Raw genomic sequence first — 144,179 nt, 5'->3', positions numbered from 1 at the left:
AGATTGTCCTAGGTATGGGTAGGCCAGCCCAGAGTTGCCCCTGGTGGCCACCGGTAGCTGACAGGTGGACCAACACTCAGAGGAGCACTGGCCCGGGGGGGGGGGTTAAAATAAGATGACCTTTGAGTCTGCAGAACCCAAGGGAAAGAAAAGGCTAGGTGGCAAATGGTAAAACCAAGGTTGGGCATTGCTGGAAAAGCTTTAATCAAGGCGAAATATCAAGGGGTTCCCATTATAACCCAACCGCGTAAGGAACGCAAAATCCGGGAACATAACACCGATATGACGGAAACTAGGGCGGCAAGAGTGGAACAAAACACTAGGCGAGAGGCCGAGCCTTCCACCCTTTACCAAGTATATAGATGCATTAAGATAACATAGCAATATAATGATATCCCAACAAGTAAATAAAAGATGTTCCAACAAGGAACGGCTCCAATCTTCACCTGCAACTAGCAACGCTATAAGAGGGGCTGAGCAAAGCGGTAACATAGCCAATCAACGGTTTGCTAGGACAAGGTGGGTTAAAGGTTCAACCATGGCAATTGGGAGGCTGACAAGCAAAAGGTAGGCATCGTAGCAGTGGCATAGCAAGAGCGAGCAAACTAGCATAGCAAAGATAGTAGTGATTTCGAGGGTATGATCATCTTGCCTGCACAGTTGTCAGAGTTTACTGGATCCTCACAAGCAAACTCAACGGGCTCCTCGGTAGCGAACTCGTCTCCCGGCTCTACCCAACAAGACAAACAAGCAACAAGGATACAATCAACCACGTGCAAGACCAAGCAATATGATGAAATGATGACATGCTATGCGGGATGCGATGCGGGATGCAAAATGCAAGATATGACAGGAAATGCATGAACCTGGCCTCAACTTGGAATTCCAAGGGTGCCACTGGATAGAGGGGATGAAATCGCTTGAAAACGATATAAAGATCGTTGGAATCGGAGTTACGGTTTGGAAATGGCAAGCGTTTTAAGATATGACACCGGTCTGCGATTACAGCAAGTAGGCATCTAAATGCAACGAAATAAACATGCTACAGCTACCAAACATGAAAACAAAATACATGGCAGTTATGTACACAAGATGGTTAACAAAACACTAGCACTGAGGCATAGGCAAATTCATCCATTAAGAGGTTCAAACAAGCATGGAAAAAATGAATATGCAAAACAGATTCCAGACTTAGTGAAATTAACACTAGCCTGAAATTTCAGATCACGATACTCTCTTTGGAGCAGCAAAACAACATGATAAATGACCTGAACATGACAAGTAAGAACATGGCATGGAGCTACTCAACAAGCTTAACAAAACACCCAAAGTGACCTGGGGTCAAAAGGGTTCACAAAATACTCTACCGAGCTCACGAACATAGCTCGAACACAATCAGTTTTCAGACTTTGTGAAAACTGAGACATGCAGAAATTATAACTCACGAAGGCATGTAAACGAGCTCGATGCACTCACTACGGTGCAAGTCATGGCAAGGAAAGCATATATCCAGAAAGAAGACACAATATGCTAGCGACACATGGCAAGAACAAAGGCATAGCATGCATGGAACACTAACGGTACCATCGGCAAAATCGCAAACAAGTTGACGATCTGCCCAGATTAACAACGAAGCAAAAGTTGAACTCGATTGAGTCAACCTAGAGCACTCCATATATGCAAACAAAGACATGGATGGATAGAGCATAACATAAATATCAAAACTCCCTTACTGATCATCCTCAAAAGAGGCACGGATCACTAGGAAACAAGCTGGACATATAGCATCATGAACTAAAATATCCCAGACTTAGTGAAAATCACTAAGTCCCTGAAAACGGATTTCCCGGGTGCCTCACTTTGCAAGCTTGCACAAGTCACCACACACATCCTAAAAATGCATGGGTTGCACCTCTGGAAAGAAGACAAAATGCTTAACAAAACATATGAAGGACTCACAGGCATAGCATGCACACAATAATCATGGCAAAAATGACAAAAGTGCATGATGAACTAACGGATCTGCAATTTAACTCACGAAGCCTCCTTCTAACAGCATTTAGGGCACCAAGATGAACTCAAATGCAAATGATGCAATGGAATGAAATGATGTACATGTCGAGACAAAGATTTTGATATATTATATGCCCAAAACGGAGCTACGGTTCCGGAGATACAAGCAGTCAAAGAATGCATAAAAATATGAAGATTAGGGTTTCGGGGAGAGGTCAACCCGATCCAGATCCAGATCCAGATCGGCACGCGGATCGAGGAACGCCGGGGATCACTGTAGCTGGCCGGAACTTGGCCGCCGGAGACGCGGGAGGAGGCCGGCCGGGGCGGATCTGGTGGTCGCCGGGGCGGTGGCGCCCGGCGCGGTGGCGCGGAGGCCCGCGGGCGGAGGCGGCGGTGGTCCGGCGGCGCTACGAGCGCCGGCCGGCAAGGACGCGCACGGCGGTGCGGCGGCGGCGATGGCGTCCCGCGGCGGCGCCGGTCGCCGGAGGCGCGAAAGGCGGCGGCGCTCGGGGAAAGGAGGTGGCGCGGGGGCGCGGGCTCGCGGGGGCCGTCCCCGGGCCTGGCGGGCCGCGGCGGCGGTGGAGGCGCGACTGCCACGTGGCGAGCCCTCAGTGGCTGCGGGCGGCGGTGGCGGTTGTCCGGGCCGGGACGGACATGTCCGGCTCGGCGCGGGGATTTTTAGGGTTTCGGAGGTGGAAGACGATCCGAAAACGGAGGGGACTTTAAATAGGCATAGAGGGAGTTAGCAGAGTCCAAATGAGGTGCGGTTTTCGCCCACGCGATCATGATCGAACGCTCTAGGACATGGAGTAGAGTTTGGTGGGTTTTTGGGCCAAATTGGAGGGGTGTTGGGCTGCAACACATACGAGGCCTTTTCGGTCCCTCGGTTAACCGTTGAAGTATCAAACGAAGTCCAAATGGTACGAAACTTGACAGGCGGTCTACCGGTAATAAACCAAGGCCGCATGACAAGTCTCAGCCCAATCCGGAAATGTTTGAACCCCACACACGAAAGAAGGCTAGAAATGACCACCGGAGGAGAACGAAGCGCCGGGATGCAAAACGGACAACGGGGAAAATGCTCGAATGCATGAGATGAACATGTATGCAAAAGCAATGCACGTGATGACATGATAAGAGATGCACGAAAAAGAAAAACAACACATGGAGACAAAGACCCGAACCCGAGAAATAAATATAACTTAATGCCGGAAACGGCAAGAGTTGGAGTACAAATAGGGAAAGTCGTATCTGGGGCGTTACAACACTCCACCACTACGAAAAGATCTCGTCCCGAGATCTAGGACTGGAAGAACTCTGGGTACTCAGAACGGAGGTGATCCTCGCGTTCCCAGGTAGCTTCACGGTCGGAATGGTGAGACCACTTGACTTTGAGAAATTTGATTGACTTGTTGCGAGTCTTGCGTTCAGTCTCTTCAAGAATAGCAACTGGGTGCTCACGATAAGAGAGATCTTCTTGGAGCTCAATGTCCTCGAAGTTGACGGTGCGGTCAGGCGTCTTGAAGCACTTTCGAAGCTGAGAGACATGGAACACGTCATGAACATTTGCAAAGTTTGAAGGAAGCTCGAGTTGATAGGCGAGGTCGCCTCTCTTGCTGACAATCTTGAAAGGTCCCAGGTATCTAGGGGCAAGCTTCCCTTTGATACCGAAGCGACGAGTACCTTTCATAGGAGAGACGCGGAGGTAAACATGATCTCCGATCTCGAAAGCCAAATCACGGTGCTTACTATCATAGTAGCTCTTCTGGCGGGATTGGGCTGCTTTGAGGTTATCACGAATGACTTTGCACATTTCTTCTGCTTCTGTGATTAAGTCATTACCCAGCAGCTGACGTTCACCGGTTTCAGACCAGTTGAGAGGGGTACGACACTTCCTGCCATACAGAATTTCAAAAGGGGCCTTGCCCGAACTTGCTTGAAAACTGTTGTTATAGGAGAATTCAGCATAATGAAGACAATCCTCCCACTTCATGCCGAAGGAGATCACACAAGCCCTGAGCATATCTTCAAGAATCTGGTTGACACGCTCGACTTGACCGCTTGTTTGAGGATGGAAAGCAGTGCTGAAATGGATGTTGGTGCCCATGGCCTTCTGAAAAGAATCCCAAAACTTGGAGGTAAAGATGCTGCCACGGTCTGAAGATATCACTTGAGGAATACCGTGCAGAGAGACAATGCGAGAGGTATAGAGTTCCGCCAATTGAGCTGCAGTGATCGACTCTTTGATAGGCAGAAAGTGAGCCACTTTGGTGAGCTTGTCGATGACAACAAATATAGCATTATTGCCACGCTTGGACTTTGGAAACCCAGTCACGAAGTCCATTTCAATGTGGTCAAACTTCCACTCTGGAATGGCAAGAGGTTGGAGGAGACCTGCTGGCCTTTGGTGTTCTGCCTTCACTCTTCTGCAGACATCACATTCATTCACGAATTGAGCGATCTCGCGCTTCATTCGAGTCCACCAATAAGCTTGCTTGAGATCCTGATACATCTTCGTACTACCAGGGTGGATGGAGAGGAGAGAGTTGTGAGCCTCATTCATGATCACTTTATGAAGTTCACCTTTGGGCACAACAATACGATCCTCGAAGAAGAGAGTGTCCTTGTCATCAAGGCGGTAGCACTTGTACTTGGACTGACTCTTGGCAATCCCAATCTTCACCTTTTTCACCATAGCATCAAGAAGCTGGGCTTGGCGAATCTGGTCTTCTAAGGTAGGAGAGACTTGAAGGTTGGTGAGGAAACCTTGAGGAACAACTTGCAGATTAAGTTTGCGGAAAGCTTCACAAAGCTCGGGTTGATAAGGCTTGAGAATCAGACTGTTGCAGTAGGCCTTTCTGCTCAAAGCATCAACAATCACATTGGCCTTGCCTGGAGTATACTCAATACTCGGATTGTACTCTTGAATCATTTCGACCCATCGAGTCTGCCTTAGGTTGAGATTAGGCTGGGTGAAGATGTACTTGAGACTCTTGTGATCAGTGAAAATGTCCACTTTTCTTCCCAATAGAAGATGTCTCCAAGTCAAAAGGGCATGCACAACTGCCGCCAACTCGAGATCATGAGTGGGGTAGTTCTTCTCATTAGGCTTCAACTGGCGAGAGGTATAAGCAACAACTTTCTTCTCTTGCATCAATACAGCACCGAGACCTTGGAGAGAGGCATCACAAAAGACCTCGTACGGCTTGGTTTCATCAGGCGGAGTCAGAACTGGAGCAGTGATCAATTTCTCTTTCAAAGTGTTGAAAGCAAAATCACATTCTGGAGACCAAACATACTTGACATGCTTCTGAAGAAGATTTGAGAGAGGCTTCGCGATCTTGGAAAAGTTTTCAACGAATCTTAGGCAATAGCTTGCGAGACCGAGAAAACTGCGGAGTTGCTTCACATTCTGAGGAGGTTCCCAATTCACAATTGCAGACACCTTCTCAGGATTCACGGAAATGCCCTTGGCAGAGATGATATGACCAAGATAAAGAACCTCATCGAGCCAAAATTCACACTTAGAGAACTTGGCGTAGAACTGATGTTCCCTGAGCTTGTCAAGAACCAAACGCAAGTGCTTGGCATGATCTTCCTTGTTCTTCGAGAAAACCAGAATGTCATCGAGATAGACCAAAACGAAGTCATTGGTGTAGGCGTTGAAGATGAAATTCATCATGCGAGAGAACGTCGGAGGAGCGTTGGCGAGGCCAAAAGACATGACGGTGTATTCATATGAACCAAAGCTTGTTCTGAACGCCGTCTTGGGAATATCTTCTTCACGAATGCGAATCTGATGATAACCCATACGGAGATCAAGCTTGGAGAATACTTGAGCACCCTTGAGTTGTTCGAACAGCTCATTGATGTTGGGAAGTGGGTATTTGTTCTTGATGGTCTTCTTATTCACTGGACGGTAATCAACACAAAGTCGACTCGATCCATCCTTCTTCTTCACAAAAAGAACACCACAACCCCACGGAGAAGTACTAGGCCGGATGAGACCCAATCTTTCTTGCTCATCGAGTTGTTTCTTCAACTCCTTCAACTCTTCGGGGCCGAGCTTGTAGGGACGTTTGCACATAGGTTCCGTACCGGGCTCAAGTTCAATAACAAATTCAACCGGCCGGTTTGGAGGCATCCCTGGGAGTTCTTCTGGAAAAATGTCTTGATACTCACAAACAACCGGAATCTGCGAAATAGCATCCAATTCACCCTTCTCATTGAGAGAAAACAACCGGATGGTATTATCCCGAGCGGCAAAGACAATGACATCCTCAGACGAATGAGTCAGTTGAATCTGCCTGGCTGCACAATCAAGCTGAGTTTTATGCTTAGAGAGCCAGTCCATCCCGAGAATAAGATCAATATCCGAGTCACCGAGAACCGTAGGAGAAGCAAGAAACTTGAACTCGCCCATCGTGATAGAAACATCCGGAACGATGGAGTTAGCCTGCATGCGCTTGCCGGGAGAGACAACTGCTAAAGGACTAGGCAAAACTTGTGAAACCAATTCATGCCTATTAGTAAACAGTCTCGAGATGAAGCAATGCGATGCACCAGTGTCAAAAAGAACATTTGCAGGAATATCATTAACAGGAAGGTTACCCATGATCACATCTGACGAGTCCTCTGCCTGAGCTGCATTCATCAAATTGACCTTGGCGTGCTTGGGATTATGCTTGACCACAGCTGTACTTGCCGATCTGACAGGAGGAGGAGGAGGAATACGCCTCTGGTTGAAACACTTGTTGGCATAGTGACCCTTCTGTTGGCACTTGTTGCACGTGACCTCTGAAAGCGGACGGTGATACGGAGCACTCGATCTTGGAGCTTGAGACGAAATCTTGTTCTGAAAGCCTGGGTTGGGTGGGTGGGAAGAACCACTGCCACCTTTGCTCTTCTGCTGATACGGCTGACGGAACGGAGGAGGAGGAAGCCAAAACTTCTGCTGCTTGGCCACTTGAGTAGAGGAAGAAGGAGTAACATCTCTGACTCGCTTCCTGGAAGCATCACACCTCAACTGAGCAGCCTCTTGCTTCAGTGCCATGTTGTAGAACTCATCGTATCTCAAGGGCTCGAAAAGGACAAGAGCGAGCTGAATTTCTTCATGAAGACCACCCCTGAACTGATAGATCATGCTCTTCTCATCAGGAACATCCTGCTTGGCAAAATGGGCGAGCTTCTGGAACAACTTGTTGTAGTCATAGACAGACAAAGAGCCTTGCTTCAGATTGCGGAATTCCTCACGCTTGCTTTCAACCACGCTCTGCGGAATGTGATGAGCTCGGAAATCTCGACGGAAATCATCCCAAGTGATAACATGTTCACCTCTGGAATCCTTGTACTGCTGGAACCATTCTGCAGCTTGATCTTTGAGTTGGAAGGAAGCGAACTTCACAAAGTCCTCAGGCCTGACGTTACTGCACTCGAAATGCTTGCCCAGATCCACTAGCCAATCGTCAGCATCGGTAGCCTCAACACAATTGCTGAACGTCTTTGGACCATTTGCGAGGAACTGGTTGAGTGTAGCAAAATGGTTCTGATTGCTGCCTTGATTCCCTTGACTGCCTTGATTGCGCTCTTGGAGGATTTGCATGATCAACTGTGTGTATGCATTAGTAGCGGCCATCACAGCTTGCCATGTTTCCTGAGGAGGCGGAGGTGGAGGCGGGTCAGGATTCGGAGTCGTGCGCGTTGGAGGAGCCATCCTGAACAGGTTGACCACCATTAGCACATTGATAGACAAATATTGAAGCTGAATCCAACGGAATGAAAATTGCAACATATACTCTTCACATCCGAACAAAATGAACGAATGCATTTCTCTTGAAGTGGTCACATATTCCTAAATTGCGAAGCCACGAAGAATCAGGTAGAAGGGGTACAACAACGAGGGATGGAATCAACATATGACGTCGAAGCAAAACGAATGCCACAACTCGAAATAAAACCAAGGGTTGGCTTGCGGAATAAGCCGGAACACACATATGATAGAAATTTCGTCCGAAGTTTTCATGGTGGGACCTACACGGGCTCGATCGTACAGCACCATCATGTACAAGGCAGTGCACATGACATACGAAGCGTCCCCGAGTCAGCATAGCCAAGGACTCTTTAAGACACAACGAGACCACTGTAAAATCGACCGTGAATAGGCGAACCACTAGACGTCGAACCCCAATTTCATATCATACATCTGTCGGCAAGATATCCTAAGGCTACTTGAATTCCCACCTATGAAATTCCCGAAATTTTCCCGGTTATGCAATCAGGTGTTGGGGATACAGGGGAAGCATAATATCTCACCCAAGCTAGCAAATCCTACATCCAGCTGTATCCATCCTTCAACACATAACCAAGAAACCTTCGGAAACCATCTATCTCAACCTTCGAAAAGCATCCGTTATACAAGTTATGGCGATACTCCCAAACGCCCGCCCCAGTACTGGGTGGCAACGAGGTTATCTCACCAACGAACTGCATAAAGGAGATTTTCGATGTCGCGCACAAATCTCAAGTATACCAGAATTGCAACGATAAAATTGTGACGACAACACCTCGGAGCTCAACTCCCCGGGACACTGCCACAACCCCTAAAGACAGGAGGCACCAAGAACAATGTTCTCGTCACAAAACCATCGGAACAAAACCAAGATACTCGCGTGATCCTAAATTTTTTTTAGTGAAATTTGAGAAGAGAAGAGTCAAAACTCTACGTCAGGATGCCTTACCAGAGTGATGAGGAGACTGGGAAGTAAAAAGAATTCCTAAGCTCTCCGATATATAATTCCTAAGGACTCAAAACATTTTTCTAGACACAACTCGGCTTCTAAAAACGATCAAGCAATGGGGCTCCTAAGGTCGGGGAAGGCTCTGATTACCAACTTGTAACACCCTCGATGCGGCTATAGCTCCCACGTGTCGAGGCACGACTTAGAGACATAACCGCATTGAAAGCAATGTCGCAAGTCAGGCAATCATTACAACATCCCATGTAATACATAATCAAAGGGGGAGATAATATAGTTGGCTTACACTCGCCACGTCACATCAGAGTACATAAATAACATTCATCAAACAAACACTCATGGCCCGACTACGGTGCCAAAATGGAAAAGAACCCAACATGCGACAAGGCCCTGAATTGAACCCCAACTAGGCACCACTACTGATCATCGGGAAAAGAAACATAATAACGCTGAGAGTCCTCGTCGAACTCCCACTTGAGCTCGTACTCGTCACCTGGAGAGGAATCACCTGGACCTGCATCTGGAATTATAGTATTTGTGAGCCACAAGGACTCAGCAATCTCGCACCCACGCGATCAAGACTATTTAAGCTTATAGGACAGGATAAGGCAAGTATATGTGGAGCTGCAGCAAGCGACTAGCATATATGGTGGCTAACTTATTCGCAAAGGAGAGCGAGAAGAGGAGGCAAAGCGCGAGCGAGAAACTGGAAGGAACAACCCGCGCAAGCATTACTCCAACACCGTGTCCACTTCCCGGACTCCGCCGAGAAGAGGCCATCACGGCAACACATGCAGTTGATTCGTTTTAATTAATTAAGGTTTAAGTTATCTACAACCGGACATTAACAAATTCCTATCTGCCCATAACCGCGGGCACGGCTTTTGAAAGTTCAATCCCTGCAGGGGAGTCCCAACTTAGCCCATGACAAGCTCTCACGGTCAACGAAGGAAAAGACCTCCTCCCAAGACGTTCCGATCAGACTCGGTATCTCGGTAACTCAAGACACTTCGACAGGTTAAAAAAAGACCAGCAACACCGCCCGAATGTGCCGACAAATCCCGATAGGAGCTGCACATATCTCTTTCTCAGGGCACACTCAGATTGTCCTAGGTACGGGTAGGCCAGCCCAGAGTTGCCCCTGGTGGCCACCGGTAGCTGACAGGTGGACCAACACTCAGAGGAGCACTGGCCCGGGGGGGGGGGGTTAAAATAAGATGACCTTTGAGTCTGCAGAACCCAAGGGAAAGAAAAGGCTAGGTGGCAAATGGTAAAACCAAGGTTGGGCATTGCTGGAAAAGCTTTAATCAAGGCGAAATATCAAGGGGTTCCCATTATAACCCAACCGCGTAAGGAACGCAAAATCCGGGAACATAACACCGATATGACGGAAACTAGGGCGGCAAGAGTGGAACAAAACACTAGGCGAGAGGCCGAGCCTTCCACCCTTTACCAAGTATATAGATGCATTAAGATAACATAGCAATATAATGATATCCCAACAAGTAAATAAAAGATGTTCCAACAAGGAACGGCTCCAATCTTCACCTGCAACTAGCAACGCTATAAGTGGGGCTGAGCAAAGCGGTAACATAGCCAATCAACGGTTTGCTAGGACAAGGTGGGTTAAAGGTTCAACCATGGAAATTGGGAGGCTGACAAGCAAAAGGTAGGCATCGTAGCAGTGGCATAGCAAGAGCGAGCAAACTAGCATAGCAAAGATAGTAGTGATTTCGAGGGTATGATCATCTTGCCTGCACAGTTGTCAGAGTTTACTGGATCCTCACAAGCAAACTCAACGGGCTCCTCGGTAGAGAACTCGTCTCCCGGCTCTACCCAACAAGACAAACAAGCAACAAGGATACAATCAATCACGTGCAAGACCAAGCAATATGATGAAATGATGACATGCTATGCGGGATGCGATGCGGGATGCAAAATGCAAGATATGACAGGAAATGCATGAACCTGGCCTCAACTTGGAATTCCAAGGGTGCCACTGGATAGAGGGGATGAAATCGCTTGAAAACGATATAAAGATCGTTGGAATCGGAGTTACGGTTTGGAAATGGCAAGCGTTTTAAGATATGACACCGGTCTGCGATTTACAGCAAGTAGGCATCTAAATGCAACGAAATAAACATGCTACAGCCACCAAACATGAAAACAAAATACATGAAAGTTATGTACACAAGATGGTTAACAAAACACTAGCACTGAGCCATAGGCAAATTCATCCATTAAGAGGTTCAAACAAGCATGGAAAAAATGAATATGCAAAACAGATTCCAGACTTAGTGAAATTAACACTAGCCTGAAATTTCAGATCACGATGCTCTCTTTGGAGCAGCAAAAAAACATGATAAATGACCTGAACATGACAAGTAAGAACATGGCATGTAGCTACTCAACAAGCTTAACAAAACACCCAAAGTGACCTGGGGTCAAAAGGGTTCACAAAATACTCTACCGAGCTCACGAACATAGCTCGAACACAATCAGTTTTCAGACTTTGTGAAAACTGAGACATGCAGAAATTATAACTCACGAAGGCATGTAAACGAGCTCGATGCACTCACTATGGTGCAAGTCATGGAAAGGCAAGCATATATCCAGAAATAAGACAAAATATGCTAGCTACACATGGCAAGAACAAAGGCATAGCATGCATGGAACACTAACGGTACCATCGGCAAAATTGCAAACAAGTTGACGATCTGCCCAGATTAACAACGAAGCAAAAGTTGAGCTCGATTGAGTCAACCTAGAGCACTCCATATATGCAAACAAAGACATGGATGGATAGAGCATAACACAAATATCAAAACTCCCTTACTGATCATCCTCAAAAGAGGCACGGATCACTAGGAAACAAGCTGGACATATAGCATCATGAACTAAAATATCCCAGACTTAGTGAAAATCACTAAGTCTCTGAAAATAGATTTCCCGGGTGCCTCACTTTGCAAGCTTGCACAAGTCACCACACACATCCTAAAAATGCATGGGTTGCACCTCTGGAAAGAAGACAAAATGCTTAACAAAACATATGAAGGACTCACAGGCATAGCATGCACACAATAATCATGGCAAAAATGACAAAAGTGCATGATGAACTAACGGATCTGCAATTTAACTCACGAAGCCTCCTTCTAACAGCATTTCGGGCACCAAGATGAACTCAAATGCAAATGATGCAATGGAATGAAATGATGTACATGTCGATACGAAGATTTTGATATATTATATGCCCAAAACGGAGCTACGGTTGCGGAGATACAAGCAGTCAAAGAATGCATAAAAATATGAAGATTAGAGTTTCGGGGAGAGGTCAACCCGATCCAGATCCAGATCGGCACGCGGATCGAGGAACGCCGGGGATCACTGTAGCTGGCCGGAACATGGCCGCTGGAGACGCGGGAGGAGGCCGGCCGGGGCGGATCCGGTGGTTGCCGGGGCGGTGGCGCCCGGCGCGGTGGCGCGGAGGCCCGCGGGCGGAGGCGGCGGTGGTCCGGCGGCGCTACGGGCGCCGGCCGGCAAGGGCGCGCATGGCGGTGCGGCGGCGGCGATGGCGTCCCGCGGCGGCGCCGGTCGCCGGAGGCGCGGAAGGCGGCGGCGCTCGGGGAAAGGAGGAGGCGCGGGGGCGCGGGCTCGCGGGGGCCGTCCCCGGGCCTGGCGGGCCGCGGCGGCGGTGGAGGCGCGGCTGCCACGTGGCGAGCCCTCAGTGGCTGCGGGCGGCGGCGGCGGTTGTCCGGGCCGGGACGGACATGTCCGGCTCGGCGCGGGGATTTTTAGGGTTTCGGAGGTGGAAGACGATCCGAAAACGGAGGGGACTTTAAATAGGCATAGAGGGAGCTAGGAGAGTCCAAATGAGGTGCGGTTTTCGCCCACGCGATCGTGATCGAACGCTCTAGGACATGGAGTAGAGTTTGGTGGGTTTTTGGGCCAAATTGGAGGGGTGTTGAGCTGCAACACACACGAGGCCTTTTCGGTCCCTCGGTTAACCGTTGAAGTATCAAACGAAGTCCAAATGGTACGAAACTTGACAGGCGGTCTACCGGTAATAAACCAAGGCCGCATGACAAGTCTCAGCCCAATCCGGAAATGTTTGAACCCCACACACGAAAGAAGGCTAGAAATGACCACCGGAGGAGAACGAAGCGCCGGGATGCAAAACGGACAACGGGGAAAATGCTCGAATGCATGAGATGAACATGTATGCAAAAGCAATGCACGTGATGACATGATAAGAGATGCACGAAAAAGAAAAACAACACACGGAGACAAAGACCCGAACCCGAGAAATAAATATAACTTAATGCCGGAAACGGCAAGAGTTGGAGTACAAATAGGGAAAGTCGTATCTGGGGCGTTACACGGAGCCGAGCCGGCAACTGCCTTCGTACCCGTGCCCGACCGGGACTCCTCCCGGAATCGAGCGCCGACATGGCCTCGGCCGCCCCCTCCCGCAAGCCGACGCCCCCTGCCTTTATAAACCACCGCCCCCTCGCCCCACCACCGCCGCCAGCCACCGCCTCCTCTCGCAGCCGCCGCCGCCGCACCGAACCATGCCGCCGCTCGCCTCGCTGCCGCGCCACCGACACCGCCGCGACCCCGCCAGTAGCCCCGCACCGCCCGTCGCCGGATCCCACTGCCCGATCCGCCGAACCGACCCACTGGTTTTTTTGGTTTGGTAATAAACTGTCCCCGGTTCGCCGGTTTTCTTTTAGGGTTCTATTTTTGTTTCGGTTTTTTTGGTTCGATCTATCTAGCGAACGTTCATTCGTTTAGATCTGTTAACGATCCGTTTCATTCGTTAATCTCTCGTAGCGGACGTTCGTCCGATAGATTTTTCCTTTTCTGTTTATTTTCGGCCAGGGACCTATCCATAAATATTTTCTTCACAGATTAGCCCCTGATCTTTAAACCCTCGTAACTTTTTGCTCGTTTATCCAAATCCATTGAAACCAACGCCAAATTCTTCGTTATGATCCCCTCTATCCAAATAATCAACTTCGTGCTCGACCTAAACTTTCAAACAGATTTGAATTTGAACTTCTTTTAATTGTAACTTGAGTTTCATATTTCCGATTTGATTGATTCTTTTTGCATATCGAAGTTCTCGACCTAAACTTTCTGTTAAGATCTTTTTCTTTGATTTTCTTTGCATCTTCGTGCTCGAGTGCTTATGTATGCTATTGTTTGTCTACGATGGATTTTCCGGAGTGCGAAGCTTGCTACTACGAATTTCTAGGGTTTTCTAATCGTCAGCAAGGCAAGTTACACTTTGATCATACCCTTTATTACCCAGTCTTTATGCATTAGTTACACCCTCAAACATTACATGAGTAGGATTGGGAACATGTGGTTATTGTTATGTAGTTGATGAGGTAGGAACCTAATATCTTTGATCACCCCGGGAATATACGTTGTGCTCATATTGCTTAGCCATGCTCGTAGACGGGGATTGGTATGTGAGAATCATGCAAGTTGTGACAGATACTAACCAAGGGAAACTTAAGGTGGCTACTTTAATACACACCTGGGTGGATTGGTTGTGGGCACTTGGGGAGTCCAGTGTTGTCCTAGGAGATCTCGGGGTATCCGTGTGATCATCCTATGGAATGCCACCTAGGCTCAAAGGGATCATAAGATTATTCATGCTCAGAAACTTCCGTGTGCAGCCACAAGCCATTATGGGCTCTGACATAGTTAAGTAAGTTGTGGGAAACCTTTCCATGATGGGCTAGCAGATGTAGGGGAATTGTAGTTGTACCGGCCTATCTATCGGTTAAGGGGACCTCTTCAGAAAGGCTATGTCTCAAACATCCAATCATGGATGCGGTCGAGTCTTGCGGGGAAAAGTGTGCAAACCTCTGCAGAGTGTATAAACTAATCATGATTAGTCATGTCCCCAGTTATGGACATCTTGAGTATCTGGTATTTGGGTTATTGGTTGATCTCATCACTTTACTTAATAAATTTTGTTGGGATATTATTATTACTATTGTTACTTGATAATTTTGGGATTGAGTTGGGGATACTTTCTCTATAATGGCATAAACTTGGTAGTAAATAAAATATATTCCTTTGTTGTAGGAAAAAATTAGCTTTATGCAAATGTTAGACTTAGAGCCTCCACCGGCCAAATATGCATCTAGTGATAGTCATTATTCATCATTGCTCTATAGTGTGATCTTTCCAGCATATTCCATGTGCTGACCTACACGGCTGCAACGTCTCATGTTGCAGAATTTTCAGACGAGGATTAAGGTGCGATTGGTCGTTGTCTTGCACTTAGTTTTGCTGTGGAGTTGTATGGACTGATTTTCCTTCGAAGCTTCCGCAGTTATTTTATTAGATGGCCTTCAACCATATTATTGTAATATTCACTCTTTATGAGGACCTCAATGTAATAAGTGTGTGATTGAACTCTGTTATAATTTCCTCGAGTACTGTGTGTGTCAGCATACCAATCCAGTGATGACACTTAAGCACAGAGACTACGGTCCATTGGGATCGGGTCGCTACATTAGGGTAATGACTAGAGGAGGTAAGATGACTCAGGATCCTCTATATCTTGAAGGTCATCCTAAGAGAGTTGAGCAAGGTCCCCGAAGAATTAATATTGATGCACCTAGTTCATCTAAGAAGAAAAATAAAAAGAAAAATGATAGAACTTCGCATGCTTTTAGTGAACCCGTGGTAGAAAATCCTTCTAAGAATCATAATGATGTTTCTATTTCTGATGTTGAGACACAATCTGGTAATGAACATCCACCTGGTGATAATGATAATGATGATGTTCATGTTGATGCTCAACCAGATAATGATAAAGAACTGGATACTGATGTAGAAATAAAACTTGTTGTTGATCTTGATAACCCACCACTTCAAAAAAAGACACATCTGTGACATTTTGGGCCGAACGAAAAAAAAATTGTCATGCTTATGACACTTCTATGATGATAATTGTGACAAAACCCGGTATCATCATAGATGTGGTGGGGTCCTACTTCTATGACAAAAAATCATGACAGAAAATGGGCTTTTCATCTTGGGCGGGCCGGAGACACAGCTGCATGACATTCTTTGGTTCGTCCATGACGGAAAAAACCGTGGTAGAAGCGAGGGTGAGGAAAATATCGGGGGAGTTCCCGGTTACGGTGGGTGGTCGGGGGTCGAGCGATGCGTGTTTTTCTCATACGTACACGTGTGTGTGCGAGGCGTTGCGCTCTAACTGAAACCGAGCGAGGCGTTGGGCTCTAACTGAACCGAAGCGATTGCACTGCAGGCTACGCGTTACTGAACCCGAGCGATCGATCAATCCCTTGCTGTTAACTGAACCCAAGTGATTCCTTCGCTACTGCTGCTAACTGAAGCTGATCGATGCTGCCTCTGGATGCACAGTGAGTGTTGTTGGGGGGGGGGGGTTGGCTGAACAGTTCCCGATGGGGGGTTGGATGAACAGGACCCCATGGTAGTAGAGGCCGTTGCCGCTGGATTAACAGGACCCCGATCGAGCCGGTTGGGGGTGGATGAACAGGACCCCGTGGAGGGATGGATGAACAGGACCCCGTGGAGGGCTAGTTGAACAGTAGCCGGTGGAGGGCTGGATGAACAGTAGCCCTTGGAGGGGTGATTGAACAGGAACCCGTCGAGAGGGCTGGTTAAACAGTAGCCGGTGGAGGAGCATGCGGTGGAGGCTGAATGAACAGGAGCCCATGGATGAACGGTCGTAGGTGGAGGCTGGAGGAGGTCAACGGTGCATGAACAGTAGCCCGTGGAGGCAGTCGACGGTGGAGATGAACAGTATCCCGTGGAGTCCCATTTTGCGGTACGCCACACCCCTCCCGATGAAGAGGACCCTCGTTTCGACCGTAGTGCTCCAACACAAGTCTGTTTCCTCCGTTTTGCGATACGCCACACCCCTGATCAACAGGGCCCCGTTTTGACCGTAGGAGGTCTGTTTCCTCCGTTTTGCGGTACGCCAGACCCCTCCTGATGAACATGATCCCGTTTCGACCGTGGCCGGTCGAACACAAGGCCGTTTCCTCCGTTCTACGGTACGCCAGGCCTCGTTTCCATCGGCTGTTCCGTCCAAGCCAGTTGGCTCCCAATGAACACGACGTATTTCGACGCAGTCGATTGCCTCCCGATGAATAGGACACTGTTTCTCCGTTTCGACCCAGCCGGTCCACTGCCTGATGAACATGACGTCATTGCTGTCGTCCGTTACCTCTCCATGTACACAAGCGCTGGCTGTCCGTATATATATATGCGCGAGTAGGCGTTCGAGACCCCGCCCGTATGTACGTACGTGGCCATATTTAATTTCTTGCACCCTGGCCGCTCTACGTATGTGTATATGCTACGTGTGCGCCTCTACTACAACACGTGCGCGCCTCTACTACGACACGTGCCCTTCCTTACACGGCCACGGTTCATCGCTACAGCCTGTAGACACGTTCGCGACCAGAATGACAACGCTACGTACGCTTCGACTAGGTGGGTCCCGACTTTCACGCACTTCCTTGTGTGCGAAGATGTAGCTGGTGGGTCCCAGCAGTCAGCGGGGCGAATCATTTTTTACCCGTAATATGGATGCACTTCGTTGCGTGCAAAGATGTAGCTAGTGGGTCCCAGTAGTCAGGGGTGAAACTTTTTTTCCGCAAAATTGGTGGGTCCCTGCTATCAGGTGGAGGAATAATTATTTTGCGCGTAATAAGGAGGCACTTCCTTGCTACGGCCGTGGACCCAGCTGTCAGCCTCTCCACATACAGTACTCCTTCGATGGAAGTCGTTTGTTGACCACATTGACCACGCCGCGCCGAGAGCACCAAGGCGGTGGATGACGGCGAGGCCTAGGATGGGGACGACGCGGAGCCGGGGAAGACGCGGCAGTGGATGCCCACGCGGAGAGGATTACGAGGGTTCACTGGTTCGGCTGCGGTGTGAGGCTGCCATCGCCACAGGGCCTGGCCAGCGGTGGGAGTAGTAGGGGGCGGTGAGGCCTCTGCGGTAGCACTGTGTAGGGGAACATAGTAATTTCAAAAAATTTCCTACGCACACGCAAGATCATGGTGATGCATAGCAACGAGAGGGGAGAGTGTTGTCTACGTACCCTCATAGACCGGAAGTGGAAGCGTTAGCACAACGCGGTTGATGTAGTTGTACGTCTTCATGGCCCGATCGATCAAGCACCGAAACTACGGCACCTCCGAGTTTTAGCACACGTTCAGCTTGATGACGATCCCCGGACCCCAATCCAGCAAAGTGTCGGGGATGAGTTCCGTTAGCACGACGGCGTGGTGACGATCTTGATGTTTTACCATCGCAGGGCTTCGCCTAAGCACCGCTACAATATTATCGAGGACTATGGTGGAGGGGGGCACCGCACACGGCTAAGAGATCAATGATCAACTGTTGTCCATGGGGTGCCCCCCTGCCCCCGTATATAAAGGAGTGGAGGAGGGGGCCGACCAAGGAGGGTAGCGCGCCCTAAGGGGGAGTCCAACTCCCACAGGGAGTAGGACTCCCCTTTTTCCTATTAGGAGTAGGAGAGGGAAGGAAGAGGAAGGAGGGAGGAAGGAAAGGGGGGCCTGCCCCCTCCCAATTCGGATTGGGCTTGGGGGGGTGCCCCCTCCCTTGCTCCTTTCCCCTCCTTTCCACTAAGGCCCAATAAGGCCCATATACCTCCCGGGGGGTTCCGATAACCTCCCGGTGATCCGGTATTGTCCCAATCTCACCCGGAACCTTTCCGGTGTCCAAATATAGTCATCCAATATATCGATCTTTATGTCTTGACCATTTCGAGACTCCTCGTCAAGTCCGTGATCACATCTGGGACTCCGAACAACCTTCGGTACATCAAAATATATAAACTCATAATGAAATTGTCATCGTAATGTTTAGCGTGCGGACCCTACGGGTTCGAGAACAATGTAGACATGACCGAGACACGTCTCCGGTCAATAACCAATAGTGGAACCTGGATGCTCATATTGGCTCCTACATATTCTATGAAGTTCTTTATCGGTCAGACCACATAACAACATACGTTTGTTCCCTTTGTCATCGGTATGTTACTTGCCCGAGATTCGATCGTCGGTATCTCAATACCTAGTTCAATCTCGTTACCGACAAGTCTCTTTACTCGTTCTGTAATACATCATCTTGCAACTAACTTATTAGTTTCATTGCTTGCAAGGCTTAAGTAATGTGCATTACCGAGAGGGCCCAGAGATACCTCTCCGACAATCGGAGTGACAAATACTAATCTTGAAATACACCAACCCAACATGTACCTTTGGAGACACCTGTAGAGCACCTTTATAATCACCTAGTTACGTTGTGACGTTTGGTAGCACACAAAGTGTTCCTTCGGTAAACGGGAGTTGCATAATCTCATAGTCATAGGAACATGTATAAGTCATGAAGAAAGCAATAGCAACATACTAAACGATCGAGTGCTATGCTAACGGAATGGGTCAAGTCAATCACATCATTCTCCTAATGATGTGATCCCATTAATCAAATGACAACTCATGTCTATGGTTAGGAAACATAACCATCTTTGATCAACGAGCTAGTCAAGTAGAGGCATACTAGTGACACTCTGTTTGTCTATGTATTCACACATGTATTATGTTTCCGGTTAATGCAATTCTAGCATGAATAATAAACATTTATCATGATATAAGGAAATAAATAATAAATTTATTATTGCCTCTAGGGCATATTTCCTTCAGTCTCCCACTTGCACTAGAGTCAATAATCTAGTTCACATCGCCATGTGATTTAACATCAATAGTTCACATCACCATGTGATTAACACCCATAGTTCACATCGACATGTGACCAACACCCGAAGGGTTTACTAGAGTCAATAATCTAGTTCACATCTCTATGTGCTTAAGTGTAGTCAACGGGTCTGCCACATTCAGATCCGTAAGTATTTTGCAAATTTCTATGTCAAGAATGCTCTGCACAGAGCTACTCTAGCTAATTGCTCCCACTTTCAATATGTACCCAGATTGAGATTTAGAGTCATCTGGATCAGTGTCAAAATTTGCATTGATGTAACCCTTTACGACGAACCTTTTGTCACTTCCATAATCGAGAAACATATCCTTATTCCATTAAGGATAATTTTGACCAATGTCCAGTGATCTACTCCTAGATCACTATTGTACTCCTTTGCCAAACTCAGGGCAGGGTATACAATAGGTCTGGTACACAGCATGGCATACTTTATAGAACCTATGGCTAAGGCATAGGGAATGACTTTCATTCTCTCTCTATCTTCTGCCGTGGTCGGGTTTTGAGTCTTACTCAACTTCACACCTTGTAACATAGGCAAGAACTCCTTCTTTGACTATTCCATTTTGAACTACTTCAAAATCTTGTCAAGGTATGTACTCATTGAAAAAACTTATCAAGCATCTTGATCTATCTCTATAGATCTTGATGCTCAATATGTAAGCAGCTTCACCGAGGTCTTTCTTTGAAAAACTCCTTTCGAATATTCCTTTATGCTTTGCAGAATAATTCTACATTATCTCCGATCAACAATATGTCTTTCACATATACTTATCAGAAATGTTGTAGTGCTCCCACTCACTTTCTTGTAAATACAGGCTTCACCGTAAGTCTGTATAAAATTATATGCTTTGATAAACTTATCAAAGCGTATATTCCAACTCCGAGATGCTTGCACCAGTCCATAGATGGATCGCTGGAGCTTGCATATTTTGTTAGTACCTTTAGGATTGACAAAACCTTCTGGTTGCATCATATATAACTCTTCTTTAATAAATCCATTAAGGAATGCAGTTTTGTTTATCCATCTGCCAGATTTCATAAAATGCGGCAATTGCTAACATGATTCGGACAGACTTAAGCATAGATACGAGTGAGAAACTCTCATCGTAGTCAACACCTTGAACTTGTCGAAAACCTTTTTGTGACAATTCTAGCTTTTGTAGATAGTTACACTACTATCAGCATCCGTCTTCCTCTTGAAGATCCATTTAATCTCAATGGCTCACCGATCATTGGGCAAGTCAATCAAAGTCCATACTTTGTTCTCATACATGGATCTCATCTCAGATTTTATGGCCTCAAGCCATTTCGCGGAATCTGGGCTCATCATCGCTTCCTCATAGTTCGTAGGCTCGTCATGGTCAAGTAACATGACCTCCAGAACAGGATTACCGTACCACTATGGTGCGGATCTCACTCTGGTTTACCTACGAGGTTTGGTAGTAACTTGATCTGAAGTTACATGATCATCATCATTAGCTTCCTCACTAATCGGTGTAGTATTCATAGGAACAGATTTCTGTGATGAACTACTTTCCAATAAGGGAGCAGGTACAATTACCTCATCAAGTTCTACTTTCCTCCCACTCACTTCTTTCGAGAGAAACTCCTTTTCTAGAAAGGATCCATTCAAAGCAACGAATATATTGCCTTCGGATCTGTGATAGAAGGTGTACCCAACATTTTCTTTTGGGTATCCTATGAAGATTTACTTCTCCGATCTGGATTCGAGCTTATCAAGTTGAAACTTTTTCACATAAGCATCGCAGTCCCAAACTTTAAGAAACGACAGCTTAGGTTTCTCGCCAAACCAAAGTTCATACGACGTCGTCTCAACGGATTTAGATGGTGCCCTATTTAACGTGAATGTAGCTGTCTCTAATGCATAACCCCAAAACGATAGTGGTAATCAGTAAGAGACATCATAGATTGCACCATATCTAATAAAGCACGATTACGACGTTCGGACACACCATTACACTGTGGTGTTCCAGGTGGCGTGAGTAGTGAAACTATTTCACATTGTTTTAACTGAAGGCCAAACTCGTAACTCAAATATTTTACTTCTGCGATCATATCGTAGAAATTTTTATTTTTGTTACGATGATTCTCCACTTCACTCTGAAATTCTTTGAACTTTTCAAATATTTCAGACTTGTGTTTCATCAAGTAGATATACTCATATCTGCTCAAATCATCTGTGAAGATCAGAAAATAATGATACCTGCCGCGAGCCTCAATATTCATTGGACCACATACATCAGTATGTATGATTTCCAACAAATCTGTTGCTCGCTCCATTGTTCCGGAGAACGGAGTCTTAGTCATCTTGCCCATGAGGCATGGTTCGCAAGCATCAAGTGATTCATAATCAAGTGATTCCAAAAGCCCATTAGCATGGATTTTCTTCATGCGCTTTACACCAATATGACCTAAACGGCAGTGCCACAAATAAGTTGCACTATCATTATTAACTTTGCATATTTTGGCTTCAATATTATGAGAATGTGTATCACCACAATCGAGATCCAACAAACCATTTTCATTGGGTGTATGACCATAGAAGGTTTTATTCATGTAAACATAACAACAATTTATTCTCTTACTTAAATGAATAACCGTATTGCAATAAACATGATCAAATCATATTCATGCTCAATGCAAACACCAAATAACACTTATTTAGGTTCAACACTAATCCTGAAAGTATAGGGAGTGTGCGATGATGATCATATCAATCTTGGAACCACTTCCAACACACATCGTCACTTCACCCTTAACTAGTCTCTGTTCATTCTGCAACTCCCGTTTCGAGTTACTACTCTTAGCAACTGAACCAGTATCAAATACCGAGGGGTTGCTACGAACACTAGTAAAATACACATCAATAATCTATATATCAAATATACCTTTGTTCACTTTCCATCCTTCTTATCCGCCAAATACTTGGGGTAGTTCCGCTTCCAGCGACCATTCCCTTTGCAGTAGAAGCACTTAGTCTCAGGCTTAGGACCAGACTTGGGCTTCTTCACTTGAGCAGCAACCTGCTTGCCATTCTTCTTGAAGTTCCCCTTCTTCCCTTTGCCCTTTTCTTGAAACTAGTGGTCTTGTCTACCATCAACACTTGATATTTTTCTTGATTTCTACCTTCGTCGATTTCAGCATTACGAAGAGCTTGGGAATCGTTTCCGTTATCCCTTGCATATCATAGTTCATCACGAAGTTCTACTAACTTGGTAATGGTGACTAGAGAATTCTGTCAATACTATTTTATCTGGAATATTAACTCCCACTTGATTCAAGCGATTGTAGTACCCAGACAATCTGAGCACATGCTCACTGCTTGATCTATTCTCCTCCATCATTTAGCTATAGAACTTATTGGAGACTTCATATCTCTCAACTCGAGTATTTGCTTGAAATATTAACTTCAACTCCTGGAACATCTCATATGGTCCATGACGTTCAAAACTTCTTTGAAGTCCCGATTCTAAGCCGTTTAAGCATGGTGCACTAAACTATCAAGTAGTCATCATATTGAGCTAGCCAAATGTTCATAACATCTGCATCTGCTCCTGCAATAGGTTTGTCACCTAGCGGTACATCAAAGACATAATTCTTCTGTGCAGCAATGAGGATAAACCTCAGATCACGGATCCAATCCGCATCATTGCTACTAACATCTTTCAACTTAGTTTTCTCTAGGAACATATCAAAAATAAAACAGGGGAGCTAAACGCGAGCTATTGATCTACAACATAGATATGCTAATACTACCAGGACTAAGTTCATGATAAATTAAAGTTCAATTAATCATATTACTTAAGAACTCCCACTTAGATAGACATCCCTCTAATCCTCTAAGTGATCACGTGATCCAAATCAACTAAACCATGTCCGATCATCACGTGAGATGGAGTAGTTTCAATGGTGAACATCACTATGTTGATCATATCTACTATATGATTCATGCTCGACCTTTCGGTCTCCGTGTTCTGAGGCCATATCTGTTATATGCTAGGCTCGTCAAGTTTAACCTGAGTATTCCGCGTGTGCAACTGTTTTGCACCCGTTGTATTTGAACGTAGAGCCTATCACACCCAACCATCACGTGGTGTCTCAGCACGAAGAACTTTCACAATGGTGCATACTCAGGGAGAACACTTATACTTTGATAATTTAGTGAGGGATCATCTTATAATGCTACCGTCAATCAAAGCAAGATAAGATGCATAAAAGATAAACATCACATGCAATCAATATAATTGATATAATATGGCCATCATCATCTTGTACTTGTGATCTCCATCTCTGAAGTACCGTCATGATCACCATCGTCACCGGCGCGACACCTTGATCTCCATCGTAGCATCGTTGTCGTCTCGCCAATCTTATGCTTCCACGACTATCTCTACCGCTTAGTGATAAAGTAAAGCATTACAGCGCGATTGCATTGCATACAATAAAGCGTCAACCATATGGCTCCTGCAAGTTGCTGATAACTTGGTTACAAAACATGATCATCTCATACAATAAAATTTAGCATCATGTCTTGACCATATCACATCACAACATGCCCTGCAAAAACAAGTTAGACGTCCTCTACTTTGTTGTTGCAAGTTTTACATGGCTGCTACAGGCTTAGCAAGAACTGTTCTTACCTACGCATCAAAACCACAACGATAATCAACAACTCTTAGAGACTTATCCTTCTTCTCAACCAAAAGCACTGGGGCTCCCCATGGTGATGAACTGCTTCGAATATAACCTTTCTCCAACAACTCCTTAATATGCTTCTTGATCTCTTCTAGATCGTTTGCGGGCATTCGGTAGGGTCTCTTTGATATTGGCCCGGTACCTGGCAATAGCTCTATCAAAAACTCGATGTCTCGATCTGGTGGCATGCCTGGTAACTCCTCTGGAAAAACATCTGGGTAATCCTTCACTACAGGCACTTCCTCCTGAACAACTCCCGTGAGGGTATTTACTTGGCTCCTCCTAGGCGCATGCCTAGATACATACTTGATCCTTTTTCCCTCCAGGGTGGTGAGCAAAATTGACTTACTCGCGCAATCGATGTTTCCCCCATACATTGATAGCCAATCCATTCCTAGTATCACATCCAATCCTTGTGACTACAAAATTATCAAGTCTAAGGGGAAAACATGGCTTCCAATGGCTAATGGCATATGAAAACATCCATTGCTTGCCATATACTCAGCTCCGGGTGAGGTTACTAGCATAGCTGTCCTAAGAACTTTAGTGGGCAGTTTATACTTATCCACGAATCCCCTTGATATGTATGAATGCGATGCACTAGTATCAAAAAGAACGATTGCAGTAAATGACTTAACCAAAAACTTACCGATAACGGCATCAGGCTGCTCCTCAACCTCCTCCACGTTCACGTGGTTCACTTGTCCCCTATTGAAAGGGTTGGGCTTCTTCCCAGCGCTTCCATTGCCATTTCCATTCTTCGCATCAGGGCACTCAGTGGCGTAATGTCCAGTCTTCCCGCACTTGAAACAAGTAATGTGACATAGGTCCTTCTTGGCGGGTGTGGCTGGGTTAGAGCGGTTCCGATTACTACCTGCTCCGTTCCTGTTTCCATTCTTAGGGCCACTATGGTTGTGAGAACTCCCTCCATTGTGGTTGTTACCTCCATGGTTATGGACAAGTCCTCCCGAGTTCGGGGTTAATTGAGGCTTCTGCTGAGCTCCTGAGTTGTACCTTCCTTGTCCATACTTCCTTTTGCGGCTCTCAATTTGCTGCTGCTTCCCTTCAATCATAAGAGCCTTGTCTACCAACTCCTGGTAGTTGTTGAATGTTGCCACCATCAACTGCACGCTCATCTCATCATTTAGCCCTTCCATAAACTTCTCCTGCTTTACGGCATCTATGGCCACATCATCAGGGGCATAACGAGATAGCTTACTAAATTCATCCACGTACTGCCCCACAGTACGGTTCCCTTGGTGTAAGTTGTGAAACTCAAACTTCTTCATGCTCATAGCTCCAGTTGAGACAGGGGATGTGCGGAATGCTTGCTGAAACTGATCCCATGTAACAGTGGCTATAGGATAGGTGACAGTGTAATTCTCCCACCATGAGGCTGCTGGTCCATCCAACTGATGTTGATGAGGACATCAATACCATTGTTACACCCATAGCCCCTGCTGCTATACATACTGGACCAATTACTAGAGCTCGCGCATGCCAATTGAATTATCAGGTACTTTCGTTTCTTGGTAACGATTCTAATGTTCATGAGAATATGATGCTGCCTAAATTGGATACATTTGTCTTGCTTACAAATGAAGGGCCTAGCTTGGACAAGAAAGATGAACCTTGGTACAAGTTCAAGCGTGGAGATGATGGCATGCGCAAGGGGATCCAGAACAGAGTTACAAGTGATGATTTCAGGACTTTGAAGCCACCATAACGAGTGCATGAAGCCTTGGACGAAATATACAAGATGCCACTTCATAAATTTCGTCCATAGGCTATTTTAGGTGCCGCGTCACCTTATTATTGGGCCAGGCCCATGTATTTTCGAAATACTTAAGTATAGGCTGTTTTTAGAGTCCGTATGTGTGGGGAAACAAGAGTTAGGGTTGGTTTCGGACCCCTCCTCCAAGGGCCACGAAATTCCCCCCTCTTCCTCCATATATATAGCCCTTAGGGTGTCGTTTAGACTTTGGGTTTTGTTTAGATTAAAAGTTCGCCATAGCTGCAACTTCGCGTACTTCATTTGTGTCCAACGACCAGACCAAGACGTCACAGAACCTGTAGGATCTAGAAGTAGATGTGTCTAGAGGGGGGGTGATTAGATACATAATGCTCTAGTTGCAATTTTTAAGATTTTTCGGTTTAGGTGGAGTTTTAGGCACAATTTCAACACACACGATACGTATCAAGCAAGCATGCAAAGAGTATATGAGAAGCGGAATGTAAAGCATGCAACTTGCAAGAATGTAACAGGAAGGGTTTGGAGAGATCAAACACAATTGGAGACACGGATGTTTTTCCCGTGGTTCGGATAGGTGGTGCTATCCTACATCCACGTTGATGGAGACTTCAACCCACGAAGGGTAACGGTTGCGCGAGTCCACACAGGACTCCACCCAAGGGTAACGGTTGCGCGAGTCCACACAGGGCTCCACCCACGAAGGGTCCACGAAGAAGCAACCACCCACAAAGGGTCCACGAAGAAGCAACCTTGTCTATCCCACCATGGCCATCGCCCACACAGGACTTGCCTCACTAGCGATAGATCTTCACGAAGTAGGCGATCTCCTTGCCCTTACAAACTCCTTGGTTCAACTCCACAATCTTGTCGGAGGCTTCCAAGTGACACCTAGCCAATCTAGGAGACACCACTCTCCAAGAAGTAACAAATGGTGTGTAGGTAATGAACTCCTTGCTCTTGTGCTTCAAATGATAGTCTCCCCAACACTCAACTCTCTCTCATAGGATTTGGATTTGGTGGAAAGAGGGTTTTAGTGGAAAGCAACTTGGGAAGGCTAGAGATCAAGATTCATATGGTAGGAATGGAATGTCTTGGTCTCAACACATGAGTAGGTGGTTCTCTCTCAGAACATATGAGTTGGAATGGTGTGTGTGTGTTCTGATGGCTCTCTTTTTGAATGAGAAGGAGGTGGAGGGGTATATATAGCCTCCACACAAAATCCAACCGTTACACACAGTTTTCCAATCTCGGTGGGACCGAATCAATAAACTCGGCCGGACCGAAAATGTAAACCTAGTGACCGTTAGAGATTTCGGTGGGACCGACTGGATCAACTCGGTGAGACCGATGTGCTAGGGTTAGGGTAAATCCAAAACTCGGTTTGACCGATTACTCAAACTCGGTGGGACCGATTTGGGTAACAAGTGAAACTGAGATTTGGCCAAGCAAACTCGGTGGAACCGATTGCATATCTCGGTGGGACCGAGAATATTGCAATGGGTAACAGAGAGTTTGCAAGCCCATCTTGGTGAGACCGAGATCCCATCGGTGGGACCGAACTGATTAGGGTTTGGCAGTGGCTTATGACAAGTGAAACTCGGTGGCGCTGGATAGGAAAAATCGGTAGGACCGAGTTTGGCTTAGGGTTTAGGTCATATGTGGAAGTGGGAAAGTAGCTGAGGGTTTTGGAGCATATCACTAAGCACATGAAGCAAGAGGCTCATTAAGCAACACCTCATCCCTCCTTAATAGTATTGGCTTTTCCTAAAGACTCAATGTGATCTTGGATCACTAAAATGTAAAATGAGGAGTCTTGAGCTTGAAGCTTTAGCCAATCCTTTGTCCCTAGCATCTTGAAGGAGTTCCCACAACCTTTAGTCCATGCCACTCCATTGTTGAACTTATCTGAAACATGCTAGATTGAGATGTTAGTCCAACAAGAGATATGTTGTCATCAATTATCAAAACCACCTAGGGAGCACTTGTGCTTTCAATCTCCCCCTTTTTGGTAATTGATGGCAACATACATCAAAGCTTTAGATAAAGATATAAAGAACAGCAAGTAAAGCTTTGGAAGGACATGTAACAAGCATAGGCTCCCCCTACATGTATGCACTCATGTAAATATGAAATAGAGAGGCATGTGAGAGCATAACCATGACAGAGTAGGCAAGGTGTTACATGTATCTTGGCCATATGCATCAGAGCAAAAGATTATCAAGGAAAATACCTTCATGCTCATGAGTCCTTCTTGCAAACAGTATGTACATAAGCAAGAACTCCTCATACTCATGATTTTGATGCATATCCTTACCTTGTGGTCTTGAGTTGGCTTAGGATGGAATGAACCTGCACAAACAAGGTTAGATAACACAGGTACGTCCACTAGCCAGAGCAAACAAAAGAAACCACAAAAGTACCAAGATTGGGATGACATGTAGAGGGTGAGTACAAGGTACCATATTGAATTCAACATGTCCCCAAGAATAAAGATATGCAATGAATTTGACTGATTTCTTTCCCTTAGGTGTCTTGCTCCCCCTGAATCTTACATGGGATATTGGGAGAAGATAGGAAACAGAAAATCAGAGCTGAAGGTTATGAATAGAACTAAATTCAAATGAGTTCATATGAACATGTCTTTCCCCCAAAAAGACATGTGGCATCTCTCCTCTTGAACATCAAGCATCTGGGATCCTTGAGTATTCTCTCCCCCTTGGAGATTTCTTTCTCCCCCTTAATATATGGGATCCTTGAGTATTCTCTCCCCCCTTGAGGTCTCTCTCTCCCCCTTAATATTTTCTCTCTTGTAGGTTTGGTCCTTGAGACTGTTTCTCTCCCTTGATGTGATCTCTCTCTCCTACAAGATTTGATGTGATCTCTCTCTCCCCCTTTGACATCAATTTCCATGAAGGTTTCTCCTGGAATCCGTCGAATAGGTTTGGTCCTTGAGATTCAGTACAAAGCAGGGAATAAAACTGTGATGCTTGTAGAGGACAAGATTCATTGAGTGGAGCTGGATCAGAAGAAATATAGAATATGTGGCAAACTGTTTTTCCTGTTGCGAAATCGGTGGCACCGAGTGGCATGTTTCGGTAGTACCGAAGGGATTCGGTTGGACCGAAAATGGCAATTCGGTGAAACCGAGTTCATCACAGAGAAAAACACTTGTCACCTCAGCTCACTAGTCAGGTAAGATCTCACAAAGATTTGCAATGAATTTGATGCATAAATATGCAGAATAAAAAACAAAAAGAAAAGGGTAAAAGGTTTCTAGATGAAGTTTTTTTTTGATTGAAAAATAAAGAAACAAATATGCAAGGGACAAATGCAATAACTCAGAAAGGAACACAAGAGAACTTCATCTAGAATTGGGCGGTGACATAGTCACCTATGTTAGAGTATATTGACTTAGGAGTCAAGTTAGAACACTTGATCATAGGTCATACTCATCGTTTAAGCTCAAAATGGGGTTACCATTTTTCGTTTAAGCATCTTGATGTATTCACATCTTGTTGAGTTGCTTTGACTCATGTCTTGGAGTAAAGCTTCTCTAAGATGGAATAACATACCTTGGGTGGTGATGTGGTTCTTGCTCATGTAGTTGAACTTGTGTGGGTGCTCAAGGTTGATGTATCTCATCGAGAGTTGGGAGCATCATTTGGAGTTTGGGTTCATCTACCTACATGGGTTAGTTTTTGCAAGGAAGAGCACTTGTGTATCCAAAAATGACAATCATGAAGCTCAATCATAGAATTTGTCAAAGGATATGTTTGTATGGTTTTGTGCTTCCTTGTCTTCAACCACTATTGTGTAGAGTCTTGGTGATGTAGAGATCGCTCAGGATATGAGTGAGTCGCAATCTCATGGAATTAGATTCAACCAAGCACCTACATGGGTTAGACAACATGCAAGGTACAAATGTATCCAAGACATAAGATAGTTATCATGAGAGATATATCATGGATTAGTCATAAGCTCATGTCTTGCATGTATCCAATGGAGTTCCTACTCCAAGTTTGAAGCATCAATGATGTTTAATTCTCCTCTCAACCTACAAAACGCTTTCTCATCAAGTGGTTTAGTAAATATACCCGCTAATTGCTTGTCGGTGCGAACATGCTTAAGATTGATGTCACCCTTAGCAACATGATCTCGAATGAAATGATGACGAACTTCAATATGCTTATTCAAGAATGTTGTACAGGATTATGACCAATTTTGATAGCACTTTCATTGTCACAAAGCAGTGGAACATGTTTCACATAAATCCCATAATCTTTAAGAGTTTGAGTCATCCAAAGTAATTGAGCGCAACATGAACCAGCGGCAATGTATTCAGCTTCGGCGGTGGATAAGGATACCGAGTTTTGTTTCTTGGAAGACCAAGACACAAGAGATCTACCAAGAAATTGACAAGTACCCGAAGTGGACTTTCTATCAACCTTGTCTCCGGCATAATCCGAGTCGGAATAGCCAACAAGATCAAAAGAAGACCTCTTAGGATACCAAATGCCAAAATTTGGTGTATGGATTAAATATCTCACTATCCTTTTCACATCCTTAAGATGACAATCTTTAGGAGCAGCTTGATATCGTGCACACATGCATACACTTAGCATAATATCGAGACGTGAAGCACATAGGTATAACAATGAACCAATCATAGAGCGATAAACCTTTTGATCAACCGGTTCACCATCTTTGGTTAAATCATTATGTCCACTAGTAGGCATGGGTGTAGACATACCTTTGCATTCTTGCATATTGAACTTCTTGAATAAGTCCTTGGTGTACTTTGTTTGAGAGACAAATGTACCTTCCTTAGTTTGCTTGATTTGCAACCCGAGAAAGAATTTGAGTTCACTCATCATAGACATCTCAAACTTCTCTGACATTAGCTTTCCAAACTTTTCACTAAAGAGAGGGTTAGTTGAACCAAATATGATATCATCAACATAAATTTGGCATACAAATAGTTCTCCATTAACCCTTTTAGTAAAAAGAGTAGAATCAATTTTACCAATTTCAAAACCACTTGTAGTAAGGAACTTGGTCAAGCATTTATACCATGCTCTAGGAGCTTGTTTAAGACCATAAAGAGCTTTGTGAAGTTTGTAAACATGATTTGGTTTCTTGGGATTGATAAAGCCGGGAGGTTGTTTGACATAAACTTCCTCCTCTATTTCACCATTTAGAAAAGCACTTTTAATGTCCATTTGGTACAAGGTGATATTATGGTGATTAGCATAGGCAAGTAAGATGCGAATGGACTCAAGTCTAGCAACGGGAGCATACGTCTCACCATAGTCCATACCTTCGACTTGTGTGTACCCTTGGGCGATGAGACGTGCTTTGTTGCAAACCACTTGTCCATCTTCATCTTGCTTGTTGCGAAACACCCATTTGGTACCAATGATGTTGTGGTTGTTGTCGGGCTTCTCAACCAATGTCCAAACTTGGTTTCTCTCAAAATTATGTAGCTCTTCATGCATAGCGTTTATCCAATCCGGATCTTCCAATGATTCTTCAACCTTCATTGGTTCAATGCTAGAGATGAATGAATAGTTTTCACAAAAGTTAGCTAAACGAGTTTTTGAGCGAGTGATTCTCCCGGTTTGTATATCATTGAGGATTTGCTCGACGGGATGATCTTTGGCAATTCTTGCTCGAACTCGTGAGAGCTTTTGCTTGGGTCTTCGTTGAACATCTTCTTCATCTTGTTCTTCTTCTTGGCCTTCTTCATTGTTGACGTCGTCCTTCTCTTGTCATGGTGGAGAAGGAGGTTGTTGATGTTCGTCTTGACGTATTTCCTCGTTTTCTTCATCTTGATGTGTCCCACTTGTGGATGCTTCCGTGTCGATTCTTGGTTCACCTTGTCGTGAAGTAGAAGCTTCCACTTGGACGGATGAAGTACTCTCCTTCACCTCCGTTGGACGAATTTTGCCAATGGACAAGTCTTGAGTTGCTTCTGAAGGGTCTTTGTCTCCTACATCAATTGGCAATTGCTCTACTTGCGAGCCATTAGATTCATCAAACTTCACATCTACCATCTCTTCAACCTTTCGGGTGAAATTGTTGTAGACACGGTAAGTGTGAGAGTTTGAGCCATAACCAAGTAGAAAACCTTCATGAGATTTAGGAGCAAACTTTGAACGATGATGCTTATCAAGAATGTAGCACTTTGAGCCGAATACTCGAAAGTATCCAACTTGAGGCTTGTTACCGGTGAGGAGCTCATATGCCGTCTTGCTGAGTAGCTTGTGAAGATATAAGCGATTTGTTGCGTGACAAGCTGTCTCAACCGCTTCTGCCCAAAAGTGCTTTGGCGTCTTGTATTCATCAAGCATCGTTCTTGCCATTTCGATGAGCGTCCGGTTCTTCCTCTCAACAACTCCATTTTGTTGAGGTGTGTACGTAGCCGAGAACTCGTGTGAAATCCCTTCTTCGTCAAGAAAGGTGTCCACATTTGCGTTCTTGAATTCCTTTCCGTTGTCACTCCGAACCTTCTTGATCTTCACATCAAACTGATTTTGGGCTTTCCTAGCGAAGTTTCTGAAGATCTTATGGACTTGCGACTTGTCATTAAGAAAGAACACCCATGTAAATCTTGAAAAGTCATCAACTATAACTAGACCAAAAGAATTTCCACCAAGACTCTTGTAGGCGTTGGGACCAAAAAGATCCATGTGAAGTAGCTCGAGTGGCCTCCTTGTGGTCATGATGTTCTTCACGGGATGTCTCCCTCCAACCTGTTTACCTGCTTGACAAGCACTGCAAAGTCTATCCTTATCAAATATGACATCGTTAACTCCGAGGATATGATTTCCTTTAATAAGCTTGTCAAGGTTTCTCATGCCAACGTGACCTAGTCGTCTATGCCACAACCAACCTTTTGAGGATTTAGCAACAAAGCAAGTTTTAGGTTGTGCCTTTTTAGAGAAATCGACAATGTAAAGATCACCTCTACGCATACCCGTAAAGACCATTTTATGATTGTCTTGATGAAATACTTGGCAATCTACCTCAGTAAATAGGACATTCAAACCGAAATCAGCAAGTCTAGATACCGAAAGTAAGTTGTAGCCAAGAGATTCAACGAGCATGACATTTTGAATGGAACTATCATGTGAGATGGCCACCTTACCAAGGCCAATCACTTTACCCATTGAATTATCACCAAAGGTGACATATTTTCGAGGGCCGTCATTTTCAGCAAGCTCACGAAACATCTCTTCATCTCCGGTCATATGATCAGTACATCCACTATCAAGAACCCATTCCTTTCCTCCTGATTCATATCCCCGAAGATTTGCCATAAGACCAAAATGTCTCATTGCATCATCAAGATCGAAGTCACTATCATCCTCATTGTAATATTCATGTTCATCATGATCTTGTGATTCATCATTTCCTAGAGAGGGTAATTCATCAGATAAATGATCATCAAAGTGGTCACTTTTATGAATTCTTATAGCTTTGAGTATGATATCATTAATGATTCCAACATCTCCTTTAGCATGCTTAAGATTGGCAAGTTCAAGAAGACATTTACCAAAACTAGGATCACTAGAGTTCATCTTACTCAAGGCAATAGATTTATGGAGAATTTCATCCAAAGTTTTCAAGGAATGATTGGGAAACCGTTCCTCAAGAAATTTCCATATAGTATAGGCGCAATTTTGAGTAGGCAAACTAGCAATCAAATTTTTGGGCAATCCTCTAATGATGAGCTCAATAGTTCTAAGATTGCGAATCATGTCAATATCTTCATCTAGGGTAGGATGCAAGGGATCAATATGGGGTGCACAAGGGCTAGCAATATACTTGTTCAAATGATATTGATTGAAGATTACAAGCATCTCATTTTTCCATTCATGAAAGTACTTTCCATCAAGAATAGGCACTCTATGTCTAAGACTCCCTAGAGTAGACACATCCATCTTCCTCCAATGGTGATTAAACCAAAGCAATGGAGACCAAAGCTCTGATACCACTTGTAGGATCTAGAAGTAGATGTGTCTAGAGGGGGGTGATTAGACACATAATGCTCTAGTTGCAATTTTTAAGCTTTTTCGGTTTAAGTGGAGTTTTAGGCACAATTTCAACACACACGATACATATCAAGCAAGCATGCAAAGAGTATATGAGCAGCGGAATGTAAAGCATGCAACTTGCAAGAATGTAACGGGAAGGGTTTGGAGAGATCAAACGCAATTGGAGACACGGATGTTTTTCCCGTGGTTCGGATAGGTGGTGCTATCCTACATCCACGTTGATGGAGACTTCAACCCACGAAGGGTAACGGTTGCGCGAGTCCACACAGGGCTCCACCCACGAAGGGTCCACGAACAAGCAACCACCCACAAAGGGTCCACGAAGAAGCAACCTTGTCTATCCCACCATGGCCATCGCCCACATAGGACTTGCCTCACTAGCGGTAGATCTTCACGAAGTAGGCGATCTCCTTGCCCTTACAAACTCCTTGGTTCAACTCCACAATCTTGTCGGAGGCTTCCAAGTGACACCTAGCCAATCTAGGAGACACCACTCTCCAAGAAGTAACAAATGGTGTGTAGGTAATGAACTCCTTGCTCTTGTGCTTCAAATGATAGTCTCCCCAACACTCAACTCTCTCTCATAGGATTTGGATTTGGTGGAAAGAGGGTTTTAGTGGAAAGCAACTTGGGAAGGCTAGAGATCAAGATTCATATGGTAGGAATGGAATGTCTTGGTCTCAACACATGAGTAGGTGGTTCTCTCTCAGAACATATGAGTTGGAATGGTGTGTGTGTTCTGATGGCTCTCTTTTTGAATGAGAAGGAGGTGGAGGGGTATATATAGCCTCCACACAAAATCCAACCGTTACACACAGTTTTCCAATCTCGGTGGGACCGAATCAATAAACTCGGTCGGACCGAAAATGTAAACCTAGTGACCGTTAGAGATTTCGGTGGGACCGACTGGATCAACTCGGTGAGACCGATGTGCTAGGGTTAGGGTAAATCCAAAACTCGGTTTGACCGATTACTCAAACTTGGTGGGACCGATTTGGGTAACAAGTGAAACTGAGATTTGGCCAAGCAAACTCGGTGGAACCGATTGCATATCTTGGTGGGACCGAGAATATTGCAATGGGTAACAGAGAGTTTGCAAGCCCATCTCGGTGAGACCGAGATCCCATCGGTGGGACCGAACTGATTAGGGTTTGGCAGTGGCTTATGACAAGTGAAACTCGATGGCGCCGGATAGGAAAAATCGGTAGGACCGAGTTTGGCTTAGGGTTTAGGTCATATGTGGAAGTGGGAAAGTAGCTGAGGGTTTTGGAGCACATCACTAAGCACATGAAGCAAGAGGCTCATTAAGCAACACCTCATCCCTCCTTAATAGTATTGGCTTTTCCTAAAGACTCAATGTGATCTTGGATCACTAAAATGTAAAATGAGGAGTCTTGAGCTTGAAGCTTTAGCCAATCCTTTGTCCCTAGCATCTTGAAGGAGTTCCCACAACCTTTAGTCCATGCCACTCCATTGTTGAACTTATCTGAAACAAGCTAGATTGAGATGTTAGTCCAACAAGAGATATGTTGTCATGAATCATCAAAACCACCTAGGGAGCACTTGTGCTTTTAGAACCCCACCTTGATCAATAAAGCTTTCATCTTATATTCGCAATATCCAGATTGCAATCTCAATTTCTTGCTTGTTCTTCGTTTGTTCGCAGGGAACAGACCCTCGTGGTCAGGTTGATAGTGCTCCGGCGTGGTCAATAACCCCTCGGAAGTTGGTTTAGCGATTGCTAAGGCACGGCGTCTCGCACTTTCGTAGTCGGACCGTCAAGGTCGACTCCCACAGAAACGATAGCCACCATCTCATCGAAACATCGGGACACCTTTGCCTCTATCAGATGTGCGGCAAATCGCACCTTCTCAGCATCTGTGCATCCCGCAGTGGTTAACTCCCTTCCAATCCTGCGGAGCCAATCATCTGCCACTATCGGCTCGGTGCTACTGGAGAACACCGGCGGCTGCAACCTCAGAAAACGGGCTAAGTTGTCAACTGGTGGTGGTGGCGGTGGGTTGTTGTTGTTGTTGCCTGGGTTCTGAACTAACAACTGCATCAGTGTATTCTGCTGCTGGATCAACTGAGTGAGCTCCGGTGGAAAGGTAAATCTGGGGTCACGTCTCGGAGGCATCTGAGGGTTTAGAGGGAAGAGAAGTAGAATAGAATGAGGTCTAGTGAGGAAAACACTACCCATATGCACATGAGACAAACACAATCATATCACTCAATCAATCAAGCAAGGGCATACAAATCGATCTAACTATCGTTACAAAAGTGCTTAGACTACACTATATACATGGTAGACTACTACTACTGTTTTGGTGGTCATCTAGAAATTTTGATCAGTGGAAGACTCCATGATGTCTTCTCCAGCTTCATCTTCAAAGTCATCATCACTACTATCCGGGTCGGAATCGGTGTCATCGATGATGATGTAGTCTTGAGAACGAATCTCCTTAGGTTCGTCGTCTTCTCCTCCTGGCGCGGGGTCTCCCATGAATACTCCTAGCTTCCTTGTCAGATTGTCATTCATCTCCACTAGTATCGTCATCTCCTCCTCGTATCCATCGCGTGTAGACTTGAGTTCTTCTTCAAGCTCGGTGAACCTTGTCATTGCCTTCTTCAAATCTATCATGCTTGCGCACATCTGGTTTTCCTGGCAACGGATGTGCTGGTTTAACTCCTGGATGAAAGCTGCGATTGATCTATCCTTCCTGGTGTTGATCATCTCCCATTGCTCATCTCGGCGCCCACAAATCTGGTAGATAGTATCCTTAAGCTCCTTATGGTAAACTTCTCCAATGCGTCCCATGGTGATGTGGGCTGCCATACTCTTTCCTAGACTCCAGGTTGGTGCATCAAAGGAAAACTCTATGGGCTTAGTGACTGGCGTGAATGTCCTTCCTGGAACTTGAACTTGAATCATCCAGCGCTTCTCTTCTAGTAAAGTGGCGTTGTAAGTCCCGGTGAAGCTTGGTATTCCAATGTTCAGGTACTTAGTGACTTCCTTCAAGTGTCGTCTAAAAGGTGCTTCTTCATCCGGTTGTGCAAACTTGTTCCTTGCGTCCGCCATCCTAAAGAGTAGAAAATGGAGAGGAGTCAGAAATGAGAAGATAGTAGTGATCTAAGGCTTTAGCTTAGTGGTCGTGTCCTACACTCAGCGTGTGCTCTGATACCATCTTGTAGCGACCCGACCTCAAACGGTTAAGTCTCTGTGCCTCAGTGTCATCCCTGGATCGGTAATGCTAACACACACAATACTCGAAGGATTTATAACAGAGTAGCAATCACACACTTATTACATCGTATGTCTCTAAAAGAGGACTTATTACAATAAATATGGCTTAAGGCCATCTAATACGATAACAACAGAAGGCTTGGAAGATAAAGTGAGTCCATCAACTCCAACGGCATAGCTGAGCTGCACGGCAACGACCTAGCAAACCTTACTCCTCATCTGAAAAGTCTGCAACGTGATATGTTGTAGCCTGAAAACGGGTCAGCACATGGAATATGCTGGCAATGTAACACAGTAGAGCAATGAACAGAAATAATGCTAACACTATATGCATATTTGGCTGGTGGAGGTTGTATGGTTATAATGTTTTTGCGAAAAGCCAATTTTTTCCTACAACAAAGGAATAAGTTTTATTTTAACTATCATGGTAGTTGAAACAACACTGAGAAGGTTCCTCCAACTCAATCCCAATTAAAGTAGTTCATTAACCCAACAAATTAATTTAGAGTGATGAGATACAATAGGAAAATCCAAGTACTAGATACTCAAGATGTCCATAACCGGGGACACGGCTAACCATGATTAGATCGTACACTCTGCAGAGGTTTGTGCACTTTTCCCCACAAGACTCGATCTCCTCCATTGGATTTCTCGCACTACATGATGTTTGAGAAACGGATGACCGAGACACAGTCTTTCAGATGCATTTACTCTTTACTCTGGGTGGACAGTTACACCTACTTTCCCTCTACATCTGCTAGCCCACCACTGAAAGTGGTCACACAACTTACTCATACTATGCCAAAGCCCATAATGGTTTGTGGCTGCACACGGAAGTTTCTAGCATGAATAATCTTAAGATCCCTTTGAGCCTGGGTGGCGGGCCGTAGGATGATCACACGGGTACTCCGGGATATCCTAGGACAACACTGGATTCTCCAGGTGCCCAAACAAGCAATCCACCCAGATGTGTATTAAAGTTGCCACCTTAAGTTGAACCATTAATTAACAATCTCACATCTGTCATGGATACACTCAAACCCAATCCACGTCTACGAGCATAGCATAGCAATATAAGCAACATAGAGGTAACTCCCGAGGGTTTGATAATAAAACAGGTAATAGGTTCTACCTCATCATCTACTTCCCAAACCCACAAGTTAATCACATCCTAATCATGCAGTGTATAAGGAATGGAACTAATGCATAAAAACTGGGTAATAAAGCGGTATGATCAAAGTGTTACTTGCCTTGCTGATGACCCGTGAAACCTAGAGACGCGTAGTAGCACGCTTCGCACTCCGGGTGTTCTATCGCAGACAAACAATAACATACATAAGCAATCAAACAAAGATGCACAGGTAAAACTCAAATAAGAAGATCTAACCAGAAAGTTCAACTTAAGAACTCCGGTTTACAAAAAGAATCAAATCAAACAGAGCAACGAAACACAAACTGTGAAGGAAACAAGATCCGATTACTAATCTAGACTAAAGTCAAATTTTACAGTACCGAAATCTTGTTCAAGTTGGTTAAAGGGAAAGAGGGCTTCGAGACGAAGATCTAGGCGCTTGAATCGCCTAATTCTGATAAACGAGCAAAAAGAAAAACTAAAACAAAAATTGGATCGGAAATCGTGATCGAAAATAATCGCAAAAAACCCAAGAAAAAGAAAAATGGACGAATAGGCTAACGAACAAACGTTCGTTGTCTGTGACTAAAGGGCGAAAACCGCTCGTTAAAACGAACGCACGGACGAACATACGCTAAATAAACTAAACCGAGAAAACCAACGAATTAGTCTAGAAAATGTAACTAGAATTTTTTTTAAAAAACCGGCGATTTTTACCTAAACCGAAAAAACCGAATGGCAAGATTCGAACTCCGGCGGCTTCCGGCGAGAGGGCGGCAGCGCGGGCGACAGCGGGGTGCAGCGCGGGGCGGCGCAACAGGGGCTTGGCGGCTGCGTAGCAGCAGGGGCGAGCGGCGGCGTGCAACAACGGCGGGCTGGTGGCGGTGGCGGCTTGGGGCTCCAAGGGGGGGTCCGGCTTTTAAAGGGGGAGGGGAGGCGGCTTGCGGGAGGGGGCGAGGCTATGGCGGCGGCGGCTCGGACTCCCTCGAGGAGTCCGTTTCGGAGACGATGGTGGCGCGGGGCTGGCTGGGCGAGCTGGGCCGCGGCCCAGTTCGGTCCGGCGGGCTTCCTTTTTTAACATATTCCACCGAAAATAAATCCTACAAAAATAAAAAAAATCTAAAAATACCAAAACAAATTTTCACCGTCTAAATAGAATATTTAGAACAAGGTGAACATTTTCTTGGCCTAAAATGCAATTTTTGAAAAATGCATATTTTTTTCCTATGCAAATAAAAATAGCAATAAAATCCGAATAAAATCAAAAAGTTGATTTTAATATTTTCCTCCAATATTTCGTTTATTTTGGAGAAGTCATATTATATCCTCTCATATATTTTAATATGAAATATTTTCAGAGAGAAAATTAATAAAACAACTGATCCTCGTTTCGATATTTGATAAAATTCAAATAAGAAAACTGTGAAATCCCCAACTCTCTTTGAGGGTCCTTGAGTTTCTTAGAATTTCGAGGATCGCGAAACAAAAAGCAAATAAAATATGATATGCATGAATGACCTACGTATAACATTCCAAATTGAAAATTTGGGATGTTACAGTAAGAGGTACCTTTTCTTCACATATTTGCTCTGCATAATAAAGGCCTTACCGCCGCGATTTTCCTGGCCTCCTGGATTTCCTGGAAGGCGCCTTGGGCTTCAACCCGGGCCTCCTGTGCGCTTTGGTAGGCCTTAGCAAATTCGGACTCTTGGTCCGCAATCTTGTGCTCCAAGGACTCGCATTTCTTTACGGCGTCCTGGAGCTCCTAATGGACCTCCCCAACCCTTGCCTCGTGTTTTTCGCGGGAGGCTTGTTCCTTTGCCGCTCTCTTCTAGGCCTCGGCCAGCGCGCTCTTGAGGGTCTCCACCTCGATCGCAGCTCCCGCGAAATATCATGATAACATGATCAACACAAACAATTCATATCTTTCTACATCTGAATAGGCCATTGCATACCTTGCTCGTCCTCTAGTTGTTTTTTCACATGGCTCAGCTCGTCCTCGGCCCGCTCCAGACTCTGCTTCAGTTTGGAGACTTCGGCACAATGGGAGGTCGTAGCCAGCATCGATGCTTGCTTATTCACATGGACACATATGGTTAGTCTCCTGCGAAAATTATTTGATCCTCTGTCCGGCTTTTCTTTTCAAATACCAGACAGAGTCTCAGGGGCTACCGTCTATACTATGACATCCTTTTTTGCATAATTAAGTCACATACCTGAAAGCCTGTTAAAAGGCTGGTGCAGGCTTCGGTCAGTCCGCTCTTAGCAGACTGAACCCTCTCAACCACCGTACCCATAAGGATACGGTGTTCCTAAACAATGGAAGCACTTTGCAGCGCTTCCAGTAGAGTATCCGGTGCCTCTGGATGGACAGAGGTCACCGGCGGAACAGGTGCACCTCCTTCTTTCTAAGGAGGCTACTTGCCTGATTCCGGAGCCATACGGGCCTCCGGAATAGTATTCGTCTGGGGGGCGAATTGGACATGGCCCCCATCGCTAGTCTCCAGGGGGATTTGCTCCCCCATGTGTCTGGCGGCCGAGGTATCACCCTCTGGTGCCACCCTAACGGCCTCTTGTACCTCTCCCTGGCCTGGGAAGGTCCTTCGGGACAGCACCTCGGCGTCGTCCGCGGCCTTGGGAGAGGAGGCCGCCGGAAGTGACCCGCTATCCATCACCTTTGGATCCAGCGAATTCCCCGAAGATGAGGATTGCTGGGGGCAGGCATGGGCCGGATTGCAGCGCATGATTCGACATATTAAAACAACGAAGTAAAGAAGTTGGATATATGTGTATATAAGTGCCTTTGAGTACTTACGATTCGGCTAGGGGCTTCTCCCTGGGGCGCCACTCGGAGCTGCTATCAGTGTCCAACATGGAGTTATCCGCGAGGGAGACCCTCCCCTTCTTGGATGCCTCTGCCTCCAGATCCGTGGAGGCCATCCTTTTCATCCTTCCCCCCTCAGGGGGAGAGTTACTTTCTTCCTCCTCCTCCTCCTCCTCCTCGTCCTCGGTGGCGAGGGAGGAGTGGGTTTCGGCGTCTTCGGACGTCACGTCCAAAGTGCCTTTTTGGCGAAGGCCGCCTCTTCCTGCCTGGCCCCTCTTCATGGCCTTCTTCCCCAGCGCCAGAACTAGCATCTTCGTCGGAAGTGGGATAGCTGGGTTTTCGGGCAACAGAGCCGGACACTGGATCCGCTCCGCCTTCTTTATCCAGCTCTGGAAATACAAATGGAGAAACTTAGACATCTTCCTAGAATGCACAGGAAGAGATATACCTTGAAGTATGAAGAACTTACCGGACTGGCTAGATGGGTCAGGTCGTACCCGCGGTCCTCGGACATCTGCGGCCACGTCTGATTGGCCTTGAAAAGCACCTTCCAGATATTTTCGTGCGTGGAGCCGAAGAACTGTTGCAAGGTCTGGTGCTTGGACGGATCGAACTCCCACAGATGGCAAGTCCGGCTTTGGCAGGGAAAGATCCGGCGAAAAAGCATCACCTGGATCACATTGACGAGCTTGATATTCTTGTCCACCATGCTCTTGACGCGCGCCTGCAGCGCTGATATCTCGTCTGACGACAACCAGTCCATGCCCTTTTTTAGCAGGAGGTAAGCCGCATTGGGGACCCGGACTTGAATTCGGGAGCCGCGGCCCAGGTGGTGTCACGGGGCTCAGTGACATAGAACCACTGCTTGTGCCACCCCTTGACGGTTTCCATAAAGGCGCCAGTGGGCCATGTGACATTGGACAGTTTGCTCACCATTGCACCTCTGCACTCCGTGTGTTGACCATCCACCACTTTCGGCTTCACATTGAAGATCTTTAGCCATAATCCGAAGTGGGTGGGATGCGGAGGACGGCCTCACACACGACAATGAATGCCGAGATGTTGAGGAAAGAATTCGGGGCTAGATCGTGGAAATCTAGCCTGTAGTAGAACATGAGTGCATGGACGATGGGGTGGAGGGGAAATCCTAAACCGCAGATGAAGTGGGGGATGAATACCACCCTCTCGTTGGGCTCCGAGGTGGGGACGGTCTGCCCCTTGGCCGGAAGCCGGTGGGCTATTCCTTGGGCCAAGTACCCCGCTTCCCGGAGCTCTGTGATGTTCCCCTCCATGACAGAGGAGGCCATCCACTTGCCATGCGTTCCGGATTCGGACATGGGCGGAGTGCTTTCTGGAGGCGGAAAAGATGGAAGCTTGGGCTCTGGAGCTTGAGAATAGATGGGCAGAGAGGAAGAAGGCATGGGTGAAAGAATGGATCTTTATCCTCTTATAAAGGCCGTGAATGCCAAGCGCCTCCCCACTCACCTTAAAACTCGCCTATTTCCCAAGGGCCGTGCAGACGGTGCGGTTGGATTACCTACGCCCGTATTGATGAGAATCCTGCAATAAGGGGACACAATCTCTGCTTCGACAAGACGTGCCAATGAAAACCGCATCTCAAAACATGGAGCGGGAGGCTAAAAAACGGTTCAAAATAATGACCGGGCGGAGATGTGGCGTCTCGCTACAAAAGTTGTCAATAGATGGGACCCCTGAAATATTATACTCTCTACGGTTGTGTGTGGTACTTATTTTGCACAGCCGGACATGTTTTTTATGTTCGAGGACTACTTTGGAGTATTCGGAGGAGGAACCCGCCTTGTAATGCCGAGGACAATCTGTGCGCCGGACACACCGTCATTGTAGCCTAGTTCAGGGGCTACCGAGGGAGTCCTGGATTAAGGGGTCCTCGGGCGTCCGGGCTATGTGACGTGGGCCGGACTGATGGCCCATGAAGATACAAGACAGAAAACTTCCTCCCGTGTCCAGATGGGAGTATCCTTTGCGTGGAAGGCAAGCTTGGCGTTCGGATATGAAGATTCCTTCCTCTATAAACCGACTCTGTACAAACCTAGGTCCCTCCGTGTCTATATAAACCGGAGGGTTTAGTCCGTAGAGGCAATCAAAATCATACACGCTAGACATCTAGGGTTTAGACATTACGATCTCGTGGTAGATCAAATCTTGTAATCCTCATATTCATCAAGATCAGTCAAGCAGGAAGTAGGGTATTACCTCCATCAAGAGGGCCCGAACCTGGGTAAACATCGTGTCCCCTGTCTCCTGTTACCATTGACCTTAGATGTACAGTTTGGGACCCCCTACCCGAGATCCACCGGTTTTGACACCGATAGGCGGCAAGTAGGACGCGTGGCTGACGGTTCTCCCGTCGTCGGCCGCCATCGTGGCCACCGCTTGTGCAGTCACGTCCGCGTCCAGCTACGCCGCTATTGCATCACAAGCGGCGACTTGAGAGAGGGCGGCGACCTTGAGCTTCATCCCCGAAGACAAAGCTCTCCCGGAGAGCGTTCGTGCTCGCGGTCATGGCGGATGTGGTGCCAAGTAGCAGGACGATGCGATATGGTGTGGACCTTAGCTGGGCATTGCTGCTTTAAGTACCACATTCCGATGAGGCCAAAGCGTCTGGGCGCATCATTAAGTCACCGGAGTTTGTTCCTCGGGCACCGAGCCTATTAACAACGGCATACGAACGGAGGGCATGAATGCGGGCAGCTGGCGCCGGCTGGGAATGCACCGCGTGACAGCGCGAGAGACGAGGGTTTTGGTGTGCCAGGGTAGTCAGCTGCGATCGTGGCAACGTTCGAGATGCCCTTTGCTCACATGCGACCCCACATGTCATTGAAAAAGCAAGACGACCCAGCATGGTCTCAGATCCTGGGGATGCAGTTGGCCGCGCTACACCACTCTGCGGACGCGTCGTGGCGCGCCACACTTCGGCGCCCCGTGCATCCTCGACGAGTCGGGTGTTGATCTTCTGGTCGTGCCACAGCGCTAACGCCACCCTCGGCACACTGAAACTGACCGTGTCCAGCGATGATGAGCGTGTCGCTCACCGCGGTCGCCCTGTCCAGAGGTGGTGCTGGAGCTGCGCCACATTGCTGGCCCCCACGACCCACATGAATGGTTGCCAGTGGCGAGGAGGTCGTGGGCGAGCTCCTCCATTGGACTAGTCTGCGCCACATCATCCCGACAGGTGTGCCCCACATGTCGGTTTCCCTGTTTTCCCGGCCATATTTGAGCGTCGGTGCTCCACGTTGCGCATTAGGCACAGAACAGGTGGTTTTTGTGCCCTGGATCAAATGTGGTACAATACCAAGTTGTTACCCTAGCCCCAAGTGTGGTGGTTTCGGGTACGGTACCACCCTTTTCCTTTTCAAGTAGTGAAGTGTAACACCTGATTAAGTAGCCGGATGGTGTGCTAAATGTAGGTGTCCGACTGTCTGAAAGAATAATTGTTGTGTGCCCAGTCCGTGCCCACGTTTAGGGGTCCAACTTACCATCTTCCGGCAGTAGTAACTATACTAGTCCCTGCGTACTCCCTCTATTTTTATTTACTCCGCATTTTAGCTTTGCTCAAAGTCAAACTTTGTAAACTTTGACAAAGTTCATAGACAGAAATAATAACATATACAATAACAAATCAATACCATTAGATTCATTATTGAATATACTTTCACATCCTATATATTTGCTATTGTAAATGTTCATATTTCTACTCTTACTAGCAAGATGCCCATGCGTTGCACGTAACATCAAGATGCATTTGTATGACTAGTTTAGCTTGTGAGAGAAAAGGATGACCGAGGGAAGGCCTTATTTGCAATTGTGGAGAGGTGTGTGGGTACCTTTTTGCAAAATTGCCATAGTTTCCTTCCTATCCGTCAGATATAAATCGGACAACCTATATTGCAGGATGGCAGGCACACCATCATCACCAACTCTGTTTTTTATAAGAGTCCTTCTGATTTATATCTGACGGATAGGAAGGAAACTAGGGCAATTTTGCAAAAAGATACCCACACCCTTCTCCACATTTGCAAATAAGACCTTCCCTCATTCATCCTTTTCTCCCACAAGATAAACTACTCATACAAATGCATCTTGATGTTCCGTGCAACGCACGGGCATCTTGCTAGTGTACATAAAAAGCAGAGTTGGTGATGATGGTGTGCCTGCCATCCTGCAATATAGGCCGTCCAATCTATATCTAACGGATAGGAAGGAAACTATGACATTTTACCCGAACTCCTCTCCCCATTTGCAGATAAGGCCTTCCCTCGTTCATCCTTTTCTCCCACAAGATCTTGATTTTATGTGCAAGGCACGGGCATCTTGCTAGTTTTCTATAAACTTGGTCAAATTTTATGAAGTTTGACTTCAGTCAAACCTAATATGCAGAGTAAATAAAAACAGAGGGAGTATCTTACTGTATGACCAAGACAGAAGGGAAAACGAGACAACTTATTTTTTATTTGAGCCGTTCAAGTATAATCATGCGACGTTGCTTATTTCTCATTCCTCTCCAACCCTCTTCTCCATCGATCATGCCGCCCTCCAGTCGAGTCCATCCTCCCGCATGCGTCATTTGAACATTCCGCCGACTATCATTCGCATGTGGGCCTAGACCATGCTTGTATTGCCAACGTTGTAATTTGTCCTACATGCATACAAACAAACGGTTCGTTTAAAGTTTCACTTTGCCTCCACTACGTGTCGCTTCCCGTCTTTGTTTTGACATCCCATTCGGTTCATGCCCCGACACATCTTGACGAGATTGATTGATGTTGAGAGATCAATTGCGTGTCATGCAAGGAGATAAAGGTTTGGTATGTTTCTATGATAGAAATGACCCGCGGGGGGGGGGGGGGGGGGTCTGTGGGGATCAGAGGGAGTATATTGTACGTTCATAAGCGAAATGAACATATTGTACCCACCCTAGTCCTCTTTCAATCGATCTTCGGACCCCGAGATGAAATCAAGAGAAAACGAGTGGGTGCATGTGTGATACCTAAGACGGATTCAAAATTTTGAACCGGTGATCATAGCATCCGCAAATCATATATAAAGGGTATTCAATGTTCGTTTCGCTTTTGAACGTACAATATACCCCCTCCGATCCTTTCTAGTTTACATATAAGTTTTATGTGTAGTCAAAGTATCTCTACTTTGATCAAACTTATAGAAAAAAGTATCAACATTCAACAACGCCCAATCAATATTGTTAGATTCGTATGTACTCCTAGATTTGTATTCAAACAGAGATGGTTTCCAATTTGTTTTCAACCACGTGAATGTGCTTGTTCTCGCGCATGCTCTTCCTACTAGGATTTCTCCACGTATAGCCAGTCCAATAGTAACTTTTTTAAGCTCCCTTTCCAATAGTACTAGTGGAGTACTGACAACATATGTAGTAGAGTATGCAGTGCTCATAGTACTCCCTCCTTCCATTTATATAGGGCCTAAGAGCAAGTCTAATAAGGCCTAGTCAGCAGGCTATAAGACTTGTCATGTCATTAAAATCCTACTTGGAAGAGTGAGAAGAGAGGAGAGAGAGTGAAGCGGGCTCTTATATTCTACAGCCCGGCTATAACACATAAATCAAGAAAAAATAGTATGCATGCAACTCTCTTCCAATCATATACCTTGCTCATGCAAATATTAAATGCTTAGAGCCAACCTAATAGCCATTCTAAGAGCCAACTTACATGGCACTTTTGCCTATGTGAAGGACAGAGATGTGAAAAAGTAAGGGGAGTGAGCTCTCATGCAAGAGCCTAGCTATATACACATTACTAGGTGAATACAATAAATATGAAGAAAGAGATAGAGAGGAGATGGGAAAAAGTACTAATACAATAGCCAACCTTATAGCCCACACTATTGTATGAGTGCATATAGATGATGGCTATAGATGACATGGCAGTTCCTTATAGCCATCGGCTGGCTATATTATTAACCATGCTCTAATGCGTTTTTCAAAACCGCCTTTGACTATTGACAAGATTCATAGTACATGAGATGTATAATGTGAAAATTATATCATTTGAAGCTCCTTTCACATACAAATTTGACTGTATGCTTTTTGTAAGTTGCATGTCATATATTATTACTCTAACATTTGGTCAAAGTTAGCCTTGAAAAATGCATTAGGCCCTGTAGATGGAAGGAGGGAGTAGTAGTGGAAGTGGATCCTCTGACGTAGGTATCCCTGCCTTACCCTCCCTTTCGGTCACTTACTGGCGGACCTCATGCTTGCTAGGCCCCGCATGTTAGTTACTCAATGGGTTCGGCCACGTCAGGGGATCCTCATCCGTAGCATACTCCCTCTGTTTCTATTTACTCCGCATAAAATGGAGGGAGCGGTAGTATAAATGAAGCGGGCTGGGAGGGGGAGGGACGTCGGTTTGCTCTCAACTATCGTCCCACAAGCAAGCGAAAACGCAAGACGAAGTGCGTTCCATTCGGTGAATACCGTGGAGGGTCCAGCGTGCCGGGGTGCAACGCGAACGCGACAAGAGCGATGTACAGTCAAAACTAATTGACCGATCATCACCGGAACCACTATTCACACCAAAACCTTCGCTGCTCGGCCTACGCCAGTCACTGCACCAAAACCACACCTCCTCTCTAGCCCATTCCCCCACCTTTCGATCCCCGCCCGCATCAAGCGTCCCCTAGTTCGCCGGAAATCCACGGTGCGCCGCAAGATCACGTACTACAAGATGCTGACGCCGGAGCGTCGCACAGAAATCGCGGCGGTGGTCGATGCCACAGACCTCCGTTCCCAAGCTCGCTTTGCGGTGGGCCAATCCCCGAGTTCTCTGGAGCCAAGCTACAAGGAGGACGAAGCCGATCCAATTTTCATGACGGAGGTCGCTACGCAGAAGGCCCCCGATGGGTATGAGACGATGGACGTCGACTTTGTGTCGGCGTCCGAGTCCCCCATGGTGTAGGAGGACCAGCGGTTCAACCTGGCGATACTGATAGAAGCGAAGGTGTCCTGATGTTTTGATGAGATGGTGGCTATCGTTTCTGTGGGAGTCAACCTTGACGATCTGACTACGAACGTGCGAGACATCGCGCCTTAGCAATCGCTAAACCAACTTACGAGGGGTTATTGACCACGCCGGAGCACGATCAACCTGACCACGAGGGTCTGTTTCCTGCGAGCAAACGAAGAACAAGCAAAAACTGATATTGCAATCTGGATATTGCGAATATAAGATGAAAGCTTTATTGATCAAGGTGGGGTTCTGTGACGTTTTGGTCTGGTCGTTGGACACAAACGAAGTACACGAAGTTGCAGCTATGGCGAACTTTTAATCTAAACAAAACCCAAAGTCTAAACGACTCCCTAAGGGATGTATATATGGAGGAAGAGGGGGGGGGGATTTCATGGCCCTTGGAGGAGGGGTCCGAAACCAACCCTAACTCTTGTTTCCCCACATATACGGACTCTAAAAACAGCCTATCCTTAAGTATTTCAAAAATACATGGGCCTGGCCCAATAATAAGGTGACACAGCACCTAAAATAGCCTCTGAACGAAATTTATGAAGTGGCATCTTGTATATTTCGTCCAAGGCTTCATGAACTCCTTATGGTGGCTTCAAAGTCCTGAAATCATCACTTGTAACTCCGTTCTTGATCCCCTTGCGCATGCCACCCCCTCCATGCTTGAACTTCTTCTAAGGTTCATCTTTCTTGTCCAAGCTAGGCCCTTCATTTGTAAGCAAAACAAATGTATCCAATTTAGGCAGCATCATATTCTCATGAACATTAGAATCGTAACCAAGAAAAGGAAGTACATGATAATTCAATTGGCGTGCGCGAGCTCTAGTAATTGGTCAAGTATGTATAATAGCGGGGGCTGTGGGTGTAACAATGGTATTGATGTCCTCATCATCATCCCCTTCTTGAAATGAAGTGGTCCTCGACGAAAGTTCATCGTCGTCACCCAAATAAGGCTTCAAATCTGCAATGTTAAAAGTGGGACTAACCCCAAAATCTGCAGGCAGCTCAAGTTTATATGCATTATCATTTATTTCTAACACCTTAAAAGGACCATCAGCACGTGGCATTAGCTTTGATTTGCGCAAATTAGGAAATCTATCCTTACACAAATGTAACCAAACATGATCTCCAGGTGCAAATACAACATGTTTTCTACCCTTATCTCCAGCAAGTTTATATTTAGCATTCATACGCTCAATGTTTTCCTTAGTTAACTCATGCATTTTTAAAATCAATTCAGCACGTTCTTTAGCATCAAAATTAACCTTCTCCAAAGATGGAAGAGGCAACAAATAAATAGGTGCATAAGGTAGGAAACCATACACAATTTCAAAAGGGCACATCTTAGTAGTAGAATGCAATGAACGATTATAAGCAAATTCAATATGAGGCAAGCATTCTTCCCACATTTTCTTGTTATTCTTCAAAACAGCCCTAAGCATAGTACAATGTTCTATTGACTACTTCAGTTTGTCCATCAGTTTGGGGGTGACAAGTAGTACTAAAAAGCAGTTTAGCCCCCAACTTAGCCCATAAACATCTCCAAAAGTGGCTAAGAAATTTAGTATCACGATCTGAAACAATAGTATTTAGCACACCATGCAAGCGAATAATTTCACGAAAGAATAAATCAGCAACATTAACAGCATCATCGCTTTTATGACATGGTATAAAGTGTGCCATTTTCGAGAACCTATCCACGACAACAAATATGCTATCCCACCCCTTCTTTGTTTGAGGTAAACCTTAAACAAATTCCATAGATATATCCTCCCAAGGAACACTAGGTACAGGCAAAGGCATATATAAACCATGAGGATTGAGTCGTGACTTAGCTTTTTGACATGTAGTGCAGCGAGCAACAAAACGCTCAACATCCCTCTCATCTTTGGCCAAAAGAAATGTGTAGCAAGTATATCCTCCGTCTTCTTGACGCCAAAGTGTCCCATTAATCCTCCTCCATGCGCGTCCTGCAACAACAAAAGACGAAAGGAGCTAGCTGGAATGCATAGCTTGTTAGCACGAAACACAAATCCATCGTTAAGAACGAACTTGTTCCAAGTTCTCCCTTCCTTACAATTCTGCAATACATCTTTAAATTCAGCATCATGCACATATTGATCTTTGAAGGTCTCCAAACCAAATATTTTAAAGTCAAGTTGTGAAAGCATAGTATAACGACGAGACAATGCATCAGCAATAACATTTTCTTTACCTTTCTTGTGTTTAATGACATAAGGGAAAGTCTCAATGAATTCAACCCATTTAGCATGTCTACGGTTCAGTTTTGCTTGACTTTTAATGTGTTTCAAAGATTCATGATCAGAATGCATAACAAATTCCTTTGGCCATAAAAAATGTTGCCATGTTTCTAAGGTCCGAACAAGAGCATATAATTCTTTATCATAAGTAGAATAGTTCAGACTAGGCCCACTCAATTTTTCAGAAAAGTATGTAACAGGTTTGTCATCTTGTAATAACACACCTCCTAATCCAATTCCACTAGCATCACATTCAAGCTCTAAAGTCTTATTAAAATCAGGAAGTTGGAGTAAAGGAGCATGTGTCAACTTATCTTTTAATACCGTGAAGGCTTCTTCCTGTGCGGTACCCCAAACAAAAGGCACATCCTTGTTTGTAAGCTCGTTGAGAGGTGCAGCAATGGTGCTGAAATCTCTCACAAAACGCCTATAGAAACCAGCGAGGCCAAGGAAACTCCTCACTTGTGTGACCGTTTTGGGCTACGGCCAACTCTCAATAGCTTCAATCTTGGCTTTATCAACTTCAATTCCCTGTGGAGTAACAACAAAGCCAAGAAAAGATACTCAGTCGGTGCAAAAGGTGCACTTTCCAAGGTTACCAAACAAACGTGCATCACATAGAGAAATAAAAACGACACGTAAATGTTCCAAATGTTCCTCCAAAGATTTGCTATAAATCAATATGTCATGAAAGTAAACTACCATAAATCGTCCAATGGAAGCACGTAAAACTTCGTTCATTAACCTCATGAAAGTACTAGGTGCATTAGTTAACCCAAAAGGCATGACTAACCACTCATATAATCCAAACTTAGTTTTAAATGATGTTTTCCATTCATCTCCCAATTTCATACGAATTTGATGGTATCCACTACGCAAATCAACTTTGGAGAATATTGTAGAGCCACTCAATTCATCAAGCATATCATCTAGCCTAGGAATAGGATGACGATAACGAATAGTAATATTATTAATGCCTCTACAATCAACGCACATACGCGACGTACCATCCCTTTTCGGCACTAAAATGATAGGAACAACACAAGGACTAAGGGATTCGTGTATATAACCTTTGTCGAGTAGTTCTTGTACTTGACGCATAATCTCCATCGTCTCCTCTAGATTGGTACGGTATGGTGCACGGCTGGGTAATGATGCACCGGGAATTAAGTCAATTTGATGCTCAATCCCTCGAATAGGTGGTAATCCCGGTGGCATGTTGTCGGTGTCAAAACCAGCGGATATCGGGTAGGGGGTCCCGAACTGTGCGTCTAGGCGGATGGTAACAGGAGACAAGGGACACGATGTTTTTACCCAGGTTCAGGCCCTCTCGATGGAGGTAAAACCCTACTCCTGCTTGATTAATATTGATGATATGGGTAGTACAAGAGTAGATCTACCACGAGATCAAGGAGGCTAAACCCTAGAAGCTAGCCTATGGTATGATTGTTGTATAATGAAGTTGTCCTACGGACTAGAACCCTCCGGTTTATATAGACACCAGACAGGGTTAGGGTTACACAGAGTTGGTTACAATGGTAGGAGATCTTGAATATCCGCATCGCCAAGCTTGCCTTCCATGCCAAGGAAAGTCCCATCCGGACACGGGACGAAGTCTTCAATCTTGTATCTTCGTAGTCCTGGAGTCCGGCTGAAGGTATAGTCCGGCTACCCGAACACCCCCTAATCCAGGACTCCCTCAGTAGCCCCTGAACCAGGCTTCAATGACGACGAGTCTGGCGCGCAGATTGTCTTCGGCATTGCAAGGCGGGTTCCTCCTCCAAGTCCGTCAAGAAGATTTTATACACCAAGGATAGTGTCCGGCTCTACAAAATAAGTTTCCCCATATTGCCATAGAGAGAATAATATCAACACAAATCTAATCTGCTGACGCATTCCGCAGCGTGACATCATACTACGGCCAAGTCCTTTACTCGAATCGTTTTTACTTTTCCACCTCAGCATGTTTAGCGAGGCGGTTTCCTTGGCACGTCTTGTCAAAGCAGAGATCGTGTGCCCCCTTTTATGGGATTCTCATCAATAGGGATGTGGGTAACCCAACTGCGCCATTTATCACGGCGCTTGGGAGGCAAGCGAGTTTTACTAGGCTGGTGGGGACGCACAACCGCATCCGCCCATATAAGGGGATAAGGATCCACCTTTTTACCTACGCCTTCTTCCTCCTTTGCCTATCCATCTCCTGTGCACTCGAGCTCCAGCGCCCAAGCCCGCGCTTCCTACCTCAACCTCCTCCAGCAATGTCCGGAGCGGGAGGCAAGTGGATGGTCTCCTCCGTCACGGAGGGCCATGTCAAAAAGCTAAGGAAGGCCGGATACTTGTCCAAGGACATCGCGCACTGGCTTCCCGAGGAAGGGAAGCTTCTCCCCACACCAAGGCCCCATGAGAGGGTAGTATTCCTTCCCCACTTCCTCCGCGGACTGGGTTTCCCACTCCACCCATTTGTCCGGGGGCTCATGTTCTACTATGGCCTGGATTTCCACGATCCGGCCCCGAACTTCATCCTCAACATCTCGGCGTTTATCGTCGTGTGCGAGGCTTTCCTCCGCATCTGCCCCCATTTCGGCCTCTGGCTCAAGACCTTCAACGTCAAGCCCAAGGTGGTGCGCGGCAGCCAGGCGGAGTGCGGAGGCGCCATGGCGGGCAAGATGGCCAATGTCCTATGGCTCAAGGGCTCCTTCGTGGAGACCCTGAAGGGGTGGCAATCATGGTGGTTTTACATCACCGAGCCGCGTGATCCGAAATGGATCGCAGCCCCCGAGTTCCGATCCGGACCCCCCACGCGGCTTATGTGAAAGAGATGGGCCTGTCGTGGGGCGATGAAAAAGAGGTGACCGGATTGCAGACATGCATCCAGTCCCTGGTGAGCAAGCCGATTAAGCTTGTCAATGTAGTCCAGGTTATGCTCGTCCGGCGGATCCTCCCGTGTCAACAATGGGGCTTTAATCTGTGGGAGTTCGACCCGGCGCAGCACCAAACCCTTAACCGGCTCTTTGACACGACGTATGAAGACGTCTGGAAGGTGCTAAACAAAGGCACCGAGGCTCCCACATCCGCTTCCGAGGACCGCGGATACAGCTCGCAGCGTCACGCTAGCGAGGTAAGCTATTTTCACCTTTTACAGGATGTTAAGTTTCTTCATAGTTTGACTCTATGTGGGATCTAAACTCCCTCACCTTTGACAGGCTTGGCAGGCGCAGTCCGGATCGATTAACTGTTCGGCTCCCTTGCCCGAAGACCCAGCCCCTGGTCTCCTAGTGAAGCTGCTGGTTCCGGCGCCTTATGTGGTGCCGGAGAAGAAGGCCAAGAAGAAGAAGGCCACGGGGACTCGAAAGAGTACCCGTAATGTGGTGGTGTCGGACTCGTCATCCGACGAGTCCGAGACGCTCTCCTCCCATGAGAACGAGGAGGAGGAAGAAGAACACTCTCCCCCTCCAGCGGGGGGAGGAAAGAAAAGGAAGGCCGCCCCAACGGGGGAGGCCGAAGGGTCCAGGAAGAGGAAGACCCTTCCGCCGAACTACTCCCCCGACGCCGAAGAGGACGAAGAGGAGTGGCCAGATAGGGCCAAGCGTCCGGCGAAATCGTAAGTATTCGGATATCAGAGTAACTCATGACATTCCTTTGTTGCACAGCCTTCCCTAATGTCGAACATAATTATGCAGCCCGCCCCGGGCCGAACTCAACGAGTCGTCGAGCGGCTCCCTGGATTCATCGAACGTGAACTCAGTTCCACCCGCTGTCTCCCCACGCACTGCGGATGACGCCGAAGTGGCGTCGCAACGAGCTCCGGGGCAGGAGGAGGTGGTCCTGGAGGAGCCGCAAGGCGACCTCCCGGACTCCAGGAGTAAAGGGGACAAGACCCCCCAGGGCTCCAAGTCCGGCTTTGTGCTGGACACCGCGCCGGAATCTTCAACAGTTCCGGACCGCGGTAGGCGAACTCCTTCCAAGAGGAGCAAGCCTTCTGAGCCGGCGGCCTCCGTTCAACCGGAGGTGCCGGACAATCTGCTGGAGGTGCTTGACGGCGCCTCCATCAACGAGGAGCACCGTACTATTATGAGTACGGTGATCCAGAAGGTTCAGTCTGCCAACAGCGGACTGAGTGAAGCTTGCGCTAGCCTTCTAACAGGCTTCGAGGTAAGTAAAAAATATGTAAGAATATAACCGCATAGACAGTAGCCCCTGATGCTCTGTTTGGCGTTCGGAAAGAAAAGCCGAATAGAGGATCTATTAAATTTCGCAGCAGTCTAACAACAAAGAGTCAATATGCGTATGCAGGCTTCGCTGCTAGCCACCACCGCACTGACTGCGGAGGTGGGTGCCCTGAAACAGGGACTCGAGCGGACCGAGCAAGAGCTCGGCCTTGCCAAGCGGCAGCTCGAGGAGAAAGAAGGTAAGAAATACCTTACAGAAAAAGTGCCTATAAAAAGACGTGATTGCAAAAAATAACAGGATTGTACTGCTTATTGTAGGGGCCACGACTGAGGTGGCGACCCTCAAGCAGGCGCTGTCCGAGGCCGAAAAGAAAGCGGCCGCGGAGCGCACCGAGCGAGAGAAACTTGAGGCCCGGGTCGGTGAGGTGCAGCAACAGCTTCAGGCTCTCATGAAAAAACATGAGAGTCTGGAGCTTGAGTCAAAGACGCAAGAGTCCGAGCTCACGGCGGCCCTTGAGACTGCCAAGGCCGAAGCCCAAAAGGCCCTCCAAGAGTTGGAGGAGATGAAAAAGATAGCAGCGGGTAAGGCATTCTTTATGCAAAGCAGAAATATAAAAGTAAACTACTTGTTACTTACCCGAATCCGGAGCTCTCCAGGGGCATTCACAGATCTTCCCCGCAGCGTATCCGACGCCGCCGCATTCTACCAGCTGAAGAGGGCAGCTCGATGGAGAAGGTGTTCTGGTCTCAGTATGCTGAGGCCAGACACCCTGTGCCCTTGAGCGACCAGCTGAAACAGCTGGTCGAGCTCCACAAGGTGGCCGAACAGGCCATGAAGGGCTTCATAGTTCGGCTGTGGCCCGGAGAGGCCCTTCCTGGGAGCTACTTCAGGCTGGTGCGGCGGCTGGTGGAGGCCTGTCCAAGGCTCGAGGTCATCAAGCGCTCCGTCTGCATTGAAGGTGCCCGTAGGGCCCTTGCCCGTGCAAAGGTGCACTGGGGTAAGCTGGACGGTGAGAAGCTTGTTAGGGACGGGCCGCCGCCGGGGAAGGAGCATCGCAAGCCCGAGAACTACTATAAGGATGTTCTTGCGGGTGCCCGCCTTGTGGCGGATGAGTGTACCAAGGATGTAATTTTTGAATGAACTCGCTCGTGTTTATCCTGTGCGCTGAAAACTTGTTCATATGCGCTAAGCAATGCTTGTTGAATTTAAAATATTACTTTCTGTGCAGTCGTTTATCAAAGAATTGAGAGATGGCCAGTCGTCGGCTTCTGCCCCCATGCCACTAGTGCTGGGGTGTTCGGGATAAACCTGAGCGCTCTTTTTCCCATAGTTGGGTCCTTCGAGGGAGGCGCTCAGCACAATGAACCAGGCAATCGGACTATAATGCTTGAACACTCTCACTTAGCCATAGAACTCTATAATTTTAAATTTCGGCGAAGCCCCTAGTTAGAAGACCGAGTTCAAGGCGCTATCCACGCCTTGGCCGGACAAAGCCGGCTCCTCGCTAGAAGCGGCATAAGTCTTTAGGGACTCGAAAAACCTCTCGAACAAAAAGTCCCATCCGCGCTCATCGCCAAGCTTGCCTTCCACGCCAAGGAAAGTCCCATCCGGACACGGGACGAAGTCTTCAATCTTGTATCTTCATAGTCCTGGAGTCCGGCTGAAGGTATAGTCCGGCTACCCGAACACCCCCTAATCCAGGACTCCCTCACACGTCTTGTGGAAAGACGTCAGCGAACTCCTGCAAAATGTTAGTGACAACAAGAGGCAAAGAGGAAGGCACGTCCTCGAATGAAAATAATGCCTCTTTGCACACAAATCAAAGCGGCTGCTCGCTCATCGCCAAGCTTGCCTTCCACGCCAAGGAAAGTCCCATCCGGACACGGGACGAAGTCTTCAATCTTGTATAAGGAGTTGCATGATAAATTTCAGCAAATGATGAGTGGACAAGTGCAAGATGTGCTAAACAGATTTGAAGAGGCCATGGAGAAGATAGATGGCATGGAGAAGATGTTCGAAACAAAGCTCGATAACAAGTTTAATGAATTGCTCGCGCATCTTCCACCACCACCACCGGCTGCCCCTAACGCACCTCTACAACAGCAACAACAACGTCGCTTTCCAAATCAAGTGGGACAAGCAAAGCGTGTTCCCATTGACCCTGGGAAAAATTCTGGTACCGCTATTGATGCTTCTGCCGCTCCTGCTGCTACTGAAGAGGTGGAGGACCATTACGAGGATGAGGTTGACCAAAATCAGAACTACATGCAACCACCACCACCACCACCACCAGGTCGTCCTCATGCATATCATCGCAACGGTAGGGCTGCACCACCACCTGAGGTACATGACCATCTTCCTAAACTAAAATTGAATATTTCACCATTTGAGGGTAGATATGTTACTGATATATATCTTACTTGGGAGTTAGAAACTGAACAACGATTTACATGTTTACAATATCCGGAGGAGAGACATGTTCCTGCTGCTATTTGTGCTTTCACGAGCTTTGCATGCGTTTGGTGGTCTGAACATTGTAGATTATATCCTATTCCAGCTACTTGGGCTGCTTTGCAAACTGCTATGCGTACTCGTTGGGTTCCACCATATTATCAACGTGAATTACTTCAAAAATTGCAGCGTTTAAGACAAGGAAAAAATTCTGTAGAAGACTATTATCAGGAATTACAAACTGGCATGATTAGATGTGGTATTGTTGAGGAGAATGAAGCTATGCTTGCACGTTTTATGGGTGGATTAAATAGAGAGATTCAGACCATTCTAGAGTATAAGGAGTATACTAATATCACTTGTTTATTCCATCTTGCTTGTAAAGCTGAACGTGAAGTGCCGGATCGACAGGCATTGGCGCGCACTAACTTTTCTGCAGGTCGATCTTCATCATGGACACCACGTGCATCCTCTACTTCCACTCCACCAGCACCTCCATCAGGTGCCACCTCCAGCCGTCATACAAGAAAGCAGGCACAACAACCACTATCTGCCAAGAGCACACCTGCCGGACCTGCGAAGATCTCTTCTTCTTCCATGGCATCAACAGGGCACACAAGTGATATTATTTGTCGTCATTGTAAGGGAAGAGGACATTTTGCGAGAGAATGCCAATCTCAGCGTGTGACAATTGCTACTGAGGATGGTGGGTATGAGTCCGCTAGTGACTATGATGAGGAGACTTGGCTCTTATTACACGTGAAGAACACGGTGGAGATGATTCTGATCATGAGACGCAATACATGGCTCCTGAAGATGCTGACAGGTATGAATGTTTAGTTGCTCAACGTGTTTTGAGTGTGCAGGTTACACAGGCCGAGCAAAATCAGAGGCATAATTTGTTCCATACAAAGGGAGTTGTGAAGGAACGTTCTGTTCACGTCATCATAGATGGAGGGAGCTGCAATAACTTGGCTAGCATGGAGATGGTAGAGAAGCTATCTCCCATCACAAGACCACATCCACATCCTTACTACATCCAATGGTTCAACAACAGCGGCAAGGTTAAGGTAACACGTACTGTTCGTGTGCATTTTAGTATCTCTACATATGTTGATTATGTTGATTGTGATGTGGTACCTATGCAAGCATGTTCCTTATTACTTGGTAGACCATGGCAATTTGATAAAAATTCTGTACACCATGGTAGAAACAATCAGTATACTCTTGTTCATAAGGATAAAAATATTACTTTGCTTCCTATGACTCCTGAATCCATTTTGAAAGATGATATTAATAGAGCTAATAAAGCAAAACAGGAGAAAAATAAGAGTGAAAATCAGATTGTGGCAAAAGAATTTGAGCGACAAATGAAACCTAATAATAAACCATCTAGTGTTGCTTCTGAAATTAAATTGAAAAGTGCATGTTTACTTGCCACAAAATCTGATATTGATGATCTAGATTTCAGCAAATCTGTTTGCTATGCTTTTGTGTGCAAAGAGGCATTATTTTAATTCGAGGATGTGCCTTCCTCTTTGCCTCCTGCTGTCACTAACATTTTGCAGGAGTTCGCCGACGTCTTTCTAGAAGATGTGCCACCAGGATTACCACCTATTCGAGGGATTGAGCATCAAATTGACTTAATTCCCGGTGCACCATTACCCAACCGTGCACCATACCGTAACAATCCAGAGGAGACGAAGGAGATTATGCGTCAAGGACAAGAACTGCTCGACAAAGGTTATATACGCGAATCCCTTAGTCCTTGTGCTGTTCCTATCATTTTAGTGCCGAAAAAGGATGGTACGTCGCGTATGTGCATTGATTGTAGAGGCATTAATAATATTACTATTTGTTATCTTCATCCTATTCCTAGGCTAGATGATATGGTTGATGAATTGAGTGGCTCTACAATATTCTCCAAAGTTGATTTGCGTAGTGGATACCATCAAATTCGTATGAAATTGGGAGATGAATGGAAAACATCATTTAAAACTAAGTTTGGATTATATGAGTGGTTAGTCATGCCTTTTGGGTTAACTAATGCACCTAGTACTTTCATGAGGTTAATGAACGAAGTTTTACGTGCTTTCATTGGACGATTTGTGGTAGTTTACATTGATGACATATTGATTTATAGCAAATCTTTGGAGGAACATTTGGAACATTTACGTGTTGTTTTTATTGCTCTACGTGATGCACGTTTGTTTGGTAACCTTGGAAAGTGCACCTTTTGCACAGACCGAGTATCTTTTCTTGGCTATGTTGTTACTCCACAGGGAATTGAAGTTGATAAAGCCAAGATTGAAGCTATTGAGAGTTGGCCGTAGCCCAAAACGGTCACACAAGTGAGGAGTTTCCTTGGCCTCGCTGGTTTCTATAGGCGTTTTGTGAGAGATTTCAGCACCATTGCTGCACCTCTCAACGAGCTTACAAACAAGGATGTGCCTTTTGTTTGGGGTACCGCACAGGAAGAAGCCTTCACGGTATTAAAAGATAAGTTGACACATGCTCCTTTACTCCAACTTCCTGATTTTAATAAGACTTTAGAGCTTGAATGTGATGCTAGTGGAATTGGATTAGGAGGTGTGTTATTACAAGATGGCAAACATGTTGCATACTTTTCTGAAAAATTGAGTGGGCCTAGTCTGAACTATTCTACTTATGATAGAGAATTATATGCTCTTGTTTGGACCTTAGAAACATGGCAACATTATTTATGGCCCAAGGAATTTGTTATACATTCTGATCATGAATCATTGAAACACATTAAAAGTCAAGCAAAACTGAACCGTAGACATGCTAAATGGGTTGAATTCATTGAGACTTTCCCTTATGTCATTAAACACAATAAGGGTAAAGAAAATGTTATTGCTGATGCATTGTCTCGTCGTTATACTATGCTTTCACAACTTGACTTTAAAATATTTGGTTTGGAGACCATCAAAGATCAATATATGCATGATGCTGAATTTAAAGATGTATTGCAGAATTGTAAGGAAGGGAGAACTTGGAACAAGTTCGTTCTTAACGATGGATTTGTGTTTCGTGCTAACAAGCTATGCATTCCAGCTAGCTCCGTTCGTCTTTTGTTGTTGCAGGAGGCGCATGGAGGAGGATTAATGGGACACTTTGGCGTGAAGAAGACGGAGGGTATACTTGCTACACATTTCTTTTGGCCAAAGATGAGACGGTATGTTGAGCATTTTGTTGCTCGCTGCACTACATGTCAAAAAGCTAAGTCACGACTCAATCCTCATGGTTTATATATGCCTTTGCCTGTACCTAGTGTTCCTTGGGAGGATATATCTATGGACTTTGTTTTAGGTTTACCTCGAACAAAGAAGGGGAGGGATAGCATATTTGTTGTCGTGGATAGATTCTCGAAAATGGCACATTTTATACCATGTCATAAAAGCGATGATGATGTTAATGTTGGTGATTTGTTCTTTCGTGAAATTATTCGCTTGCATGGTGTGCCAAATACTATTGTTTCAGATCGTGATACTAAATTTCTTAGCCAGTTTTGGAGATGTTTATGGGCTAAGTTGGGGACTAAGCTGCTTTTTAGTACTACTTGTCACCCCCAAACTGATGGACAAACTGAAGTAGTCAATAGAACATTGTCTACTATGCTTAGGGCTGTTTTGAAGAATAACAAGAAAATGTGGGAAGAATGCTTGCCTCATATTGAATTTGCTTATAATTGTTCATTGCATTCTACTACTAAGATGTGCCCTTTTGAAATTTTGTATGGTTTCCTACCTCGTGCACCTATTGATTTGTTGCCTCTTCCATCTTCGGAGAAGGTTATTTTTGATGCTAAAGAACGTGCTGAATTGATTTTAAAAATGCATGAGTTAACTAAGGAAAACATTGAGCATATGAATGCTAAATATAAACTTGCTGGAGATAAGGGTAGAAAACATGTTGTGTTTGCACCTGGAGATCTTGTTTGGTTACATTTGCGTAAGGATAGATTTCCTAATTTGCGCAAATCAAAGCTAATGCCACGTGCTGATGGTCCTTTTAAGGTGTTAGAGAAAATAAATGATAATGCATATAAACTTGAGCTGCCAGCAGATTTTGGGGTTAGTCCCACTTTTAACATTGCAGATTTGAAGCCTTATTTGGGTGAGGACGATGAACTTTCGTCGAGGACGACTTAATTTCAAGAAGGGGAGGATGATGAGGACATCAATACCATTGTTACACCCACAGCCCCTACTACTATACATACTGGACCAATTACTAGAGCTCGCGCACACCAATTGAATTATCAGGTACTTTCGTTTCTTGGTAACGATTCTAATGTTCATGAGAATATGATGATGCCTAAATTGGATACATTTGTCTTGCTTACAAATGAAGGGCCTAGCTTGGACAAGAAAGATGAACCTTGGAACAAGTTCAAGCGTGGAGATGATGGCATGCGCAAGGGGATCCAGAACGGAGTTACAAGTGATGATTTCAGGACTTTGAAGCCACCATAAGGAGTGCATGAAGCCTTGGACGAAATATACAAGATGCCACTTCATAAATTTCATCCAGAGGCTATTTTAGGTGTTGTGTCACCTTATTATTGGGCCAGGCCCATGTATTTTCGAAATACTTAAGTATAGGCTGTTTTTAGAGTCCGTATGTGTGGGAAAACAAGAGTTAGGGTTGGTTTCGGACCCCTCCTCCAAGGGCCACGAAATTCCCCCCTCTTCCTCCATATATACAGGCCTTAGGGCGTCGTTTAGACTTTGGGTTTTGTTTAGATTAAAAGTTCACCGTAGCTGCAACTTTGCGTACTTTGTTTGTGTCCAACGACCAGACCAAGACGTCACAGAGCCCCACCTTGATTAATAAAGCTTTCATCTTATATTCGCAATATCCAGATTGCAATCTCAATTTCTTGCTTATACTTTGTTTGCTCACAGGAAACATGCCCTCGTGGTCAGGTTGATCGTGCTCTGGCGTGGTCAATAACCCCTCAGAGTTGGTTTAGCGATTGCTAAGGCGCGACGTCCTCGCACGTTCGTAGTCGTATCATCAAAGTCGACTTCCTCTAAAACGATAGCCATTATCTCATCGAAAGACGGGACACCTTTGCCTCTATCATAACCCCTCGGAAGTTTGTTTAGCGATTGCTAAGGCGTGACGTCTCGCACGTTCGTAGTCGGATCTTCAAGGTCGACTCCCACAGAAACGATAGCCACCATCTCATCGAAACATCGGGACACCTTCGCCTCTATCACACTGTAGCGCCTCGAGACCGATGTGCCAGGTGTCCTTCAGTTATTCGCTGTTGTTGCCTTGTCATTGCTTGCGTGTCATGCATTGCATATCATGTCATCATGTGCATTTCATTTGCATAAATGTTCGTCTCATGCATCCGAGCTTTTTCCCCGTTGTCCGTTTTGCAATCCGGCGCTCCTATGTCATCCGGTGTCCCTTTCTACCTCTTTTCGTGTGTGGGTGTTAAACGTTTTCGGATTGGACCGATACTTGTCATGCGGCCTTGGTTTACTACCGGTAGACCGCCTGTCAAGTTTCGTGCCATTTGGACTTCGTTTGATACTCCAACGGTTAACCGAGGGACCGAAAAGGCCTCGTGTGTGTTGCAGCCCAACACCCTTCCAAACTGGCCCAAAACCCACCTAAACTCCCACCATCATCTCGGTCGTTCGATCACGATCGCGTGGCCGAAAACCGCACCTCATTTGGAGCTTCCTAGCTCCCTCTACCTATAAATATGTGTCCCCCTCCAAAAATTCACGGATGAAACCCTAACTTCGTCCTCCTCGCGCCACCGGACACTTCTCCACCGCACCGGACATGTCAGCACCGCCCATCAGCGAATCCGGGATCGCCACGTGGCCTCCGCCGTCCCGCCGCCGCCGGGGCCCGCGGAACCCAGATCGGACCCGCGCGGGCCCATCCCGCCGCCGCCAACCGCGGGCGCTGCCCGAGCCGGCCGCCCTTCGCCGCACCTCCACCGAGCCTCCCCGCCGTTCGCCGCCATGCACCGGCCGCCGCGTGCCGCCTCCGCTGGCGACGAGTGTCGCGCCGCTCTCCGACCCCGCCGGCCGCCTCCCGCGTCCCCGGGCCACCGCCCCGCGCCACCTCGGTCTCCGCGTGCCTCACCGCCGCCCCGGCGACCTCCTCTCCGGCAGGATCCAGCTCCGTCCGCCTCTCCCTCGTCTTCTCTGGTGACCCCGCTCCGATTCCGGCGACCTCGAAGTCCGCGCCCAGCTGGATCTAGATCTGGATCGAATCTCGGTCGACTTTTTCCTCTGAAACCCTAATATTTTTTGCTATCTTTGACATGCCATAACTCTGCATCCGTAGCTTCGATTCGTGTGTGTAGCATATCAAAATGTTCGTCTCGACGAGTACATCATTTCATCTATTTGCATCATTTTCATTTGAGCTCATCTTGATGCCCGAAATGCTGTTGGAAGAGGGCTATGTGATGATTATGTCAGATCTGTTTCAGCAAATGGCCTTTTGTCATTTTTGCCATGATTAATGTGTGCATGCTATGATCCTGAGCTCTACATGTGTTTTGTTAAATGCCATTCCATCTTTACAGGGGTGTATGCCATGTATTTTTGTGATATTTGTGGTGACTAGCACAAGCATGCAAAGTAGCTTACTCAATGATGCTGATTTCAGGGACTTAGAATTTCACAGTCCTTGTCCTGTTTTTGTCTTTATGCCATATGTTAATGTTGTTTCCTAGTGATCCGTGCCTCTTTTGAGGATGATCAGTAAGGATGTTTTGTTAATATTGTGGTGCTCTATCCATCCATGTCTTTGTTTGAATTTATGGAGCACCCTAGCTTGAGTCAATCGAGCCCTACTTTCGCTATAAAATGTTCCTGGCAGATTGTTAACATGTTTAGCGATTTTGCCGAGCTTGTTGTTATTGATCCGTGCATGCTATGTTGTTGTTCCTGCCATGTCTAGCTTCTATGCCATGTATTTTTGCTGGTTGTATGCTTAGTATATCATGCCATGCTTTTTAGTGAGTGCATCGAGCTCGTAAACATGCCTACTTGATGTCTGTTTTGCATGCTCCAGTTTTTCACTAAGTCTGAATCTGTTTATGTTTTTGCTATGTTCACATGCTTGCAATTGTATTTTCTGATACCTTTTGGCTCATGGTCACTAAGGGACTTTTGTTATATGCTTTGAGTAGCTTCATGTCATGCCTTACTTTGCCATGATATGTTCCTGTAGCATATAGTTATCACGCTCTAAACTTTGCTTCCTGCTGATAAATTCCTGACATGTTAATTTCACTAAGTCTGTAACCTGTTATCGTTTGCTCTTTTGCCATGCTTGTTTGAACCTGCTATTTAGTGAATTAGCCGTAGCTCAGTGTTCATATTTTGTCAAGCATCATGAGTGGATCCCTGCCATGCATTTTGTTGCCATGTTTGAGTGCTGCAGCATATTTATCTTGATGCATTTAGAAGGCTACTTGCTGTTTATCGCAGACCGGTGCCATATTTGTTTTGATTGCCATTTCCAAACTGTGCATCCGATTCCGGTGATCTTTATATCAATTTTGACCGAAATCACCTCCCCTTTCCAGTGGCACTCTTGGATTTCCAAGTTGAGGCCACGTTCAATCATTCCTTTTCAAATCATGCATATGCATCACATACCGCATCTCGCATATCATGCCATGTTCATGTGTTGGTTGTTTACTATGTTGTGTGCTTCTTTCCGGTGTTGCTTCTTTGGGTTGGTTCCGATAACGTCGCGTTTGTGAAGAACCGTTCAACTTCGTCCGTTTGTCTTCTTCATGGACTCGTTCTTCTTCCTTGCGGGATTTCAGGCAAGATGACCATACCCTCAAAATCACTTCTATCTTTGCTTGCTAGTTGCTCGCTATTTTGCTATGCCTATGTTGCGATACCTACCACTTGCTTATCATGCCTCCCATATTGTTAAGCCAAGCCTCTAAACACCTTGTCCTAGCAAAACGTTGTTTGGCTATGTTACCGCTTTGCTCAGCCCCTCTTATAGCGTTGTTAGTTGCAGGTGAAGATTGGAGCTTGTTCCATGTTTGGAACATGGATATTTGTTGGGATATCACAATATCTCTTATTTAATTAATGCATCTATATACTTGGTAAAGGGTGGAAGGCTCGGCCTTATGCGTGGTGTTTTGTTCCACTCTTGCCGCCCTAGTTTCCGTCATATCGGTGTTATATTCCTGGATTTTGCGTTCCTTACACGATTGGGTTATAATGGGAACCCCTTGACAGTTTGCTTTGAATAAAACTCCTCCAGCAAGGCCCAACCTTGGTTTTACCATTCACCACCTAGCCTTTTTCCCTTGAGTTAGGCCAGCCCAAGGGTCATCTTTATTTTAACCCCCCCGGCCAGTGCTTGTCTAAGTGTTGGTCCAAACTAGAGCCCCTTGCAGCGCCACCTCGAGGAAACTCGAGGGCTGGTTTTAGTTATACGGATTGCTTATCTGGTGTGCCCTGAGAACGAGATATGTGCAGCTCCTATCGGGATGTCGGCGCATCGGGCGGTCTTGCTAGACTTGTTTTACCATTGTCAAGGATGTCTTGTAACCGCGATGCCGAGTCTGATCGGATTATCTTGGGAGAAGGAATATCCTTCGTTGACCGTGAGAGCTTATGATGGGCTAAGTTGGGACACCCCTGCAGGGATTTGAACTTTCGAAAGCCGTGCCCGCGGTTATGGGCAGATGGGAATTTTTTAATGTCCGATTGTAGAAAACCTGAAGTTTATCTTAATTAAAATACATCAACCGCGTGTGTAACCGTGATGGTCTCTTCTCGGCGGAGTCCGGGAAGTGAACACGGTGTTGGAGTTATGCTTGACGTAGGTTGTTCTAGGATCACTTCTTGATCATAGTTTCTCGACCGTGCTTTGCCTTCTCTTCTCGCTCTCATTTGCGTATGTTAGCCACCATATATGCTAGTCACTTGCTGCAGCTCCACATCATACATTTTACCCTTCCTATAAGCTTAAATAGTCTTGATCGCGAGGGTGTGAAATTGCTGAGTCCCCGTGACTCACAGATACTTCCAAAACCAGTTTGCAGGTGCCGATGTTATCGTGCAGGTGACGCAACTGAGCTCAGGAGGAGCTCGATGAACATCTTTTCCTTTGTGTTGTTTCGTTTCAGTCGATCAGTAGTGGAGCCCAGTTGGGACGATCGGGGATCTGTGTAGCATTTGGGGTAGTCTTATTTTATTTTGGTTCCGTAGTCAGACCTTGTGTGTATATGGATGATTTAATGCTTTATTCATGTAATTGTGTGAAGTGGCGAGTGTAAGCCAACTATGTATCCTTTTCCCTTAATGTATTAGATGGGTTGTGGTGAAGATTACCTCACTTGCGACATTGCTTTCAATGCGGTTATGCCTCTAAGTCGTGCTTCGACACGTGGGAGACATAGCCACATCGAGGGCGTTACACACACGATGATGCAACCGCAAATTCAACAAAGCAAAATACTGAAAAGACTATGCAAAGGCTCAGATTGGTTCGGATATGATGAACTAACCCTAATTTTTTGGCTTTTTTTCGTGGACTGTAGGTATGAAGAACAGACTCGATCTAAACTACGAAAAACTGTAAAATCTCACCTAGCAACCTGGAAATCTGATACCACTTGATAGAGGTGAAGGTGTCCCGATGTTTCGATGAGATGGTGGCTATCGTTTCTGTGGGAGTCGACCTTGATGATCCGACTACGAATATGAAAGACGCCGCGCCTTAGCAATCGCTAAACCAACTTCCGAGGGGCTATTGACCATGCTGAAGCACGATCAACCTGACCACGAGGGTCTGTTTCCTGCGAGCAAATGAAGAACAAGCAAGAAACTGAGATTGCAATCTGGATATTGTGAATATAAGATGAAAGCTTTATTGATCAATGCGGGGTTCTGTGACGTCTTGGTCTGGTCATTGGACACAAACGAAGTACGTGAAGTTGCAGCTATGGTGAACTTTTAATCTAAACAAAACCCAAAGTCTAAACAACGCCCTAAGGGATGTATATATGGAGGAAGAGGGGGGATTTTGTGGCCCTTGGGGGAGGGGTCCGAAACCAACCCTAACTCTTGTTTCCCCACACATACGGACTCTAAAAACAGCCTATACTTAAGTATTTCGAAAATACATGGGCCTGGCCCAATAATAAGGTGACGCGGCACCTAAAATAGCCTCTGAACGAAATTTATGAAGTGGCATCTTGTATATTTCGTCCAAGGCTTCATGCACTCCTTATGGTTGCTTCAAAGTCCTGAAATCATCACTTGTAACTTCGTTCTTGATCCCCTTGCGCATGCCATCATCTCCACGCTTGAACTTGTTCCAAGGTTCATCTTTCTTGTCCAAGCTAGGCCCTTCATTTGTAAGCAAGACAAATGTATCCAATTTAGGCAGTATCGTATTCTCATGAACATTAGAATCATTACCAAGAAACGAAAGTACCTGATAATTCAATTGGCGTGCGCGAGCTCTAGTAAGTGGTCCAGTATGTATAGCAGCACGAGCTGTGGGTGTAACAATGGTATTGATGTCCTCATCAGATACTAAAGGAGGACCAGGAGGCAGAGGCTCAACTCGACGCGGAGCATGCGCATGCCCCTGCCATCGAGGGTCTCCTGCAGGCGGAACCGGATGTCGTGGATGTGAACCGGGCGGCGGAGGCTCAACTCGACGCAGAGCGCGCAGATGCCGCTGCCATCACGGCCCTCTTGTAGGCAGAACCGGGCGTCCTGAACTTGAACCGGGCGGTGGAGGCTCAACTCGACGCAAAGCACATGGATGCCGCTGCCATCGAGGCCCTCCTGTAGGCGGAACCGGACGTCCTGGACTTGAATCGGGCGGCGGAGGCTCAACTCGATGCGGAGCGTGCAGATGCCGCTGCCATCGAGGCCCTCCTGCAGGCAGAACCGGACGCCCTGGACTTGAACCGGGCGGTGCTCTCGTTCGTGTAGAGCACCCACACGCTCCGCGTGAACGAGTAGGTGGAGGCCGAGGACAACCATGGTGCGGAGACACACATCGGCAGCTACGATTGGTTCGCGCCGGCAGCCAAAGACGACGAGGCCGTCTCGTTCTACAAGCAGTGATAGTTTTTATTTATGTTGTTGTTTTTAGGGATCTTTTGTTGTGTAAGAACATATATTGTTATGCAAGTCACCTGACTTTCATCATTTGGGTCCGTCTACCATTTCAGGCGGTTGGATGAATATCCTACGTCTCCTAACCCTTCTTCCTCACCTCTTCTTCTTCCCCAACAGACCATTGCACGCGCTGTACGGATCCACCCCAACATGCGGTTGGATAAACATAATGTATGAATGGAAATTATCTGTCAGCGGTAGCACGTGTTAGTGAGGGTGTGTTCCCTTGGTTGGGTTTGCGGCATGCAGGAGCGCCTGTGTGAGGGTGCGGTGCGACCGCGGCATGCAGGAGCGGCCGTGTGAGGGTGCGGTGCGACCGCAACAGCCATGCGCAAGTGTACCTCGTTTTTCATTTTGAAAACTTTATGCAAGCTTGGCAAAAATGTGTGGCGAAGTATGGCAATGTAAGGCCTAGACCCAAACAGGATAAGTATGTACGTACTAGGAGTACTAGTGTTAAAAAACAAAGGCGGGGTTTTCCTTCGCGAGATTAATCGATACAAATCCTCGTTTGGCGTGTCAATTAATGTGTATTTTTTTCTCCAAAGCCCAAAGAGCTAACCATCTCACTCCTCATCGCTTGATTAATGTAGCGCCATGCAAACAAACCTTCTCACTTCTACATGCATGCAAGGGTATATTAATGTCCTTGGTGGCTAGTACGAGGCCAACCCCATCAATTTTGCCTCGATTAGTGTTACTGGCCTTTTGCAAATTGTAATTGTGATAAATTGGCCTTGTGTACAAAAAATGGAGGTAGTAACAATTTGACTTCCTTCCCCATTGCGCTGACGTCGACGATATCTCGAACGTTGTGGTTTGGTGAAGTGCGTTCGACGGAGAACACCATTGAGGGAGACCACGGTAAGTCATTCGCAAGTGCCGCCTGCAAGCCGAGACAACCGCCTTATTTGCATCCAGGAAGTCCGTTGAACCAAAGGATGGGTAAATGTACTAGTACTACTAGTACACAATAGCATCGTCCATCCAACTTAGTGCGGTGAGGTGGTTTCTCGAAGAAGACGATGGAGAAGCGGAGTCAGCGAAGAGTGAATGATGGTTGCTTCGTCCGTGCTTTGTGATTTGATGCCTCACTGCTTTGTGATTTGTGATAGAAGGGATAGGCGAGTAGACTATGTGCTCTATACTGTACATGCGTCCAAACACGGGAGAAAGAGGAGAGACGTTGCATTTTTCTATTCCTTCAATCAATCAGGGAGCTTCGGTTACATCTTTTTGGCTTTGGCAGCACCATCCATAATGGTTCCCATCGATGACAAAAGCTATTTTCACATTTGGCTACAAATTGTGGATGCCCTTAACCGTACCACTTAGTTTTGCTCCTGTGTGCTATCTATACAAATCTCAATTATATTGATCTAAAAAATTATAGAATCAAGATTACTAAAAAGGAGGTGATTTTTCCGCGCGGATGGCGGGGGAGGTTTATTATGTTTAGAGGACGTTGGCCTAGCGGTTTGCTAACATGTGGTCCCACGTGTTAGGGGTTTACCAAGCAAATCCGCGTCCCACATGAGGCAGAACAACGACAGAAGCAACACGTGGTTAACTTGAAGAAGATGAGGGAGAAGCGAATTCGGCAACGAGTGAAATCATGGTTGCTGAAGGAAATATGCCCTAGAGGCAATAATAAAGTTGTTATTTATATTTCCTTATATCATGATAAATGTTTATTATTCATGCTAGAATTGTATTAACCAGAAACTTAGTACATGTGTGAATACATAGACAAACAGAGTGTCACTAGTTTGCCTCTACTTGACTAGCTCGTTGAATCAATGATGGTTATGTTTCCTAAACCATAGACATGAGTTGTCATTAGATTAACGGGATCACATCATTATAGAATGATGTGATTGACTTGACCCATCCGTTAGCTTAGCACGATGATCGTTTAGTTTGTTGCTATTGCTTTCTCCATAACTATACATGTTCCTATGACTATGAGATCGTGCAACTCCCGAATACCGGAGGAACACTTTGTGTGCTACCAAACGTCACAACGTAACTGGGTGATTATAAAGGTGCTCTGCATGTGTCTCTGATGGCGTTTGTTGAGTTGGCATGGATCAAGATTAGGATTTGTCACACCGATTGTCGGAGAGGTATCTCTGGGCCCTCTCAGTAATGTACATCACTATAAGCCTTGCAAGAAATGTAGCTAATGAGTTAGTTATGGGACGTAGCATTACGGAACGAGTAAAGAGACTTGCCAGTAACGAGATTGAACTAGGTATTGAGATACCGACGATCGAATCTCGGGCAAGTAACATACCGATGACAAAGGGAACAACGTATATCGTTATGCGGTTTGACCGATAAAGATCTTCGTAGAATATGTAGGAACCAATATGAGCATCCAGGTTCCGCTATTGGTTATTGACCGGAGCCATGTCTCGGTCATGTCTACATAGTTCTCGAACCCGTAGGGTCCGCACGCTTAACATTAGGTGACGATTGGTATTATGAGTTTATGTGTTTTGATGTACCGAAGGTAGTTCGGAGTCCTGGATTTGATCACGGACATGACGAGGAGTCTCGAAATGGTCGAGACGTAAAGATCGATATATTGGAAGCCTGTGTTTGGACATCGGAATGGTTCTGGGTGAAATCGGGAGTATATCGGAGTACTGGGAGGTTACCGAAACCCCCCGGGAGGTATATGGGCCTTATTGGGCCTTAGTGGAAGAGGGGGGAAAGAAATAAAGGAGGGGGCGCCCCCCCAAGCCCAATCCAAATTGGGAAGGGGGCCGACCCCCCCCTTTCCTTCCTTCTTCCCTCTCCTTCCTTCTCTCCTAGAACCAATAAAGAGAAGGGGGGAATCCTACTCCCGGTGGGAGTAGGACTCCTTGGGGCGGGCCTAGAGAGGCCGCCCCCCTCCCCATCCTCCACTCCTTTATATACGGGGGAAGGGGGCACGCCATAGACACACAAGTTGATCAATGATCTCTTAGCTGTGTGCGGTGCCCCCCTCCACCATAATCCACCTCGGTAATATCATAGCGGTGCTTAGGCGAAGCCCTGTTCCGGTAGCAACATCATCACCATCATCACGCTGTCGTGCTGAGAAGCTCTCCCTGGAAGCACTACTAGATCGTGAGTTCGCGGGACGTCATCGAGCCGAACGTGTGCAGATCGCGGAGGTGCCGTATCTTCCGTAGTAGATCAGTCGATCGTGAAGACGTACGACTACATCAACCGCGTTGTCATAACGCTTCCGCTTACGGTCTACAAGGGTATGTAGACGATACTCTCCCCTCTCGTTGCTATGCTTCACCATGATCTTGTGTGTGCGTAGGAATTTTTTGAAATTACTACATTCCCCAATAGTGTTATCTGAGCCAGGTTTATGCGTAGATGTTATATGCACGAGTAGAACACAAAGGAGTTGTGGGCGTGGGTATATACATAGTGCTTGCCGTCACTAGTTGATTCTTGATTCAGCGGCATTGTTGGATGAAGCGGCCCAGACCGACATTACGCGTACGCTTACGCGAGACTGGTTCTACCAACGTGCTTCGCACACAGGTGGCTAGTGGATGTCTGTTTCTCCGGCTTTAGTTGAATCGGATTCAATGAACATGGTTCTTTCTGAAGATCAAAAAGCAATCACTATACCACGTTGTGGTTTTTGATGCGTAGGTAAGAACGGTTCTTGCTCAGCCCATAGCAGCCACGTAAAACTTGCAACAACAAAGTAGAGGGTGTCTAACTTGTTTTTGCAGGGCATGTTGTGATGTGATATGGTCAATACATGGTGCTAAATTTATTGTATGAGATGATCATGTTTTGTAACACAGTATCGGCAACTGGCAGGAGCCATATGGTTGTCGCTTTATTGTATGAAATGCAATCGCCATGTAATTGCTTTACTTTATCACTAAGCGGTAGCGATAGTTGTAGAAGCAATAGTTGGCGAGACGACAACGATGCTTCGATGGAGATCAAGGTGTCAAGCCGGTGATGATGGTGATCATGATGGTGCTTTGGAGATGGAGATCAAAGGCACAAGATGATGATGGCCATATCATATCACTTATATTGATTGCATGTGATGATTATCCTTTATGCATCTTATTTTGCTTAGTTCGGCGTTAGCATTATAAGATGATCTCTCACTAAATTTCAAGGTATAAGTGTTCTCCCTAAGTATGCACCGTTGCTACAGTTCATCGTGCCGAGACACCACGTGATGATCGGGTGTGATAAGCTCTACGTTCACATACAACGGGTGCAAGCCAGTTTTGCACACGCGGAATACTCGGGTTAAACTTGGTGAGCCTAGCATATGCAGATATGGCCTCAGAACACTAGAGACCGAAAGGTCGAGCATGAATCATATAGTAGATATGATCAACATAGTGATGTTCACCATTGAAAACTACTCCATCTCACATGATGATCGGACATGGTTTAGTTGATATGGATCACATGATCACTTAGATGATTAGAGAGATGTCTATCTAAGTGGGAGTTCTTAAGTAATTTGATTAATTGAACTTTAATTTATCATGAACTTAGTACCTGATAGTATTTTGCATGTCTATGTTGTTGTATATAGATGGCATGTGTTGTTGTTCCGTTGAATTTTAATGCGTTCCTAGAGAAAGCTAAGTTGAAAGATGATGGTAGCAACTACACAGACTGGGTCCGTAACTTGAGGATTATCCTCATTGCTGCAGAGAAGAATTACGTCCTGGAAGCACCGCTAGGTGACAAGCCCGCTGCAGGAGCAACGCCAGATGTTATGAACACCTGGCAGAGCAAAGCTGATGACTACTCCATAGTTCAGTGTGCCATGCTTTACGGCTTAGAACCGGGACTTGAACGATGTTTTGAACGTCATGGAGCATATGAGATGTTCCAGGAGTTGAAGTTAATATTTCAAGCAAATGCCCAGACTGAGAGATATGAAGTCTCCAATAATTTCTACAGCTGCAAGATGGAGGAGAATAGTTCTGTCAGTGAACATATACTCAGAATGTCTGGGTACCACAACCACTTGACTCAACTGGGAGTTAATCTTCCTGATGATAGTGTCATTGATAGAGTTCTTCAATCACTGCCACCAACCTACAAGAGCTTCGTGATGAACTATAATATGCAAGGGATGGATAAGACGCTTCCTGAGCTCTTCGCAATGCTAAAGGCTGCGGAAGTAGAAATCAAGAAGGAGCATCAAGTGTTAATGGTCAAAAAGACCACCAGTTTCAAGAAAAAGGGTAAATGGAAGAAGGGGAACTTCAAGAAGAACGGCAAGCCAGTTGCTACTCAAGTGAAGAAACCCACGTCTGGACCTAAGCCTGAGACTGAGTGCTTCTACTGCAAAGGAACTGGTCACTGGAAGCGGAACTGCCCCAAGTATTTGGCGGAGAAGAGGGATGGCAAAGTAAAAGGTATATTTGATATATATGTTATTGATGTGTACCTTACTAATGCTCGCAGTAGTGCCTGGGTATTTGATATTGGTTCAGTTGCTAACATTTGCAACTCGAAACAGGGGCTACGGATTAAGCGAAGATTGGCTAAGGACGAGGTGATGATGCGTGTGGGAAATGGTTCCAAAGTCGATGTGATCGCCGTCGGCACGCTACCTCTGCATCTACCTTCGGGATTAGTTTTAGACCTAAATAATTGTTATTTGGTGCCAGCGTTGAGCATGAACATTATATCTGGATCTTGTTTGATGCGAGACGGTTATTCATTTAAATCAGAGAATAATGGTTGTTCCATTTATATGAGTAATATCTTTTATGGTCATGCACCCCTGATGAGTGGTCTATTTTTACTAAATCTTGATAGTAGTGATACACATGTTCATAGTATTGAAGCCAAAAGATGCAGAGTTGATAATGATGGTACAACTTATTTGTGGCACTGCCGTTTAGGTCATATTGGTGTAAAGCACATGAAGAAACTCCATTCTGATGGACTTCTGGAATCACTTGATTATGAATCACTTGGTACTTGCGAAACATGCCTCATGGGCAAGATGACTAAAACTCCGTTCTCCAGAACAATGGAGCGAGCAACAGAGTTATTGGAAATCATACACACTGATGTATGTGGTCCAATGAACATTGAAGCTCGCGGCGGATATCATTATTTTCCCACCTTCACAGATGATTTGAGTAGATATGGGTATATCTACTTGATGAAGCATAAGTCTGAAACATTTGAAAAGTTCAAAGAATTTCAGAGTGAAGTGGAAAATCATCGTAACAAGAAAATCAAGTTTCTATGATCTGATCGTGGAGGCAAATATTGGAGTTATGAGTTTGGACTTCATTTGAAACAATGTGGAATAGTTTCACAACTCACGGCACCTGGAACACCACAGCGTAATGGTGTGTCTGAACGTCATAATCATACTTTACTAGATATGGTGCGATCTATGATGTCTCTCACTGATTTACCGCTATCATTTTGGGTTATGCTTTAGAGACAGCTGCATTCACGTTAAATAGGGCATCATCTCAATCCGTCGACACGACACCTTATGAACTGTGGTTTGGCAAGAAACCCAAGTTGTCGTTTCTTAAAGTTTGGTGCTGCGATGCTTTTGTGAAAAAGCTTCAACCTAATAAGCTAGAACCCAAATCGGAGAAATGTGTCTTCATAGGATACCCAAAGGAGATTGTTGGGTACACCTTCTATCATAGATCCGAAGGCAAGATATTCGTTGCTAAGAATGGATCCTTTCTAGATAAGGAGTTTCTCTCGAAAGAAGTTAGTGGGAGGAAAGTAGAACTTGACGAGGTAATTGTACCTTTTCCCTTATTGGAAAGTAGTTCATCACTGAAATCAGCTCTAGTGATTCCTACACCAGTAAGTGAGGAAGCTAATGATGATGATCATGAAACTTCTGATCAAGTTACTACCGAACCTCGTAGGTCAACCAGAGTAAGATCCACACCAGATTGGTATGGTAATCATGTTCTGAAAGTCATGTTACTTGACCATGACGAACCTATGAACTATGAGGAAGCGATGATGAGCCCAGATTCTGCAAAATGGCTTGAGGCTATGAAATCTGAGATGGGATCCATGTATGAGAACAAAGTGTGGACTTTGGTTGACTTGCCCGATGATCGGCAGGCCATAGAGAATAAATGGATCTTCAAGAAGAAGACTGACGCTAACGGTAATGTTACTATCTACAAAGTTCGACTTGTTGCAAAAGGTTTTCGACAAGTTCAAGGAGTTTACTACGATGAGACCTTCTCACCCGTAGCGATGCTCAAGTCCGTCCGAATCATGTTAGCAATTGCCGCATTTTATGATTATGAAATTTGGCAAATGGATGTCAAAACTGCATTCCTTAATGGATGCCTTAAAGAAGAGTTGTATATGATGCAACCAGAAGGTTTTGTCGATCCGAAAGGTGCTAACAAAGTGTGCAAGCTCTAGCGATCCATTTATGGACTGGTGCAAGCCTCTCAGAGTTGGAATATACGCTTTGATAGTGTGATCAAAGCATATGGTTTTAGACAGACTTTTTGAGAAGCCTGTATTTACAAGAAAGTGAGTGGGAGCTCCATAGCATTTCTGATATTATATGTAGATGACATATTGTTAATCGGAAATGATACTGAATTTCTGAATAGCATAAAAGGATACTTGAATAAGAATTTTTCAATGAAAGACCTCGCTGAAGCTGCTTATATACTGGGCATCAAGATCTATTGAGATAGATCAAGACACTTGATTGGACTTTCACAAAGCACATACCTTGATAAAGTGAAGAAGTTCAAAATGGATCAGGCAAAGAAAGGGTTCTTGACTGTATTACAAGGTGTGAAGTTGAGTCAGACTCAATGCCCGACCACTTCAGAAGATAGAGAGAAAATGAAAGGTGTTCCCTATGCTTCAGCCATAGGCTCTATCATGTATGCAATGTTGTGTACCAGACCTGATGTGTGTCTTGCTATAAGTTTAGCAGGGAGGTACCAAAGTAGTTCAGGAGTGTTTCACAGGACAGAGGTCGTCGTAAACGGTGACAAAGAGCTTGTCGTAAACGGTTACGTTGATGCAAGCTTTGACACTGATCCGGATGACTCTAAGTTACAAACCAGATACGTGTTTTTATTAAATGGTGGAGCTATTAGTTGGTGAAGTTCCAAGTAGAGCGTCGTGGCGGGATCTACATGCGAAGCGGAATACATAGCTGTTCGGAAGCAGCAAATGAAGGAGTCTGGATGAAGGATTTCATATCCGATCTAGGCGTCATACCTAGTGCATCGGGTCCAATGAAAATCTTTTGTGACAATACTGGAGCAATTGCCTTGGCAAAGGAATCTAGATTTCACAAGAGAACCAAGCACATCAAGAGATGCTTCAATTCCATCCGCGATCAAGTCAAGGAGGGAGACATAGAGATTTGCAAGATACATACGGATCTGAATGTTGCAGACCCATTGACTAAGCCTCTCTCATGAGCAAAACATGATCAACACCAAGACTCCATGGGTGTTAGAATCATTACAATGTAATCTAGATTATTGACTCTAATGCAAGTGGGAAACTGAAGTAAATATGCCCTAGAGGCAATAATAAAGTTGTTGTTTATATTTCCTTATATCATGATAAATGTTTATTATTCATGCTAGAATTGTATTAACCGGAAACTTAGTACATGTGTGAATACATAGACAAACAGAGTGTCACTAGTTTGCCTCTACTTGACTAGCTCGTTGAATCAATGATGGTTATGTTTCCTAAACCATATACATGAGTTGTCATTTGATTAACGGGATCACATCATTATAGAATGATGTGATTGACTTGACCCATCCGTTAGCTTAGCACGACGATCGTTTAGTTTGTTGCTATTGCTTTCTCCATAACTATACATGTTCCTATGACTATGAGATCGTGCAACTCCCGAATACCAGAGGAACACTTTGTGTGCTACCAAACCTCACAAAGTAACTGGGTGATTATAAAGGTGCTCTACATGTGTCTCCGATGGCGTTTGTTGAGTTGGCATGGATCAAGATTAGGATTTGTCACTCCGATTGTCGGAGAGGTATCTCTGGGCCCTCTCGATAATGTACATCACTATAAGCCTTGCAAGCAATGTAGCTAATGAGTTAGTTACGGGATGTAGCATTACAGAACGAGTAAAGAGACTTGACGGTAATGAGATTGAACTAGGTATTGAGATACCGACGATCAAATCTCGGGCAAGTAACATACCGATGACAAAGGGAACAACGTATATCGTTATACGGTTTGACCGATAAAGATCTTCGTAGAATATGTAGGAACCAATATGAGCATCTAGGTTCCACTATTGGTTATTGACCGGAGCCATGTCTTGGTCATGTCTACATAGTTCTCGAACCCGTAGGTTCTGCACGCATAAGGTTCGGTGACGATCGGTATTACGAGTTTATGTGTTTTGATGTACCGAAGGTAGTTCGGAATCCCGGATTTGATCACGGGCATGACAAGGAGTCTCGAAATGGTCGATACATAAAGATCGATATATTGGAAGCCTATGTTTGGACATTAGAATGGTTCCAGGAGAAATCGGGAGTATACCAGAGTACCGGGAGGTATATGGGCCTTATTGGGCCTTAGTGGAAGAGAGGGGAAAGAAACAAAGGAGGGGGCGCCCCCCCAAGCCCAATCCAAATTGGGAAGGGGGCCGCCCCCCCTTTCCTTCCTTCTTCCCTCTCCTTCCTTCTCTCCTAGAACCAATAAAGGGAAGGGGAATCCTACTCCCGGTGGGAGTAGGACTCCTTGGGGCACGTCTAAAGAGGCTGGCCCCCTTCCCCTCCTCCACTCCTTTATATACGGGGAAGGGGGCACCCCATAGACACACAAGTTGATCATTGATCTCTTAGCCGTGTGCGGTGCCCTCCTACACCATAATCCACCTCGGTAATATCGTAGTGGTGCTTAGGCGAAGCCCTGTTCCGGTAGCAACATCATCACCGTCATCACGACATCGTGCTGACGAAGCTCTCCCTCGAAGCTCTACTGGATCGTGAGTTCGCGGGATGTCATGGAGCCGAACGTGTGCAGATCGCGGAGGTGCCGTATCTTTGGTACTAGATCGGTCGATTGTGAAGACGTACAACTACATCAACCGTGTTGTCATAACGCTTCCGCTTACGGTCTACAAGGGTACGTAGACGATACTCTCCCCTCTCGTTGCTATGCATCACCATGATCTTGCATGTGCGTAGGAAAGTTTTTGAAATTACTACGTTCCCCAACAGTTGCTTTGTCCCTCCAAATTCTTTTTTACTAGCATTATTATTACTTCGTCCCTCCAACTTAACTGTGGGAAAGGTGCAGCTTTGTGATTTGACGCCTCATTGCTCATTACTACACCGGTGCTATGACTGGGGTGCTTCACCCCTACTGCTTTGGACTGTATTTCGATATGGCACGTGGACTAGGGACTAGAACATTTATGAAAGCGAGCGCTCCACTCTTACGACGGAGGAGTACACGACACGACGACCAAGTGAACTGTCACTTGTACTGCATAGTACTATAGTTTTGTTGTTTCGCACGATCCATGGATACAAACCCGATTAAACAGGAAAGGGCGGGATTTTTCCCGTGCGGTAGATGATACTGGCCATACATTTCAAAGGCAATTTTAACGTATGCAAACTAAATAATTAAGTAACAATATGATATCTAGTAAAACTAAAAACACATATGATTTATTGTGTTAGAGTGTAGTAGTAGTGTTGTATTGCATAGTTGTTAGATGCAACATGCGAGAATGTGTATAGATGTAGTTTTTGAGGGCCTACAGAGAGAAAGCATAATACGGTCACCAAACTTTAGAATACGCTCATTACGGTCACTATATATGTTTTGCGGTGATTATACGGTCACTTGCTCACCGTTCAGCATCGGATTGCACTCTGTTGACCGGCCAAATAGTCTGTGTGTCACCATGTTGACTAGTTAAATTGACCATGTTCCTTGTGGGTCCCACCTGTTAGTTCACATAGGAAAAAGGTCAGATAAACACAAATTTACGCAGGTGCGACAAGACTCCAACCCGTGCGCAGGAATCACCTGGTTGTGTATGTGCCTGTCAGGGCCTGATGTGTGTGCATGCACGTGTAGGTTGAGCACTTGAGCATGAGAGTGTGTGTTGGTCGTGTGGTGTGTGCATGCATGTGTGTGTGTGTGAGAGAGAGAGAGAGTGTTGCGTGCGTGCGTGGCTGTGTGCGTACGTGTGAGTGTTGTGTGCGTGCGTGGCCGCACGTGTTCGTGTGAGTGTTGCGTGCATGCAGTTCATGTGCATGCGTGTGTGTGTGTATAATCACCACACCAGCTCCTGTGTGTTAAAACAGACGGCTCAGCATACCAATACAAGGCCACCTTGTCCGTTGTGCCCGCGATCATGACTTCGAACCACCGTCCAATATTTTTTTGTCGTTTGTTTTCATTCTTACTAGCAAGATGCCCGTGCATTGCATGTAACATCAAGATGCATTTGTATGACTAGTTTATCTTGTGAGAGAAAAGGATGAACGAGGGAAGGCCCTGTTTGCAAATGTGGAGAGGTGTGTGGGTACCTTTTTGCAAAATTGCCATAGTTTCCTTCCTACCCGTCAGATATAAATCGGACGACCTATATTGCAGGGTGGCAGGCACACCATCATCACCAACTCTGTTTTTTTATAAGAGTGTAGATGTAGATGTAGAGTAGATACAAGCCGACCGGTGGGCCCAATGGTAGTGAGATAATGTGATGCAACACTAGAGGTGCCATGTGGAGCGTTTAACTGGTCAACTAGTCGTGTCTCGAGCAAATACAGAGCTGTACGGTGAGCCCATGACTGTATAATAGCCAATTTTTAGATCAATGGGGTACGTGATGTAACATGTGTGAATGTGTAGTTGATGTATTTGGCAGGGCCTAGAGAAGTATGTGTGTGTATTACGTATTCAAGAGAGGCATGGATAGAGGGGCCGGCGGGGGGAGGGGCATGGGAGAGATAGCACGAGAAATGAGAGAGGTCTAGAGAGAGAGAGACGAATATGATGTCACGGCGAGAGATTCCCTTGAGTGTGTATATGCAAGGGGGGAGAGGATAGAGGCACGAGGAGAATTTTTTTGTGGTGTCTGTGTTGGTATGTGTGGGTGTGAGAAGATAACGAGACCTGGGGGCAGAGGGTGTGTCACCATGTGAGGTCCGGTGGGTCGAGGTGAGGCCCTTGGTTCGGTTCCGTCCTGCGCTACATTGGTCGGCCCGTGACACATTTAGGGAGACCCATGGATGACTAGTCGTACAAGACAAAGATAGCAGAATTGTGAAGGACCCTATGTCCACTGACAAAGCTGGCTAGGATTTGTAACCCTAGGCGCTTAGACTAAGGTAACCCCTTATCTCTGATATTACTATTCATCCAACCTAAATTTAAGGGGCATACTACAGAATGCTCTGCTAGAATCATACTCGTCGATTAGGAAGAGAGGTGTGAGACAATGCGTGAGAGACAGGCCTAAAGATAATGTGCATACAGGAGACACGTAGGCAGGTCTATGTATATAGAAAGGGTCGATGGGGATTGCGCGTGTGTATGCTTGTGAGAGGAAGAGTGCTTATGATAAAGATTAGTGAAAACAGTCGTAAATGGTTACAAGAGGGAGGGAGGGTTATATCGAGAGCATGTCTGCGAGAAAGACACCTCGGGAGAGAGTGTGTGAGCATGTGTGAGAGACCACCGATGGAGAGTGAAACTACACATAAAAGACTGATGTACACATTAACTAAAGATATAAATTGTATCCAAATATTAGGATGGGATCATGATATTTGCAATTCGCGTAAGGAACGGTCATTGATCAATCAGACATCTAGATTCTATCGAATTTGAGCATGTCTATGTTATTATTCGACATAATTGATCCACATAGTTAGTATTTTGAACTCCAGACAATGCATCGCTTTAGCAATCGAATATAAACGTGAGTATAGTTCATGTTGTGTGTGTAAAGCACATTATACATACGAAAGTTACACACTGAACATTATAAATAGCTAGCTATGAACTAGCATACATTTGAATTCAACTTAAGGTGGTTTAAAAAAATCAAATTCAACATGAAGTCCATTCAATTATTTGAATTCGATATCATGGCATTTGTAAATCATATCTAAATTATGGGGGCACCAATCTTTGCTCTGATTTTGTCCATAATAGCATATATAGTCATGTACAAAATAGATTCAAATTTAGCTCCTCCATTCCAAAATAATCGTAGTTATAGGATTTTCAAGTGTCAAAATTTCAAAAAGAAGCGGATAATTTAATGAGGTTTTCAAACATACAAGGTCAAATTTAACATTGTCTATTTAGGTCAATCCTCAAAATTTCAAGAGTACTCTAAACGTGAACGCTTCTGTTTCAAAATTTCGAACGAAGCACCAAAAGAGCCTCTACTCGCCCGAAAACACGTGAGACCAATGTTTGGTAGTAGAAGGAAATTACTTTTCTAACTCCGACCCATGAAACCTACCGGCCCGACGTCCAAAGGTCTAAACCGGGGTAGGTTTGCAGCTTCATCTAGACGCCACGCAACCGCCTCCGAAAAACATTCATACACAATGGCCGCCTAAGCACGCATGCGTACGGCCGAAATCGCTCCCGCCCACTATTTGGGACACTTGGGATCACCATCCTACTCCCGACCCGCAGTAGGTCTGAAATTTAAGAGGGGGGAAAGTTTGTACTTTCCCCAAATTTCAAACAAGCGCGTCCCATCTGTTCAAAAAAGCCAAAAACAAGTGCGTCCCTGACCGAAACATGGTTCTCCCTTAGCTCCCCCACCCCCACCCCCGTCCGATTCCCCATTCGTACTCCGTGGGTGCCGAAACTACCTCTCCACTAGCCGTGAAACCCCGGCGTCCTCCGCCCGCAACCCCATCCCACCCATCAACCACTGCCCTCCTCCGTCACGCCGGAGCCGATACCCCGACGCCGTCGTCCACCGCAACCTCAACCGCAACGCCCTCCAAGGCTAGTAGTTGAAGCCGAGGCCGAGCTGTCCGTACCCGAGCCAGTTCAACCACGCCGTCCTGCGCCTCGCCGCTGCCGCTCTAACTTCGCCACCGTCCACCACACCGGAGCTGTTCCTGCTACGCCATCCTTCGCCGCCTCGGATCTGTTTCCCCTCTGCCGACATATGGCCACGGCAACACAGTCAACAATTTGGCCATGGGTTCGTCCAAGCCTGCACCCTCCTCCAAAACATCGGTTTCCCCGGCAAAAAGAAGAAGATCGGCGTGACATATGGAGGCCACCACACTGGCAACCAGAAATGGTACTCCTCTTCCCTTATTCATGCAAATCTTATGTGTCTGCTTGCACGGTATTCATCCCATAGAAGACACTAGTTGACCGCTTCTTCTTGATACTAGATATTCCTAGTAACTCGCGATGCACAAGGTTTCTCCTCATATACTATTTCACCTTAGCTAGAGGTCCGTCGCCCCCCTGGATTTCAATTCCTGGTCAGTTGATTCCCAATTAACGGAAGCATTCCCCGGCGGGCGGTAGTCCACCTATTATGCCGGGGAAGCAGCGCCTTGATGTTTATCTTAGGGGAGTGTGGGGCCTAGAGCTGCTGGCGCCCGATCTGGAGGTCGGTCGGGATTAAAGGGATGGCCTGGGGGCGCTACCAAGCACGGCGGTGGTGTGAGGTCCAGGGGAGGGCGGGGCGGCGGAGGCAGGGGTCTGGGCCGGTGGTCGCTGGCGGTTCGAGAAAGATCGTCAACAGTGACTGGCAGGAGGTAGACGAAGGCCATCTGCCCGTTCCTTATAGATCGGACAGTTCTTAAAAAATTTGACTAACCTATTTATTTTTAGTTGACTGTTATCTTGATAGGACCACATGTGGTGGTGTACTAGAGGAGTACCTACATTTCCTTTGCTCATATATTACAAAATCATATGGAGTAGAATCTAACTTTGTTTGCCATGCAATGTTGTAGAGCTATCATATGTATCCTGTCATTTATTTTTCAGCCACCTGCTATCTGCTACTTTTACAGTGCACTAGTTCTGCACACACTTCACCCATACTCTCACTATTGTGTTTTTATGCAAGGGTATTTCAGACTCTGCCTTCAGAGAAGCAGAAAAGAAAAGAGAGAAGTCGCTCCAACTTCGTACGCGGGTAGGCCAGACACGTTTCAGCACTTTAAAGGGTGTAGTGTCAGTGGATGGAGATGGTAAACGTAGCTCTGGAGTTAACAATCTCGCTCCCAGTGAACCACCATCCCAAGTGCCTGCTTTAACTTCACGGTGTCATATGTGGTTGCATGTTGCATATGGTGTCTAGCTTGTATTCGAAAGGCCGAAGTCGGTCTTTATTAAGATAAGGAAAGATACTGTTTACATGAACCACCATCCCAGGAGCACCAGAAGTCAAATAGCTAGTCAGGGCACTGGCCGAGCCAGTGACAAGCCCAGCACAGACAAGCATCACCTGGAAGCCAGCTAAAAAGCCACGATGGTGGCGAAGCAGCCCGCCTCCCACCAAGCTCTCAGGTCCTAGATGATCATGCTCACCACTCCAGCCGGATGTCTAGCTTGTATTGCTTCCAATTTGGTTAAATTGCATCTGCCTAGCTTGCACACTATACCTTTGAATATGACATGCCTTCCTGTTTTTGGTACATACTAGTACATATGTCTATTAACCATGTTCTTACATCAAACTAATGTTCTTGTGTATCCCTCATCAATCACTTATGAAGAGGCAGTCAGGCCAGTGGACTTCTGTGAGAAAAGATCCTCATTTAAAGATTGCAGCGTCAGCCTCCCCACATGATTCTCAAGAAACAGCAAGGCTAGATGAAGATAGTGAACGTAGATCTATAGTTGATTACCACATTTCCCCTACACTAGCATCGCAGGTGCTTGCTCTAACTTGGCAGCGTGATTGTGGTTGCATGTTGCATATGGTGTATAGATTGTAATTCTTCCAATCTGATTAAATTGCATGTGTTATTCTGCTTAGTTTATATATTATACCTGTTAGTGTGACATGCCTTCTGTTTTTAGTACACAGTACATCTGTCTATTAAGCATGTCTGAGGGAGTCCTGGATTAGGGGGTCTCCGGACAGCCGGACTATCTCCATTGGCCGGACTGTTAGACTATGAAGATACAAGATTGAAGACTTCGTCTCGTGTCCGGATGGGACTCTACTTGGCGTGGAAGGCAAGCTAGGCAATACGTATATGGATATCTCCTCCTTTGTAACCGACCTTGTGTAACCCTAACCCTCTCTGGTGCCTATATAAACCGAAGGGTTTTAGTTCGTAGGACAATGACAACATACAATCATACCATAGGCTAGCTTCTAGGGTTTAGCCTCTCTGATATCGTGGTAGATCTACTCTTGTACTACCCATATCATAAATATTAATCAAGCAGGACGTAGGGTTTTACCTCCATCAAGAGGGCCCGAACCTGGGTAAAACTTCATGTCCCCTGCCTCCTGTTACCATCCGGCCTAGACGGACAGTTTGGGACCCCCTACCCGAGATCCGCCGGTTTTGACACCGACATTGGTGCTTTCATTGAGAGTTCCTCTATGTCGTCGCCGTTAGGCTTGATGGATCCTACTATCATCGATAGCGATGCGGTCCAGGGTGAGACTTTTCTCCCCGGACAGATCTTCGTATTCGGCGGTTTTGCACTGTGGGCTAATTCGCTTGGCCATCTGGAGTAGATTGAAAGCTACGCCCCTGGCCATCAGGTCAGATTTGGAAGTTTGAACTACACGGCCGACATTCGCGGAGACTTGATCTTCGACGAATTCGAGCCACAGCCGGGCGCGCCACACTATCGCGATGGGTATGACCTAGCTCTGCCGCCGAACAGTACCCCAGAGGCCGCGCCCGCATCTGCTCCGATCCTCAGCTCGGAGCAAACGGCGCCAATCGAGGATGGGTGGCTAGACACCACCTCAGGGGCTGCAGTCTCGACGGCGATCGAGCCAAACACCAGCATAAACCTCTGCGCAGCCCGTGACTCCAAGGTGCCGGACTCTTTCCCGGACTCCGAACCGTCCGCGCCCCTGCCAATCGAATCCGATTGGGTGCCGATCATGGAATTCACCGCCGCAGATATCTTCTAGCACTCGCCCCTCGGTGACATTCTGAATTCACTAAGGACTCTCTCTTTGTCAGGAGAGCCCTGGCCGGATTATGGCCAACAGGATTGGGATGCGGAAGACAAAGAAATTCGACGCCCACCCACCACCCACTTCGTAGCCACTGTCGATGATTTAACCGACATGCTCGACTTCGACTCCGAAGACATCGACGGTATGGACGACGATGTAGGAGACGAACACGAACCAGCGCCTATAGGGCACTGGAAAGCCACATCGTCATATGACATATACATGGTGGATACACCCAACGAGGGCAATGGCGACGAGATAGCGGAGGATGACCCCTCCAAGAAGCAACCCAAGCGCCGACGTCAGTGGCGCCGCTCTAAGTCCCGCCAAAGCAAAAGTGGTGATACCGGCACAGGAGATAATAACACTCCGGATAGCGCCGAAGACAACAACAATCCCCTCCAGCAAGATTTAGAGCAGGAGGATGAAGGAGCCAGCTCTCCTGAGAGAGCGGCTGGCGGAGAGGAGGAGGATGACAATTACATGCCCCCCTCCGAAGATAAGGCAAGCCTCGGCGATGATGAATTCGCCGTCCCAGAGGATCCCGTCGAACAAGAGCGCTTCAAGCGCCGGCTTATGGCCACGACAAATAGCCTGAAGAAAAAGCAGCAGCTTCAAGCTGATCAAGATCTGCTAGCTGACAAATGGACTGAAGTCCTCGCAGCCGAGAACTATAAACGCGAGCGCCCCTCCAAGAGTTACCCAAGGCGCAGGTTACTACCCCGACTGGAGGAAGAAGCATATGATATGGCTGATCGGCCACCTCGTGGCCGCGATAGAGAGGCATTCCAGCCAAAAGCTCAGCCTCCACCCCAATGCCATTCAAATAAAAAGGCATGGGGAGATACGCCAGACCTGCGAGACATATTGGAGGACAAAGCAAAGCATTCAAGATCGATCTACGGATCACGAGGGCGCACCACTCTGTGAGACGATAAACGTCACGCCGGATACAGTAAAAGAAAATCCGCCCGGGCCGAACACAGCGGGCAATACCCATTCGAGCTGCGTCGAGATATAGCCCAATACAGAGGCGTCGCACACCCCTTATGCTTCACAGACGAAGTAATGGAACATCAATTCCCAAAAGGTTTCAAACCTGTAAACATTGAATCATACGACGGCACAACAGATCCCGCAGTATGGATTGAGGACTTCCTCCTTCACATCCACATGGCCCGCGGTGATGACTTACATGCCATCAAATACCTCCCACTAAAGCTCAAAGGACCAGCGCGGCATTGGTTTAATAGCTTGCCAGCGGACTCCATTAGCTATTGGGAAGATCTGGAAGCCGCATTCCTCGACAACTTTCAGGGCACTTATGTGCGACCACCAGACGCCGATGACTTGAGCCACATAATTCAGCAGCCATAAGAATCGGCCAGGCAATTTTGGACTCGGTTCCTCACAAAGAAAAATCAAATCGCCGACTGTCTGGATGCGGAGGCCTTAGCAGCTTTCAAGCAAAACATCCGAGACGAGTGGCTAGCCCAGCACCTTGGTCAGGAAAAGACGAAATCTATGGCAGCTCTCACGACGCTCATGACCTGCTTTTGTGCGGGAGAAGACAGCTGGCTGGCTTGCAGTAATAACATATCAAAGAACCATGGTACCTCAGATACCAAGGATGAAAATAGCAGGTCACATCGCAACAAGCATAAGCGCCGCATTAACAGCGAAAATACTGAGGATACGGCAGTCAATGCCATATTCAAAGGCTCTAAACCCGGTCAGCGGAAAAAGCCATTTAAACAAAGTACGCCGGGTCCGTCCAGCTTGGACCGCATACTCGATCGCTCGTGTCAAATACACGGCACCCCAGACAAGCCAGCCAATCACACCAATAGGGATTGTTGGGTGTTCAAGCAGGCCGGCAAGTTAATTGCCGAAAACAAGGACAAGGGGCCGCATAGCGATGACGAGGAAGAACCCCGGCAGCCGCACACTGGAGGACAGAAGAGGTTTCCCCCGCAAGTGCGGACGGTGAACATGATATACGCAACCCACATCCCCAAGAGGGAGCGAAAACGTGCGCTCAGGGACGTATATGCGTTGGAGCCAGTCGCCCCAAAGTTCAACCCTTGGTCCTCTTGTCCGATCAGCTTCGATCACAGGGACCACCCCACTAGTATCCGTCATGGCGGATTCGCCGCACTGGTCCTAGACCAAATCATCGACGGATTTCACCTCACTCGAGTCCTTATGGATGGCGGCAGCACCCTGAACCTGCTTTATCAGGACACAATGCGCAAAATGGGTATAGACCCCTCAAGGATCAAACCCACAAAAATGACCTTTAAGGGCGTCATTCCAGGCGTAGAGGCCCATTGCACAGGCTCAATTACACTGGAAGTGGTCTTCAGATCCTCGGATAACTTCCGAAGCAAAGAGTTAATCTTCGATATAGTCCCATTCCGTAGTGGTTATCACACGCTGCTCGGACGAACCGCATTTGCTAAATTCAATGTGGTACCGCATTATGCATACCTCAAGCTCAAGATGCTAGGACCTCGCGGAGTTATTACAGTCAATGGAAACACAGAGCACTCTCTCCGAACAGAGGAGCACACCGCGGCCCTCGCAGCAGAAGCGCAAAGCAGCCTCTCAAGGCAATCTACCAGTTTGGCGTTTCAAAGCCCGGACACCTTCAAGCGTGCTCGTGGAAATCGGCAAATAGACCGCCTAGCGTGATCTGAGCTCGCGTAGCAATACGGCGGCCACCCCAATCCCAGCCCAACGGCGATATTCGTGCCGCGCATACATAATTACGCATTAAAAATACCATGGGCACAGGTGGGGAGGGGGGCACAACTGCGGCACGCCCCAAAACGCGGCCTAAACCGCACTAGGGGCTTCCCGTTTGGTTATTTTTATTTTCCTTTCAGGACTTTAATCTCTGGAAACACTGTCCGGCAGCTCTATTGCCGAACACATGATACATCAACCAAGGAGGCAGACAGCTACGTTATACAACGGAATTCCCAGGTTGATTACAGATTTCATATCATTCCTCAGCTCGCCCTTGGAAGGGACATAGTCCTACTCTTTTGCTTATCGCACTATCTGTGTCACTCTGCTTTAACGCAATTTTTCAATAAACAATGCATGACATTACAACTATTATTGCATTATTGTTTTATATATATATATATGTGTGTGTGTGTGTGTGTGTTCATTAATGACGCCTTGCAACCGTACACTCTGGTACGGCCAACACACCAGGGGCTCACATACCCCACAATGCGGTGTGAAAAGTCCGAACACTTTCACAAGTGCGGCACCCCGAACTTATAGCATTATATGCATCAGCTCCGAATCATGTCTTTGGTCAAATGTTGGGTTTGCCCGGCTCCTATGTTTTGGTACCTTACGTTCCGCTCTATCGGCTAAGGTAGCGCTAGGAGAACTACTGTGATTGTGCCCCGGTTCTGCCGGGCTGAGCACCTCAGTAGAGAAAGCTAAAACTGATTGTCATGATAAGGTGAGAGACTGGTCGCTGTTCGGCGAGGTTTTTCGAGTCCCTAAAGACTTATGCCGCTTAGGGCGAGGGGCCGGCTCTGTCCGGCTTACAGGTGTGTATCGCGCCCCGAATTCGGCCTTCCGAATACCAGGGGCTTCGCCGAAATTTAAAATTATAGAATTCTATGGCTAAGTGAGAGTGATAAAGCATTATTAGTCCGGTTGCCTTGTTCGTTGTGCTGAGCACCTCCCTCGAAGGACCCAAACATGGGAAAAAGAGTACTCAGGTTTATCCCGAACACCCCAGCACTCGTGGCATGGGGGCAGAAGCCGAGGACTAGCCATCTCTCAGATTGGATAAACAGCCAAATAGAAGGTAATATTTTAAATTCTAACAAGCGTTGCATAGCGAGTATGATACAAGTTTTCATACATACAGGACAAAACAAGCAAGTCTCATTCAAATATTACATTTTGTGAACACTCATCCGCGATAAGACGGGCACCCGGCAGAACGCCCTCGTAGTACATCTCGGGGTGGTGGTGCTCCTTGCCCTCCGGCGGCCCCTCCTTGATCAGCTTCACGGCGTCTAGCTTGACCCACTGCCTTTTTACACAGGCGAAAGCCCGGCGTGCACCTTCAATGCAGACGGATCGCTTGACGACCTCCAGCCGTGGGCAGGCATCCACAAGCCGCCTCACCAGGCCGAAGAAGCTGTTCGGAAGTGCGTCGCCAGGCCACAACCGGACTATGAAGCCCTTCATGGCCTGATCGGCCGACTTATGTAGCTCGACCATCTGCTTCAGCTGATCGCTCATTAGCACTGGATGTTCGGCCTCAGCATACTGAGACCAGAACTGCTTCTTCATCGAGCTTCCGTCCTCGGCCTAGTAAAATTGTGCGGCATCGGACACACTGCGGGGCAAATCTGCGAATGCTCCTGAAGAGCTCTGGATTCGGGTAAGTAATCGGTAATTCACTTTTACATGCTTGCTTTGCATATAGAAAGCCTTACCCGCCGCTATCTTCTTCATCATGTCAATCTCCTGAAGGGCCTTCTAGGCCTCGGCCTTGGCACTCTTCGCACTCTCACGGGCCGCGGCAAGCTCAGACTCTCGCGTCTTCAAGTCAAGCTCCAACGCCTCGTGCTTCGTCACGAGAGCCTGGAGCTCTTGCTGCACCTCGCCCACCCGAGCCTCATGCCTCTCTCGCTCGGTGTGCTCCTTGGCCACTGTATCTTCGGCCTTGGTCAGCGCTTGCTTCAGGGTCGCCACCTCGGTCATGGCCCCTGGCAAAACATACAATGATCCTGTCATTTTGCAACCGCGTCCTTTTTTATATATACATATCTATAGACAGGGTATTACTTACCCTCGTTCTCCTCGAGCTGCCTCTTGGCAAGGCCGAGCTCTTTCTTGGACCCATCAAGGTCCTGCTTCAGTACGGCGACCTCCGCAGTTAGTGCGGCGGACGCCAGCAGAGAAGCCTACATATGCATATTGACATACTTATATTAGACTCCTGCAATATTATTTGATCCTTTGTTCGGCTTTTCTTTGTGAACACCGAACAAAGCATCAGGGGCTACTGTCTATGCGGTTATACTTCTACTACATTTTAAAACACTTACCTCGAAGCCTATTAGAAGGCTGGCACAGGCTTCAGTCAATCCGCTCTTGGCAGACTGAACCTTCTGGATCACCGCACTCATGATGGTGCGGTGCTCCTCGTCGATGGAAACGCTATGAAGCGCTTCCAGCAGGCTGTCCGATGCCTTTGGATGGTCAGAGGTCACCGGCACTGGCGTTTTGCCCCACTTAGAAGGGGACCGCCTGCCCGAGCCTGGAACCGTTGGAGGATCCGGGCGGTGTTTGGCTGAGGGCCGAACTCGGAGCTCTCGGGGACCCCGTCCCCTCGGCTCCCGGAGTCCGGAAGGTCGCCTTGAGGCGCCTCCGGGACGGTCCCCCCACGATACGGTGCCTCTTGAGACAACACTTCAGCGTCGTCGGCAGGATGAGGGGAGGTGGTGGTCGGGACTGGATCGCTATCCATGTCCGACGAGCCCAGGGAGCCGTCCAAGGATACCTCGATATTGGCTCGTGGCGGCCTGCATAATTATGTTCGACGATTAGGGAAAGCAGTGCGACAAAGGAATCCTATGGGTTACTTTGGTATCCGAATACTTACGATCTCCCCGGGGGCTTGGCCCTAGGCAACCACTCGTCTTCGTTGGCGGCGGTGGAGCTGTCCGGAAGGAGGGTCCTTCCCTTCTTGGACCCTTCGCCCCCCCAGTTGGGGCGGCCTTCCTTTTTCTGTCTCCCCCAGTCGGTGGGGGAGCATCTTCTTCTTCTTCTTCTTCCTCGTCTTCAGGGGAAGAGTGCGCCGCAGAGTCATCGGACGGTGAGTCCGACGACGCCTGGCGTCGGGAACTCTTTCGAGATCCCTTGGCCTTCTTGGTCTTCTCCGGCACCTTATAAGGGGCCGGAGTCAACATCTTCGCCAGAAGGGCATCTGCGGGGCCTTCAGGCAAAGGAGCCGGACAGTCGATCTGTCCGGCCATGTTCTGCCAGTCCTGTCAAAGGCAAGGGAGTTTAGATCCCGCATAGAGTCAATCTATATAAAAATAAGTATCATGTGAAAGGTAAAACAACTCACCGCACTGGCTTGGCGCTTCGCACTGAATCCGCGATCCTCAGTAATGGGGGAGGGACCTCGGCGCTCTTGAACAGCACCCTCCAGGCATCTTCATGAGTCGTGTCGAAGAGCCTGTTCAGAGTTCGGTGCTGCGCCGGATTGAACTCCCACAAGGTGAACTCCCGTTGTTGGCACGGGAGTATCCGGCGAATGAGCATAACCCGGACTATGTTGACGAGCTTGAGCTTCTTGTCCACCATGTTTTGAATACATGTCTAGATTCCGGTTAGCTCTTTTGAATTACCCCAGGACAGGCCCTTCTCCTTCCAGGAGGTGAGCCGCATGGGGATGCCAGATCGGAACTCGGGGGCCGCTACCCATGCGGGGTCGCACGGCTCAGTGATATAGAACCACCCCGATTGCCACCCCTTTATGGTTTCCACAAAGGAGCCCTCGAGCCATGTTATGTTGGGCATCTTGCCCACCATGGCGCCCAATCACTCCGCCTGGCGGCCGCCCATCACCTTCGGCTTGATGTTGAAGGTCTTCAGCCATAAGCCAAAGTGGGGCTTGATGCGGAGGAAGGCCTCGCACACGACGATAAACGCTGAGATGTTGAGGATGAAGTTCGGGGCCAGATCGTGGAAATCTAGGCCGTAATAAAACATGATCCCTGGACGAAGGGATGGAGAGGGAATCCCAATCCGCGGAGGAAATGGGTGAGGAATACCACCCTCTCATGGGGCCTGGGGGTGGGGATGAGTTGCCCCTCATCTGGGAGCCGGTGCGCGATGTCATCGGGCAGGTATCTGGCTCTCCTCAGTTTCTTGATGTCTCCCTCCGTGACGGAGGAGACCATCCACTTGCCTCCTACTCCGGACATGGTTGGAGAAGGTTGAGATGGAAGTGAGGACTTGGGCGCTAGAGCTCGAGTGTGCGGGAGCGGATGAGCAAAGGAGGAAGAAGGCGTGGATAGAAAGGTGAATCGTGGACAAAACTAAGCGTCCCCCCTTGCCTGGTAAAACTCGCTTATCCCCCAAGCGCCGCAATTGATGGCGCGGTTGGGTTACCCATGCCCGTATTGATGAGAATCCCGTAATAAGGGGACACGATCTCTGCTTTGACAAGACGTGTAGAAAAACTGCCTCGCATTATGTGCGGGGCTGGTTAAAAGAAACGGTTCGAATAATCACCGGGCCATGACGTAACGTCGTGTTGCCAAAACAAGCCAGCAAATTAGATCTGCAAAAATATTATTCTCTCTACAGTGGAATGTGGAACTTATTTTGCAGGGTCGGACACTATCCTCGTATTCAAATTCTTCTGTGATGTATTCGGAGAAGGAACCCGCCTTGCAATGCCGAAGACAATACTGCACGCCAGACTCATCATCATTGAAGCCTGGTTCAGGGGCTACTGAGGGAGTCCTGGATTAGGGGGTCTCCGGACAGCCGGACTATCTCCATTGGCCGGACTGTTAAACTATGAAGATACAAGACTGAAGACTTCGTCTCGTGTCCGAATGGGACTCTACTTGGCATGGAAGGCAAGCTAGGCAATACGTATATGGATATCTCCTCCTTTGTAACCAACCTTGTGTAACGCTAACCCTCTCCGGTGCCTATATAAACCGAAGGGTTTTAGTCCGTAGGACAATGACAACATACAATCATACCATAGGCTAGCTTCTAGGGTTTAGCCTCTCTGATCTCGTGGTAGATCTACTCTTGTACTACCCATATCATCAATATTAATCAAGCAGGACGTAGGGTTTTACCTCCCTCAAGAGGGCCCGAACCTGGGTAAAACTTCGTGTCCCCTGCCTCCTGTTACCATCCGGCCTAGACGCACAGTTCGGGACCCCCTACCCGAGATCCGCCGGTTTTGACACCGACAATGTCCTTACATAAAACTATTGTTTTTTGTATCCCACATCAATCAATATGACGAGACACCTTTAGCATATGCAGTGTGATATTAGTTGCATCTTTCATATGATTTATAGCATGTGCTGCTTCTAATTTGTTGAAATGCCATTTATGATGGGACGCTTTTAACTTGGCAGAGTCATATTGGTTGCATCTTTCATGTGGTGTCTAGCTTGCATTGCTTCTTATTTGTTGAAATGGTTTCTGCTTAGTTTACACAAACAGTGGTGAATATGCCATCCCGTCCTGTTTTCGTATTATTCCATCCTGGTATCATGTGTTTGCCTTACATTAAAGTAGTGATTGTCAGTATCATGCACGAATGAGTTCTGAAGAGTGAATTTTATTGCTTTTTCTTGTCGGTTTTACTTGACAATTCAAAATCAATAAAGCGGAAGGAAGTTAGCAAGGCAACGGATAAAGGTGCTCCTTCCAAACTGAGGGCCTCTACAAATTCTACTCCATCCCCCCAAGATGATTTCCATGACAACACATGCATAGACACTCAACGTAGCTATGTTGATGATGAGCACGTCTCCCCTAGTGCACCATCACAGGTGCTCCCTCTAACTTGGCACTGTTATATGTGGTTGCATGTTATGTATGATGTCTAGCTTGTATTGCTTCTAATTTTGTTGAATTCCATCCGCTTACTTTACACATTATACTTGTGAATAAGACATGTGTTCCTGTTTCTAGAACATACAATATCTGTCTATCACACCATGTTCTTACATCAAAGTACTATTGTTGTGTAACCTGCAACAATCACTTATCATAAGACACGTTTGACTTGGGAGTGCGATATAGGTTACATCTCGCATTCTTTTCTAGCTTGTACTACTTCTAATTTGTTGAAATGGCACTTATGACGAGACAGTTTTAACTTGGTAGAGTGATTTTCATTGCATCTTTCATATGGTGTCTAGATTTCATTGCTTCTAATTTGTTGAAATGCCTTCTCCTTAGTTTACATATCATAAGCTGTGAATATGCAATGGCACTAATGACGAGAGACCTTTAACTTGGTAGTGTGATGTTGTTTGCATATTGCATATGATTTATTTCTTGTACTGCTTCACATTTGTTTAAACACCATTTATGATGAGACACTGTTAACTTGGCAGAGCGATATTTGTAGCATCTTTCATATGGTGTCTACCTTCCATTGCATTGCTTCTAATTTAGTGAAATGACTTCTGCTTAGTTTACACATCATAGTTCTGGTCATCTCATGTCGTCCTATTTTTCGTACATATTACATCCTCCTATCATGTGGTTGTCTAACATCAAAGTTCAGTTCGTTTGTATCACGCATCAATTTGTTCTGAAGAACTAAATTGTTATTCGTTTTTCTTGTCGGCTTGACTTAACATGTAACAGAGAAAGAGGAAGCAACACAGATTGACAGGGAAAGGGAAGCCGAAGAATCCTGCAGATTCTGCTGGTACTGATGGTGCAATTGAAGGTCAAAGTCCAGTGGAAAATTGTACAAACATGGTATCCGTGCTACACGAGCTGTAGAACAGGCCAAATAGAAACAAATAGCTGCCACCAAACAAGCAGAGACAGCCCTAGTTGTTGCAACACCTTCCACCGTACCGCCAGCTGCACGATTTACTCATTGGTCAACTCAGCTAGCAGCACGTTCCCAAGCTCCCTTGCCACCTGACACTACTTCCGAAGCACTCTTGACACAAGATGAGTTGGCAAGATCAGATGAACTTTGTGAGCTTCAACAGGAAGAAGGTAGTTATTGGAGTCAAGTTACAGTTGCATGCTTGTTTATATGTAGTCTCACAGCTTGATGTACACTAACACTTCCTATGTTCGTTGTTGGACTAGCACCTAGGCGCAAGAGGAAACAAACATCAGGGATAATGCTCGATAGGTTAACTAAATCTAGAGGAGGAAGAATGGAGATCCGTTTGAGGTAGGTTTAAAAAGGCCACGTGATGCTACAGAATCAGCCAAGTTAGTATCAGAGGCAGCGGTTGTCGTTAGGTGTCATGTACGTAGCCTCCCAACATGGATTCAGTACAGGAATGACAAAGAGGAAACCTAGTTCAACACCTTCCTCGACCATTTATCTGTAAGTATGGTTATGTAAGGAAACTAGTAATACCGTCTTGCTCTGTCCCATACTTTCTAGGTTGCTGATAATGAGACTCCCATAATTTTCAACAGATGAGGTTGAAGATGGATAGCCAAGATGATGCAACCAGACAAGCTTGCACCCATGTTTTCAAGTCTGCTCTACAATAGTATCGGTATAACTTGAGGAAAACTCACTTTGAAGGCAAGGCTAACAGTGAACTTGCCCAAACATCTCCAGTGGAAACTATATCGGATGAAGACTGGAGAGGCCTCGTTATACATTGGTCTGATCCGAAGTATCAGGTACATTATATATATGTGATCCGATCACATGTTGAAGTCCTATTTATGCATGTGCCACACAAATCTATCTTCTTGTAGGTGAACTGTTCAAAGAATAAGGCCTACCGTACGAAAGTGAAATTCCAACAGACGACAGGATCTCGTAGCTATATTGCACACTGCGAGGCTCTTGTAATTAGTTGTTGTTTCACTCTATTCATTGTACCATATTATCATATCTATATTGACTTGTTCCAAATGCAGAGGAAAGCCCGCAAGGACCAAAAAGTACCTAAACCAAATGTTGTGGAAATCTTCAAGGAATGTCACACTAGCTAGACGAAGGGCATGACTACACCAGTCAAAGCCGCTGTTGTAAGTCCATAATCCTCATGCCTTTTAACTAATACTTACTCTGACTCGTGCCTTGAACTGCATGGTTTTCAGCCAATGTCTATTTCTCTTTTCAATTTTATACACAATTGTCTTAGCGTATCATTGCACCTTACAAGGTTTAAAAGAGAGGAGTGATGTTCCTTTGATCTTGACCTGTAATCTAGTTCCGTGCTGGACTTGCCCACACAATGTTACAATTGCCAGTTTGTCTGTTCTCAGTTGTTTTGTGATATAAATGATGTCATACTATGCTTACTGTATTATAAACTTTGTCTCTTTATCCTTAGCTTTCAATATAATGTGAAGAAATAGACAATACATTAGCCATGGTACATGGTCATATGTTTGGAACCTGGTTTTATTGTGTACTTTGCAGTAAAATACAACTAATATTTTACATGGGTTCACCAGAATAAGTTTTGTATATAGACCAAAGCTATTTTGTTTGGTTTTGTTGCCTCCTTAATATCTTCAGTTCTGGTACTACTAATGTATAAAAACTCAACTTTTCACCAAGCTATGGAAAAAATGGTGCAACCGCCACCTTCTAAAGGTGGCGAGGCAACTATAACCACAATGTCAGCTCTTGATGCAGTGGGACAGTACCTGCCCACTGACAGTGCCAAAAGCATGTTCCTGCGTAATACTAGATTGGTTGTTAAGGCAATCTCGTCCAAACTGTGATGAGGACATCAATACCATTGTTACACCCACAACCCCTGGTGCTATACATACTGGACCAATTACTAGAGCTCGCGCACGCTAATTGAATTATCAGGTACTTCCATTTCTTGGTAACGATTCTAATGCTCATGAGAATATGATGCTGCCTAAATTGGATACATTTGTTTTGCTTACAAATGAAGGGCCTAGCTTGGACAAGAAAGATGAACCTTGGAGCAAGTTTAAGCATGGAGATGATGGCATGCGCAACGGGAACAAGAACGGAGTTACAAGTGATGATTCCAGGACTTCGAAGCCACCATAATGAGTGCATGAAGCCTTGGACAAAATATACAAGATGCCACTGCATAAATTTCGTCCAGTGGCTATTCTAGGTGCTGCGTCACCTTATTATTGGGCCAGGCCCATGTATTTTCGAAGTACTTAAGTATAGGCTGTTTTTAGAGTTCGTGTGTGTGGGGAAACAAGAGTTAGGGTTGGTTTCGGACCCCTCCACCAAAGGCCACGAAATTCCCCCTCTCTCCTCCATATATACAGCCCTTAGGGCATCGTTTAGACTTTGGGTTTTGTTTAGACTAAAAGTTCGCCATAGCTGCAACTTCGCGTACTTCGTTTGTGTCCAACGACCAGACCAAGACGTCACAGAACCCCACCTTCATTAATAAAGCTTTCCTCTTATATTCGCAATATCCGGATTGCAATCTCAGTTTCTTGCTTGTTCTTCGTTTGCTCGCAGGAAATAGACCCTCGTGGTTAGGTTGATCATGCTCCGGCGTGGTCAATAACCCTCGGAAGTTGGTTTAGCGATTGCTAAGGCGTCTTCGCACGTTCGTAGTTAGATCGTCAAAGTCGACTCCCACAGAAAACGATATCTATCTCATCGAAACATCGGGACACCTTTGCCTCTATCAAGTGGTATCAGATTTCCAGATTGCTCGGTGAGATTTTAAAGTTTTTCATAGTTTAGATCGAGTCTGTTCTTCATACCTATAATCCACGAAAAATCCAAAAAAAATTAGTGTTAGTTCATCCTATCCGAACCAATCTGAGCCTTTGCATAATCTTTTTTGTATTTGCTGTGTTGAATTTGCGGTTGCATCGTCGTGTATGGTTGCTGGTCTTAGTGTCTAGTCCTTTAGAGTTTCGAGTTCTGTTCACAAATAGTCACACCGCCGCCGCATCATCATCACCGCCGCTGCCATATACCACCATCGTCATCATCGCTTCCATATACCACCATCGTCATCACCGCTGCCATATACCACATATCCACCGCCATCACGATAATTCGAGTCCACCTCCATCACCGATTCGCCACCAGACCGAGTTCCACCGTCCTACATATATCTGCGACCAGTCTGAGTTTCCACCAGATTCATCTCTGCCACCAGTCTAAGTCCAGTATTTGTTGCTTTGTTTTCGAGTTCCAGATCACGCGGTACTCCGAGTCGTGACAGAGCAGGACTCCCCAACTTTCGACCCATCCACAGAAGAAAAATAGTTCCAAACTCAAAAAAACTAAGTCTGGAAAATTCTGGCTAGGCAGTTTTTAGACCATTTCTAGACTTTTTCGAAAAACAAATTGTTGCGGAGCAAAAAAAAGAAAAAAAATTCAGAGCGTGCTCCTCCCTTGTTTATGTGCAGCGCCATGATTTTGTTAGTGTTCTAGGCTCGCGTCTATAGCACAGTCTAGCCTAGGACCAACACAGTACCGTCGTTGAGCGTTTATTCAACTTTGCATCTCTGAATTGATTATTGCTGACCCTTTTTGCTACCATATTATAAGCCTTCCTAGCTCCACATACATCTACGTCGTGCGTTTGACTCTCCCTGGTAATCGCTCTATCCAAACTTTGAGAGTGTTGACTACGACGGTTGCCAATCACCGCCTGCTGCTGGGTAAGAACTGGTAAGAATTTGAGATTTGCTTGACGGATTTGTGACACTCCACCACCGCCATTTTCTAGTAGTCTGCAGGATCATATTCTTGTGTGTTTCTATTGCTGCTAACCATGGCAGGATCACAACCCGACGCGATTGACTGGGAGAACATGACGAACAAAGAGTTACATGGACAAGTGGAAGATGTGCTAAACAGATTTGAAGAGGCCATGGAGAAGATAGATGGCATTGAGAAGGCGTTCGAAACAAAGCTCGATAACAAGTTTAATGAATTGCATGCGCGTCTTCCACTGCCCGCTGCGCCTGTTGCACCTCTACAACAACAACATCGTCTTCCAAATCAAGTGGGACGAGCAACACGTTCCCATTGAGCCTGGTCAAACTTCTGGTGCTGCTGTACCTACTGTTGGTGCTTCTGTCGCTCATGCTGCTACTGCAGAGGTGGAGGACCATTACGAGGATGAGGTTGATCAAAATCAGAACTACGTGCAACCACCAGCACCACCACCACCAGGTCGTCCTCATGCATATCATCGCAACGGTAGGGCTGCACCACCACCTGGGGTACATGACCATCTTCCTAAACTAAAATTGAATATTCCACCATTTGAGGGTAGATATGTTCCTGATATATATCTTACTTGGGAGTTAGAAACTAAACAACGATTTACATGTTTACAATATCCTGAGGAGAGACGTGTTCCTGCTGCTATTTGTGCTTTCACTAGCTTTGCATGTGTTTGGTAGTCTGAACATTGTAGATTATATCCTATTCCAGCTACTTGGGCTGCTTTGAAAACTGCTGTGCGTACTCGTTGGGTTCCACCATATTATCAACGTGAATTACTTCAAAAATTGCAGCGCTTAAGACAAGGAAAAAATTCTGTAGAAGAATATTATCAGGAATTACAAACTAGCATGATTAGATGTGGTATTGTTGAGGAGAATGAAGCTATGCTTGCACGTTTTATGGGTGGATTAAATAGAGAGATTCACACCATTCTAGAGTATAAGGAGTATACTAATATCACTCGTTTATTCCATCTTGCTTGTAAAGCTGAACGTGAAGTGCGGGATCGACAGGCATTGGCGCGAACTAACTTTTCTGTAGGTCGATCTTCATCATGGACACCACGTGCATCCTCTACTTCCACTCCACCAGCACCTCCATCAGGTGCCACCTCAAGCCGTGATTCAAGAAAGCAGGCACAACCACCACTATCTGCCAAGAGCACACCTACCGGGCCTGTGCAGAGCTCTTCTTCTTCCATGGCATCAACAGGGCACACAAGTGATATTATTTGTCGTCGTTGTAAGGGAAGAGGACATTTTGCGAGAGAATGCCAATCTCAGCGTGTGATGATTGCTACTAAGGATGGTGGGTATGAGTCCGCTAGTGACTATGATGAGGAGACTTTGGCTCTTATTACACGTGAAGAACATGGTGGAGATGATTCTGATCATGAGACGCAATACATGGCTCCTGAAGATGCTGACAGGTATGAATGTTTAGTTTCTCAACGTGTTTTGAGTGTGCAGGTCATACAAGCTGAGCAAAATCAGAGGCATAATTTGTTCCATACAAAGGGAGTTGTGAAGGAACGTTCTGTTCGCGTCATCATAGATGGAGGGAGCAGCAACAACTTGGCTAGCATGGAGATGGTGGAGATGCTATCTCTCACCACAAGACCACATCCACATCCTTACTACATCCAATGGTTCAACAACAGCGGCAAGGTTAAGGTAACACGTACTGTTCGTGTGCATTTTAGTATCTCTACGTATGTTGATTATGTTGATTGTGATGTGGTACCTATGCAAGCATGTTCCTTATTACTTGGTAGACCATGGCAATTTGATAAAAATTATGTACACCATGGTAGAAACAATCAGTATACTCTTGTTCATAAGGATAAAAATATTACTTTGCTTCCTATGATTCCTGATTCCATTTTGAAAGATGATATTAATAGAGCTAATAAAGCAAAATAGGAGAAACATAAGAGTGAAAATCAGATTGTGGCAAAAGAATTTGAGCAACAAACGAAGCCTAATAATAAACCATCTAGTGTTGCTTCTGAAATTAAATTGAAAAGTGCTTGTTTACTTGCCACCAAATCTGATATTGATGATCTAGATTTTAGCAAATCTGTTTGTTATGCTTTTGTGTGCAAAGAGGCATTATTTTCATTCGAGGACGTGCCTTCCTCTTTGCCTCCTGCTGTCACTAACATTTTGCAGGAGTTCGCTGACGTCTTTCCACAAGACGTGCCACCGGGATTACCACCTATTCGAGGGATTGAGCATCAAATTGACTTTATTCCCGGTGCATCATTACCCAACCGTGCGCCATACCATACCAATCTAGAGGAGACGAAGGAGATTATGCGTCAAGTACAGGAGCTGCTCGACAAAGGTTATATACGTGAATCCCTTAGTCCTTGTGCTGTTCCTATCATTTTAGTGCCGAAAAAGGATGGTACATCGCATATGTGTGTTGATTGTCGAGGCATTAATAATATTACTATTCGTTATCGCCATCCTATTCCTAGGCTAGACTACATGCTTGATGAATTGAGTGGCTCTACAATATTCTCCAAAGTTGATTTGCGTAGTGGGTACCATCAAATTCGTATGAAATTGGGAGATGAATGGAAAACAACATTTAAAACTAAGTTTGGATTATGTGAGTGGTTAGTCATGCCTTTTGGTTTAACTAATGCACCTAATACTTTCATGAGGTTAATGAACGAAGTTTTACGTGTTTTCATTGGACGATTTGTGGTAGTCTATTTTGATGATATACTGATTTATAGTAAATCTTTGGAGGAACATTTGGAACATTTACATGTTGTTTTTATTGCTCTACGTGATGCACGTTTGTTTGGTAACCTTGGAAAGTGCACCTTTTGCACCGACCGAGTATCTTTTCTTGGCTATATTGTTACTCCACAGGGAATTGAAGTTGATAAAGCCAAGATTGAAGCTATTGAGAGTTGGCCGCAGCCCAAAACGGTCACACAAGTGAGGAGTTTCCTTGGTCTCGCTGGTTTCTATAGGCATTTTGTGAGAGATTTCAGCACCATTGCTGCACCTCTCAATGAGCTTACAAAGAAGGATGTGCCTTTTGTTTGGGGCACCGCACAGGAAGAAGCCTTCACGGTATTGAAAGATAAGTTGACACATGCTCCTTTACTCCAACTTCCTGATTTTAATAAGACTTTAGAGCTTGAATGTGATGCTAGTGGAATTGGATTAGGAGGTGTGTTATTACAAGATGGCAAACCTGTTGCATACTTTTCTGAAAAATTGAGTGGGCCTAGTCTGAACTATTCTACTTATGATAAAGAATTATATGCTCTTGTTCGGACCTTAAAAACATGGCAACATTATTTATGGCCCAAGGAATTTGTTATACATTCCGATCATGAATCTTTGAAACACAATAAAAGTCAAGCAAAACTGAACCGTAGACATGCTAAATGGGTTGAATTCATTAAGACTTTCCCTTATGTCATTAAACACAAAAAGGGTAAAGAAAATTTTATTTCTGATGCTTTGTCTCGTCGTTATACTATGCTTTCACAACTTGACTTTAAAATATTTGGTTTGGAGACCATCAAAGATCAATATATGCATGATGCTAAATTTAAAGATGTATTGCAGAATTGTAAGGAAGGGAGAACTTGGAACAAGTTTGTTCTTAACGATGGATTTGTGTTTCGTGCTAACAAGCTATGCATTCCAGCTAGCTCCGTTCGTCTTTTGTTGTTGCAGGAGGCGCATGGAGGAGGATTAATGGGACACTTTGGCGTCAAGAAGACGGAGGATATACTTGCTACACATTTCTTTTGGCCAAAGATTAGACGGGATGTTGAGCGTTTTGTTGCTCGCTGCACTACATGTCAAAAAGCTAAGTCACGACTCAATCCTCATGGTTTATATATGCCTTTGCCTGTACCTAGTGTTCCTTGGGAGGATATATCTATGGACTTTGTTTTAGGTTTACCTCGAACAAAGAAGGGGAGGGATAGCATATTTGTTGTCATGGGTAGGTTCTCGAAAATGGCACACTTTATACCATGTCATAAAAGCGATGATGATGTTAATGTTGGTGATTTGTTCTTTCGTGAAATTATTTGCTTGCATGGTGTGCCAAATACTATTGTTTTAGATCGTGATACTAAATTTCTTAGCCACTTTTGGAGATGTTTATGGGCTAAGTTGAGGACTAAACTACTTTTTAGTACTACTTGTCACCCCCAAACTGATGGACAAACTGAAGTAGTCAATAGAACATTGTCTACTGTGCTTAGGGTTGTTTTGAAGAATAATAAGAAAATGTGGGAAGAATGCTTGCCTCACATTGAATTTTCTTATAATCGTTCATTGCATTCTACTACTAAGATGTGCCCTTTTGAAATTGTGTATGGTTTTCTACCGCGTGCACCTATTGATTTGTGGCATCTTCCATCTTCGGAGAAGGTTCATTTTGATGCTAAAGAACGTGCTGAATTGATTTTAAAAATGCATGAGTTAACTAAGGAAAACATGGAGCGTATGAATGCTAAATATAAACTTGCTGGAGATAAGGGTAGAAAACATGTTGTGTTTGCACCTGGAGATCTTGTTTGGTTACATTTGCGCAAGGATAGATTTCCTAATTTGCGCAAATCAAAGCTAATGCCACATGTTGATGGTCCTTTTAAGGTGTTAGAGAAAAATAAATGATAATGCATATAAACTTGAGCTACCTGCAGATTTTGGGGTTAGTCCCACTTTTAACATTGCAGATTTGAAGCCTTATTTAGGTGAGGAAGATGAGCTTTCGTCGAGGACGACTTCATTTCAAGAAGGGGAGGATGATGAGGACATCAATACCATTGTTACACCCACAGCCCCTGCTGCTATACATACTGGACCAATTACTAGAGCTCGCACACGCTAATTGAATTATCAGGTACTTCCGTTTCTTGGTAACGATTCTAATGCTCATGTGAATATGATGCTGCCTAAATTGGATACATTTGTTTTGCTTACAAATGAAGGGCCTAGCTTGGACAATAAAGATGAACCTTGGAGCAAGTTTAAGTATGGAGATGATGGCATGCGCAAGGGGAACAAGAACGGAGTTACAAGTGATAATTCTAGGACTTTGAAGCCACCATAATGAGTGCATGAAGCCTTGGAAGAAATATACAAGATGCCACTTCATAAATTTTGTCCTGAGGCTATTCTAGGTGTTGCGTCACCTTATTATTGGGCCAGGCCCATGTATTTTCGAAGTACTTAAGTATAGGTTGTTTTTAGAGTCCGTATGTGTGGGGAAACAAGAGTTAGGGTTGGTTTCAGACCCCTCCACCAAGGGCCACGAAATTCCCCCTCTCTCCTCCATATATACAGCCCTTAGGGCATCGTTTAGACTTTGGGTTTTGTTTAGACTAAAAGTTCACCATAGCTGCAACTTTGCGTACTTCGTTTGTGTCCAACGACCAGACCAAGACGTCACAGAACCCCACCTTCATTAATAAAGCTTTCCTCTTATATTCGCAATATCCAGATTGCAATCTCAGTTTCTTGCTTGTTCTTCGTTTGCTCGCAGGAAATAGACCCTCGTGGTCAGGTTGATCGTGCTCCGGCGTGGTCAATAACCCTCGGAAGTTGGTTTAGCGATTGCTAAGGCGCGACGTCTTCGCACGTTCGTAGTCGGATCGTCAAAGTCGACTCCCACAGAAAACGATATCTATCTCATCAAAACATCGGGACACCTTTGCCTCTATCAAACTGCCTCATGATCAAGATATGCAAGCTCAAAACAATGTTATATCTACGCTCCGGACACAATTCCATTCCGTAACAGAGACCCTTTGTGAAACAAGGACAGACATTGTTCGATGTCGTCAAGATATGCATGGTTTTGAAACCAGACTATCAGACATTTGCTATGTTGTTCAGGAGCTTAGGAGAAATGAAGGCAAAGGTTATGGTGCTCCATCGAACAATACAACATGAAAACGTAACAGCCGAGTCAAATGAACTGAGCTTCTGAACTTCTGGTGGTGCATTTATCTGCCAGACTGTTAACTTTTATGCCAACCTTCCTTTTGTTTTATAGTTGTAATTTGTTTTATTGTGATACAAAATTTGTTCTTAACGTGTAGCCACTGGCTAAAGAAAACAACAAGCCATTTTTGTATAGTGTAGGTTGTTCCCTATATTTGCACTGGTGGCGATCTTTGATGCCCAGTGGACGTAATCTGTGCAATCGCCTTAATAGCCTAGCGTTAGTTTCGGGCTTATTTATTTCCTAGTCTTCTTTTTCCCTGGTTTGCTAGTGGCCGCAACAACCATGGGCCATATACGGACCGTGGTAAGCTTGACCCTGCTATGGGTCGTAGGATCCATGGGCCTCCTATGGGCCGTCGAAAAATGGGCCTCCAACAGGGCCGTAGAATCGGTGGGCCTCGAGCCATCGGATAAATGGGTCAACATGGTCCGTAAACAGGCGTAATTGGTATTGGCCCAGCACGGTAACGGGCCGTTAATAGGCCGGAGGACAGCAGAGGCTTAATTCTGTCACAGGCATAATGGGTCGTGATGCGGAGCATCCTACGGACATCACCATGTCAAGAGTCCGTTTGGCAAGTGACACGTGCGACATCTACTTCGCATACACAAAGGTGAATCATCTCCTTTACACGTGCTCACTTGACCCCTTTGAGGATGTTATACTACTTGACACTCCACTCGTGTGCATGCATAGGTATTGTCAGAATGGTACAGACCAGGAGGAGGAATGCGAGCGCAAGTGTACAACTACACCATCCGTGAGGGAAGCGTGGAAGCAAAGACGGAAGAAGACGGAGCTGCAGAATCTACAGCGGCCAGACGTTCGACTTGCCACCGGACGTCCGACACTCTACAGCGCCCGGACGACCGACGTTCACAGGACGTCCGAGAAGTCCCAGGCACCGGACGTCCGACGCTTACCGGAAATCCGGTGCCATCGATCCCGAAGCAAAACAACGGACGACCGACGCCAACCGGACGTCCGGCACCACCTGTCCCGAGAAGAATCTGCGGACGTCCGACGTGCCTCGGACGTCCAGACCGTCCTCAGCCACCAGAAGTCCGGTACCCGTCGGACGTCCGACGCCTATCTGTGCACAGTGTATCGGGCCGAGCCCATGTATCCCTTCGCCCTCACTTACCCCTTCGTGGCCCTAGACTATATATACTCTTCCACCTCCTCCATTTGAGGGTTAGCATTGGTTTAGCTCATATTTAGAGATAGAGCATTGCTCATCCACATCGGATCTACTCCACGAGAGAGACTGCGGCCTCTACGGAGAAGATCCCTTTGGATTCAAGACCTCCTTGCGGAGAAGATCATCAAGACCCCCTCTTGGGCGGCCCCCTCAAGACCTCCTCACGGAGAAGACCGTTACCTCTTGTATCGTCCGTTGTTGACTTTGGATCTTGTATCTCTCTTTGTGTTTCGAGGATCTAGCACATGTGTGATCATTCTTGTTGGTTTGAGTGTTCTCTTGTGTTCCCCTCGTGATTTTCAACTCGTTTCCCTCCTCATGTTCTTCGTGTTCATCACGGGATTCCCTCCTTTCATCAAAGACCAGGACACTAGGGTTCTACCCTACATCATCTTGGTATCATGAGCCACGTTGATCACGATTTCGGAGCCTCCCCTCGTTGTTTTCTAGCCTAATTTTGTTGTGTTCTTCCCCAATTTCGAAAATCCCCACCAAAAATAGCCCCAAATTTTTTTGTGATTTGTTGGTTTGACAAAGTTTCGTTGATTTTGATCCATGGATTTGCTTGGTTTCAAGTGGATCTAGCATTTCCCCAAGTTTCCCCATCTTTCATCCATGAAATCTCATCAATTTTGACCCCAAAATCATCATTTTCCGCCCAAAATCGCGCCCCGGATCTCGCATCTCGCGTTGACCCCGACCACCAGACGACCGGCCTTTCTCGGACATCCGGAGCCCCTCGACCGACCGAACGCCCGACCTTTTCCGGACGACCGGAACCCCTAACCCGAGCCAAATTAACGGATTTCCGAGCCCGCCCGGACGTTTGGCCACCGGTCGTCCGACCACCTTCGGACGTCTGTAACCTGTACATTCCCCCTTCGGCTGATTTTTGTTTTGTCCATAACTAATTCATCCGGAGTCCGATTTTCGCGTTCTTTAGCTCGTTGAAAAGCTCTTGACATCCCCCTTCCAACAAAAATACCACCAAAACCATTTGACTCCATCAAATTTTTGGAACTTTAGCATCTTTGCCTAGGGCTTCCACCACATCCTCCGCTACTCCACCACCGACTTCCGCAACCTAACCAATTTTGATCCCCATCGCATTAGTGGTTGCTTGAGTAGTGATTTGAGTATCCTAAGGTGTATAGGCTACTTAGGGACGGTTGCTTCTTCATCAACCACCACCATAACTTCCGCATAGGCTTGACCACTATACACTTCCGCCACCCCAACTTAACCCAATTTTGTTTGTTGTGAGTTGTGTCTCCTAAGGTGTTTCGGCTACTTAGGGACCGAGCTTCCTACTCCGACACCATGTATAGTCCACCACCTTAACCTCCACTTCCGCATTGCCTACTCGCATAACCCATCATTGCATTTTCCGCAATCCCATTGAGCTTCCACAAAACCACCACCGCATTCCCGCTACCACCATTTTGACATTTGACATTTGAGATTTCGAGTTCGCGGTTTTTTCGTTTCCTAAGGTGTTTCGGCTACTTAGGGACGAGTCTCCATCATCTTGGTATCTCCATCAAGATCACCGCCACTCATCATCGCCACGGACGGTAACCTCCATATCATCTCGGTATCGTGGTATCCCTCCATTGTATATTCCCTTGCCATTGCCTTGTTAAGCACTAGCCCATTTTGCGTCCCTTGCCTATTGAGACTAGCCAGTTGAGTATTGCCGGCAACATTACTTGTGCACATTAGTGATCTACACCATACATTGCATACATACCATATCATATTGGTATCATATCATCTCGTGTGCCTCAAGTTTGTTCCCGCATATACACAATTACTATCTTGGTTTGTGCATTTCGCAAAGTGGTCATATACAAAAAAAAGCTTTTAAGCAAAGAAAAAGAGTGAACAAAGAGCTCGTAAGCAAGTGCCATAGCATCATACCACATTGCATATAAGATCATCTTCGATCATAACACCGGGAGCCATACATACATAGCATACTTGGGATAGAAAGTACATACATTTTGCATCTTATAGGTTGTGCACAAGTGTCGTATCCGCCTATAGAGAAATTGTGCTAGCGTCTCTCTTGAGTTGTGCAACACGAGTGTTTTCCGTAGATTCCACATTTTGTGCTCATCCTTGGTTGCACGACCCCATTTATCTATCCGTGTGTGCGTTTCCATGTGCCACCCATATTGCTATTGGTCTCCTTATTACACTTGCGAATTTTTGAATATTTTTCAACATTATTGACTCTTGCTAACATTTTACATCAAATTTTTGTGCCACTATCCTCACCGAGCTCCACCATAAGCCTTATTTGTGTAGGTGTGAGAAACCGACAAGAATTGGTACCAATTGTGATATTTGCTTGTCCACATTGGAGTGATCATTGATCCACTTTCAACTTCGGTCAAGGTACATTTGGTATTCGTTCTTATCTTTCTACCACTCACATTTTTCTCTTGGAGTGCAGGATAGGCAAAGCATTTCATCTTCGGTCTACAACCACAACGATGAGTTTGATGCCATGAACAACTCCAACGGCGCCAAGATGCAATCTCAAATGGAGGAGATCAAAGCCCTCATCAAGTCCTACAAGTGGTCTTCCTCATCTTCGAGAAGACGCTCAAGAGCACATGCCTCCGAGCTACCATCTCCAGAAAGATCACATCGGCATCGACACCATCACCAACAAGGACGTGAAGATCAAGAGCTCAACACCAACAACTGCTCAATGACTTCACCATCTCCCTTGGCATCTTCGCCAAGCAACTTCAAGGCATCTTCGCCTATGGACATACGGCATATTTGCCCACAAGCACCTCAAGAGAAGCTCCCCAAGCTCAAGTTTGCGACTTCCACGAGCTACTACAACCTCGACATCGACCACCCGATTCCTTTCTATGGGACTCAAGAACCCTAGGAGTATCTCGAGTGGGAGCGTTTGATGGACGACTACCTCAAGCTACATCAAGTCCCTCCCGAAGATCAAGTGAAGTGCACCACAAGGAACTTCCACGACTACGCGTCCACATGGTGGCTTCACACACCTTGGGAGAGCTATGACATGAGTTGGCCCAAACGAAGAGAGCTTTGCGGAGAGAGTTTGTGCCTCCAACCTACACGGAACAACTTCAACGCCAATTGGAGAACACCATCCAAGGATCCAAGTCCATCGACGAGTACTTCAAGGAGATGAAGATTGCCTTGCGACGAGCCGGCGTGGACGACCCCATTTTGATGACGTTCCACTTCATGATGGGATTGCACAACAACATCCCCAAGACGATCTTCCTCGAGAACTACAAGTCCCTCGACGACAACTACATTGGTGCTCTCAAGGCGGAACAAGAACTCATGAAGGCCAAAGTTTCTCCACCCCAAGCTCACTTCGTGACGACTAAGCTCCATGGGAACGAGCATGACGATAGTACCACCAAGATGTCCAAGCCCGACGAGCTCCAAGACGATGCTCCCAAGTTCGACTTCATCGCCATCCCTCTTTGTGGCATTGATGATGCCGATTCCTCCATGACTCTTTTTCAAGACGGTGCGGCGGCGACGACTACGACTATGGAGCCAATCAAGTAACATGCTTTGGAGGCGAGCGACATGGTGACGAGCAAGGATGATGCTTCCTTCTTAGGAGGCGAGAGTGATGATGTGCCATCTTCGGCCTTCATCCACGGCGACAACAACGAGATGGTTGAGCATGGGATTTTCCCTTCGACCACGGCGACGTATGATGACTTGAGTGACTTTTGCCACCATATTGAGAGTGCGAGTGACTTCACCACTAGCCCCATATATGATGTTTTACCACAATTCCCATGTGAGGAGAGCCACAACCCCCACCATTTGAGTGAGATGAGTGACTCCACCATACGTGAGATTGAGTGCACCTACCTTGAGGGAGTGAGTGAACCACCACATAGAAAGAGTGTGCTAGTTGATAGGGCATGTGAGTCCATTTGCATTTCTAACAACTTGACCTCTACCTCTATTGTGTCTTCTCATTTGGTGCTAGGTCCCATATATGATGACGCGTCGATTCGCGACGACTACGTCCTCCCTTTGGACAAGATGATGGCCATGGTGGAATATGATGCACCCCCCACATGGTTCCATCAAGATGAAGATGACCACCATTTGGTCTTTCCCACCTCACCTACACCACATGAGTGGAATGACGAAGGTAAACATAGGTGAAGGTGATGCTCTAGTCCCACTAGTGGACATTCTTGACATTGATTGCTTGCATGATGTTGATCAACCTATTACCATGCTTCATGCTAGTGCGACTTTCCCATGCGATGATTTACCCATTTATGATGAGTATGATGATTGCCATGTGGAGTCTATTTGTTGTGATGCCATGTTACATAGGATTTCTTGTGATAATTCTCTCGTCACATCATGTTTGCCAATCCGCTTGACTTGTCATATGCTATGCATGAGATCGACCACATGTCATATTTGCAATCTCTTCATAGTGACTATGCATCTGCCATTCAAATTAACCCAATTTGCACTTATGGCATAGATGACAAGCCCATGGTTATTGGCATTTGTTTCTCTTGTGATGATATTGATATGCTCCCTTTGCATCATTTATCTCATATGCCATGCCATGATCACCTAGCTTTGGATATGCATTGTTTTGGGTGTTGCCCATTTTCTCCATATGATGTTTCCAATATTGCTCATGAGGAGACCCCCATAGTTTCCTCATACATTTTAGGAGATTTTGATCACTCCCATCCATTGCATGATCCTCATACTTATGTGCACAATATGCTCCCCATGAATAAACATGATATTGATGTGCCATATATTTGTATGCTCAATTTGCATCCCCATCGTGTTATACACAATAACTATTCTTTCATGATGGATGACATGTTCATCAAATTTCTTTGAGCAACGCTTAGCTTGTGCTAACTTTCACGTGCACATACACATCATGATGGATGATGTGTACATTTACCACACACACAATTTCTTTCATTTGTGTCTCTTTTGTGTAGGTACCCATGAATTCTTGTCAACCTCACAATCCCACGAGTTGACAAAACGAGCTCTAGAGAGCAACGATGACTTGGGATCCCATGGATTGTCTTTCCCGCCGTTCTCTTCGCGCAAAGACTTCATGCATTTCTTCTACATGACCCTCACTTGGCTATGGGTTATTGTCCACTACATATTCTATGCCCATCTTGCCATGTTCACTTTGCATGATATGCTCATTACTATGCTTTTGCCATGCATTCGTGACCCATGCTTTGCATTACACATGATGATTGATTCTAGTACTTGTATGTGTATTTGCAAGCTTGGTGGAGATATTGCTTGCTATTTTCATGTTTGCTTTGTGCCCCATTCCCATGATGATACTATGATCATGCTTTGTGTTCGTGCTTGTGATATGTCATGTGCATTGTCTATGCCTATTATTTGCTCACATGATATGATTGCCATGATTTCCTCTAGTATGTTGCATCTTCGCACTACTAGCTTGCACGACATGATTGTTATTGCTTGCCTTCATATATCTCCATATGTTGCCTCTCTCATGCTAGATGATTTTCCATGTATTGAGTGCAACAATGCCCCTAGTCTTGATAATGAGTTTGCCCCCATAGTATTCTCACATATATTTGGAGATTTTGACATATTTCTTGTGAAGCATGCTTGTCTTACCTCTTTGCACCATATACCTAGCGCCATGAATATAGCCATTATTGCATCATATTATTCATGCACTTGTGTTTCTAATGGTTATGTGCAAGAGAAGGGAACCACCATGATGGATGATGTGTTTATCTACCATGCGCATACATTCTTTGCTTTCTATTTTGCATGTGTAGGATACTTGGACCTTGTGTCGACTTCTGCTTCACATGAGTTGAACATTCAAGCTCTTGAGAGCGAGCCTCATACATTAGACCACGACTCGCTTCTCCAATTCCTTTCCTACCATTTTGGCATTGTGAAGAATGCACAAGGACACGCCTTCAAGGTGACATCTTTCATGAGCATGGATATTGTGAATCATACTACTTGTGTTGCTTGCACCATGAGACTTATTGTTCATCTTGGACCACTTGATTGCACACATGTTAGAGAGCTTGATTCGACTTGTCATTTTCACCGCTCCATGCATCACGATATATATGCTTTGTGTGTTGCATCCAATTCTTGGATTACTTGATCCTCTCATATGTTTGGTTGCAACATTGTCATCACTTCACATATGCCACGTCCCATCGATTGCTACATGCTTGCCTTTATTGCCTCACACATGATGAACACTTGCTCTTTGTATTGTGTTGAGTGCCACACTATATTCACTACACCCCATGCACATTATGCTTGGATTGTCTTGCACTTGACCCATGTGTTTAGACACTTCATTTTATTTGGTGTTGTGAATGATTCTTATGCCTAGCATAGACCTTTCATTGAGCAATTTGTGAATGTTTGCTATGAGATTGAGGTCGATGCTTGTTCACTTGTCCAACATATTTGCTTCACTAACTCACATTCACATGCTTGTCCCCATGATATCTTTGCTTGTGCTCAATTTATGTGCTTACATGCCATGTCACTATCCTTTGTCAAACCATATGCTTCGCATGATGATGAGACTTGTTTGGTGAATCACCTCTTGAATGCTTGGTTTTGCACTAACGCTAACCACATTTGTTTTTCCAAGTGTTTGTTGTCTTTGCTCCTTTTGAAGGAATCCCAAGATGGTGCGACATTGGAGAGTGCCCACTTCAAGCTTGAAGATGATGACTACTTGGTGAACGTCCACTCCTACACGGCGAAGCCATCTCTTTCCCATGGTGATTTGGTTTTCGATCCGAGGTCGGATCTTTCCCAAGGGAGGGGAGATGACGCGGAGCAGCCTACGGACATCACCATGTCAAGAGTCCGTTGGGCAAGTGACACGTGCGACATCTACTTCACATACACAAAGGTGAATCATCTCCTTTACACGTGCTCACTTGACCCATTCAAGGATGGTATACTACTTGACACTCCACTCGTGTGCATGCATAGGTATTGTCGAAACGGTATGGACGAGGAAGAGGAGTGCGAACGCAAGTGTACAACTACACCATCTGCGAGGGAAGCGTCGAAGCGAAGACGGAAGAAGACGGAGCTGCAGAATCTACAGCGGCCGGATGTCTGACGTGCCACCGGACGTTCGACACTCTACAGTGCCCGGACAATCGACGTTCACCGGACGTCTGACAAGTCCCAGGCACCGGACGTCCGAAGCTTACCGGAAATCCGGTGCCACCGATCCTGAAGCAAAACGACAGAGGACCGACGCCAACCGGACATCCGGCACCACCTGTCCCGAGAACAATCAACGGACGTCCGATGCACGTCGGACGTCCAGACCGTCCTGAGCTACCGGACGTCCGACGCCTGTCTGTGCACAGTGTATCGGGCCGAGCCCATGTATCCCTTCGCCCTCACTTGCCCCTTCGTGGCCCTAGACTATATATACTCCTCCACCTCCTCCATTTGAGGGTTAGCATTGGTTTAGCTCATATTTTGAGATAGAGCATTGCTCATCCACATCGGATCTACTCCACGAGAGAGACCGCGACCTCTACGGAAAGATCCCTTTGGATTCAAGACCTCCTTGCGGAGAAGATCATCAAGACCCCCTCTTGGGCGGCCCCCTCAAGACCTCCTCATGGAGAAGACCGTTACCTCTTGATGCGGAGCATCCCACGTTCATCCCCATGTACACTCCGACTACTCTCCAAGCCCTAAGAGAACATAAGACGAGACCTCATCTATACACCATTGGACACAAGGTGAACTCGCTCCTCTTCGAACCATCACTTTCCATACGTGAGAGATGGCTACTACCTCAAACATGTGTGCTATGCATGACCAGGAACCAAGAGGAAGACCATGGACAAGAAGGCGAGGACACCAAGCGTGAGGAACGGGAAGAAGAGCTACGGAAGAAGCTCCAGCCACTGGACGACCGGTCGGGACCGGACGTCCGACGCCTGAAGACCCACCGGACGATCGGCATTCCCGCACCCGAGCCAAAACGCCAGAAATCCGACAAGTACCGGACGAACGGACCCTTGTGAGCCACCGGACGTCTGGTACCTGTCGGACGTCCGGCGCCTCTCTGTGCACAGTGTATCGGGTCGAGCCCATGTATCCCTTCGCCCTCACTTACCCCTTCGTGGCCCTAGACCATATATACTCCTACACCTCCACCATTTGAGGGTTAGCGTTGGTTTAGCTCATACTTAGAGATAGAGTTTCGCTCATCCACATCGGATCTACTCCTCGTGAGAGACTGCGGCCTCTTCGGAGAAGATCCCTTTGGATTCAAGACCTCCTTATGGAGAAGAACATCAAGACCTCCTCGCGGAGAAGACCGGCTACCTTTGTATCATCCGTTGTTGACTTTGGATCTTGTATCTCACCTTTGTGTTCATCGATCTAGCGCATGTGTGATCTATTCTTGTTGGTTGAGTGATTCTCTCGTGTTTCCTCTTGTGTTTTCCCTCGTTTTCCCCTCGTGTTCTTCGCGTTCTTGGACGGGATCCGCTCCTTTCGTGAAAGATCGGCCCCTAGGGTTCTACCCTACATCATCTTGGTATCATGAGCCATGTTGATCACGATTTCGGAGCCTCCCCCACTATTTTCTAGCCTTCTTTTGCTTGATTTCGTCCTAAATTCGAAAATCCCCACCAAAAATAGCCCCAAATTTTTTTTGTGATTTGTTGGTTTGATGATGTTTTGTTGATTTTGATCCATGGATTTGCTTGGTTTCGAGTGAATCTAGCATCTCCCCAAGTTTCCCCATCTTTCATCCATGAAATCTCATCAATTTTGACCCCAAAATCCCCAAATTCTGCCCAAAATCGCGTCCCGAATCTCGGATCTGGAGTTGACCCTGATACACCGGACGACCGTCACCTTACCGGACGTCTGGAGCCGCAGGAACCACCGGACGTCCGGCATTACCGGATGACCAGAACCCCCTAACCGGAGCAGAATCAGCGGATTTCCGCTCCGACCGGACGTCCAGCGACCGGACGACCGTTTTTTCCGCACATCCGCTACCTGTAGATATCAACTTCGGCTGATTTTTGTTTCGGCCATAACTAATTCATCTGGAGTCCAATTTTCGCGTTCTTTAGCTCGTTGGAAAGCTCTTGACATCCCCCTTCCCACAAAAATACTACCATCACCATTTGACTCCATCAAATTTTGACAATTTTGGCATCTTTGCCTAGGGCTTCCACCACATCATCCGCTACACCACCACCGACTTCCGCAACCTAATCAATTTTTTCCCCATAGCATTAGTGGTTGTTTGAGTTGTGACTTGAATCTCCTAAGGTGTTTTGGATACTTAGGGACGATTGCTTCCTCATCAACCACCACCACCACTTCCGCATAGGCTTACCCACCATACACTTCCGCCACCCCAACTTAACCCAATTTTGTTTGTGTTGTGAGTTGTGTCTCCTAAGGTGTTTTGGCTACTTAGGGACCGTGCTTCCAACTCCGACACTGTGTATAGTACACCACCTTACCCTTCATTTCCGCATTGCCTACTCGCAAAACCCATCATTGCATTTCCGCAACCACCACCACATCCCGCTACCACCATTTGACATTTGAGATTTTGAGTTCGTGGTTTTTCCGTTTCCTAAGGTGTTTCGGCTACTTAGGGACTAGTCTCCATCATCTTGGTATCTCCATCAAGATCACCGCCACTCATCATCGACACGGACGGTAACCTCCATATCATCTTGGTTTCGTGGTATCCCTCCATTCTACATTCCCTTGCCATTGCATTGATAACCCCTAGCCCATTTTGCGTTACTTGCCTATCGATACTAGCCATTTGAGTATTGCCGGCAATGTTACTTGTGCACATTAGTGATCTACACCATACATTGCATACATACCATATCATATTGGTATCATATCATCTCGTGTGCCTCAAGTTTGTTCCCGCATATACACAACTACTATCTTGGTTTGTGCATTTCGCAAAGTGGATATAAAAAAAGAATAGGCTTTTAAGCAAAATAGAAAGAGCAAAGAAGCTTGTAAGCAATAGCCATAGCATCCACCACATTGCATAAGATTGTCATATCCGATCATCTTGGATCAAACACCGGGAACCATACATACATAGCATACATGGGATAGAAAGTTTATCCATTTTGCATCTTATAGGTTGTGCACAAGTGTCGTATCCGTCTAGTGAGCAATCATGCTAGCGTCTCTCTTGAGTTGTGCAACATGAGCGTTTTCCGTGGATTCCACATTTTGTGCTCATCCTTGGTTGCACGACCCCATTTATCTATCCGTGTGTGTGCTTTCGTGTGCCACATATTGCTATTGGTCTACTTGTTAAACTTGCGAATTTGTGAATCTCTTTCAACATTATTGACTCTTGCTAACATTTTGCATTAAATTTTTGTGCCACTATCCTCACCGAGCTCCACCATAAGCCTTATTTGTGTAGGTGTGAGAAACCGACAAGAATTGGTACAAATTGTGCTATTTCCTTGTCCACATTGGAGTGATCATTGATCCACTTTCAACTTCGGTCAAGGTACATTTGGTATTCGTTCTTCTCTTTCTCCACTCATATTGGCTCGAATCTTGTGATGGATAGGCAAGGCATTTCATCTCCGGTCTTCCACAACAACGACGGCGTGAACAACTACATCACCAAAGCGTCAATCTTCGATCTACAATGACAAATGCAAGGCGCACAATCAAGACTGCGAGAGCGCATCGAGAACCTCTCCATCGACATTCGTCACTCCGAAGCGAGGAAAAAGGACTACATCGACAACAAGATTTCCGCACAAAAGGAGGAGCAAGATGCAAGGATGGAGGAGATTCGGGACTTGATCAAGTCTACTTCCCCTTCGTCATCTTCAAGGCGGCGGCAAGCACATCGATCCTCTTCGGAGCGCCCAAGCGACACAAGCGCAAGACGTCCACGTCCACATCTCCATGGCGACCACCATCACCTTCGTGATCCACCTCGTCATGAAGGGCAAGTCACCTCCAAGCAACATGTGCACGATGACGACGAACGACATCTACTATGAGCTCAAGTGCGACAACGCCACCATCAACATGAAGATGCTCGAGATGCGCCTTCCTACAAGTCCCAACAAGCCCTACTTCACGCCAAGTCCAAACTTCATGAGCACAAGAAAAGACCGCGAGACGAGCACCACCAAGACGGAGCTACGGCTACACCAACCACTTTGGCATCTTCACCAAGTGCTATCAAGGCATCTTCGCCTTTGGACGTACGGCATCTTCGCCTACTCCCCATGAGTTCACCTACATCGACATCTTCAACTACTAGGCGACCACCTACGAGCGAGGGCGACACTTCCATCTTTGGAAGCCCCTCAAGGAAGATGGCTGAGCATGGGAATTTCCCTTCAGTCATGGAGACGAGCTACGAGGTGCCACATCATTTGGGCCTCCAACAACAAGACGGCGACAAGAAGGTCGAGCAAGGGCCATCCTCTTCGACCACGGCGACGAGCACGAACCTCTTCAACAACATGAATACGGCGCCAATATTGGACTAATACTCCGAGTCAAGCTACGAGACCGCTCATGTGACCTTATCTTTGGTCTTCGAGGAGAGTGATGATGTGCCATCTTCGGCCTTCATCCACGGCTACGACCACAACATGATTGAGCATGGACACATTTGCACCAACATCTCTCCGACAACGACATGTAACGAGATGCCCCAATTTCCATGTGAGGCGAGCCACCACCACATGAGTGACATGAGTGACTCCACCACACGTGACATTGAGAGCATTTCCTATGAGAGGATGAGTGTGACCACCACTAGCCCCACACTTGAGAGAATGCAACACATCCTATGTGAGGTTGAGAGCCATTTGAGTGACTCCACCAACCATATGAGTGAGAGCATCCGAGAGGGAGTGAGTGAGCCACAACACTTAGTGAGCGAGGTAGTTGACACGGCATGTGAGGCCACTTTGATTTCTAACGACTTAACCTCTACTCCTAGTGTGTTTTCTTCTTTGGTGCTAGGTCTCCTACATGACGACACGCCTATCCTTGACAAGTCCATACCTCCAATGGAGACAATGATGGCCATGGTGGAAGAAGATGCACCACCCACATGGTTCCATCATGATGAAGATGACCACGACTTGGTCTTCGACACCTCACCTACAACACATGAGAGATTCTCCAAAGGTAACATAGGTGATGGTACTTCTATTGTCCCACTAGCGGACTATGTCACCAATGATTTCTTGCATGATGTTGACACACCTATTCCCATGCTTCATTCTAGTGCGACTTCTTCATGTCATGACTCACCTATTTATGATAAATATGATGATGAGCATGTTGATTTGCCTATTTGTGATGCTATGCTCCATAGGATATCATGTGAAAATTCTATTGGTCACATCATGTTTGAAAATCAATTAACCTTGTCATATGCTATGAGTGAGATATCCCATATTGCATCATTTCAATCTCAACATAGTGACTATGCATGCCCCGCTACAATAAATCCCATTTGCACTTATGGCAAAGATGACGAGATGATGGTCATTGGCTTTTGTTTTTCTTGTGATGATATTGATATGCTTCCTTTACATGATCTGCGCAATTCATCTACTATGCCATGCCATGATCACATTGTTCCAAATATGCATTGTTTTGGATGTTGTCAATATTCTCCGTGTGATGTTTCCACTAATGATCATGAGGAGACCCCCATAGTTTCCTCATGCGTATTAGGAGATTTTGATGCATTCCATACATTGCATGATTCCCATAATTGCTTGCACCATATGCATTCCATGCACAATAATGCTCTACATATTTCTTGTGATGCATTACACAATTTGAGTCTCCATTATGCTATACATAATAACAAACCTCTCATGATGGATGACATGTTTCTATATCACGCATCTCATTTATTTGAGCATTGGCTATTTTGTGCTAACCAACACAAGCACGTGCGCATCATGATGGATGATGTGTACATCTACCACGCACACACAATTTTCCCTTTGTCTTTGTTTTGTGTAGGTACTCACGTATACTCATCAACCTCTCAATCCCAAGAGTTGACGAAACGAGCTCTTGAGAGCATAGATGACTTGGGATCCCGTGAACTACCCTTCCCACCGCTCTCTTCGCGCAACGTATACGCGCATCTCTCTCACTTGGATCTCACATGGCTATGGGCTATATACCGCTTCTCGCTTCTTGCTCATTTTACCGTGTTCACTTTGCATGCTATGCTTGCTTCTATGCCTTTGCCATGCAATTGTGACCCTTGCTTGCATCTACCCATGATTCACCATTATGCTACTTCTATGTATATTTGCATGCTTGGTGGAGATCCTTGTTGCTATTGCCATGTTTATCATGTGCCTCATGCTATTGATGCTATTTTTCGCATATCTTGCCTTCATGCTTGTGATGTGTCTTGTGCATTATTCATGACTACCATTTGCACACATGACATACTTAACATGATTCCTTCTAGTACGTTGCATCTTTGCACTACTAGCTTGCTTGCCTTGATTCATATGATTGCTTGCTTTATCACATCACCCATGTTCCATTATTACTTGCTTTCTTGGGTTGATGACGTATATGTTCATGCCTCTCACATGATACATATTGTGATGCATGCTTGCTTGCTTGAGCCTATTCTATTTGGTTGTTCTCACATCATATGCCTCCGTACTATGAAATGTTCCCTTGTCCTTTCTTATGATGAGCATGATGCATCCACTTGTTGGGTATTTTACCGCACGAATGATAGGTTTTCCGCTAACCTCATTTGTTTTTCTGAGTGTTTGTCATGTTCTTTCATGTTGAAGGATTCACAAGGCGATACCGTCATGACACAATTTGGTCATGTGAAGGCATACACGATGTGCAACACCAACATTTGCGAGAATCTCCTAAAGGTGAACTCCTTCCCTTTGAGCCATCCTCAAATATGCATATTGGATGGGTCACTCTTTCATTGTTGTTTCCTTCTTCTTGTCTACATGTTACATCTATTGGATGGAGGACCGACATTGGAGATGGAACCCATGGACCTTCAAGTTGAGGAGCGCTCGGATTTATTGGATGCACCTTCGAACCTCCACTCATGCCACGACATCGAGCATTGGTATACCAACACCTCCATATTTGTTGATTGTGTTCACACATGTCATGCTCGATGGACATATCATACACATGACAAATTTGCATCTTATGCATGGATTGACTCACATCATGATTGCCTTGTTGCATCTTGTATTCCCATGTCATCCATGATATATGAGCTTGTGCATTTCACTAGCAAATTTGTTGTGATACACCTTGATGGCATATTCGTACGTCATGATCTTATTGCCTACCATCAATTGCATGATCACATCACATTGAGCATCCATTACCATATTCATGCTATTGATAAACCGTCTCACTATGACATCATTTTGCACCGTGGTTGCATTGATCACATCCATAATACAATTGTGTGCATAATGAATGATTTTGCTCCCATGAATGCTTTACATGTCATTTTACATCATTTGGATAAGGATCTCATGCATTTTCATGAACAATTCCTTTGGACGAACTCATGTTTATTTGATGGACACCTTGTGTGCATTAACCAGTGTATTTCCGAGTGTCGTTTGTGTTTGCTCTTCTTGCATGTATACCACTTCGGCGACACCTTGGAGTACTTGGATTGCGCAATGTCTTCAACTCCGTCCAACTACAAGTCCGTCCACGACTACCGTTTCCATGGTGATGAGGATCACGATCCGAGGTTGGATCTTTCCCAAGGGGGGGGAGATGATGCGGAGCATCCCACGTTCATCCCCATGTACACTCCGACTACTCTCCAATCCCTAAGAGAACATAAGACGAGACCTCATCTATACACCATTGGACACAAGGTGAACTCGCTCCTCTTCGAACCATCACTTTCCATACGTGAGACATGGCTACTACCTCAAACATGTGTGCTATGCATGACCAGGAACCAAGAGGAAGACCATGGACAAGAAGGCGAGGACACCAAGCGCGAGGAACGAGAAGAAGAGCTACAGAAGAAGCTCCAGCCACCGGACGACCGGCCCGGACCGGACGACCGGCATTCCCGCACCCGAGCCAAAACGTCGGACGTCCGACAAGTACCGAACGACCGGACCCTCGTGAGCCACCGGACGTCCGATACCCGTCGGGCGTCCGACGCCTGTCTGTGCACAGTGTATCGGGCCAAGCCCATGTATCCCTTCGCCCTCACTTACCCCTTCGTGGCCCTAGACTATATATACTCCTCCACCTCCACCATTTGAGGGTTAGCGTTGGTTTAGCTCATACTTAGAGATAGAGTTTCGCTCATCCACATCGGATCTACTCCTCGTGAGAGACCGCGGACTCTTCAGAGAAGATCCCTTTGGATTCAAGACCTCCTTTTGGAGAAGAACATCAAGACCTCCTCACGGAGAAGACCGGCTACCTTTGTATCATCCGTTGTTGACTTTGGATCTTGTATCTCACATTTGTGTTCATCGATCTAGCGCATGTGTGATCTATTCTTGTTGGTTAAGTGATTCTCTCGTGTTTCCTCTTGTGTTTTCCCTCGTTTTCCCCTCGTGTTCTTCGCGTTCTTGGACGGGATCTGCTCCTTTCGTGAAAGATTGGCCCCTAGGGTTCTACTGTACATCACCTCTTGTATCGTCCGTTGTTGACTTTGGATCTTGTATCTCTCTTTGTGTTTCGAGGATCTAGCACATGTGTGATCATTCTTGTTGGTTTGAGTGTTCTATTGTGTTCCCTCGTGATTTTCCCCTCGTTTCCCTCCTCGTGTTCTTCATGTTCATCGCGGGATTCCCTCCTTTTGTGAAAGATCGGGCCACTAGGGTTCTACCCTACATCAGGTCATTAATGGGCCAGAATATAGGACGGGCTGGAAACGGCGCAATGGGTTAACAAGCTAGAAATGGGCTGATTCTTGCGACGGGGCGAATTTGGCCCATTAGGGGAACAAGCCTGTAACGGGCTGGAAGGAATCAAGGGCCGGAAAGGAGCCCAAGAACGTATGGGTCGTCAGTAGGTTGAAAGCTAACACGGGCCGGAAACGGCCCATGTGAATCATGGGCCATTAACGGGTACAAAGAAATTTACTGTTCATTATGGGCTAGAGTCACCATGGGCCTCTAAAGGTCCTAAAGATATGAAGGCCTCATATGGGCTGAAAGACATCATGGGCCATACATGGGCCAAAAGTGAAACGGGCTGGTGTTATATTCGACGGCCCACATGATGTTCTTGGGCTGATTTCGGGTAGGCCCTAACAGGCCGTGAGTTACCGGGCCGTAAAATGGGCTATTTGCAAAGAGACCGCTAATAGGCTTTTCATGGGCCAGCCCACTAACTTTTGACCAAGTAAAACAGGTCGGCTTTTGTAAGCTAAATGGGCTAGTGGTGGGCTGTCGCACGTGTCGACATATCATAGGCGCCTATCTGACCCACTGACGAGCTGACAAGTGTTTCCTCCGACCAATCAAAATTTTACACATGGAAATTCCTCATTGATCTGGGTTGTTAACGGGTTACCGGACCCAATAGCTTAACGGCGACCCGTTACGGTGGATGCCACGTGTCGGTCACCCTTGACGAAAGCACTTATGTGACGCGCGATTTATCGTCATCGAAGTGGACACTTCTGTGATGATAATTTTGGTAATGGCATGGAACACTTCTACGACAGCACAGGTATGACTATCTTGATTCTGTCATAAAATCGCCATGGATGTACATGCATGACAGAAAATGTAACCTACTGTGACAAACACGTATCATCACGGAAGTGCCTTTTTTTTGTAGTGCACATCCTAAAAATAAAGATATGATAAAAGGGATTTCATTGCCAGATAACATGGTAAAGAAAGAGAACCATGGTATCTTCTCTCGTTCCTCTTTGGACAAAGGTTTCAAACCACCAACTCTTTAGAAATCTCTGAGGAGTATGCATCTGGGTAAAGCAATGGTTAAAAACCCCATGTCTTTTCTCACTAAGCCTCCGAAAAATAAGGATAAGGAGGATTTTGAACTCTTTGTTGAAATGTTTAGATCTATCTTTTTGCGAATACGCTGCCTCCATATGATAAATATATGAAAGATATTGTCTCTAATAAAAGAAAAATACCTAAACCTGAAATTTCCACCATTCTTGCAAATTATTCTTTTAAGGGAGGAGCACCTAAGAAGTTAGGAGATCCAGGAATACCCACTATACCATGCTCCATTAAAACAAGTTATGTTAAAACTGCTTTATGTGATTTAGGAGCTGGTGTCAGTGTTATGCCTTTCTCTCTATATAGAAGACCTGATTTAAATAAGTTGACACCTACTGAAATCTCTCCGCAAATGGCTGATAAATCAACTGCTATACCTATCGGAATTTTTGAGGATGTTCCCGTCGTAGTTGTAAATGTTACTATCTTAAAAGACTTTGTTATACTTGATATGCCCGAGGACAATAGTATGTCGATTATCCTTGGTAGAACCTTTTTGAATACTGCAGGGATTGTTATTGATTGCAACAAATCAAGGTCACTTTTCATGACAACGGTAATGAGCATACGTAATCCTGAGGAAACAAATTTTGATGAATAATATCAACTCTATTAAAAAAATTACGATAATTACTATTCAAGGTTTTGAATTTTCTCTTCCAGACGTCAAAAAGAAATATGAAACTCTTATTGTTAGGGAGATGCATATCCCCATTGAGGCAACATAGTGTTATATGAAAATTCTTCGGTTTCATGTTACTCAGAAATAGTTTGTTAATAAGACTTGATCAACCTTATTAATGGATTCTTTTTTAGGGGCATGTGGTCGGTGAATTTAGTAAGCACAACCTATTGTACCTAATGTTAGTTCTCTATCATTTAAAGTTCAATAAGGTAAAATGCCATGATTATCCTGACTTTGAATTGTCCGTGCAATAGAAAATGCCCCGAAAATAAAAGTTCTCGGAATGAAAATTTAGTGTGATTTTTTATGCATTATTTAAGAATTTTGGGCACTGAACACACCTCGGTGGGGTGCACCTATGAGCCACGAGCTCACAGGGCTCGCCTACCCACTAGGTGTGCCTAGTGAGCTCGTGGGTCCCATAGGGGGCCCCTCACTTATTCCAGCAGCCCACTACCTTCTTCCACCTCCAGAAAAAATCACCATTGCCTCCAAACCCGTGTTCTTGCTCCTTTTCATGCAATTTTCGATCTCCTTGCTCGGAGCTCCATTTCCGAAACTATTTTGGGGAATCACTCATTCGTATGTGACTCCTCCAATGCTCCAATTAGTTTTTGTTCTAGTGATTTATGTTTTGCAAAATTTGGTACTATTGGTGACCATGTATATGAGCTTGCATGTTGAATTTGTATGGTTAAAAGTATTTCTGATGCATGATATAGCCTCTAGACACTTGTGGGAGTAGTTGCTATTGGTTTTGTTAAGTTTTGTTCACTTTTATTTTGGGGACTATTTTTTTAGAATTTTTTCAAAATAAAATGATTAGGAAGATGTTGAGGGGTTCCTCGAGCCGGAGTGATGAGGATATGGCTACCACAGTTACACCCATATCCCCTACTATTTTACATCTTGGAATAGTTGCTAGAGCTCAGATACGCTAATTAAATTATCAGGTACTTTCGTTTCTTGATAATGTTTCTAGTGTTCATGAGAATATGATGCTGCCTAACTTAGATACATTTGTGTTGCTTGCTATTGAAGGGCCTAGCACGAACAAGAAGGTTGAACATTGGAGCATGGTCAAGCACGGAGATGAAGGTGTGTGCGAAGAGAACAAGAACAGAGGTTCAAGTGGAGATTTCCGGACTTTGAAGCCACCATGATGACATACAAGAAGATGGACGAAATATACAAGATGGCCTTTCAGAAATTTCGTCCATAGCTTATTATTGGTGTTGCGCCACCTTATTTTGGGCCAGGCCCATGTAATCTATTTTTAGAGTCCATATTGTAGGGGAAACGACTTAGGAGGTGTTTTAGTCACACCTTGCCAAGGGTGGACAAAATCCCCTCTCTTTTCCCTATAAATATAGCCCTTAAGGCATCGTTTAGACTTGGGTTTTATTGTAACATCCCAAATTTTCAATTTGGAATGTTATTCATTAGATCATCATTGCATATCATGTTTTATTGCTTTCCGTTCCGTAATCCTCGAAATCCTAAGCAACTCAAGGACCCTCGGAGAGAGTTGGGGATTTCCCGGTTTCATATTTGATTCTTTTATCAAATTTTGAAACGAGGATTTTGGTTTTAATTATTTTTCTCTCCGAAAATATTTCATATTAAAATACAAGAGAGGAGATAATATGACTTCTCCAAAATAAAAGAAATATTGGAGGAAAAATACTACAATCAAATATTTGTTCCATTTGGATTTTATTGCAATTTTGTTTGCATTAGAAAAATTGCACGTTTTCAAAATTGCATTTTAGGGCCAAGAAAATTGCCGGTGTTTCTGATCCACGGGCACCTATGGGACCGGCGGACCGGGTCCCTTTTGGTACGGCGGGGGGCGGAGGTTGCGCAAAGAGCAGATCGAGGCGAAGCAAGCGGGCGGTTGGTCGTGCCAGGAGTAAATCGAAGCGAAGCACGCGAGCGATTTACCCAGGTTCGGGCCGCAAGGATGCGTAAAACCCTACTCCTGCTTTGTGGATTGGTATTGATTTCTAGCTCGGGAGCGAGCGTGAGTGTGTGGAATTGCTGAACCTCGCGACAGCTCTTGAGGTGGCCGACCTCCTCTACGTTGCACACGGGCCTCCTTTTATACTCAAGGGGTTACCGACATAGAGCAACGGGGGCCAAGGGCAAAAATGGAAAGGGCGCCGTGGGTAGGCACAGCTAGGTGCTGTAGTAGGCACAGCTAGCTGCTACAGTGTTATCATACCTAACCCTGACGGCAGGGGACAAGGGCATTAAATGCCCGTCTGTGTCGCCTAGACAGCACCGAAAGGGACCGCTAGGGACGCCACCGTCTTGCCACGATGGTTGTCTTGCCAGCGCCCGCGTGCCACCGCACGCCCCTAGCTGTACAGCCTCCTGCCACGTGCGCTCGGGAGGGGCCCCGGAGCGACACGTGGGTGGATGTGCTGGAGCGCGGGCGTGGAGTGGGGGCTTGCCGCGGCAAGCGCCTTGCCGCGGCCGTCGACTTGTCGCTTCCGGGAGCTTGTCGCTCGCCGGGCCTTGTCGGGGCGCGTAGCGCGCCGCGGCAAGTTCCTTGGAATGCCTCGGACGGCCTTCCCGGCAAGCGCCTCTTGCCGGGGTCTTGGGACGCTTCTGATGGCCTTCCCGGCAAGCTCCTCTTGCCGGGGTCTTGCCTTCTTCCCGGCAAGCTCCTCTTGCCGGGGTCTTGTCTTGAGTACTTTGTTCTTGAATGGTCTTCAGAGGGACCACAAGGAATCTTGGCGGTGACCTGGCAGGCCTTGCCGCGGGACGCTGCGACTGCCCGTGCACAAGTTCGGGGTACAAGGGTACCCCTACTCTAGTACACCGACAAAAATGTTCATCTCGTTCTAAATATTTTATTTAGACGGTGAAAATTTATTTTGGCATTTTTAGTTTTTTATTTATTTTTCTAGGATTTTATTTCGGTCGGCGAAATTATTTAAAAAAAAATCTCGCGCCCGACTGGGCCTAAGGCCCAGCCGAGCCAGGCTGCCGCCGCCGCCGCCCCCGCGCGCGCACCGCCGCCGCCGACTCGGACAAGGAGTCCGAGCCGGACTCCACTCCACTGCCGCCGCCTTGATGTAACACCCCGGATGTAACTTTCCCAATTTGTACTCAAACTCTTGCCGTTTCCGGCGTTAAGTTATTTTATTTTCTCGGGTTCGGGTTTTTGTCTCCGTGTGTTGTTATCGTTGTCATGCATCTCATTTCATGCCATCATGTGCATTGCATTTGCATACGTGTTCGTCTCATGCATTCGAGCATTTTCCCCATTGTCCGTTTTGCATTCCGGCGCTTCGTTCTCCTCCGGTGGTCATTTCTACCTTTCTTTCGTGTGTGGGGATTAAACATTTCCGGATTGGACCGAGACTTGCCAAGCAGCCTTGGTTTACTACCGGTAGACCGCCTGTCAAGTTTCGTATCATTTGGACTTCGTTTGATACTCCAATGGTTAACCGAGGGACCGAAAAGGCCTCGTGTGTGTTGCAGCCCAACACCCCTCCAATTTGGCCCAAAACCCACCTAAACCTTCTCCATCATCTAGATCGTTCGATCACGATCGCGTGGCCGAAAACCGCACCTCATTTGGACTCTCCTAGCTCCCTCTACCTATAAAATAGCATCTCCCCCGAAAATTCCGGATCAAATCCATCCTAACCTAGTCTCCTCCCACCTCTCGCTGACGAACACGTCCGATTCGGGCTGGACGTGTCCGCCACCGCCCGCCACCGCAACGTGTTAGCCGCCAATTCGCCGAGTCGCGTGCCCACTTCCCCGCCGGCCCGCTCGGCCCAGCCGGGGCCCCCGCGGCCCGAAGCCTCGCCGCCTCGCCTGCCCGAGCGCGCTCGCCGGCCCCGCCGCCTCCGCCGCGAGCTCCGCCACCGCACCATCGCCGCCCCGCTGCCGCAGTTCGCCGGCAACAGCGGCCACCATCGCCGCCCCGGGTCCGCGCCCCTCGGGTTCCGCGCCCGGCCGCGCCTCCCCGGCCCCCTCTCCGACGAGTACCTCGTCGCCGGATCCCCTCTCCGGCGAGCTCCCCTTGCGACTCCGGCGAGAGTCCGGCCATCCTCGTAGAGCGCGCCGCGTTTCAGATCTGGACGTCTACAGTAAACCCTAATTTCGCGAGGTGGTTTTTCTTCTAAGTCCCTGAAATCCTAGATCCAAGTGCTCGTGTTCATAGCATTGTATCTTTGCATCCGTAACTCCGATTTGGGCATATAGCATATCAGAGAGTACATCATTTCATTCCATTGCATCATTTTCATTTGAGTTCATCTCGATGCCCGCGATGCTGTTCGAAGAGGGCTACTTGAGATAATTGTCAGATCTGCTACTCCATTTAGCTTTTTGTCATTTTTGCCATGATTAATGTGTGCATGATATGCCCCTGAGTTCTACATATGTTTTGTTAAGGGTTTTGCCATCTTTCCATAGGTGCAACCCATGTATTTTTGTGATGTGTGTGGTGACTAGCACAAGGTTGCCAAGTGAGGCACTTGGTAATTCTGTTTTCAGGGACTTAGCGTTTCCACTAAGTCCTTGATCTGTTTATCTCATATTGCCATATGTTCATGTTGTTTCCTAGAGATCCGTGCCTCTTTTGAGGATGATCACTAAGGATGTTTTATTAATATTGTAGTGCTCTATCCATCCATGCCTTTGTTTGCAATTATGGAGCACCCTATCTTGAGTCAATCGAGTTCTACTTTTGCTACTTTGTGAATCTCGGTAGATTGTCAACTTGTTTGCAATTTTGCCGAGGATGTTGTAGTTGTTCCGTGCATGCTATGCTATTGTTCTTGCCATGTCTAGCTTGCATTTTGTGTGTTCTTGATAGATGTATGCTTAGCTTGTCATGACTTGCACCGTAGTGAGTGCATCGAGCTCGTAAACATGCCTACTTGAGATATGTTTCAGCATGTGCCAGTTTTCACTAAGTCTGAAAACTGATTATGTTTTTGCCATGTTCACATGCTTGCAATTGTATTTTCTGATCCCTTTTGGCTCAAGGTCACTAAGGGACTTTTGTTAACTCTTTGAGTAGCTCCATGTCATGCTTTACTTTGCCTTGTTCAGGTCCTGTATCATGTAGTTTTGTTGCTCCGAAGAGTGCTACCTGATCTGAAATTCCAGACAAGTGTTAATTTCACTAAGTCTGAGATCTGTTTGCCATATGTATTTTTGCCATGCTTGTTTGATCCTGTTAATGGATGATTTGGCCGTAGCTCAGTGCTAGACTTTTGTTAAGCATCTTGAATGCATCCCTGCCATGTATTTTGTTGTCATGTTTGAGTGCTATAGCTTGTTCATTTCGTTGCATTTAGATGGCTACTTGCTGTAAATCGCAGACCGGCGCCATATTTGAATCGCTTGCCATTTCCAAACCGTAACTCCGATTCCGGCGTTCTATATATCGTTTTCAAGCGATTTCATCTCATCTTTCCGGTGGCACACTTGGATTCCCAAGTTGAGGCCAGGTTCATGCATCCCTTGTCAAATCTTGCATATGCATCCCGCATCGCATTCCGCATAGCATATCATCATTGCATCATATTGTTTGATCCTTGCACGTGGTTGATTGTGTCCTTGTTGCTTGTTTGTCTTGTTTGGGTAGAGCCGGGAGACGAGTTCGCTAACGAGGAGCCCGTTGAGTTTGCTTTAGAGGATCCAGTCAACTCTGACAACTGTGCAGGCAAGATGATCATACCCTCGAAATCACTACTATCTTTGCTATGCTAGATTGCTCGCTCTTTTGATATGCCAATGCTACGATGCCTACCACTTGCTTTCAAGCCTCCCAAATTGCCATGTCAAAACCTCTAACCCACCATGTCCTAGCAAACCGTTGTTTGGCTATGTTACCGCTTTGCTCAGCCCCTCTTATAGCGCTGCTAGTTACAGGTGAAGATTGGAGGCCGTTCCTTGTTGGAACATTTATTTACTTGTTGGGATATCATTATATTATCTTCTTATCTTAATGCATCTATATACTTGGTAAAGGGTGGAAGGCTCGGCCTCTCGCCTAGTGTTTTGTTCCACTCTTGCCGCCCTAGTTTTCCGTCATATCGGTGTTATGTCCCGGATTTTCCGTTCCTTACGCGGTTGGGTTATAATGGGAACCCCTTGATAGTTCGCCTTGATTAAAGCTTTTCCAGCGATGCCCAACCTTGGTTTTACCATTTGCCACCTAGCCTCTTTTTCTCTTGGGTTTCCGGAGCCCGAGGGTCATCTTATTTTAGCCCCCCCCCGGGCCAGTGCTCCTCTCAGTGTTGGTCCAACCGAGCGATGTCCGGGGCTACCAGGGGCAACTCTGGGCTGGCCTACCCGACGTCTTGCTCATCTGAGTGTGCCCTGAGAATGAGATATGTGCAGCTCCTATCGGGATTTGTCGGCACATTCGGGCGGTGTTGCTGGTCTTGTTTTAACCTGTCGAAGTGTCTTGAACAACCGAGATACCGAGTCTGATCGGAACGTCTTGGGAGGAGGTCTATTCCTTCATTGACCGTGAGAGCTTGTCATGGGCTAAGTTGGGACTCCCCTGCAGGGATTTGAACTTTCGAAAGTCATGCCCGCGGTTATGGGCAGATGGGAATTTGTTAATGTCCGGTTATAGATAACTTGAACCTTAACTTAATTAAAATGAATCAACTGAGTGTGTTACCGTGATGGCCTCTTCTCGGCAGAGTCCGGGAAGTGGACACGGTGTTGGAGTAATGTTTTCGCAGGTTGTTCTCTAGATTCTCGCTCGCGGTTTGCCTCCTCTTCTTGCTCTCTTTTGCGAATAAGTTAGCCACCATACTTGCTAGTCGCTTGTTGTAGCTCCACTCATATTTACCTTGCCATGCCTATAAGCTTAAATAGTCTTGATCGCGAGGGTGCGAGATTGCTGAGTCCCTGTGGCTCACAGATTACTATTAAACTAGATGCAGGGCCTGATGATTCCGCTCCAAGAGACGCGCTTGAGCTCAAGTGGGAGTTCCACGAGGACTCTCAACATTACTATGTTTCCTTTCCTGATGATCAGTAGTGGTGCCCAGTTGGGGGTGATCGGGACCGTGTCGCATGTTGGGTTATCTTTTATTTTGGCGCCGTAGTCGGGCCATGAGTGTTTGGATGATGTAATGTTATTTATGTTCTTAATTGACGTGGCGAGTGTAAGCCAACTATGTTATCTCCCCTTTATGATTTATATTACATGGGATGTTGTGAAGATTGCCTAACTTGCGACATATGCCTTCAATGCGATTATGCGTCTAAGTCGTGCCTCGACGCATGGGAGATATAGTCGCATCGAGGGTGTTACAAGTTGGTATCGGAGCCTTCCCCGACCTTAGGAGCCCCATTGCTTGATCGTTTTTAGCGGCCGAGTTGTGTCTAGAAAAATGTTTTGAGTCATTTAGGAATTATATATCGGAGAGTTTAGGAATTCTTTTTACTTCCCAGTCTCCTCATCGCTCTGGTAAGGCATCCTGACGTAGAGTTTTGACTCTTCTCTTCTCAAATTTCACTAAAAAAAATTTAGGATCACGCGGGTATCTTGGAATCGTTCCGATGGTTTTATGATGAGAACATTGTCTTGGTGCCTCCTGTCAGGGGTTTTGTGGAAGTGTCCCGGGAAGTTGAGCTCTGAGGTGTTGTCGTCATAATTTTATCGTTGTAGTTCTGGAATACCTGAGTTTAGTACGCCGACATCGAAAATCTCTTTTATGCAGTTCGTTGGTGAGATAACCTCGACGCCACCCAGTACTGGGGCGGGAGTTCGGGAGTATCGCCATAACTTGTATAACGGATGCTTTTCGAAGGTTGAGGTAGATGGTTTCCGAAGGTTTCTTGGTTATGTGTTGAAGGATGGATACAGCTGGATGTAGGATTTGCTAGTTTGGGTGAGATATTATGCTTCCCCTGTATCCCCAACACCTGATTACATAACCGGAAAGGTTCGGGAGTTTCATAGGTGGGAATTCTAGTAGCTCTAGTTCTTCTTCCACGGATATTTGGTTTGAGATTGGGATTTCTTACCGAGTATTCGTTCTTGATCCGTACCTTGTTGTTTTATTTCTCTACCTTAATTCTACGTGGCTTCTCAATTTATGGATATGTGACCATTTCAAGAGGAATGCATTCGTTCATTTTGTTCGGATGTGAAGACTATATGTTGCAATTTTCATTCCGTTGGATTCAGCTTCAATATTTGTCTATCAATGTGCTAATGGATGTCAACCTCTTCAGGATGGCTCCTCCAACGCGCACGACTCCGAATCCTGATCCGCCACAACCTCCACCTCCTCCGGAGGCATGGCAAGCTGTGATGGCCGCAACCAATGCAAACACACAGTTGATCATGCAAATTCTCCAAGAGCGCAATCAAGGCAACCAAGGGAACCAAGGCAACAATCAGAATCACTTTGCTACACTCAACCAGTTCCTTGCTAACGGGCCAAAGACTTTCAGCAATTGTGTTGAGGCAACCGATGCTGACGATTGGCTTGTGGATCTGTGCACGCATTTCGAGTGCAGTAACGTCAGGCCTGAGGACTTCGTCAAGTTCGCTTCCTTCCAACTCAAAGATCAAGCTGCAGAATGGTTCCAGCAGTACAAGGACTCCAGAGGTGGACGTGTTATCACCTGGGATGAATTCTGTCAAGATTTCCGAGCTCATCATATCCCTCAAAGCGTGGTTGAAAGCAAGCGTGAGGAATTCCGCAAACTGAAGCAAGGCTCTTTGTCTGTCTATGACTACAACAAGTTGTTTCAGAAGCTCGCCCGCTTTGCCAAGCAGGACATCCCTGATGAGAAGAGCATGATATACCAGTTCAGGGGTGGTCTCAGAGAAGAAATCCAGCTAGCTCTTGTCCTCTTTGAGCCCTTGAGGTACGATGAGTTCTACAATATGGCACTGAAGCAAGAGGCTGCTCAATTGAGGTGTGATGCTTCCAAGAAGTGAGTCGGAGATGTTACTCCTTCTTCCTCTACTCAAGTGGCCAAGCAGCAGAAGTATTGGCTTCCTCCTCCTCCGTTCCATCAGCCGTATCAGTAGAAGAGCAAAGGTGGCAGTGGAACTTCCCACCCACCCAACCCTGGCTTTCAGAACAAGACTTCGTCTCAAGCTCCAAGATCGAGTGCTCCGTATCACCGTCCGCTTTTAGAGGTCGCGTGCAACAAGTGCCAACAGAAGGGTCACTATGCCAACAAGTGCTTCAACCAGAGGCGTCTTCCTCCTCCTCCTCATGTCAGATCGGCAAGTACATATGTGGTCAAGCATAACACCAAGTCCGCCAAGGTCAACTTGCTGAATGCAGCTCAGGCAGAGGACTCACCAGATGTGATCATGGGTAACCTTCCTGTTAATGACATTCCCGCAAGAGTTCTTTTTGACACTGGTGCATCGTTATCATTTTTATCGAAGCCGTTTGCATCTATGCATGATGTGGATACTATTGATTTTCCTAAACCGATAGCGGTTTCTTCTCCGGGTTTGTTCATGAACACCAAAATGATGGCTCCGGATGTTACTATCACGTTGGGCGATTACAAGTTTCTTTCTTCTCCAATGGTTCTTGGTAACTCGGATATTGATCTTAATCTCAGAATGGATTGGCTTACTAGGCACAAGGCACATCTTGACTGTGCAGCCAGGCAGATTCAATTGACTCATTCGTCTGAGGATGTAATTGTCTTTGCCGCTCGTGATGATACCATCCGTATGTTTTCTCTCAATGAGAAGGGTGAACTAGATGCCATCTCGCAAATTCCAGTCGTTTGTGAATATCCAGACGTCTTTCCAAAAGAGCTCCCAGGAATGCCTCCGCACCGGCCAGTTGAATTCGTTATTGATCTTGAGCCCGGCACGGAACCTGTGTGCAAGCGTCCTTACAAGCTCGGACCTGAAGAGTTGAAGGAGCTGAAGAAGCAACTCGATATTCAAGAGAAAATGGGTCTCATCCGGCCTAGTTCTTCTCCGTGGGGTTGTGGTGTTCTTTTTGTGAAGAAGAAGGACGGAACGGACCGACTTTGTGTTGATTACCATCCATTGAACAAGAAGACCATCAAGAACAAATACCCACTTCCAAACATCAACGAGCTGTTCGAACAACTTAAAGGTGCCCAAGTATTCTCCAAGCTTGATCTCCGTATGGGTTATCATCAGATTCGAATCCGTGAGCAAGATATTCCCAAAACGGCTTTCAGGACAAGCTATGGTTCTTATGAATACACTGTCATGTATTTCGGTCTCGTCAACACTCCTCCGACGTTCTCTCGCATGATGAACTTCATCTTCAACTCCTACACCAATGACTTCGTTTTGGTCTATCTCGACGACATTCTGGTTTTCTCGAAGAACAAGGAAGATCATGCCAAGCACTTGCGTTTGGTTCTTGATAAGCTCAGGGAACATCAGTTCTACGCCAAGTTCTCCAAGTGTGAATTTTGGCTCGATGAGGTTCTTTATCTTGGTCATATCATCTCTGCCAAGGGCATTGCCGTGAATCCTGAGAAGGTGTCTGCAATTGTGAATTGGGAACCTCCTCAGAACGTGAAGCAACTCCGTAGCTTCCTCGGTCTCGCAAGCTATTGCCGAAGATTCATTGAAAACTTTTCTAAGATTGTGAAGCCTCTCTCAAATCTTCTTCAGAAGCACATCAAGTACATTTGGTCTTCGGAGTGCAACATTGCTTTCAACACTTTGAAAGAGAAATTGATCACTGCTCCAGTTCTGACTCCGCCTGATGAATCCAAGCCGTACGAGGTCTTTTGTGATGCCTCTCTCCAAGGTCTTGGCGCAGTATTGATGCAAGAGAAGAAAGTTGTTGCTTATACCTCTCGCCAGTTGAAGCCTAATGAGAAGAACTACCCCACTCATGATCTCGAGTTGGCGGCAGTGGTGCATGCTCTTTTGACTTGGAGACATCTCTTATTGGGAAGAAAAGTGGACATTTTCACTGATCACAAGAGTCTCAAGTACATCTTCACTCAGCCTAATCTCAACCTCAGGCAAACTCGATGGGTCGAAATGATTCAAGAGTATAATCCGAGTATCGAGTATACTCCAGGCAAGGCCAATGTGATTGCTGACGCATTGAGCAGGAAAGCTTATTGCAACAGTCTGATTCTCAAGCCTTATCAACCCGAGCTTTGTGAAGCTTTCCGCAAACTTAACCTGCAAGTTGTTCCTCAAGGTTTCCTCGCCAACCTTCAAGTCTCTCCTACCTTGGAAGACCAGATTCGCCAAGCCCATCTTCTTGATGCTATGGTGAAAAAGGTGAAGATTGGGATTGCAAAGAGTCAACCCAAGTACAAGTGCTACCGCCTTGATGACAAGGACACTCTCTTCTTCGAGGATCGTATTGTTGTACCCAAAGGTGACCTCCGTAAAGTGATCATGAACGAGGCTCACAATTCTCTCCTCTCCATCCACCCTGGGAGAATGAAGATGTATCAGGACCTCAAGCAAGCTTATTGGTGGACTCAAATGAAGCGCGAGATTGCTCAATTCATGAATGAATGTGATGTCTGCAGAAGAGTGAAGGCAGAACACCAAAGGCCAGCTAGTCTCCTCCAACCTCTTGCCATTCCAGAATGGAAGTTTGACCATATTGAAATGGACTTCGTGACTGGGTTTCCAAAGTCCAAGCGTGGCAATGATGCTATATTCGTTGTCATCGACAAACTCACTAAAGTGGCTCACTTTCTGCCTATCAAAGAGTCGATCACTGCAGCTCAATTGGCAGAACTCTATACCTCTCGGATTGTCTCTCTGCACGGTATTCCACAGGTGATCTCTTCAGACCGTGGCAGAATTTTTACCTCAAAGTTTTGGGATTCTTTTCAGAAGGCCATGGGCACTAACATCCACTTCAGCACAGCTTTCCATCCTCAAACTAGCGGTCAAGTCGAGCGTGTCAACCAGATTCTTGAAGATATGCTCAGGGCTTGTGTGATCTCTTTCGGCATGAAGTGGGAGGATTGTCTTCCTTATGCTGAATTCTCCTACAACAACAGTTTTCAAGCAAGTTCGGGCAAGGCCCCATTTGAAATTCTGTGTGGCAGGAAGTGTCGTACCCCTCTCAACTGGTCTAAAACCGGTGAACGTCAGCTTTTGGGTAATGACTTAATCACAGAGGCAGAGGAAATGTGCAAAGTCATTCGAGATAACCTCAAAGCAGCTCAATCCCGCCAGAAGAGCTACAATGATAGTAAGCACCGTGATTTGGCTTTCGAGATCGGAGATCATGTTTACCTCCGCGTCTCTCCTATGAAAGGTACTCGTCGCTTCGGTATCAAAGGGAAGCTTGCCCCCAGATACGTGGGACCTTTCAAGATTGTCAGCAAGAGAGGCGACCTCGCCTATCAACTCGAGCTTCCTTCAAACTTTGCAAATGTTCATGACGTGTTCCATGTCTCTCAGCTTCGAAAGTGCTTCAAGACTCCTGACCGCACCGTCAACTTCGAGGACATTGAGCTCCAAGAAGATCTCTCCTATCGTGAGCACCCAGTTGCTATTCTTGAAGAGACTGAACGCAAGACTCGCAATAAGTCAATCAAATTTCTCAAAGTCAAGTGGTCACACCATTCCGACCGTGAAGCTACCTGGGAACGCGAGGATCACCTCCGTTCTGAGTACCCGGCGTTCTTTCAGTCCTAGATCTCGGGACGAGATCCTTTCGTAGTGGTGGAGTGTTGTAACACCCCGGATGTAACTTTCCCAATTTGTACTCCAACTCTTGCCGTTTCCGGCGTTAAGTTATTTTATTTTCTCGGGTTCGGGTTTTTGTCTCCATGTGTTGTTATCGTTGTCATGCATCTCATTTCATGCCATCATGTGCATTGCATTTGCATACGTGTTCGTCTCATGCATTCGAGCATTTTCCCCGTTGTCCGTTTTGCATTCCGGCGCTTCGTTCTCCTCCGGTGGTCATTTCTACCTTTCTTTTGTGTGTGGGGATTAAACATTTCCGGATTGGACCGAGACTTGCCAAGCCGCCTTGGTTTACTACCGGTAGACCGCCTGTCAAGTTTCGTATCATTTGGACTTCGTTTGATACTCCAACGGTTAACCGAGGGACCGAAAAGGCCTCGTGTGTGTTGCAGCCCAACACCCCTCCAATTTGGCCCAAAACCCACCTAAACATTCTCCATCATCTAGATCGTTCAATCATGACCGCGTGGCCGAAAACCGCACCTCATTTGGACTCTCCTAGCTCCCTCTACCTATAAAATAGCATCTCCCCCGAAAATTCCGGATCAAATCCATCCTAACCTAGTCTCCTCCCACCTCTCGCCGACGGACACGTCCGATTCGGGCTGGACGTGTCCGCCACCGCCCGCCACCGCCACGTGTTAGCGGCCGATTCGCCGAGTCGCGCGCCCACTTCCCCGCCGGCCCGCTCGGCCCAGCCGGGGCCCCCGCGGCCCGAAGCCTCGCCGCCTCGCCCGCCCGAGCGCGCTCGCCGGCCCCGCCGCCTCCGCCGCGAGCTCCGCCGCCGCACCATCGCCGCCCCGCTGCCGCAGTTCGCCGGCAACAGCGGCCACCATCTCCGCCCCGGGCCCGCGCCCCTCGCTGCCCCTCGGGTTCCGCGCCCGGCCGCGCCTCCCCGGCCCCCTCTCCGACGAGTACCTCGTCGCCGGATCCCCTCTCCGGCGAGCTCCCCTTGCGACTCCGGCAAGAGTCCGGCCATCCTCGTAGAGCGCGCCGCGTTTCAGATCTGGACGTCTACAGTAAACCCTAATTTCGCGAGGTGGTTTTTCTTCCAAGTCCCCGAAATCCCAGATCCAAGTGCTCGTGTTCATAGCATCGTATCTTTGCATCCATAACTCCGATTTGGGCATATAGCATATCAAAATGTTCATCTCAGAGAGTACATCATTTCATTCCATTGCATCATTTTCATTTGAGTCCATCTCGATGCCCGAGATGCTGTTCGAAGATGGCTACTTGAGATAATTGTCAGATCTGCTACTCCATTTAGCTTTTTGTCATTTTTGCCATGATTAATGTGTGCATGATATGCCCCTGAGTTCTGCATATGTTTTGTTAAGGGTTTTGCCATCTTTTCATAGGTGCAACCCATGTATTTTTGTGATGTGTGTGGTGACTAGCACAAGCTTGCCAAGTGAGGCACTTGGTAATTCTGTTTTCAGGGACTTAGCATTTCCACTAAGTCCTTGATCTGTTTATCTCATATTGCCATATGTTCATGTTGTTTCCTAGAGATCCGTGCCTCTTTTGAGGATGATCACTAAGGATGTTTTGTTAATATTGTAGTGCTCTATCCATCCATTCCTTTGTTTGCAATTATCGAGCACCCTATCTTGAGTCAATTGAGTTCTACTTTTGCTACTTCGTGAATCTGGGTAGATTGTCAACTTGTTTGCAATTTTGCCGAGGATGTTGTAGTTGTTCCGTGCATGCTATGCTATTGTTCTTGCCATGTCTAGCTTGCATTTTGTGTGTTCTTGATAGATGTATGCTTAGCTTGTCATGACTTGCACCGTAGTGAGTGCATCGAGCTCGTAAACATGCCTACTTGAGATATGTTTCAGCATGTGCCAGTTTTCACTAAGTCTGAAAACTGATTATGTTTTTGCCATGTTGACATGCTTGCAATTGTATTTTCTGATCCCTTTTGGCTCAAGGTCACTAAGGGACTTTTGTTAACTCTTTGAGTAGCTCCATGTCATGCTTTACTTTGCCTTGTTCAGGTCCTGTATCATGTAGTTTTGTTGCTCCGAAGAGTGCTACCTGATCTGAAATTCCAGACAAGTGTTAATTTCACTAAGTCTGAGATCTGTTTGCCATATGTATTTTTGCCATGCTTGTTTGATCCTGTTAATGGATGATTTGGCCGTAGCTCAGTGCTAGACTTTTGTTAAGCATCTTGAATGCATCCCTGCCATGTATTTTGTTGTCATGTTTGAGTGCTATAGCTTGTTCATTTCGTTGCATTTAGATGGCTACTTGTTGTAAATCGCAGACCGGCGCCATATTTGAATCGCTTGCCATTTCCAAACCGTAACTCCGATTCCGGCGTTCTATATATCGTTTTCAAGCGATTTCATCTAATCTTTCCAGTGGAACACTTGGATTCCCAAGTTGAGGCCAGGTTCATGCATCCCTTGTCAAATCTTGCATATGCATCCCGCATCGCATCCCGCATAGCATATCATCATTGCATCATATTGTTTGATCCTTGCACGTGGTTGATTGTGTCCTTGTTGCTTGTTTGTCTTGTTTGGGTAGAGCCGGGAGACGAGTTCGCTAACGAGGAGCCCGTTGAGTTTGCTTTCGAGGATCCAGTCAACTCTGACAACTGTGCAGGCAAGATGATCATACCCTCGAAATCACTACTATCTTTGCTATGCTAGATTGCTCGCTCTTTTGATATGCTAATGCTACGATGCCTACCACTTGCTTTCAAGCCTCCCAAATTGCCATGTCAAAACCTCTAACCCACCATGTCCTAGCAAACCGTTGTTTGGCTATGTTACCGCTTTGCTCAGCCCCTCTTATAGCGCTGCTAGTTACAGGTGAAGATTGGAGGCCGTTCCTTGTTGGAACATTTATTTACTTGTTGGGATATCATTATATTATCTTCTTATCTTAATGCATCTATATACTTGGTAAAGGGTGGAAGGCTCGGCCTCTCGCCTAGTGTTTTGTTCCACTCTTGCCGCCCTAGTTTTCCGTCATATCGGTGTTATGTCCCGGATTTTCCGTTCCTTACGCGGTTGGGTTATAATGGGAACCCCTTGATAGTTCGCCTTGATTAAAGCTTTTCCAGCAATGCCCAACCTTGGTTTTACCATTTGCCACCTAGCCTATTTTTCTCTTGGGTTTCCGGAGCTCGAGGGTCATCTTATTTTAGCCCCCCCCCCCCCGGGCCAGTGCTCCTCTGAGTGTTGGTCCAACCGAGCGATGTCCGGGGCTACCAGGGGCAACTCTGGGCTGGCCTACCCAATTTCTTGCTCATCTGAGTGTGCCCTGAGAACGAGATATGTGCAGCTCCTATCGGGATTTGTCGGCACATTCGGGCGGTGTTGCTGGTCTTGTTTTAACCTGTCGAAGTGTCTTGAAGAACCGAGATACCGAGTCTGATCGGAACGTCTTGGGAGGAGGTCTATTCCTTCGTTGACCGTGAGAGCTTGTCATGGGCTAAGTTGGGACTCCCCTGCAGGGATTTGAACTTTCGAAAGCCGTGCCCGTGGTTATGGGCAGATGGGAATTTGTTAATGTCCGGTTGTAGATAACTTGAACCTTAACTTAATTAAAATGAATCAACTGAGTGTGTTACCGTGATGGCCTCTTCTCGGCGGAGTCCGGGAAGTGGACACGGTGTTGGAGTAATGTTTAAGCAGGTTGTTCTCTAGATTCTCGCTCGCGCTTTGCCTCCTCTTCTCGCTCTCTTTTGCGAATAAGTTAGCCACCATACTTGCTAGTCGCTTGCTGCAGCTCCACTCATATTTACCTTGCCATGCCTATAAGCTTAAATAGTCTTGATCGCGAGGGTGCGAGATTGCTGAGTCCCTGTGGCTCACAGATTACTATTAAACCAGATGCAGGGCCTGATGATTCTGCTCTAGGAGACGCGCTTGAGCTCAAGTGGGAGTTCGACGAGGACTCTCAACGTTACTATGTTTCCTTTCCTGATGATCAGTAGTGGTGCCCAGTTGGGGGTGATCGGGACCGTGTCGCATGTTGGGTTATCTTTTATTTTGGCACCGTAGTTGGGCCATGAGTGTTTGGATGATGTAATGTTATTTACGTACTTGATTGACATGGCGAGTGTAAGCCAACTATGTTATCTCCCCTTTATGATTTATATTACATGGGATGTTGTGAAGATTGCCTAACTTGCGACATATGCCTTCAATGCGATTATGCCTCTAAGTCGTGCCTCGACACGTGGGAGATATAGTCGCATCAAGGGTGTTACACTTGACCCCTCCTCCAAGCCGCCCCACCCCGCCCCTTTATATACGCCGCCACCCCGCCCCAAACGCCACCGCCACCGCCGCCGCCTAGCCCCGCCGCCCGTGCCGCGCCCAGCCGAGTGCCGCCGCCGCCTTGCCGCCGACGCCGCCCCCGCGAGCCGCCACTCCTCTGCCGCACCTCACCTCGCCGGACCCCTCGCCGGAGGTAGTCGCCGGACTCCGCCGCCGGTTTTTTTATAAAACCATTCGGTTTTTTTAAACCCTAGATCCATTTTTTTGGATTCGCCGGTTTTTTTTCTCGGTTCTTCTAGTTAGCGGACGTTCGTCCGAACGTTCGTGTTAACGAACGGTTCTTCGCCTGTTAGATACAGCTAGCGAACGCTCGTTCGTTAGTCTTTTCGTCAGTTTTCTTTTATCGGATTTAATCCGCGATTTTCTCTATCGCGATTTCTGATCCGATCTTAGTTTCTGTTTATCTTTTCGCTCGTTAGTCGGAATCAGGCGATTCAAGCGCCTAGAGTTTCATCTCGAAACCCTCTTTCCGTTTAACCAACTCAAACAAGTTTTCTCTACTGTAAAATTTGACCTAGTTTCAGATTAGTAAATGAAGCTTCTTTCTTTTGCCGATTGAGTTTCGTTGCTCCGTTTGATTTGATTCTTTTTGCGAACCAGAGTTCTTAATTTGAACTTTCTGGTCAACCTCTTTTATTTGACTTTTGCCTGCGCATCGTTGCTTGTTACTTATGTATGCTATTGTATGCTTGCGATAGAACACCCGGAGTGCGAAGCGTGCTACTACGAGTCCCTAGGTTTCGCAGATCGTCAGCAAGGCAAGTAACACTTTGATCATACCCCTTTATCACCCAGTTTTTATGCATTAGTTCCAATCCTCAAACATTGCATGATTAGGACGTCATTAACTTGTGGGTTGGGAAGTGCTTGATGATGTAGAACCTATTTCCCTGTTACATTCAAACCCTTGGGAGTTACTCTACATGTTTCTTATATTACTATGCTATGCTCGTAGACGTGGTTTGGGTTTGAGTGAAATCCATGACAGATGTGAGATTGTTAAATTAATGGTTCAACTTAAGGTGGCAACTTAATCAAACAACTGGGTGGATTGAGGCACCTGGAGTACCCAATGTTGCCTGTATTTTTTTGGAAATCCCGGAGTACCCGTGTGATCTTCATACGGACTGCCACCCAGGCTCAGAGGGAACTGAGATGATTCATGCTAGAAACTTCCGTGTGCAGCCACAAGCTATTATGGGCTCTAGCATAGTTGAGTAAGTTACGTGAAGCTCTTGAAGAGGCAGATCAGCAGGTAGTGGGATGTAGGTTTGGTATGGTCTGTCCGGAGTAGAGAGTTAATGTTTCTGAAAGACTGTGTCTCGGTCATCTGTTTCTCAAACACCATGTAGTGTGAGAAATCCAATGGAGGAGATCGAGTCTTGTGGGGAAAAGTGCGCAAACCTCTACAGAGTGTACAATCTAATCATGGTTAGCCGTGTCCCCGGTTATGGACAATTCTTGAGTATCTAGTACCTGGGTTATCACATGTATCTCATCATGTTTAATTAATATTGTTAGGTTGTTAATCACTTTAATTGGGATTGAGTTGGAGGAACCTTCTCAATGATGTTTCAACTACCATGATAGTAAAATTAAAATATATTCCTTTGTTGTAGGGAAAAATTGGCTTTTCGCAAAATTGTAACCATAAAGCTTTTCACCAACCAAATATGCATGTAGTGATAGCATTATTTTGTTCTTGCTCTACTGTGTTACTTTGCCAGCATATTCCATGTGCTGACCCATTTCGGGCTACAACGTATTATGTTGCAGACTTTTCAGACGAGGAGTAAGGTTCGTTAGGTCGTTGCCGTGCAGCTCAGTTATGCCGTAGGAGTTGATGGACTCACTTTATCTTCCAAGCCTTCCGCTGTTATCGTATTAGATGGCCTTAAGCCATATTATTGTAATAAGTTCTCTCTTGAGACATTCGATGTAATAAGTGTGTGATTGCTACTCTGTTATAAATCCTTCGAGTACTGTGTGTGTCAGCATTACTGATCCAGGGATGACACTGAAGCACAGAGACTTGACCATCTGAGGTCGGGCCGCTACAAGATGGTATCAGAGCACACGCTGAGTGTAGGACACGACCTCTTAGATAAACCCTAGGTTACACCTCTCTTCCCATTTTTGACTCCTCTCCATGTTCTACTCTTTAGGATGACGGAGATGAAGAACAAGTTTGCACAACTGGATGAAGACACACCTTTTGGACGTCACTTGAAGGAAGTCACTAGGTACTTGAACATTGGAATACCAAGCTTCACCGGGACGTACAACGCCACTTTACCTGAAGAGGACCGGTGGATGATTCAAGTAAAAGTTCCAGAAAGGACATTCTCGCCAACTTCTAAACCCATAGAGTTTTCTTTCGAAGCACCCACCTGGAGTCTAGGAAAGAGCATGGCAGCCCACATTACCATTGGACGCATTGGAGAAGTTTACAATAGGGAGCTTAAGGACACTATTTACCAAATATGTGGGCGCCGAGACGAGCAATGGGAAGTAATCAGCACCAGGAAGGATAGATCCATTGCAGCCTTCATCCAGGAGTTAAACCAGCACATTCGATGCCAGGAGAACCAGATGTGCGCGGATATGATGGACTTGAAGAAGGTGAAGACTAGGATCATCGAACTGGAGGAAGAACTCAAGTTTACACGCGATGGATATGAGGAAATCAAGACACTACTAGAGAAGAATGACGACCTAGTCAAGAAGATCGGAGTAATCATGGGAGGACCAGCACCGGGAGACGAAGACGAAGATCCCACTTGCCCAGACAACTACATCATCATCGACGACACCGATTCCAATCCTAGTGATGATGACTATGAAGACGAATCTGGAGCAAACATCATGGAGTCTTCCACCGATCAAAATTTCTAGATGACTACCATATATCACTAGTATTCCCCCATGTATTTAGTAGTAGTTGAACACTTGTGCGATAGTTCTAGATCGTTTGTATGCCCTTGCTTGATTGATTGAGTGAAATGATTGTGTTTGTCTCATGTGCATATGGGTAGTGTTTTCTCATTAGACCTCTTTTCTATTCTAAATCTCTTCCATCTAAACCCCTCAGAT

At 46.1% G+C, this 144,179-nt stretch overlaps 1 protein-coding gene across 1 annotated transcript; it reads left to right on the top strand.

Annotated features, from left to right (window-relative positions):
- Nucleotides 1-63,063: 63,063 nt before the first annotated feature.
- LOC147985086 (uncharacterized) lies at nucleotides 63,064-128,159 on the top strand. The gene is made up of 4 exons (XM_087541398.1): nucleotides 63,064-63,412; nucleotides 117,423-117,843; nucleotides 117,994-118,758; nucleotides 127,748-128,159. The coding sequence occupies exons 1-4, from the start codon at nucleotides 63,064-63,066 to the stop codon at nucleotides 128,157-128,159; spliced, it is 1,947 nt and encodes a 648-aa protein (XP_087397524.1).
- The last annotated feature ends 16,020 nt before the right edge of the window (nucleotides 128,160-144,179 follow it).

The sequence above is a fragment of the Triticum urartu genome, chromosome 2A, assembly GCF_056163025.1.
Source record: "Triticum urartu cultivar PI428250 chromosome 2A, HENAU_Tu73, whole genome shotgun sequence".
NCBI lineage: Eukaryota > Viridiplantae > Streptophyta > Magnoliopsida > Poales > Poaceae > Triticum > Triticum urartu.
Note: the sequence above shows the minus strand (reverse complement) of the source record. Positions and strands in the feature narration are given on the sequence as shown.

Excerpts from the sequence above, each read along its gene's own strand:
- LOC147985086 (XM_087541398.1), top strand. The coding sequence starts at position 63,064 with ATGTCAGCACCGCCCATCAGCGAATCCGGGATCGCCACGTGGCCTCCG. Across the intron at positions 63,413-117,422 it reads CTCCGGCAGGATCCAGCTCC|ATGCTCGAGATGCGCCTTCC; the intron begins GTCCGCCTCTCC and ends ATCAACATGAAG. Across the intron at positions 118,759-127,747 it reads AATTCTATTGGTCACATCAT|TCTCCTCCCACCTCTCGCTG; the intron begins GTTTGAAAATCA and ends ATCCTAACCTAG.